Below are 110,411 nucleotides of genomic sequence, written 5' to 3' on the forward strand. Positions count from 1 at the left end.
GGGCTGGGTGGGAGTTCGTTTGTAGGCCAGGAATGTTGTTTGCATGAAGGTGTTTGGTTAATCTCAATGATTATAAAAAGTTTGAGATGACTCACATCAAAGAATCTGAAGAAACAAAAGAGAAGATGCACATTTTTCTACCTAAAAAGATTACATAGTGTTATATTCTGAGTTCTTTGTCGCAGTCCTTCAGGGGAGGGTTGATAACATGACATGAACTAAATAGATGTTTGAATACTTAATGATGTAAAGCCATAGTATTTTCATTACATTGTGTCACTTCAGAAATATACTTTTTTAAGTGTTTTATAGGAGTAAGTAGTTTTTCTCATTACGCTAGTAATTTAGTATATTAAGTCAAATATTCCATTATGAGGAAAGCAGTCTTCTGGAGCTTCTGGCCACACAGCCTGCATGACAGAAACACACAAACTGCCTCTAATCTACAGCTAGGTTTTCATTTGTGCCACTCGCATGTGGTCTATGGAAAGGGGTGCTCAAAGATTTGTAAGAAAGTTTATTCCCAAGACACATCTTTGATTCTTCCCCGCTTCTGTGACAGATTCACCTGTGCCTGTACTGGGGGTTAAATCCCTCTTACCACCTCCATCTTCAGAAAACCACTCACAACCCTATTTCTGTCTTTCTGTTCACTAAGTGCAGTCAGGACATCCTTTATTAATGGGGCTCTAGGCTTAGGCACTAAACTAGTAATCAATGCTGCTATTAAAACATCCACTCTTCCCAATAAGGAAAAAAAAATGATCTAAAATAAATCTTTGTTCTAAAAGTGACTGACAACATCCAGAGGCAGAAAAACAGTGGGGTACAGCTGCTTTTAGAGGCACACCATCTGCTAATGGAATAAACATTTTTACTTGTTCTCTGCAGTTTAAATCACAAATTTTAAATCTCACAAGAGCCACTGTAAGGCAAAGCATGTGCAGAGCAACTAGTTGCAACTCTCCTGCATTTAGAGGATTATTAGTACCCAAGTGGTGGAGAGAGAAAGGGCAAGAAGGAATGGCATGGATCAAACCTGAACCTTGACATTGTCATTTTACTTTCTGGAATATTTAGAACAGGAATATTTAAAAGAGTATAGTGGTGAAGGGGCTTAAGAAGGACTCTTTTCCATAAGGCCTAAATTGGCATTCAGCCTATCTTTTGAAAATGGCAAAACACAGCAGGAGCAGTGCCACTAAAACATAATTAGAACTGAGCTGGGCAGTTCAGAAACACATCTTAAAACAGGAAGATACAGCTGAAAAGAATGTGCTGACACTGTGGCCAATTTGTAGATAGTAAATTACATAGTGGATATGCTATTTATCATGTGCTGACATTTTCTGTTGCTCTGACAATTTTATGAGAACAAAAATAAAAAGAGCAGAATTACAACCACTGTCCAAAATATTTCTCAGGGTTTAGCATCAGACCACATGTATTTGCACCATGGCAACATGTGACTGTTCCTGGAACCTTCGGACCCTTATGCTGTTGTAGTTCACAACATTGATTTTATTTTAATAACCAATGAGGACTGATAGGCATTTTATTGAGCACTTTGTAAGACAATAACAGATTCACTGCAGCAAGTCATATTTTTAAATACAAAAGGGGTATTAGTAAAAAGTTAGGTACATATTCAACATGAAACATGAATATGTGGCTTTCAGGAGCTTTGAATTTTAAAGACTGAGAACTCTACCGATATCAAACAGTTCAAATACATCCACATCACAAAATCTTAGTATTGTACTATAGCTCCTTGTCCAAGACATACAATGCACAATGTGCACCTGCACTGCCTACATACAAAGGACCATCAGCAACACATCAGCATAGCCAGGCAGAATCTAGGAAAGGTCAAAGGAATCATAGGCTTAGTGGCAGAAGTATGGCAGTAAAATTCTGCAGTGTGGACCACCAGTGTCCAACATAAGCCCTGTTTTGTGCTGGTAATGCAAGAGGCATTGCAGGATTGCAGCTGTGCTGCTGTCCTGGGCAGAGGTAGCATAAAACTATGGCTTTAAAGACTTCTTTTAAAATAAGGCTTGTCTTAGTTGAAAGCCATAAGAGAACCAAAGAGTTCTTGTAAATACTAGCCCTAAGTGTAGCACAGCAGCACTTTCAGATCCACTTGTTCACAGCAGCTGCTGAATTCAAGTATGGACACAATCTCTGAAATCTGCTGCAGCACATAAAGAGCTCTGTGCAAAAATGGTAACACCAATTACTCGTGTTTGCTCCTCATCCACAACCATATGGAGAATGCTAGCAGACAAGAGCACAAAAGTGTGTAACACTAAGGAACTGGAAATTGGAAGTCCTACCTAGCTATAAAACAAGTCCTTCTTTGTTTAAAAAGCCAACTTGGAAGAGGTGAGAGGTAAGTCATTTCACTTTTATGGACAATACAGAAAAACAAGTCAGTATATCACATGTGTGAACGATATACACTGCCACTGTGGTGCTTCACTCTCCCCACCCACCTCACCTTGCATCTAATACTTCAAGACAAAGGTCATTTTAATACTCAGTGAAGGTTGAGGTCTTGGGCAGAAGGGACAACATTAAAGCTGAATTCTACTCTCCCCATATGGTCTGATAACAAACCTATGTACAAACACTCCCCCTTATTTTGTCTGTTCCAATACATTTAAGCATCTTTAATTAAAATACAGTCACAATGTGTGTGGGGGAGAATAACCTTTCATAGCATTTACATCTACTTCACCTTGGCTGTTGGGTGATTGGCTCTGCTGAGGTATTTGGGTACTACTTTAATACAAGTTAGTTTGTATTCTCAAGTGTGGCTTGGAAAACAGCACAACTAATATTGCATTTGATACTACAAACACGTTGAGAAAAATTTTACACATAAAAACATTACAAAACAATTTTGACAAACCATTACAAAAATCGAACTAATTTCATTGATATTCAGTCCAAAACTCCAAGGCGGATTTATTAGACATTTAAGACCAAAACAACTGAGGGATAGAAATTAAACCAACACTTAGCTTACACATCATTACATTTTGTAAAAACATTGTTAAGACATTATTAATTTATTAATACATAGAAAATTCAAAATCCCTAGTATTTACAGTACCTTCTTAACACAAACTGTTTGTAGTCTCTTTTCCACCAGTGTCAAGTACTTAATCCCAGACATCAGTGCTGGGATGACTAACCGAGACATCTCAGGCTGAACAGAGTAACCCTTATTTTTCCCATGAAGACACAGCCAGTATCAGCAGCAGCCACCATTCTGGACATATTAACCAGATGAATTATAAAACCCCACCCCCAGCCCCCCTTTTCCAGGTCAGAGAGCCCAAAGTTACCTTAAACCCCAAAACTGAGATGGCCACTGCTGCAGAGCAACACTTCAGAATGCAATGTGGCCGTATCTTTTTGCTACCTGCAGGGTTATTTTCCCATCCCTGTCCAGCATGGAGTGAGCTCTGTCCCACTGCAAGTTTCAACTGCATTCAATGCCTAGCACTTGTTACTCATGACAGAACTGTTTTGTTCGTGTTCCTCCTTGTGTGTGGTTGTATTTTTTTAAAAAATAACAGAAGCCCACAACATGCCTTTTCAGGCACATGACTCCTGATTATTATACACCAAATAGTCTGTAAACCAGTTTGGCCTCTGGGGAACTGTCAGGCGATTGAGAACGTTGCATTCAAAGAGCAGCACTTTGACGAGGAGCCTTCCCACAGAACGTGCTCCTGGCTCCTGCAGCTGGGAAGCTTCAGCACGAAGAATCTATTAGTCTTTGGCGAAGTCTCTTGTCTTCTCTCGTATTCACATTGCCACTTGCATCACGGTCTGTCAGAACTGAAGAGAAGGCAAAGTTTTAGAAAAGAAAGGGCCATCAAAGCACTCAACAGCTTCTGGTGCACAAAGGAACTGCCACCACGCCCATGCCGCACTGCTGGCTGTCCTGTGCTGCCTCCACTGCCCCCACCCCAGCACCAGGGTGTCCTGCACATCGCTCTGCCAGAGCCAGCATGTCCCACTGGTTTGTTAACACAGCCCCTAATAAAAACATGCTGATACCACAAGGGACAGAGGAAAAGATGATGAGCTGTGGGTGAAGCTTTGCTGATGGGTGTGGAGCCTGCAGCTGTCCCCAGGCAGAAGAAGAGGGGCTGCACCAGCCCAAGCTGGTCACAAACACAGCAGCTTCTTTCTGCAATCCATTTTAACAGAGCTTCAAGCATTAGCTTGTTCTTATCTAGACAAAAATAGATCTTGGAAGTGTTTTCATGAGTTGAAAACAATCTCAAAAATTCTGCTTTCAGATAAAAATGAGTCAGATTTTCTATTAACTTTTTCAGCTCCTTGAGCCCAGATCTCCACTTAGCCTCTTATATTTTACTTCCAAACCACCTGTCATTTCAAAAAAGATTTGAAAGGAAAACTATATGCTGTCAGAATTGCTCCAAGCTGCTGCACAAGAAATGGCTGCCAAATGGGTTTCTTCTGGTTCAAAAAGAATTCTGCTTGTTTGTTCTGAATTCTCCTGTTGTACAAATTGACTTCTCCAAATCTCAGCCTACCACAACTGCTTGACTCAAGTACAGAGGAACAGCTAACCCCTGGGTACTGATGCTTCTTTTTTATTAATTACAGGGCATAGCTTTCTGAAGAGAAAATAGATTTATTCTTTTCCTACCTTTGAAACAGCTCTTTAACTTTCCCTCAGCATTGTGCTCACATACTCAGGTAAGTTTCTAAATGTTTTAAAGTATCATCACTTTTGGTTTATACCTCTCCCTGGATATTTGGCTTCTCTAATTCTGCACTTGAGGAAGGAACTGGTTTCACAATTAAGGTATGCCACATTTTTTAGGACAGAATCCTAGACTGTATCATATATGAGTGAGTGCTCAAGCTGACCATGTCTGCAGACTGATGGGATATCCAGAGAACAGTTGCACCAATACAGATTGACTTGGACCATTTTGATAAAAATCTCTTTACAGTCAATCATCCTTGCTGTCTATGAAAGTGGGAACATGAGCGTGTTCACTGATCCCAGTCCCACTTCCCTTCTTTTGTCATTTCCCGTTCCTCTGCCAGCAGCATTTCTGAGCATCAGACTTATTTTTATATTCACCCATGACTTCTGCCAAAGCCTGAATAGAAGCAGAAGCAGCAGTTACTACACTTTGGAGCCAATTTCTGAAGAAAAGTCCTGAAACCACCAGCTTTCTCACTTTTCTCACTGGAGCTGCTTCAAGCACAACCCACCCTAGAGCTCTCCTACTGTACAGGGGGTCTTAGGCTGTTAAAGTTCAAACAGCTGAAGCCTGGTAGTGCCAGAGCAGAGACGTCAGCAAGGACCACCAACCCAACAAGCAATCTAGGGTTTAGCTGTGCCACAGACTTACACCACTACAATCTTCTGAGGTAACAGTATTTACACAGCAGGGAACATAGCAAGGACTGAGGAGGTCCATTATCTTACAGAAGATATTAATAAGCTTTTGGTAAGAATACGTATCTAGATCAGCTTACCTTGTAACTCTGTCGCATCTTTTCCCAGCTCTTCTGTAGTCGCTTCTTCAGGCTTCTCCAACTCAGCAGTCCCTGGCTTCCCATCTATAGTATCAGTCTTAATAGTACCAAGGTTTACCAAAAGCTGCATGACATCAAACTTCTCAGAAACTGCAATGTTCTCCAGCACTTTAAGGCATTTAAATGATTTAAGTTCACTCACGTTTTCCTCAAGAAAGAGGAGGTAAAGGCTTAAGTCATCAAAATGCTTTGACTTAAGTTTCAGAACATCAAAAGTTGGCAAGATTTCATACACTTTGAGAACACCTGAATTCCACCTCCATGGAACAAACATTGCATACACTACCAGGGGCATTACCATCAGATAAACGATCAAGTTAATATAGCTGAGTACCTTGAAGACACCAACAGCAATAAGTTTGCACTGAACCACTTCTGGAACAGTTGTGTCATTCTTAAGGATCCCAGTTTTGATAGTGCACAGAAACTCATCGCTTAGAGAGGAGAGACTAATGTAGTAGCCCAGATAGAGGCATGCAATGAAAATAATTACTAGTGTGAGCAAACGGCATGTAATGTATTTAATTATTAAGCACTTGGAATTCTTTTTTGTCTTCAGGTACTGCTCCACAATTGGGTATTTAAAGTAGCTTTCAGATATTTCCCACAAACTGAAAAGGAGAGAAAAAAAAACATCAAATCATACAGATCAGATGCTGCAACATTCACCTACCCCAAATATCAACAAAACCCAGTACTCTAAATGAGATAAAAGATTGGAAACCTTCTTAAAATCATAGAATCACAATATGGTTTGCATTAGAAGGGTTCTTTAAACATCATCTATTTCCAACCAATCCCTGTGCTCTGTCATGGACAGGGACACCTTCCACTAGACCATGTTGCTCAAAGCCCCATCTAACCTGGCCCTGAGCACTTCGAGAGATGCGACATTCACAGTTTTCCTGGGCAACTTGTGCCAGCCCCACCATCCTCACAGGGAAGAATGTTTTCCTAATGCCTAATCTCAACCTACTTTATTTCAGTTTAAAGCCATTCCTCCTTATCCTTTCACTACATGCCCCTCTAAAAGCCCCCTCTCCAGATTTTTTGTATATCCCTTTTAGGTACTGGAAGCTGCCTTAAGGTCTCCCTGAACCCTTCTCTTCTTCAGGCTGAACAACACCAGCTTTCCCGGCCTGTATCTGTAGGAGAGGTGTTCCATCCCTCTAACAATCTTGATAATACTCCTCTGGACCCACTCCAACATGTTCACATCCTCTTACTGAGGTAAATCAAGGGTAGTTTTATAGAAGTCAACAGAAAACCAATAGAATAGCAGATAAATGAAAAATATCAACACTCTTAATACAGAAAAGTTGCTTAAGAAACAAAAGAGTTCCAACACTGGAAAATGGGAAAAAAATCTAGCCCTCATGGCAACAAAATATTTTTGTTCTTTTCCAGTACAAAACAGGGTGCAATAAGCAAATCCATGCAGAAAAGCAGACTCTCCAAGCACTTGTTCAATAATAGAACACTAGAAAGCTTTTTACTTGCCAAGACCTAATTCCACATTTCAAAGAGACCTAAGACTGCTGCACTACTTGCAACCCCACATACAGAGAGAAACAGATATCCTTGACCTACAAGGAAGCGGGAACTGGATCTGGTTGGAACAGTGCACCAACTTGCACTCAGAAGGGGAGGGGGTCGTTTTTGTGGGTTTTGATATTTGGGTTTTTTAATCATTTTTTGGATCAGAAGCTTTGCAGACCTAGATCTTAAAGAACAGGAGATGACAAGTAACTTGACATTGTACGAGAACTGAGGACTGAAGTATCTCTTTTCTTACACTGTGGTGGGCAAAACTACTTAAGACCTACTGCAACTAAAGAAATCAGAACATCTCAGGTGTTAAGTAATCTGAAGAGCTTATTACATGTTTTCTTTGAAAAAAGAAAATTATAAGGTCTAGCTCCAAGGGCCAAAGTAATCATTTCAGATAACTTCTTTTTTTTAACCAAACTTAAAATTGTGTCAGGTCACCATTCAAACCTTTGCAATAAATTTCTAAGTGGGTACAGATGTCACATCTGTTACGAACTTGAAGAGCAGAGAAGGCCAAGCCCCAGCATCTTACCTCTGTGTCAAGTTCTCATTAGCAGCTGGAATCAAGTCAGTAGGGTCCCTGGGGTCTCCACTTCGAATGCTATTAGCAGCTTTGATTGCCCTGTTATAGGCTTTGTCAAGTTCTTCCATAATAAATTTCAGGTCTGAGGAAAGGTGAGGTGCTGCAGTGAAGCGCCAGAACAAACATGGTAGATACAGCAGGATAGCAACAAGCAGAAGGATGTATGGGAAGAACTGCAGGGGGAAAAAACTCCAATTAGGCTTCACCTGCATAAGTAATAAGTCAGCCTATCACCATTGTTCCCCATAAGCATTACATTTCCTAGAGGCCTATTAAATCCCTACAATTTTATTTAAATCCTTGTACTAAAACACAATTTTGTGATTATTTGGGATATGCAGGGAAGCAAAATCTCTTTTCAGACAGCTCCAGTAACTTTTCTGCTGCTTAGAGCTTCCCCCCACCAAAGGAAAAAAAAGCATGCAGAATAAAGGTGCCATCCTGATAACATTTTCAATCCTGATAACAATTTCTGCATGCTCAGAACCACCAGAGCTGACATGGAGAAATACAGCATTAACCTGGGGGAAAAACAAATAGCACAGCAAAGCAGCTATCAGAGGAGCTGACTGAAAGAAGAATACATTGTCACCTATCTCTCCCTCTCCGATGTGTCACCACTGTTCATAGCAACTAAAACTCCAAATACCAGCAAAATCTCTCCTGCCTTCCATTAGCTGTCAGGAGGTTAATGAATAGAGCTGCTACAGTTCGGCCTCTGCCTGCAAACACAGAGTGCATGACATCCAGTGACTGTAAAGGTAGTAAGTGTGGCAGCTGTAATACTTCAGGGTATTTAAATATTTTCAAATAACACCTAAATGGAAACTAACACACAGCATCAGAACGGTCTGGTAATGCAGCACGGAGAAGTCAGCCCTTACACAGTCACAACTGCTTAGGGAAAGGGCTGAAGCAGGTATAAAATACAAGTCTGAAGTTTTTCCATCTTTCTTCTATTCATCAACAAGTAGTTTTTGTCATGCAATTTTAACTCTAATTCCTCCCAGCTGCAGGAAAGATGGTACTTCTATGTACTCTGACATTATATTCGAAGGACAAAATCATACATAACATTACCCTTAAAGAGACATGATGTAAGACAAGCAGTTTGTTAATGAAATGTACTGCAAATTCAGCCAACCTCTAATTCATTACATTCAGCTTTTGATAGTAAGCAAACTCAAATCTAGCATCAGTTCATAAGGAACTTTAAGTTAGTTGAACAAATATGAAACAGATGTAAGACATCACAAGTGTTACAGCCATGTGCCCATGCACATTCATTGGCAAAGCCAGAGGAGATTTTTAGAGGAAGCTTGAACTGAAGTCATTAATCACTACAAGTGGAAAAGCTACACGTACATTTGCAGGTATTTAACAAGATGAAAATCTGGACCTAATATAACTATGTTAAGTTGTGTTTGCATTAATCAAGAAAGATTAAAGTTCTGCATGCACAAAGTAATTTGATGTTATGGAACATTTTATTCAGGAAAATTACTTCTAATATCACCTACCATTAAAGCAAAATCCTGTGTTATTATTGGCAGTAGGAATGCATATGATGTATTAGACCTTGAATGACTGACTTCCCCTACCCACAGCAGCCCATAAAAACTGTGCAGAGCTCTGCCCTCACTACTGCCTCTCCCTCCTGTTTGCACACAACAGATAACATGAGATCATCTTCCTTCTCCCAGGTGTAGACTTCCCAATTGAGATGCAAAGCTCTGACATGTCCAATGTATTTTGGACATCTCATCATCAACTCAACAATTTGGTCTTCTTATTTATCACTGTGGACAATGCCACCAGGTCTGAGTCCTGATGCCTTGGTTTACCCAAAACTTCATAGTTTCATGTCCAGGCTCTATCAGTCCTCTGAATTCTGTATTACGTAGAAATAGAAATTATCTGTCTTTGAACCCATCTTATACTTATCTAAGCTCCTCTAAGCTGCTGCAACACATTTTCCATAGGTCTTAACAAATGCTTAAGATTGCCTGTATAGCTGCAAAGCCTGTTGGACTTCACTTACACCTGTGTCCTACACCTCTGAGCCACCTTCCACTGGTGCCAGGTGGGGAAAGAAACAACAAAGTCACACCTGATTTAGTACCAAGCAACTAAAATGCCTTACATTGGTTTACACTGCTTGGATTTAGTACTCACTCACTTCAGATTTTACAGGCATAAAAAGATTTATTAATTCCCTTTCTGACCCTCAAAACTGGAAATGCCATCAGCAGTATCCCATATAATCCTAGAGATCTCTTTACCCCGAGTACTACAAAGACATGTGGTAAGAGGCAAGATAGTTTTCACACTGAAGTCACAGCCCCAAACCTCCATTGCTCCAGTCTCCACTTCTTCCTTTACAACTTAAAAGAATTCTGCACTTGTGTAGCACGTTGGCATCAGCCCTCTTGCTCTGTCCCAGATGTCCTCCAATGTCCCCTCTAGCCTACTCTCATTAGGTTGCTGCCTTAAAAAAATCAACCTCTGCCACCTTGCCTTGCATCTCCTCCTCTCCCCAACTCCTTCACCACTGCCTCCTCACCTAGAAGCAGAACACTGCCGGGGAAAAGGCACATTTGCTATGCATTTGCTGGGCTTTCTCTTGCCAGGTTCTCATCACTCCCAAAGCTGCTGCTTGTGGCAGCATAAGTGAACTCTATGCAACTCTTTTCTGAATAGTCTCAAAACCAGAGCAGTACATGATCATCAGTGCAGCTCTTTTTGTTTGTGAACAAAAGTCCGTATTTGTCATCTTTTCCACAGCACCTGATGCACAATTACATCCTTCTCAGAGCCTGGCTTTTTTAAAAATGAAAGATACACTTGTTCCATTTGTTAACAGTAGGCTTAGATAACCAGCAAATTGTTTTGAATCATTAAAATTTAAGGTCTTGAATGACAGGCAGAAGTGAAAATGCAAAGTCATCTGGCATGAGTCCTAGGTTCCAGAGCAACAGACTTGGGTTGTCCAGCTCATCTGACTACATTTGACAGTCAAACATATTGACTTCCCATTTTTAGAAGAGAACTCTGGGTATTTGTGCACAGACAACCACAAGTCATCAGCCTTTCTTTTATGGTTTATGGTTTTATGGTTTATTTGCTCCCAAGGCGCCGAATACACAAGGAATACACCCCTTCAGTCTTGGGTAGTTTGAGCATTGAAGTAGAAGGAAGTGTCACCGATCCCAAGAATTGTATGGTCAAAGGTATGCCAGAGAAGGATACTGGCTCAGAAGTGAAACTCTTTTTCCTTTGCCGGGTAGTTATCAAGTTCCTTCTCAATATATTCAGTATGAGACTGACAAAACGAGTGGTGTGTGCAGCAGGGACTCAAACTGCAGTGCCCTGCTGTTTGTTTTCTGCTGCATGCTGCTGATCTGAAAGCTAAGGATGATGGAAGCAGGTTCTCCTGCCTTGTTTGGCCCTTAGTCTGATGGCACACTGCGGGGGACGGCAGGCTCCCAGGGAGGCAGAGCACTTGCAAGCCAAGAGGCTGCCCCTGTACTGCTGCAGGTCATGTCACTTGACAAGCCTTTGAGTCCTGTGCACATTCCAGGCTGTTGGAGTAAATTTGTTAGTACTCAGCTACTATTCAGCAAGAACAGGTGCATGGGTGGAGAAGAAGAAGCATTTGAGCAGTCCATTTGCAGAAGCACATAAGGTGCTGGAATCACAAAACTGTGAAGATGCACAAGCACCACACTCTCCCAAAGGTTAAATATAAAATCAGACTAAAGCACAAAATAGTCTGTCATCACCAGCTTCAACTCTGCTAAGGTGAAGTAAATACACAGTAAATAACTTAAAAGGGCATTTAAAATAACTGCTTTATAACCTCAAATATGCTTTTATCACAAAAAAAAAGCTGGAATTGGAGTGACGCAAAGGGCATTTTCAAGGACCTAATCTACAGAAAGCTTGCCAGGGTCTGGATAAGAATGGCTGGAAGAAGATGAAAACAACTTTAATGGTATTTAGAAAACAACAGCTTTCTAATTTTACTGTATCTTCAGTCCCTATTTCCTCTGGGCAAACACTATACAAGTGACTGAAAGCATTCTGACTTCCACCTACCTGACCATTGTCAAAGAGTAAGTTAAGTAAAATAGCACAAAATTTTAGCTGCACAGGTCCAGGTAACAGCTTTGAGAAAAGTAATTGGCAGACAATTAAAAGAATGAAGCACTGAAGTGCCTTCATTAAAATACATGAACATGGTAAGATGTCTCCCTCTTTAGTTCCAATTTTGGAAAAAGCCCAAGCAAAGGCACTAGTCCCCAAACAGGCTAATGACAGTAATTACACGTTTCCAGAAGCAAAGGCATTAAACTCCCTCTGGATATGACCCTATTCCTGTTTGCAGCAATGGGAGGTGTCTCACTGGTGTTCAGCAGAAACAGCTATAAATGACTGATCATTCTAAATGAGATCCTATCCTGTCTCCAAACCTACAGGTGAATCTCAAACCCTATGTGACCTTTATCCCTCCTGTTACATCCTTTCTGTTTTGATATAGCTTCAAAACTGTACTTCTACAGTTTCAATTAGCTCAAGCCATGATCACCAGTGGAGGCTGTGATGACTGTATCCAGTTTATTCTGGACTTTGGGGGACAGATGGGAACATGGTAGTCAAGGGCAGCCTGGAACAGTGACCCAGACCTCTTGCTGGTGTACACAAGTTAATCATCACACTCCATAAGCAGTGGGCAGCCCAGGGCCTGTTAAACTCTCCTGCATGGCTACAGACTGCATGCAAGGTTCTCCCCTTGAGCAGGGATACCTCTCAAAGGTTACTCCTCAAGGCTGAGAAATTCCTTGCTGTAACACATGGTCTGTAGGTGACTAATAGCATGCTTGAAATCTTAGCTAAGTGATATAAAGGATTGACAGTGTACATAAAATCCTTTAGACATAAACTGTTGAGAGGTCTGTGACTAAGTTTGAACCTATCCATACCTGAACTCCCCTCTGAGAAGTTTAGAATAGAAAGGAGTCTTTTCTGAACCTCATGACTCAACAGGAGGGTCTCCCTAACAATTCTCATTCTACCCTCTATGCACTAAACAATGAAGTGTACCTTCCCACTGATCCTTGATAAACGACTGTCACATTCACATTTATTGAACTGTATTAGCTCTCTGCTTTATATCAACACATTGTTGCTTCTCTCTTATGAGTGAAGTGAATGACTCCATCTGCAACAGACTGAAGTAGCTCTAGCACTATACTTTCAAAAAATTATTTATAAATGCACCTGCATATGGGTATCCTTGCTCTGACAACCCTTAATCTCCCTGGGAAGGGTTTACAGGTGAAATGTGAGGAGCCCTCAGTCAACTAAGAAATTGTACAAATAATGAGTAACTAGAACCAGGTAAGAATCATGATTATAACTGTACCATCAATATAATAAATAACCCCAAGGTTTGTTTTGGCATATTCACAGACAAGTGACTCAAAGAACAACTCAAGGGTCCATGGTAAATCTTACTTCTTTTACGAAAAGTGAGGGTTTTCACATTATTTTACTTCATGCATACAAAGACTGCAGACCTGCTCTCTATATGCAATGCTTTCAGCAGGTCCCAAAGTACTTGTCCTGCACTTTGAAAGATCTTAGCCAGACAACTGACCTCTCCTGGCTGTGCCATATGTGAAGACCTCTTCTTTCAGTCAGATGAATTGTTTGCCTGCATTTCATGTGAGTACAAATCCCCTTTTTCTGAACAACCCTATACCTCTTCTTTGCTTACCTTTATCTTCTTTGCTTCTCCCCAGTTAATAGCAGACTAGAACATACATTAATTTAAAAAACCCCTACAAGGCTCTTGATCATAGGCAGCTCCATCCTAGCAATCCAAATTTCAGGGCTATAAAGTGGTCATCACTCAGTGTTCAACCACTCCTCAACTTGCTTGGTTGTATCAAGAGCCAGTAAGATGATGCTCACTGTTCTCCTGCTTGAATTTTTATAAAATTTCTCCGTGCACTGTGAATTAAAAAGGCTTCACAGTGCAGTCCTCTCCTCTCCTCCTCCACTAGACTGCAAGGACTGCCCACACACAATGGCCAAAAGCTCTTCTTCTCCTTCCAGTTAAGGATCAAGACAAGCTTTACCAAAATAACTTGTCCGGTGGAGCATTCATCTTTAGAGACAATAAGCAAACTATCTGCACAGGGCAGGTCAATACAAAACTCCTCCATCCCCATCACCACTGACTCTCTGTCTTTACCACTCATCTCTAGAAACCAATCTCTGTTCTTCTGAGACTTCAGACAGACACAAGAAACCTCTTAAAGGGAATTAAACCTGAATGGAAAATCCCATAAGAAAACAGAGGCAACAAAACAGTGAAGCCTGACCAAAATTTCATCAATGACAAACCTGAAGAGGAGTCAGAGGAGTCAGCCATATAATCATTTTGACAACTCTTTCATTGACAAAGACTAAAAATACAGGCAGGACCTGCCACAGTCTTTTCTTTATATTTATCTGCAGGTATTTTGTTCATTGAATTGTGCATTTCAGTACACAACTCATTTTGCTTCCTGCTAAGGGTTATCCAGTGTGAGGAGTTTCCAGGATCACCGGAAATTTCAGAACTCCTGCTCTCCATGGAGAAAGGTCCTGGGCACCCTCTAGGAGCACAATGACCACTAGAGAGTCAAGGAACCCAGCAGTGTGGTCCTTTCCAGCTTCCAAACTGATAAATTCAACCCCTGGGAGAGATCTCCTAGAGCAGAAAGGACAACCAGTAAAGATGTCAAGCTTTAGGGAGTGCCCAGAACTGAAACTTACATTTTACTGTTCAAAAAACCAAAAATTCCAGAGCAAACTTGAACTCTGAAATAGGCAGAAGATGGAAAGGTTTCAGTTTTTCTGCAATGCAGCCTGGGTTTGATAATCCTCCAGAGCAACCAGATGCTAAGAAAAAAAGCAGTGCAGGTTACTACATGCTGGCTTTGTCACCAAAGAGCTACCTGCTCCTATTTCCTCTCTGTACTATACTGAGCACTGCCCCAGGAGGCAGTACTTCTGACAGAGCACAGAGAGCATGCCAGGAAGAAATCCATCTTTTTTAATCAGTAATGGGGCCTACAACCTCATTCCCCCAAAACCTTAATATAATGCCTCCATAAGTGTTCCTTACGGTGCCTTCCAGCATGCCAATACAGTGAGATATTAAGTGAGTCAGAGTTTTGGAAAGAACCTGAGATGCCCTGCTTTTTTACTGCTTTCTGGGAAGCAGAGCTTTTAAATAAAAGCTCTGCTTCCCAGAAAGCAGGAAAAAACATTTTAAGTGTTGTTTTAAGAAGAACTAGGCCTAATGACCCGTGCTGTCCCTCTGTGCATCCCTGTAGATGCAGAGTCAGTCTCCACTGACCTGAGCACAGGAAGTCTACCTTTTCTCCTTAACATCACTGTGCTCCCAAAAGGTTCTGCTCTGGCTATTTTTAAAATTATCACCTAGCTAAAAACTGCAGAGCAATGAGCTTGTGCATACTTTGCAGTGCAAGGCTGAGGGGAGAACCCAAGCTTTCCTGCAGAAGTGATCCCAAGCCACTCAGCAGCTGTTGGCCCTGGATGCAAAGAACAGCCTTCAGATACCAGAATGGGAAGCAAAGTTCACTCTTAAACAGCTGTAGCGCCACTCCTTCCCAGTAAACTTGTAAAGCATGGAGGCGGATGAACAACCAGAAGTACATTAGTTAATACTGACCTCCAAAGAGCATCTGCAGCTCCCAATGTCTGGGTCAGAAGGGTGGGTAGCTAATCATGGATCTAGGAAGATGAGTCACCAGCCTGTGTTACAGCCCCTGGCTCAGCTGAGCAGATGCACTTCCTGCAGACAGTCTGCAGGATATTTACAAGGAAACATCATATACCATACATGTCATGGAGGAACTGCAGCAATTTCTGATACAGGACTAGTCAGCAAATTAACATGGGTTGCATCATAAAAGTATGAGTGCTTAAGCTATCTGTGGCTGACAAACAAGCAGACTTAATGCTATCAGCAGGTGACTATCACATGAAATTCAATACAAAAAATTTGGGTAACAAGAGCTCATTCCCTCAAGAGAAAGGGGCAGCAAAATATCCAGGCTTGCAGGTAGAGTTTCCAGCACTGTGAGATGTTCCAGCAGCTTCGACTGGCCTCTGTAGAAGGTCTGTCTGAAGTGGAGTCTTAACTGTGCAAGGAAGAGTTCAAGCTAGAAACCAACGAAGTCTGGCTTTAATGTTCATGAAACACATGCCTACTGGTTATCAGTGGAGCTAACTGGAGAAGCCAACAGTAAATCCTCAATTAATGACTTGAGTCAGCAAACAAATCAGAGACAGCCTTGAATAGTCTCTCAGAGAATATACCAACAGATGACTGGATAATAAAATCTGAGGCTCAGGATACAGAAGCAAAAGCCAGAAGTACAGGTGCTGCAAGTCTCATACCTGAGCTCCCTCTAGCACCAGGTTCTCCTCTGCTCCAGGTGCCAGGGGTTTATTTGCTGGGACAAGTAATAAAAGGGCTGAGGAAGGCAGAACACAAATTTGCAGAGCCCAACCAGCATTTCTTACTTTGGCAACAGCACTGCTCAAGCAGGCCAACGCTGCCTCTCGAGCTGAGTCAGCTCCAGGCATTGGCACGGCATTAACCCAGTGTGTAACTCCTGCCAAACCTCAGCTTACTGTTTTGAGCCAGCTCAAGTATCTTAAAACCTACCATGGTTTTAACCCATAAAATAAATCTCTTTCTGTGCTTATATGATACTGCTTTACCTGAAGCAACGAAAGCCAGCTCATGGTTTGCCTGCATGCTGAAGACAGGGGTTAAACCTGTTGGTACCAATGATTAATTTAATCTCCCACAAAATGTCTATCTGCCACAAGTCTCTCTCTCCATGAACAACTGTCCAAGAGTAACACAATAAAAATATAAAATGTTTTTATTACCCTGTTTTCCTAAAATAAGCTTTTGTAAGCATTAAAGCAGTTGTTGTGTCCTATATTCCAGTTTTAAAATAGTTCCTAGCTAAAGCCAGGTGAAGCATTCACTCCAGGGCAACACAGCAACATTAACATTACTCTTGTGTCAGATAACTGGTGACCCCTTATTTAAAAGCAGAAAATACCTTCTCTAGTACTACCCTCTTTGGGAGTAAGGAAGAGAAAACATTCTAAAAATAGATTCAAGTCAAAGGCAAGGACTACAGCAAAGCAGAGAAACAAGAAAAGTGAGGCAAAAGTAGGTTTCTATGTGGGAATAACTTTGCCAGGAGATGGAGACCTATACATACTTTATGCAGCCACAGGGGTATGTTTTCTAAGTTGTTGTGGGATGGTTGCTTCTGCTGCACAGCTGCCCAGCAGTAGGAGTCCACATAAGCAGCTTGTCGCCAGGAGAAAGAGCTGGGTGCAAAACAGCTTATCTGAGCACCTGGGAAAACAAAGCAAAAGTTATTGCATCCTCAAAAGACTTTAAAAAAAAAAGAAGAAAACAAGTGTAGGAAGAAAAGCACACATTTAAGATGCTGTGGTATCCAAATTTATCAGGTTAAGCGATCACACAAAGCCCAGCAGTTCTGCAGGGAGGAGGATCCTGAGTTCCCACTGCCCCCAAAGGCTGTAACTCCCACAGGGATCCATCTAAGGATGTTCCTAAGGGTTGAGACAGCATATTAGAACACCTACTTTTTAGGCCTATTTCAGTAAGTTTTGTGAGGAATGTGACCTTTAAGACCTTTCCCACTTGCACTTAACTCAGGTTGGCCAAAGGGGAACTAACAGATACAAAGTGTGACCAGATCAGGCCCCAGGCAACAAAATACCATCACACACCATCCTGTCACAGCTTCCCAAAAGCACAACCTACAGCTCCCATGTCTACTGTAACAAGACCTCAAACACCATTCTTGCAGCCTGGCAATCCTTGCAATAATGCAAGGACAGGTTTTCCCAGGGTGCTGCCACTTCTGCCTCTGAGACTCCAAATTATTTGAAGGGGCTCAAGTTACATCTGTGAAAACAAGGATTTCCTCCTGTAATTTTTGGCAGAGAAATTGTGGCACCAGATACCTCCAAAGGATGCCAGGCCCTTCCCCATCACTGCAGTGATGTGCTGTATCCAAGATTATGCATAACACTGTCATTCCCACTTACTCTCAGGACCTCCCCAGCTGGTCAGGAGCTTCAAATTAAGATCAAGGCCCTAACTGACAGCAAGAGCAGCTATGTACCAGCCTTAGGGTCAAATTCTGCCCTGGACAGTCACAGGCACCAGGCGACTCCTTCCACAGCATACTTCAACAAGGAAAAGTGGTTATGGGACACGGAGTACCAGTGGCTCCTCAGGTAACGCCAGTAAAACAGGATGAAGGGGTTCAACTTTCTTTCTGAAGCTTTGATAGTGAAAGCAATCACCCCAACACAAACAGATTTCCACCAGACTTTCATAAATGTTGCAACAGGACAGTCATTTCACCAAATAATTACACAGAGAACATGGCTCTTCCATGAACATTTCTTCCAAGAGCAACATGTCCAACACTTTTGCCAATATCAAAAGACCAACAGGGGAAAATGTTCTATATTTTTTCCCCTTAACACATTCATCTAAGCCATGCTAATGGATTTGCTCTGTGCTTTGGGGGAGTAATTATATAATATAAGCCTGTATCATTTGTCGTGCCATTTTGCTGGTTTAGTTTTCCGAGAATAACAACTTCCTTTGGAAAAGGAGCCAACTGTATTTGCCTTGTAACTTGTATGGCCTCTTACAATGTAGCATAGTCAAGGAGCTTTATGAATAAAAGCCTTTCCATATGAGTCACTATTATAATTGTTTCTAGGACTGTAGTATCATAAGGACATGGTTTGATCATCATGGTTTGACCTGTCACAAGTCTCCCTTATGGAAAACAAGTTACTGTTTATCAGAGCAGAGCTCACGTGATTTAGCAAAATTGGCAACAGACAAGCACTTGCACTCCCCCAAAGACTTGGGAGTTTTTGTTTTCCAGATTATTTCCATTAATTGTGGAAACCAAAGAAATAATATATTGCAGAAAAAAAAGAGGGGGGAAGAAAGTAAACAAAAAAGCAGGCATTTAATGTCTGCTCTCCACTGGATAGGGACCATTCATGCCCTGCTCTCATCATTTAACCAATCTCCTGCTGGTGGCTGCACCCAGTGTGGAGCAGCAAACAAGTGACCCTTTCAAGAGAAGAGCAATGAAATGTTCAGAAAGATGCTTTGTCTTATTCACATTTGTGCATCCACAAAAAGAAACACACTCCATGTGTTCATTCTCATTAATGGGTGGAACACCACTTAAAGTGATGGAGTGTTTAAAAGGCAGGAGTAAGGAAAAAGGCAGGGCAGGCCCGTTCTCCCAAACTAGTGATGAAAAAGGCAGCCAGCCTCCTTCTCCAAAATGTCATGTGCACAGCTTCCTACCAGAATAGCTACAGCGATGCCAGTGCTGCAGCAGAGCAGTGACCATCACTCACAATCCCCAGTGTTTCAGCAGGGACACTGGAAACCTGACTTGGGAGCCAAGCAGACAGAGCTCAGCCTCAAGCAGGGGGACACTCCAGTTGTTGGACTGTTTTTTAACTATCTGATTGCAGTCTTGCTTGTAAACACTCGTAAATTCAAATTACAACTTTGCAGTAACGGTAGTAATGTTAGGACTTATACAGGGAAGATGTTTTTGTGCATCATCTGTACAAAACACAGACCATTACATGCCTCAGAAAATGGCCACCGTTTTCCATCTTTTTTTTTTCTTTCCTTCCTTCTGTCCTCCAAAGGAGTAACAGCAGTATATATAGAGAGATAATTTATTTTATATTGGACTATTCTGGAGGAAGTTGAAAAGAAAATCTGTAGTTTCTATTAGAGAAATTTGCCACAGGGCTACATGCCTTCCACAGATGCGCTGTGCACAGAGCTATGCCCAGGACTAGTTTATGAGAGGCTAATAGCCCTCTGCTATCACAGGAACAGCCTCCTGGCTTGGTGACACGAAACCATTCCTGCCCCTTGCTCCCACAAGTAATAACCTGGAAAAGAGAAAAGCAGCTAACAAGCCCATAACAACAGGGAGAGAAAATATACAAGCAAGAAGGATGAGGAATAACAAAAGACTGCATTTGTTAAGCAGTTGTCACAACAGTCTTTGGCCAATTTATCATTACTCTTGGCAACGGACTTTTTTTTTAATCATTTCCTGATACTAAATTAGCTTTGGAGAGGGAGCAATAAGGATTTGACTTTTACTTTTGCAAACAAATGAGGATGAAAAAATGCCATTTATGATGGCTGTTCTAAAGACAGACCACCCAAAGGAGCTGAAGAAAACTAAGGCAGCACCAAGTGTGCAGCCACATATGAGGAAATGACACTTTTCCAAGAGTGCTAAGATTACTAGATGGAGCCGGTTGTTGGCAGCAGGAATTACTTGCAGGCATGCAAGTGAGTGCAGAGTACAAGCCTGAGACACAGCAAGGATGAGCTGTCACCCCACACAGCTGTGGCATGTCTTCATGGGTGCTTTGCCAATAAACTTCCAGCTAATGCCTCCACATCTGTAGCATGAATACCCTTTTCCCCCCTGCAACTGACTCTTCTGTAGCTCCTATGCAGGAAATCTGTGTATGAGAAGAAAGTCTTAGAACCCCAAGGAAATCTCAGACTGAAAGGAGAATCTGTGTTCAGTACTGGACTGCTTTGCTGGGTCCAAGGCAAGATGACCTGAGGGATCAAAACCCTCTGGCTGCATCCTTCACAAAAGAGAGGGTAAAGCCAGCGAGCCAGACTGGTTTCCTCTTCAGTAGCTCAAAACCCCTCTTCTGACTTACACATCTAATTAAAAACTGCAGCTAACAGACAGGACATTCAACAATCAATGCTAATCATAGGCTTAACTATTTTTCTTGAACCAGGATCAAATGATTGCAGTTGACAGGATTAAACCTTCAGCACGTAATTATTTGTGTTCTAATACACTGCAGTCACTGCAAAAAGATTTGCATGCACTTGGAGGAAAACCTGGCCATTAATTATTTCTAAAATTTTCCATAGGGCAAAATGAACTTGCCATGATACCCAAACATCTGATTTCATCCAGCAAGAATTATGCTCTTTAGTAGCCTCTAAACAAAAAACTAAACAAGAAAATCAAGGCACACATAGACAATGTACAGACTGCCAGGCATCATCCAATGCACATCCTCCACACCAACATTAAAAAATATTTTAAAGAATGAAAAAAGGAATCCCAATGCATACCAAAGAAGAAACAAATTACATGTGGAGAGCAGACCTGAAGGAATGAAGGAAAGTGGAAGGCTGGGTGAAAGAGAATCTGTTGAAGAAGGAAATATGGAGCAAATGGGTTCAGCGGAGAAAAGAACCTCTTCCCAGTGTTACTTTGGGATGGAGTATGAGCAGAATGTAAAGCTCAGGTGATACAATGTTTAAGTGAAGGGGGTCAGAGAAATTAACAGCTCTATTTCTCTCTCTCTACAGGGCTGCAACTTACCCCTCAGAGAAGTCTCAAAATCATGCAGTGGGAAAAGAGCTGGGTATTTATCAAGCATAGCCTTCAGAGTGATAAATTTTTTGATTCATGGGAAACAGGAATTGTGAATTAAATTTCCACCACTGAGATTTCCACCACATCTTTAAACAGAGAGTTTCCCTTCATCTAAAGGAGAAGCATTAGGAAACAGTGGCAATGACCATTTAGCTTCCCTCCCAACATGGGTGGTACCCCAAATCTCAGGCAACACCAGAGGCCCACGATTTTTACATTTACTCTGGCAGTTAATGCAGCTTACCATCATTTCCACAGGAAATGTAAAGCTGGCTCTATAGGAATTAAACAGAAAAAAATCTAACCAACAGCTGAAGATGCTCACACAATGACCGTTTAGAATTTAACATTAAAGCAAATGTTTTTACAAGTTTGCCCTGGCTGCCCAGCAGGCCTGTGCCTGATGCTGAAACTTCTGCTCTTTCCTGAGCACTCTTCCATGCCAAAGAGCAGCACAATGTATCCTGCTGGGATCTGCACCTCTGCTGACAGAAGTTCTCAGCCTGTCTGGCTGCTCTGGGCTGAGGCTACTCACACACTTGTTGTCTCGGTCATTCATTAACCCCATGGGTTTCACAACATCTCACTGAATTAAATGCAAAGTGTGCAAAAGTCAACTATTAGCATACAGCCTGCTTCAGCAGCACTGGGAGGAGTTTTTCCAGCTCTCAGCCAGCAGCTTCCATAGTAATAGTCTTCGGCTTAATTACACCCACCCCAACTTTAGCCCCCAGCTCTTAGGAAATCACAAGATAGGATTATTTCCTAAAAGCCTCCCCAGGAACTTGTGAACATGCAGGGAGAGGGACATCAGCAGGGAGTACCAAACAGGGGGTAGCAAGAGAGGAAAGGAGCCCAATTCAAGAGTTAAGACTTTTTTTTTGGTGTATTTGTTGTGATTTAGTCTCACAACTGGGTTTTTTTTTTCATTTTCTATACATTTTATTCTCATGACTGCTTCAGACACATGATTAACTTATATAGAGAGATACAGGCCCAGATGGGCATGCAGGAAGGGACACTGATGCCATTGTGGCTCCCACAGAAGCTTCTGGGATGCAGCACCCAGAGCTCCCCACTAACACCTTCACTCTGTGTTTTCTGTCAGCCAAAGCACCTCAAATCCCACAGGCAGCCAACTGCAAGGATGGAAACTAAAAAAAAACCAAAAAAAAACAAAAAAAAAAACCCAAAAAAAAACCAAAAAAAAAAACAACACTGGGTGAAAAAAGTGCCCATAAATTAGGTGGAAAATGAGCAGGACAAGTAAGGATTGTCACCACTGGGCAAGTCCAAAGTGGTTAATGGGGACATCAACCCTATGGTGTGCAGAGCATAAGGCATGGCTCCATCTTCCCACCACTGAGCACCCTCCAGCATGGTAAGATACACCAGAGAGTACCAGTGGGAAATGATGCTTTTAATGCAACAAATCTCCATTTCAGATTCACGCAGATGCTGTGGGTTGGCTCACATGGTGTGGTACTTCCTAGCCCAGCATCCTGCCACAACTGATAAGCCAGCTGCACTACCCAAGCCTTCATCATGACTATAACCAAGTTTCCCAGCTGTCTACACTCAACATGTGATGGTTTCTGTGTCCTGGAAAGACCTACAAGGTGTTTTCTTATATGATAAAACAGAGATGCTAAAACACATGGATTACTTCATCCCAGCTACCTATGAGCCATGCACAACCAACACCCAAACCAAACATGTAGTAAGGGCTGCTGTGGCCACCACAAAATTCTGTTCTTCTCCACTCTCTCCCTCCATTCTCGTCCCTTCCCAGCCATCACCTCCCACACAAGGCTGCAGTGAATGCAGCCAGTACAGGCTGCCCGTTGCACAGCTGTGCCTGGAAGCTGTTCTGTGCAGGAGGTCAAACATCATTTGCTGAGAAGCACAGATGAGCAGTACACAGATACCTTCCTACAGAAAAAGATGGAAATATTTGATGTTGAGTGGACAGCTGTCACATCTGCTTTTCTTTCAGCTGCAACCTGAGACAGCCATTGATACTTTTTCCAGAACTAAGCTGAATTTTGGCAGAGGCCAAAATGAAGCAGCTTGTTTCGATTTCCTTTCTGCTCATCTGACTGTACCTGCTTAGGGCTGCAGCATCCTGCTCCAAGCAGCACCCTGGGAATAAATATCTACGTTTTCAGCCAAGGTGTCTACAGTAAGAAAGTACATCTTGCAATACACACAATCTGAGTTCAGAAACTGGAATCTCAATCTGACTCAGAGCTGTTCTTACTAAAAACGACACAGATAAAACTCTATTCATTTCTGGCTCAAACACTGCTGAGGGTGCCCCATCTTTCAGGTTTGTTGTTTTTTTTTTTCCCTTATAATTGCTGATTTAGCTATATTTAGATGGTTTCTGTTACCACACTACCTGACCACCTCTAGTATAATTTACCCAAGAACTGCCAAATAATATAAGAAAATAATATCAAGCCACAATATATGGAATATACATGTATAACACAATCCTCACAATGCTATTGTTATTTCCATTTTCCCATTCCCAGTATATATAAAATTGCATAAAACTATGTAAAATTGTGTAAAACAAGGTCTAGCTGCAAAGAGGTAACAGGTGCAGGATTTCAAGTAGCAAAGATTCCCAGGGATAGCAGACAACAGCTTAGTCACGACTTAACTACTACCAGAACCAGCTTAAAATCCTCACAAAATTACAACTGACCATGGGTTTCTAAAATACAGCAAAAAGTAAACTCAGATTAGTTCTCCTCCCGCCCCTGCAGAATGCCAAAGCAGGGTGCAGGCACTAACCCCAGGATTTCAGCACTGCTTACTGGCTGGATGCTACCTCTGGATTTTCCATGCCTCCAGCAGAGAAATCCTCTGTGATTCAGCTGGAATCTCATTTATTTCCTGAAACTCCCATCAAAACTAAAAGTTACTCAGTGGCTTCAGAAAACTTCCATAGCCTTTGCAAACATTTTAACAATATTGCATAATTAGGAGCAACCGCATGTAGGAGGAAAATTTCAGGTGTCTGACACCACACTGCAACAGAACAGGAAAGCAGAGCAGGAAGGGAAGGTGACAGGATGAGGTGCCGAGAAAACCTGAGGTGGGAAGAATGCAATTATCCCAACAGAAATAGGAGCTGAGCATTCATTTTTGGAAAGGGTGTTCAGTTTTTGTACTCTGAGGCAGGTATTTCCACCAAACATTTTCACATCCACCTCCGAGTTGTTCTTTTTCAGACCTAAAAATGGACCCTGACATTTTCGCTCAGTTTAGTGCTCCTGAGCTTTTTCAGAGTGTGATTATATCACAAAGTGTTTGAAAACAAACCTTGCTGTCTATTTCATTGCCGGCTGAACACCACAGAACAGACAACCAGGCATTTCCAGCCCCTAAAGTCCTCCGTGTTCCCCCAAATGCCTTAATGGAAGCAGTTCTGGGCTATCCCATAAGCAGCCAGCCTGCTGAGCTGCAGGGACTGTTGGGAAAGAGGTGACAGATGTCACAGCAGCATGGCTGATTTACTATCACTTTCTGTATGGACACCACGTGGTGCAGTTTCACTCATGCCCGGAAATAACAATAAAAAGTACTTCTCATATTTATTTGTATATTTATTTTTCAACTAAAAAAAGCTCAGTTTTCAACACAATATTTTCTTCTAACAGGTTCTCAGGATTATAAACAAAAAGAAACACTAGCGATGCAGCCCACATTTCTATTCTTACTTTATGAATCTACTGCAATCACAGATTTAATTCGAAATAGTTTTAATATTGAAATAATTGAAAGATGAGAAATTAACTCATCTGAAAGAAAGGCACACTTTACTGAACTCTGCAGGAGTAAAATGAAAATAATAAAAGAAACATTAGTACCCAGGCTTCAACTGGGTACTGTCCAACTGTTTCAAACTGGATCCAGCACTTCTAGAGTAGAAGTAGAAAGAATTAAGGGGCCCATATACAAGCTACTGTATGGAAATACACCTCTTTCTCGTTGCATTAGGAGTAAGAAATGTGCATATACCAGTAGCAGATCTAAAACTAAAAGAAGCAGGTTAGAGGGCAGAAATATGGATGTTCATCCAATTTCTGGATGAGCAGAGCTGCCACGAGGCTCAGATCTGGTCTCAGCATTCCCAGTCTGGTTGTCCTTCACTTCCTCACACAGTTATTGTGGGCCACAGCAATCAGGTGCAATAGGGGTGTAGCTGCTTGTAAATACAGCAATCTCAGGCATCTTATCTCTCAAGCAATCTGGTATCTGACTAATGCTACTCATGATGGCTTTGCACAGATTCACCACTCATCCAAACTCTCATTCCAGTTTTCCACTTTCCTGACATTCACTTGACCCAAACCTGTAGATGATGGAGATCAGGTATATAACACTGAATGCCAATAAACAGGTACATGCAGCAAATTGATCTATTTGAAAGGCTGGAAAGCCTGTGATTCAGCCCTGTCTCCAAATGGACAGCATTTTACATATACACCTTTGAAATCTTCATTAATATAGCGCTATTCTTAGCAACTCATACAAAGGCTTGGGTTGGAGGAGACCTTAAAGATCATTTAGTTCCATTCCTCACACCAAGGGCTGCTGCATAATCACTTTTGTAACTTGGGGAGGTGGGTAAATAAAAAGATAGTAAAATCATTGGGGAACTTGGCCTTTTTCCCGTAAAGCATAGTTTCATCTACCGAGCCACAGCAAAAATTGAAAACTGAACTGGAAGAGCTGCAGGAGGGGACAGGAGCAGCGGAAAGCTTTAGAGAGCTCTCCCACTGCCCATCCTGCGGGTGACCAGCCCCGCCGAGCCGCCTACAGCGCAAAGGCAGAGCTCTGCCAGCCCTTCTCCGTGGCACCTGTCCCTGACAGCTGAGCGACACCGAGAGCCTAATGCCAAACATCCCGAGCGCCGGGAGCGGCAGCAGACGGACACTTCCCGGGGCACATCCCGGCTGGCTGCTCCAGTCCGAACTGCGCTGGGAAACAAAGGGCGGCACGGCTTCAGCGCTCCCCATCGCTCCCACGGGAGAAGATGCGCCCCTGGGCTGACAAGGCTCCTGCTCGGGAGGTGTTGAGAGAACGGCAGCGGCCAGGGAACGCCCCAGCGAGGAGGAGGACACGGGTAAGCGCGGGGAGGGCCGGCCGGGAAGCCCAGCACACCTGGATGAGCCTGCTGCCAGGGATGCTCTCCGGGACGGCTGTTTTCCGGGAAGGCAGCTTTCCTTCCCGCGGCCCAAAGGCGCCCTCTGCCCTGCCCCGAGCGGGAGCCCTCCCGGCAGCTGAGCCCCACCGAGCGCCGCGTTCCCGCCCGGAGCCCCGCTCCGCCGCCCCCGGCCCCGCCGGGCCCTTTGTCCGCCGCGGGAGGCGCCGGGAACCGGGAACGGGGGGCTGCCGGAGTTACCGATGGAGACCTCCTGGGCGAAGGCGAGGGAGATGAGGAGCAGCGGCAGCCCCACGGCGATGCAGGTGACGATCTTGTCGAGCGCCAGCTCCAGCCGCAGCCCCTTGTAGCGCGTCTCCGGCGGCTCCTTCAGCAGGAAGTCGGAGAAGACGTACTCGGTGGCGATGTGCGCGATGGCCATGGCGGGCACGGCGCGCTCAGGCACGGCTCCGCACGGCTGGGCTGGGCCGGGCCGGGCCGTGCGGGGTCAGGCTGGGCCGGGCCCTGCCCGGCTCCGCCCGGCGCGGCTCGGCTCGGGAACGCCCCCGCAGCCCGGCCCGGCCCCGCCCGGCGAGGGGCGGGGGGCGCGGAGCGGCGTCCTGCGGCTCGGGAGAGGGCCTGTGCGCAGTGCCGGGCGCCCTGGGCGTCACGGAATCGCAGAATGGCTTGGCTTGGAGGGGACTTTAAAGATCATCGAGTTCCAGCCCTCCTGCTGTGGGCAGGAACGCCTTCTGCTAGACCAGATTCAACCTGGCCTTGGAACACTGCCAGGCATGGGGCATCCACAGCTTCTCTGGGCAACCTGTGCCACTTGTGCCACCATCCTCACAATAAAATCTATTCTAAACTCACCCTCGTTCAGTTTGAAGCCATTCCACTTTCCCTATCATTGCGTATTCCTGTAAAGTGTCATTCTCCCTCTTTTTTGTAAGCCCCCTTAGGTACTGGAAGGCCACAGTGAGGTCTGTTTAGAGCCTTGTTTTCTCTGGGCTGAACAGTCACAGCTCTCTCAGTCTGTCTTCTAGGAGAGTTGCTCCAGCCCCTGCACGGAGCATCTTTGTGGCCTGCTCTGGCTGTGCTGTAGCATGTCCATGTCTTTCTTGTGTTGGAGGCCCCAGAGCTGGACACAGCGCTCCAGGTGCGGTGTCAACAGAGCAAAGTAGAGGGGTAGAATCACTTTGCTTGTCCTGTTGGCCACACTCTTTCTGATGACATTAGCTTTCTGCACTCTGAGCACAGTTTGTTCATGTCCAGCTTTTCATCCACAAGAGCCCCCAATGAGGGGGTCTCTCCATGGGCTCTCCCATTCTCTACTCATGTCTGTGGTTGCCTCAACACAGGTACAGTGTTTGAATGGAGACTTCTTGTGTCAATTTTGTGCCCATTAGCTCAGGTTATCTCAGCAGGCACTGTCAAGAACAACCTGACTCTGTCCATGCTACTCGTCCATCAGCTGTTTGCACGCACTGTGGAGAGCCCCTGAGGCACTTTCTCCAGGCTGATGAGCCCCAGCTGTCTGAGCACTCATGTCCCCACCACAGTCTGACAGATGCTCCAAGCCCCTGACCTACCTAGCACCATGTACTGTGGCATTTTCCCCACCCAAAATGTTTGATCGCTGCTTTTCAGGTCAGTTTTTTGAGAGAGTCACTGGGGTGCCTTCACCTTTAATAACCCTTAATTTTTTTGCCCCTCTGTATTTTTCCTGTTGGTTTCTGGACCTCTTTGAGCTTGGAGTATCCTTAGCCCAGGAGTCACAGAAGAAGTTCACCCCATGAAGAGCCACTTCCTGTGCTGTGCTGTCATGGATGTAACACTCCCCCAGCTCATTTCTTTCTACAAAAAGGACAAACGATTCCCTCCTCCACTCAAATTCTCCTTTATAAAACTGCTATCCTACCTGCTTTCAATTGTCCTTCTTATTTTTTCCAAGCCATAAGCCGAGGAAATCATTCCTCATATGAAACTGTTCTATAATACTGATTCCCTTTCTTGTTATTTTTGTGCTGCTTTGCTAGATGAGGCCAGGAGATTTGACTCATGCTGTATACAAGATGCAAGTGCCCCATGCATTTATGTAATGGGACTAAGTGGTGGTCCGTTTTGCTCTATTCTTAATTTGCACTGATTCCTAATATTTAATTGCCTTTCTGCCCACTGAACAACACTGGAGCTAATGTTGTCATTAAAGTATTACAAATAAGATCCCATTTCAAAGATGCTTAGACAGCATTATACACATAAGGTTAGGATTTCTTTTTTCCACATGTAGTACTGTAAATGTATCAGCACTAAATTTTGTCTTTTGTCACTGATTTTTCATGCTGCATGTGTTTAAGATTGTCACTCAACTTGTCCACTCTTTTTCACAACACTTAGATAAAATAGTGAAAAGTAAGGACAAGCATGTCCTGCACGTCATGTAGCACCCCATGAGTGACTTTCAACATGAAATCTGACCACTTTTCACTGTCTTTTAACCAGTTATTTACCCTCCATGAACTCCTCCTCCCACGGTGATTTCATTTCCTTAAGAAGCTTTAACTGAAGACCTTCTCAAAGATTTTATGGAAACATAAGCAGGTTATATTCATCCGTGTTTCTTACCTATGCACTCAGTCCTTCAAAAACCTTCCTAAGGTACAATTTTCTTGTGGGAAAAAGAAAAAAGAGGATAAATTCTTCCATGTTCTTTTCTGTTCCTTTGGACACTTTCCTGGTTTTGTTTTTAGAACAGTTTCAATGAGCTCCTGTTGTGTGGCCGACAGAACTGTTTAGTCCTCTGGAAAGTTTTTAAAGATTGACCTTGTATTTGTCACCTTTCAAGCTTTTGGATTTAGGACAGTTCCCAACTGCTACCTCAGTTTATAATCCAGATTTTTCATACTTGAGGGCCTGTAGCACTCAGTGGAGAACATCCCTGCCTCAGTGACTTGATCTTCTGTTCATTTTGTTGCTTAACTCTGTTCCTGCCAGTGCTTCAGCCCTACACAGATGCTGTCTGTCAATACAGGTGTCAGGGCACAGCTGGCACATGGCTGCCTGCACCAGGCAGGCAATGGTAAACTTGCTGCTTTACGCTTTTTGTGACTTTTCATGATCCCTGTGGCAGGCTGTGTCCCCTGGTCCGGCAGCAGTGATGTCCTGGGGCCCTTTGGAGCCTTTGTTCTGGCTTCACAGCACTGTACAGCTGAGGAGTGGAACAGGGGAAATGAACTGTGCCAAAAGATTCATACAAATAGCTAGGGTTTTTTATTATCAATGTAATCACTTTGGCAAACTAGTTTCTACAGTCAAAACATACTTATGACTCTGTTTCTAAAACATCAGGTGCATTACCTCCCCTAGAAGTGAAGTACCAAATAATTTCCTTTCTTAATAGTGCATTTTGAGTGAAAGACTTTAATTTTATATGTACACAGAGAGATAAAGTTCTGCACAGACAGTATTTTTGCACAGAACAGGAGACCCCAATTTTAAAGTTTAGAGGACAGAACATGAAAGGGTTTAGAGTATCTGTTTTTGCCAGCTCAAATTGGAGATTTTGAGAAGGAAATTTTGTTTGTTGATATGATATAAATTCTATAAGGGCTCAGTCCTGCATTTGTACTTTATGTGTGTGCTTTCAAATACTGAGGAAAACAAAGAAATTACTGAGAAACATCCAAGAACCTTCAACATATTGTTTGACTGGACATCACTGCAGGACACATTTAAGCTACAATAAGAGTGTTGCACAGTAAAATTTCCTACCTTTGAGCATACTTTAAAGTACAGAATTGGAAAAAATAAAATTAAAAAAAACCAAAACAGCAACTTGAATTTACATTCAAATGCAAATTTGCGTAAACAGTTTTACAAAGGTGTTTGTTCTGGAATTCCTCTGCTAGAGCTATAGCAGACATGAGCAGGCAAAAAGGAACACAACCTAACAAAAAATTTGCTATAAACATTCAAGTATCACTAAACATGTCCTGATTCTGTTTGTCTGCCTTGCAGAGCACAAAGATCATCCTCCTGATGGCTTCATTACAGGTAGGGAGAGAGGTGTTGCTCAGTGCAAAGAAGAGGTACAGAATCAGGACCATAACAAGCAGCATTTACAAAGTCATTTAATCTCTTGGAAGTTGTTCAGAGCTAGATTTTTAGAGATAAATAAAAGCTGTTAGAAACTAACAGCAGGTGCACTGCTGAACCCATTGGGTGCTAAAATTTATTTGTAGGTCTTCAGAAATCTGTCCCCGGTGCAAAATTTCCTCATTTAACAGAAAAAAAAAAAAAAAAAAAAAAAAAAAAGAGAGAGACAATCACTTGAATGGTGGTGAATTCATTGAGCCAGACTTTGGGAAACTGCAGGGACTTGGAGATTGGCACTTGCTCCTTCAGAAGCTGACAACTTAAGCCAGTCCCTGGTGGTGTTTATTTCCTAGTGTGAACCCCATGTTTCTGCACATGGATGCCATTCTGCCTGCTCCTTACTCCTATGAAAACCCAGTGGATGCCAAGAGCTGTGCTGCTCTGCTCAGCTGCCAGATTGGATCTTGGACAGAGCTCATCTGAACCCAGAGGAGTGGAAATGGTGATGGGTGGTACCTGGCTCTCGGAGCTGAGTCCCACAGCTCATGTTCACTCTTGTGAGCACTGGCCATGGGGTAGGACTGTCAGCATATGCCCTGCTCCAGTTTTATTAGCAGCATGTTGCCTGGCAGTGTTAGGTTAATGGTCGGACTCAATGATCTTAGAGGTGTTCTCCAAACGTAATGGTTTTATGGTTCTATGTTGTGAAATACAGTGAGTCCCTGTGAACGATATTGAAAGTGGGGATTTACAGGGAATCTGCCAGAAGTGTACTTTTATCATCCAGAGCTGTGTAATGGATTCTATTTCCTTGGTGGGTGATGAAGCAGAAGAAGATTAATGCTGTTGACAGTAGAACAAGTCCAATGCAAAAAAAAGCTGCAAGTATCAGGCTGGCTTCTCCAGGACTCAAAGTTGTACCAAAAAAATTGCCCACTTTGTTGTCATAATCTGTTAAAAGAGAGTCACTAATGAGAAATCTGCACATGAATCTGAAGAGTTTTAAATGGCATTTTAAAAAATCCTTACCCTTTGCTGTGGTTTCATTTGTTGCAGTAGTTTTATTGTATGTTCCAGTTGTGTGTCCTTCTTCTGAAGGAACTTCCCACTCTTGTCTCTCTTCTCAGGATGAAAAAAAAAAGCATAGTTATGTTGGAAGCCTTAATAAATATTTATTTTCTCTTTTGAAAAAGTAGAGTTCACTTTATTTCATTATTTTTACCATGTTGATCTGAACAGAAATTGCAATTAGATCATCACAACTGTACTTCTGGGCAGCTCCATGGGCAACATTCCCCTTCTCTGTAGGCATCTCTGTTACTCCACTACTTACTGTAGTGATGGGACAAGGAGTAACTTTTAAACTGAAAGAGGGTAGACTTTGGGTGGGATATAAGGAACACACTTTTTATGATGAGGGTGGTGAGACACTCTCACAGGTTGCCCAGAGAAGGTGTGAATGCCTCATCCCTGGAAGTATGCAAGGCCAGGCTGGATGGAGCCTTGAACAACCTGGTCTGGTGGAAGGTGTCCCTGTCCATGGCAGGGGTGTTGGAACGAGATGATCTTTAAGGTCCCTTCCAACCCAAACTATTCCATGATTCAGTTCTGCATTTGCTTGTCTATTTGAAATCTCACAGCCCACATGAATATATGGAATCAAACAAATTCGTGATACCCAAGGAAGGAGAATTTTGGCTACATTTGGCATCTACATTTGTCATCGTGTTGCTACAGGGTTATAGGTATGAGATGTGCCTACTGGCACAAGTTTCAACTCTTGTAGAGGAGTGTGGCCAGCACAGTGGGGACCTAGGCGGGAGATGCTAGATCCAGATGTTTAGTGAAGTAATGTGATGTGGAGAGGCTCACAAAACACTTTTGACTTCACTCACGTGTTGGAAGAGACAAGCACCACTTAAAAAGTTTGCCAACTTTTCTTAGTCAAGAGATCACCTATTTCTTGGACAAGATGAACAACCATTTTCTGGAGCTCCTTTTATCCCAGCTGGTGTCTGCCTGTGCAGGGAGGAGCCCAAACAGCTCTGCAAGTTACCAGGGGTCACAGGAAGGAACCAGCACCATGCCAGACTGTAGGCCCTCCCACATAGTGTGGCAAAGAGGCTGAAAAACAGCTTTGCAGATGTTTTCTGTGCTGCCTTTAAATGACAAATGGTCCCTAGGCTGCCACTGTCTCAGAAGGGCACTTGTGAAGCACCAACTGCTTTCAAGTTGCAGCAAAGTGCACCAAAGATTGCCATGTCATTAGGGGTGCTTGTCCTGTCTCTTATCACTGCTAACTGGACATGGCAGTGCAGATGCTTCCCACCAGAGCACAGGTGACCTCTCTTCCTTTCATCCCTGCCTTCCATCCAGTTGTGCTGCAGTACCACCTCTGAGTCCTAGGATGTTTCTGATACTGCACCTGATTTATTGATGGTGTAGGTCGTCTCCATGCCAGCATGGATGTGATCAGCCACGTGACAGTGCAGAAGCCACGTTCCAGGGTTTTCTGCTACGAGTTCAACTGTCTGGAAAGTCCCAGGGAAAAGGTCATATACATCTCCTCTGTGGTCCTTATCTGTCTGTGGCAAAGCAAAACCAGAATTGTGAGAGTCATGCCTCAAATACTCCCCCATGGGCACTGAAATATTCCAGTTAGACTTCCAGCTCCTTTAGGCAGATCAAATGCTTCTTGTACATTTCTAGTGAGCATCATCCAGAGAAACTGAGGTCTATGGACACCTCTCATTTAATCCATTATACAACAACAGCAGACCCCTCCTTATGACTCCAACTGTTGGTTGAGCAAAGGTATTTCTTTGAAATATTTTTCAGGTAGTCCTGCCAGTGGCAAACTGTCACAGCATAAAACCATACTCTAAACCAGCATAACTCTAATTTCCTCCCTGTGTTTTCCCTCACACCTATGGGCAATCACATATTTTAACCCACCTAAGCATGTCCTCTACTAGGGTAATAGAAGCTTTGTAAGTATCTCATTCATTTCTTATTTCCTCCAAATGCAAAACTCCCACCAACCTCAGGTGAGCCCAGGGCTCTGTGCCTAAGTGGCAAAACTAGGCTGGAAATAAAGATTTTTGTTTGTTTGTTTTTCTCATAAATTTCCCATCACACTAAAAATTTTTACTTTGTTTATTTTACCAACCTTGAAGATAAAGGTCTGTGCATGGAAGTGAACTGTGTGGATATCCACTTCATTGCCCATTCCTATCAAATACCAGTTTGTCCTATCACCTTCATTCATCGTTAGACCCAAGAGACTGTTGTAAATCTTCCCATTGATTGCTGGAAGAATGACAAAATAGGAATGATTAATAATTTGCCACGGTATGGATGATTATAACCTCTACTTCAGGCACCCTTTGCACTTTCAGGAGAGAAGGAGTGCTCAGGCAGAGAGGGGACAGGCATGTGTGGCCAGGACAAGTGCTGTCCCTAGTGACCACTGCCACTGCAGGGAGACAGTCATGACTTTGTTTCAGTTTCCAAATTGGGTAAGTATACATCAGCATACATTTTTCTGTTTTACAGAGCATCAAACTGTTTTTTTACTGGTTGAGATTGAACTCCTCAGCAAACTGGATTTATGCTGAGAAGCTACATGGAAAAAGAGGGAATGGAATTGTTGCCTAAAATAGGTACCAGCTGTATAAAGAAAAGATTGATTTGCCAGGGCTGTGTGTGTCCCCATCCAGTCTATCCAGCCTGGCTCCTGGACTGTTTAGCCGCAGTTTTAAAGTATCATCCCTATGCTCCTAAAAAACAAGCCTTGGAGGAACACAGCTCCCAAATGACAAGGGAATCCTGGCAGGGCAGCCTCTTTCCAAAAGTATAAGAGTAAACTATCTTGTTAGAAAAATATCTTGGCTGGGCCTTGTGAAATCTTTTTGTTTCCAGCATTGCAGTTTATGAAGTTGTCACATGGCTGGGTAACTGCAGGCTGAATCCAATGTCTTCCTAAAAGGGCTGTGAAAAATAAACCTCTTTCCTCTTGGCTTCTGCTGCCGAGTCCTACATACCATGCTTGCTGTTGCCGTCTTCGAAGTTCTCAGTGGAATTAAAATCATCAGGATTCTTATGAAGGTATGTTTCAATATTTTCTTTCAAATACCAGGATTCATTTTCATCAAACACCATAAACAGAAGAGTAAATTCACGATCAATATCTTTCCTTAGACCTCTTTCATCTAAAGTTCCTTTTCTACAAACTACAAGAGGCCCAATCAGACCACTGTATGTGTCCTGAAATAAAATAAATATATGTGTTACAGATTTTGTTCATCCAGTTATGAAATAGATACAGATTATCTGAAGATTAAATTGCTTTTTCCTATCAGATGAGGAAAAAATGAGTCTGATTAAAAACTTCTTTCTCTGTGTGTCTCTCTGGTAATTTACCGAAGCAATGACATCCAGTGGTCCCTTTCAACCTTACTCATTCTGTGTTTCTGTGGTTTTGTGTAATGTTTTGTCTTTACTCCAAATCCTTTCAACTATTCTTTAAGGAGGAAATCACACTACTGTGGCATATGCCTTGGAATTTCTGTAGATTAAATTACCCAGGCATGTGCAACTGTTAGTAAAGAGTTCAAAGCATCTAGCTCTGTAAATGGTTCCTCTAGCCTGTAGTCCTCTCCCAGCTGAGAAGCAGGATCCTTTCAGAAACATTACACAAGGCATGACGTGTTAGCCAAAGCAACACAAGCTTTAATGGCCATTTCTTGGTTACCTTAACAAAATTTGCCGTTGAATAATAAACCCAAGTGATACAATTTGGATCTGTTTTGCCAGGACCGGATCGTTCTGGGATGTTCCACCTGTAGGTGTTTATTTCCCCTGAAACAGAGAGAGAACAATTTTACCTTGAGCAGCTAAGTATTAGAGGCTTTGAATAGTATCTGAGACCTCCTGTCCTCCTCATCAAAAAATTGTCTGCATCAAAACTACCTGTGGAAGCATGCAGCAATGGGATAGGGATATGATTGTGCCTTCCTGGAGGTCAGTGACATTCCAGTGGTGTAAATGAAGGCAGATTGCTCCAGAAAAGAAGATCTGCAAATGATGGTGACAAAAGTGACATCCCACAGAAGGAAGTTTACAGACAGGATTCTTCATCTTTCCCCTTGGAAAAATTTGTAGGAATTCAATTATCTTGGCTGCCGATTCTTAAGGTCAGTTGAGTCATTGGGAGTCAAGCCCAGAAAATGTTTCTTGGACCTTCTCAATTGAAAAGGGCAAAAAGAAGTGGCAGTTGCCACTGGGATTTTGCAGTGGGTGCTGCAGAAGTGTGTCAGCTGGGAGCCCAGATAGGAGAGCTGGATATGTACCAACCTGCTGTCTGGGAGCAGCATGGGAGTTCTTTCCTCTTCCAGACAAGACCTTGCTCCACAGCAATTACCAGAGAACCTCTATCCCTTCCCAAATGTCATCATCTCTGCCACATCCTCCCTGAGCAGAAATTCCCTGACCTCTGATTTTAAAAAATCTGTAACAAATGGATGAGGAAATGATCTATTTGAGTAAAGATCATTTCTCCGCACTGGACACAAACATCTGTGTTCAGATGAACTGCCTATGCTGTGCTTCCCTGCTTTGCTTTTTGCTGGTGAAAGGAAAAGGTAGGAGACTTCAGGAAAGGGTAGGAGACCAAGATGTGGTCAAGACCTTGCCCTTTCAAGTGGTGGAGAAATGTTGAACCAAGCAATCTCTGTCCCAAAAGTCTTTCAGGGTGACAACAGCCAAGAGCATAATAGGACATTCTATGAGTCAGATGAAAACCAGGAAATCACAGGACCATGGTTTTAGTACAGCTACAACCCAACAGCTGCCCAATAGATGTGAACATCTAGCCAAGGAGAGTTTTCAAGCTTAAAGGGTTGGGAAGTGACTGAACCTAGTTTTGTGTCACTGAGCCACTACATTGTTCATGCATCATGCAACAGTGGGTTTTAATTGTACAGCGATAACTACAAAAATAAAAAAGTGGTGACTCTCAACTCCCATACAACATGAGATGGGTCTCATGCAAGTATTTCAGTATCATTTACTCTTACAGGATAAGCATCTTGTCATGGAAACATTAAGTCCATGTCATGGAGACATAGGGCAGGGAAGTGTTTCTCATCCACCTGTATCTAACCTACATGTCATCACCTCTTTTTAGAGGGTGTGATCTGAGAAGGGAGGCTGGTCATGGTCCTCTACCATGACCTTGCTTTTTCCTCCTCAGCTCAGGATGATTGGAGCCTGTAGATGGAAAAAATCTCCATCCTACTTAAAAGCTGACACACTTCAGAAGGCATTGAAGACTGATCTTTGAAGTGCAAATAAGGCATAACCCCTGAAAAAAGTGATAAACATGAGGAAAATTGATGTTTTTTTCCCCTTTTTTCCTTCTGGGTAATTGGAAGAATGGTCAGGGAGAGAACAAAGTTGTGGCAGATGAGAGCTGGTTTAGCATAAGTTGCTATGTATATTCTATCTGCATCTATTTCCCATGCCCCCCCCCCCCCCCCCCCAGTTTCTTTAGGACCTGGCAGTGCTCTCAGGAGTACAGTTTGTCATGATGCAAATCTGTCTGATGACTGAATTAGGATTTAGTAGAATTAGACAGTCTTTGGCAAGTTTGGGGTGAGCAGTCCAGCCTGGCCTAGGAAGAAAGACAGTGAGGATTTCTTGATGATGCTGGTGGGGATTGAGGTACCCAGAATTTTTTCTTATTCTCAGGGATTTCATTTCTATGTTAACTGCTCTTTCCAAACTCCTAAGGAAAAGTCAGTCCTTAGACCTTGCTGAAGAATGCTTTTGGCTTACTCTCAAACACAGACACCTTCTCTCATCACACTCATCCCAAGCCTGCTCCCGTGTGGACACAGGAGACATGACAGTAGTATTCCCGTTGTTACATCTCAAACGCCAGCCTAACAGCGTCAACAGCATCACGGAGCAAATAACAAAACAAGGGAATTGTATATAAATCAGCTCCTTTTTTTTCCCCTCCCCCATGTATTAACCTCAGGTATACATTCATCAAACTCCAGCAAGGCAGATGTTGGCTCATATTTGGACATGAGTTTCTGTGTATTTGTACTGTACCGACACAGCTGTTCACAGGAAAGAAATTTCAGCTTGCAAAGAGCTTTATTACATCAAATTTTCTTTAAATTTGGTTTCACGCTGAAGTTCACAAATACTGCAAAAAAAATTGCATGGGTGTTGGAAAGCAAAGGTGGGTACATTTTGGATTGACCACAATGCCTGCGTTTGACTTCCTACTTAGAACATAAACCCAACAAAAAAATTGAAGTTCAAAAAGTTAAATAGGAATTTTTCTATATGAAAAACTATTTTCCACTGTTTTCCTCACTAGAAACTGAGGCATATTTGGTACACTTTTCCAAAGATTATTAATTCGCATGACAGCTACATTTGGCATTTTATGCATGATTCTGAATGCAAATGCCAATTATCTGTAGCTTGAGACAGGCAGAACTAATATTAACATCTGCAATTCTTACCTCTGAATTTGAAAGTTTTAAAAACATTGTTAAAGTGTCAGTCTGGAGCCAAATTCAGCATTGGCTGCATTTCTCTTGCCATGATTATGGACCTGCTTCTCTCTCTTTTGGAGGTAGTCAAGTGATATTACATTCCTGTTTCTACCCCTGATAGGAATGAAGGCTCATTCTCTGCCCAAACATGCTCACTTGATCAAGAGCCTACATGTCTAGCAACTCAGAACTGTAGCTGAATAAGTGTCGAACATATTATGCTTGGGAGAACATATAGATACGGGCAAGTTTGAAAGAGAGATTATCATTAATGTGCTAAAATGGTTTTATATACAGCCTTTGTAGCTCAAAGAAAAGAAGGGGGGTAAAAAAAGAAGGGGAGCCTTACCAGGGAGGGTAATTGGTGTATCAAGCTGTTCTTCACAACCAACCTCTTCTATACCATGTGCACTTATTGAATAAGGCCTGCTGGCTTTGTTCTTAAATACGATCAGTACGGAGTCACCAACCTCAGCATGGAGTAAGGGCCCTAAATTTGAACAGAAGATGCCAGTGTTTAATGCTGCTTTTCTGAATTCAACAAACTTTCAATAGCTTGGCCTAGGAGTAGGGCCAAGGTCTCTATCAAAACCATTGGACTTTTCTGTTCTTCCACGAAAGCCATCAAAATTGTTTTCTCTCAGATGATAAAAAGATCCATATGTTTAAATAATCCCTTTATCCCTTTTCAGTCAATGAAGAGAATTGTTCTGTCTGAAGACAGGTCTTTGGACAGCTAGTTTTTAAGGAAAATTCCTGAGGATGGCTTTTGAATCTTTCAAAATTTTATTGTCCTTCAGAAAAGGAAATGGTAAACATATTCCTAGAGAAGGTTATCCTGAGGGAAGAGTATGAAACTATATCAGGAGAGGCTTAGTTTCAGTATTAGGAAAAGATTGTTCACTGAAAGGGTGGTTGGGCACTGAACAGACTCCCCAAGGAAGTGGTCACAGCACCAGCCTGACAGAGTTCAAGAAGTGCTTGGACAATGCTCTCAGGCACATGGTGTGACTCATGCAGGGCCAGGAGTTGGATATCGATGATCTTCCAGCTCACGATATTCTAAAATTCTATGACTATTTTATGACCAGATGCTGCCTGCTTTTCACCCCATAAAAAACCTGAACTGATGGTTATTTTAGGATGGGTAAAATTATGTCTTGCCCAATTGCAAACACAAATCCATCTCCTTAATGTTGTCTTAATCTGTTTAGAAGAGTCTCCCCCATGTTACAAGCTCTGAAGCTAAGATGAATCCTAGAATTGCCATTATAGCACTCCTTAGGATACTCCTTTTTAATGTTCAAGAATGAATTCTTTAATTTGGAAAGGATCTTTACACTCAGCAGTTTATATAAATAGCGTATAAAATCACTGATACCTGGAATAGGCACCACTGTGCCATATTTTCCATCTTAAAAAAGCTAGAAAACATCTTAGTTTTTGGAAAGCAATCCTCTCCCTGACCATCGGCTTGGTCTGTGAGACATGAGAGCTACTTGCCCAGGATTTCCAAGTGCTCCTCCTCTTCTGTCCTCACTTTGCGCTGTGTGAAGTTGCCACTTGTGTACTCCCTGTAAACCACCTTCTTGTATTTTGAACCGATCAGGTCCTCTGCTTGGCTCAGAAAAACATGTCCATAGCTGCAAAATAAAAAGGCAATAAAAGCACTAAAGTGTACATAGCTGAAAGCTGGTAACTGTTGTGTTGTTCACAGCAGATTCAATGAGAATATACAGCTTGATCCAATGTGCTGATGGATGTGAAGGCCCTGAGAGATGCAGGAGGTTTTGAATAGCAAATAGCAAGAGTGATAATCCTTACTGAATGCACACTCTCTTCAAACAGGTAAAGCTGGGGATAAGTTGCACTCTCCAAGAATTTTGGGAAGACAAATCCTTCACCAGAGCTGGAGCAGGGGTAAAGTGTGAGATAAGAGTGGTTTCAGCTGCTCTCTCCAATAAAAGACACTGCCTGTCCCTGGAAACCTGAATCCTCTTATCATGATGGCTGCTTTTGCTATCTTGGCTATTAGCCACGGGAAGATGATAAACAAAGCTTGACCTTCGAAAACAAATGTCATCATCTGAGAAAAGAGGGAGCTGCTTTACCCTTCCTTCTTGCTGCTGTGTACTGCACAGGTTGGATGCTTTCCCAGCGTGATGATAAAAGGAGAAATGTATTTTCCATTCTGCACCTGGAAGAGGATGCTTTCCAGGTTTACCCCAGTTTGTTGCTGCTCCCATGGGATCCCAGAGGGCTGACTTGCCGGCAGAGGACACTCACAACCCGCTGTGCAGCTGAGCATTCACCCTCTTCTGGGAGCAGCTGTCTCCTGGCAGCTCGTTTCCAAGGTGCCCCTGGCAGGGGAGTTGCAAGGCTGGCTCACAATACACTAAATAAAACAAAAAAACTGCCCCAGGGATACTGCTTACTGTGTAGTGAGCTGTGTGTGCAATAGCAGCCTTTGGCAGTAGTGGAGTTTATGTTTTCTTTAAACTCACATCATCACCTGTGACTCTTCAGGTCACTATTTTTACAGACTCCTCTTCCTCTGTACAAGGAGCATTTTCACAGATGCTTTTCTAAGGTTTATTTTTGACATATGTTCCTTTTTGCTTTCACCAAAGTGTCCTCAGAGACCAGTCTATGCAATATGATCTGGAATGTTGTTTTTTTTTTCACAAGTTTTTTATTCCTTAACACAGTACAGTGATTCAGTTGCAGGGTGACTTATGTTCTGATCTTTTCAGGGGATCTAGGGGCTACCATGCTGCAGGAAAGCAGGATCAGCACCCCCATCATGCATCTGCATTGCCTACAGGAGCTCACATCTGGAATAGGTGCCTGACTTTCTCCTCTATGAAAACCAGAAGTCTGGGATGGCAAGGCTCTGGAGAGTAAGGGAGAGGAGGGGGTTGGGGTGCATCATTGTAAGGTTGAGCCAGGGCTGGAACACAAATTTGGAAGCCTTCTTGAATTCAACAGCATTACAAGACACTCTGAAATGAAAGCATTTGAAACTGGTGCCTATGAACTAGTCTATACTGAGAGGCTGTGACTTTGTAAATACGTTTTCTCATATTATGTTTAGCAAAGAGTTCCCCCTAAAAAAATACAAGGTTGGCATCATGAAATGCTGCTTCAAAGTTTCCCATCCACTATAAGTGTGTCCTGTGCCCACAACTGTTTTTTGAGTTGGGTACCTTTCCTCATAGCTGCTGATGTTGTAAACCTTTGGTGCTGAGCTCTTATTTGAAGCATAGTCCCACTCGACCTCCTCTGCTGCAATGTAGTAGAGCCTCATGGCTCCACGCTGCTGCTGGGCTCGGGTGGTGTTGCGGCAGCTGCTGACCTCGTAGAGATGTTTCATCCCACCAACAAAGTGATCAAAAGTCCTGCAAACCACTTTGAATGTGCCTGCAAAGAAGAGCACATGACATTTAAGCAATTAAAAAACCTAACAAGCATCTTGGCAAATTAGGTCCTGTGTACATCTCTGATCGGTCCTCAGGTAATCCTAATGTATGATGCTGTATGGAAAGTCAAGCAAGGGGATGTTTAAATAGAATGACAGCATATTATAGGCTGGAAAAGACCTCCAAGATTATCAAGCCAGCCATTAACTTAGCAATGCTAAGTCTACCACTAAACCATATCCCTAAATGCCATCTCTACAATCTTTTAAATATGCCCAGAGATTGTGACTCCACCACTTCCTGGGCAACCTGCTCCAATGAACTAAAACTCTCTGATGCAACCTGAGGTTATTTCCTCTTTTCCTGTCACTTGTTACTACTTGGGAGAGGAGACTAACACCTGGGTAGTTATAGAGAGCAAAAACATCCCCTCTGAGCCTCCTTTTCTCCAGGCTGAACACCCCCAGCTCCCTCAGCCACTCCTCACCAGACTTCTGCTCCAGACCCTTCCCCATCTCCGCTGCCCTTCTCTGGACACGCTCCAGCCCCTCAATGTCCATTTTGTAGTGAGGGGCCCAGAACTGCACACAGGATTGGAGCTGTGGCCTCACCAGTGCTGAGTACAGGGGGATGGTCACTGCCCTGGTCCTGCTGGCCACACCATTGCTGATCCAGGCCAGGATGCCATCGGCCTTCTTGGCCACCTGGGAACATGCTGGATCATGTTCAGCTGCTGATGACCAGCACCTCTAGGTCCTCTTCTGCTGAGAAGCTTCCCAGACACTCTGCCAGCAGACTTTGGCATTGTATGGGGTTATTGTGAACCAAGTGCAGGACCCAGCAGGAATTGACCTTGTTTTACTCCCTAGGAAAAACCAGCCTGCTTCATCCTTGCTCAAAAATCACCATAAATTACTTCTAACTATTTGAGTTAGATCAGCTTGCCCAAGGAAACTCTGAAAAGCACTTAGATGTCTGGCAGCAGGAATAAGCTTGCCAGCAAGCCTTCACTGCCAGCGAGCCCATGCTGCAGACATGCCCACGAGGAACACAAGAAGAGGAGGAGGAAGAATTCATTGCAAAACTCAATAAAGTCATGGAGTAACAAGGGGTGTGTCAGAGATGCTGGTTCCTTGTCTCTGAGCACAGAGCCACTGTACCAGCCTTCAGTGCAAGAGACTCTCCATGGAGCCCCTGCAGTTTGTCTGGTGTAATCAGGCTAATGAAGGGCTCTGCAATACAGATACAGACCCATGACACAGGAATGCCTGCTTATAACCATTTATCTATATTCACAGTTGAGATAAACTGTAACTTTCTGACCCTTTGCATTCCCCTCATGAAAGACCAAGCCACCAAGGGCCCTTTTTTTTGGTAGCGCTGGTGGTCAAAGATGGTAGTGATTGTGGGAGCATATTTTGGCATGTTCATGGGCAGATTTTAATATTTATACTCTCTTTCTCTCCTGCCCATTTACTCAAGCAGAAGCTGACCATGATGTTGTTCTGTACAGCTCCACCTGCTAGCACTGTGTGAAGGAGGAAAGCACTTTCACAGCTACTTTGTATGTGAGGCAGTGATAGAACCAAAATTAGAAGCATTGCTCTCTCTAGACTAGATCTCAGTTCATTTCCTGTTTTCCACTGTTTCAGAGGCAAAAGTGATGAAAAAGAACATGCAATTAAAATAAAATCACATGCACCGATGATTATAAATATCTGGTAATTCATTATATTTCCCTTATTGCTGATAGGAAGTTAGCCAAAAATTAATAATCTCTTAGAATCATTGTTTTGTGTGAGTCCGACAGTGAAATTTCATGAGACATAGTGGAAATGTTTGGGATTTGTGTAAGAAAAATTTCAGTTTTCTTACAGCATCTGCAATGGAGGTCTAGCCTGGCACATACACAACTCCAATGTACATTTCTATCAGGTACTTTGGCTATGGATGGCCCATGGCATAGCATTGTACAACCCAGATGACTCTTAATTTAAACAGAGTTGCATCAATGCAATGCAAGGTAACATTGTACTTTATATTATGAAGATTATTTGGTGTCTCCAGCAAACGACTCACACTCTCCTAATTTGAAGTATGAATCACTGGATTACCCATGAAATTTAAAAGTACCTTTAATGTATAAGCTTCTGAAGAAACTCCTAAAGACTGACTATTACTGAAAAGCTTTTGTTGGAGTCTTAAAGTACCTTAAATGATGCTGACTATCCACATGGCAGTGAATTTGCTTTTCTAAAAAAGTCTGTTTGGAGAATTATAAAATTCTATATATAGCATCCTGTTAGCTATCTCTCTGCCTGCTGCTCTGCCCATCCCCAGGTCATTAAAGTCTCTGGTTTTTGGTGCACATGCTTATTTGATTAATGCACCTTCCCAGAAAAGTAATCCAGCCTGAATTCTCAGCTGTGCTGGGTCCCCAGGGCCTCTCTCCATGCTTTCAGCCTCCTTGTGCAGAGCAGAACATCTCACTGTCTGTTATTTTGGCTCACTGGTATCTGCAAGCGCCACACAACCAAAATCAGCTCATGAACATACCCACACGGTCTGGCTGCATTAGTGCTGTCCCTGATAAATGTGGAAACAAGGCCAGCCCATCCCTTGTCGTCCCTCTCAAGTCGATGGTGTTTCCTTGGAAATGAACCCCATGCATGTCGTAGTGACTGCCCAGCCCAATGAGGTGCCAGGAGACCTTGTCATTCTTGCACATGGTCAGGCCTGGCAGATTGCCATACAAGTAGCCATTGACAGCTGCAGGAGAAGGAAAAAATCCTGGTTAGTTGCAGGTCCACAGAAATGTGTCACAGAGCATCCTACCACCTACCTGGCCAAAGACTTACGACTCAGCAAGTCACTAAAGGGGCATTTTATGAAGCAAAGGTAGCACTGGAGAGCACCAAGTTAACATCTAAATGCTATTCCTATAAACTCACAACTTCTACCTCTTTGGTTTTAGCCTGTAAAATCTTGCAATAGTACTTTGCAGCGATGTAGCATTCGTCCTCCGAGCTTTTGAGTGTACCTCCCAGACACCAGCCAAGTGTACAAATTTGGTACCTCTGTTCAGCCTGGAGAATGTATAACCATGTCATTAAGGCCATGGAGAGGGCCATAAAGAGTCTGAGTTACAAGGGTGTTATAAGGCAAAACTCCCTAATCCTCAAATGTTCTCTTTGATCAATGTGTGAAAGATGCTATAAAAGAACAAAACTTCAGTATGAGATCCATCTCATAGAAGAAGAATAAAATTGATAGGTCCAGAAAGCCCCAGAGTTCTCTAACAATATATATCTAAAGCAATGGTAGGTTATGTGATTTGCTCAAGTCTGTCATCCCAGGGATACCTTGGAGGAGATCCATGCTGAAGTCAGATACTTGCATCCAGAAATGATGTTGTAAAATATTTCTGGCCGTTACCCTGGTCTTTGTGTCTCCTCTTCCAGAGGTGGCCACTGCCCAAATGGGAGATGACAGAGCAGGGCCGGTAGATTTTACTGCATGAGTCAGTGCCAAGGCCAGCACTGAAATTTAAAACACTAGTGAACATTGGCTTCTTCTGCACCTGTCTCTGGCATTGTGCCTTTTTACAGAACTAAGTATTGTATCTAAAACCAATGCTCTGTTCCCTTTTTCCAGATGTAGTTGGTAGATGGATGCACCCATTGCCATTGTGACTGGGGTTTCAGCGTGCACTCCAAGGGCATCAGGAGCTAGCCATAGGCTGACTGACAGCTTTCCAACTCACTCTCCAGTGCAGTACAGAAAGCTATGAATGATGATAAAACCTGCCAGCTCATCTTCCTAGTAAGATTGAACAAAAGGTATCATTAACAGACATTAGACATTTTGTACCATGCATTTTGTTGGATTCCATGAAATCAGCATCATTTTCATCCACTTTTGAAGGATCTCCAGTAAATGCTTCAATATTCTTGTTCAGATACCAGCTGTCATTCTCATCAAAGATTGAAAAGAGGAGGTAAAATTCTCTGTCTATTCCTTTCTGTAGACGAGAAGGAAGACAAGACATTAAAAAAAAGCCTATTTAATAAAAATGAATAGGTTTTTATAACAAAGCTTTCTTTTCCCTGAAGTCACCTTCTTACTAAGTCTGCATAGAAACAGGAATTGGCACCTTTTCATCAGCCAGAAGGTTAAATAAAGTGTCCAGAACGTCGTGTGAAAAGAGTTATTATTTGCATGCAAAAGACAGAAAAGCTAGGGAAGAGCCAGGATATTAGGGAATAGTGATTTTGTCTTCTTAACCATCCCTTTAGATCAGCTTTTACTCTGAGGAGTGACATTTGTTTAATCTCTGTAAACGGAGCTGGGAACTGGGCAAATTGCCTGTATGGGAACCGCCGGTGCAGCACCCTGCTCCTAGGGACAAGCAGATAGTCACGCTGGGCACCTGCGTCCCGTCGTGATTCAGGGTGTTCTTCCGACAGACCAGCAAAGGTCCCACCAGGCCAGAGTTGGTGTCCTTGACAGCATCGGTGGCTGAATAGTACAGGTAGGTCAGGCACGGGGGGTCACTCTCTGTTGGACCTCCATCTTCAGGTACTCTCCATTTGTATGTGAAGGTTTCACCTGGCTTGACGTGGGCTCCTGGCTTCAGGTAGCCTGTAGAGACAAAGTTGAGATGCACCAAGATTACAGGAAGGCTTTGTCTTCCTGACTGCAAGAGTTAGATGGAAGTCGGGCATAGCTACAGATTTCTGTGGAGAAGCTCCCCCTTGCCACAACAGCTCGAGCACCATCCCATAATTTGGGCAGTTATGCCATGGGAACATCTCACCCAAGTCCCATGCCATGGGGACAACCAAGCCAATTCCCCACAGAACAAGTTTAGCTGCTCCACTCAGACACTTTCTGACGCTATGTTGGATTATCTGGATTCAATCAGACAAGACATGCAGAGCTCATCCTGGTGCTTAACTGGCTTCCTCTAATGTTTTAACTTACCTTCCCTATCATGGAATTTATTTGTGGCACAAACTCAGACTCTGCTTTTCATTAAGTGCCAACAAATCAATTACATTAGTGAGTGGAGCTGGAGCTGTGGCTCTTTAGAAATTCAAAACAAATTTGATCCTGGTAATTATTTCTTTTTGATTTTGTAGCAGTGCACAGGAGCCTTTGTCAGCATCTCCAGAGAGTGGGTGATATTGTTCTTTGTTGAAGGCTACTTTTAAAGGATTTGGGCCATTGTCTGCTGCTATGCAAAGGGTGCATTTAGATTTTCTTTGACACTGAAGCATTCATTGTCTATGTTTTCTCAGCACACTTAGTCTCTAGTACTCCAAGAAAATCTTAGAAACTTAGAAACAAGTGAAAATAGCAGTGTTACATCTGAGCACAGCTATTTGCTGCAAACTGCAGTAGAAAGTAGAGTATAGCTTCTACAATATCCAATACTACTGGATTCATCCTGCAACAGTCCTCAATGAGGCAAACATTGATTTGGAGTCAAAAGCCCTCTGAGACTGACAAGTGTCAAATGCAACATGCAAGGCTATTTTCTGAGAGCACTGAAAAAAACCCATATATCCTCAGATATCTCTAGATGTAAGTATTTTTATATACAGTATTTCCACATGAGTAAGCTGCACGTAGACAATGCACAACCTCTGAAAAATTATTTACCCTCAGCATAAACCTACAGGCCCTGCATGTATACCTACAGGATTTCTGCATGCATACACCTGTAGATAGACTTAATGGAAATCCATGGTACAAGAGTTAAAAGGAGAGAAGAAGGGGAAGACAGATTATTGATGAATCTGGAGTCAGGTTTCTCTCCAAAGACCCAGAGGTGTGCTAGCTCACATGGTTGCTGAATTGCAGGTTTTGGGTTGATTTTGCTAGACACTGAAGTGTGCAGTGCTGAATGGCATTATTACCAGGGACTGTTAAATGAAAGCACAACAGCTTTGCAAGAAGGAAACTGCACTTCCATTGGAGAACTATCTCTGACATGGGTGGCATTAGGATCTGTGCAGATAACTTCAAGGCTGAACTTAACACAGTTGTTTTTTTATGTTTTGCCTCCTGGTGAATTTGTTGAGTTATAAATTCAGGAACAAGAGACAACAATTTAATAAAGCCTTTTGCATTGATTTTATTGTATGATGAGTTTTACATGTTGACCTAATTCTCTCTCTGCACAATTTTCAAAAGAGGGATTATGTCTCATGAGTTTCTTTTGATGTGTTGTAGTGGAAACAAAGCAATTTAGGCAACAAGAAAACTACATTCCTTTTCAGTGCTGAAAATGCACTTTTTCAGAGACCACAGTCGACCTCTGTAGATGCTATGAATGTGATTCATCTCACCTTAACTGGGTCATCTCAAACTTAGTCCCTAACTCAAACTCTAGATTTCTGTGGTTGGTGGAGACAGAATCACATCTCCAGAGGGTCTTCTTGTCACTGACTGTAAAAGGTACCTACCAATTACATGATATTTGACATTCAATAGTTAAACTTAGACTATAAAACCCCGTTCTTGCACAAAATGACAGGAAGAATTTCATAAATGCTCCATTTAAGCATTTATGTATTTATGAGAATTAATAAGGATTATCACTGCTTTGTGATATGCTCCAGGGAAATCAGATAAAAGCTGCCTTTGAAACTGATTATACTGACAGTAAAGCAAGGGCAATGGCCAGCCTGGATTAGAGAACTGGGAGTGATGCAGCTGAGACCATGTGGACAGCTATAGCCAAAGACTCAGCAGGGCCATCATGCCAGATCCTAAGAGTCATAATTCTGGAGCGCGTCCAAAGGCAATCCACTCCTTGAAATGGAGCAATACTAGTTTAGAACTAAGAGAAATTGGATTGTGACTTTTATTCAACATGGCCTCAGCTAGTTTTAGATATCTAGTCTGGCACATATCCAAGGAGAAGAACCATCACATTTGCAGACTGTGGAGTCCCATTGGTTGTGATACGAAGGTTAGATTCAAATTAATCAAATCATCCTTTCTGTGCCTTAGCATCCATGAAAGGGCAAACCTGCTGAGCTGAGCAGCAAATTTTTGGACTCAAGTATTATAGATGTTTCAATCCAGTAGTGCAGCCAAAACTTACCATCTAAGTAGGGAGCACCTTCTGACAGCTTGCTGAAGCTTACACCATGGGCCATAATGCTATAGCTTCTTCTGGCTTTGTTGGCAAAAGTAACCAGCACTGTATCTCCCACTTCAGCTTTTATAACAGGGCCTTAAAAAACAGAGTGAGGGAAGGTATTAGAAGGACTGCTCTCCAGCACATTTCCACCAAAAGAAGAGAGAGCTGCATGCACTAAATTCCCCTCTCAGTCCAGATGGTTCTACATTCAAACCTGATGTAATGACAGGAGGGGAAAATATTCACTGTACCAAGTATTCCCAGGTGCTTCGTGTCCTCTGACCAAGCCTTCTTACTGAACGTTGCGTCAGTATATCCCACGTAGTGAACTTTCCAGTATTGCCCTCCTATTCTGTCAGTCCCTTGTGTGAAATATGTTGCAGATTCACTGTGGAATTAGCAAATCAGACTGGTTCAATAATTGAAGGTTCAAGCAGAACTCTTCATTTCAGATAAAGTTATTACTCCAGACACAGGGAGAATGACACCCCCCCCCCACCCCCAGCTATTAATCTCCATACACTTTCCTAGCACATGAAGAAAGATATTACTGGTTTGAATTAGCCAACAAATGAACATTCATTGTACATTGGACTTTTATGTTTAACCCTGATTTACTTAGGGAGACATCTGTATCAACTTACCTTAGGGCTAGAACTGTGCACAATGTGTGTCTAATCATTGTTGGCTTTTCTGGGAGACACTATAATGCAATTTGTCTCCATCAGTAATATCAGGGGGGAAAATTCTGCCACTGTGGCACCTCTGAACTGCACTGATGGTAAGTGTGAAAGCTGCCTGAAGAGCCTCAATGAAGGGTCATTAACTGTGTTGAACTTGGCGTGCCTCACTTTCCCCATGGATTTAATGCAGTAAGATAAGTGCTTCCAGAAGGCACCTTGAAGCATCACAATTATGTGTCTAGCTTCCTGACAAGGCTGTTTAAATCCATTCCTCCCTGCCCCTTTCAATTAAAACTAATGACAGTGCAGGACCTAGCCCATGTGAATCACTGGGCAGTGTCACACAGACTCCTGAAATTAAAGCACAACAGGAGTTGACAAGAAGTCTTACCTGCCAGTGGCATTCAAACCCTGCCCAGTGAATTTATCATAACCATCAGGTCCATAATTCCAGAGCACTTCTTCAGCAGCAATATAGTATCTTCTCTTATGACTGATTGGTGAAGAGTGAGACACGTTTTTCTGGCAGATCTGAACATCATATAGTGCCTCCATACCACCTGGGAGAAGAAAGAGTCTGGAGACTGTCCCTGACCACCTGCAGAGTCAGCAATCTCATGGATACAAATGAACATTCAAAACTCTCTGGGAGCTACATGCATTGGAAACAATTACTACAGTAAATTTCTATTTCAAAATACATTCTCTGCCTACAATGGGCCAGATACCAACACCCTTCCTTTGCAAGGTGGTACACTTTATGCAATAGGTAAAACCCATGGACATCAATGACATTCTTCAGGGCACTTATTTACTTGATTTCTTTATCTGCATAAGAATGGTAGAATGATTTTGGAGGTCAGAGTGACTCCAGATATCTGCAAAATAGCATCATCTCCCCCTGACTTCCACTGAAATACAGACTGGTTATTTCTGCTGAAGCTATTTGTTGCTTGCCAGAATCGAGTCTGTTTTGCCTGATGCAAACCCCACTGGAATCAATGTGTAAAAATTCTCCCAACTCGTCTCTGCTATGATAACTATACACTGCCTGCTGCCATGACACCTAGTTTATGATACGCACTTTTGGGGTCTTGCACCGTACAAACATCACAACATCACCATCAAATTCCTTCACATAATGGTTTCTGAAAACACTGCCAAGTGTTGCCTGATTTCCATAAGTCAAAAAGCTATTAAGTGTTCAGCTGGCATGATTTTTTTTAATGCATAAGTACTTATCTACAACAAAAAAAAAAAAAAAAAAAAAAAAAAAAAAACTGTGTTGAAAAATTGGTGTTCAAAGCTCCTCTCATTGCTCATCAAAACCTCAGGTTTACCTAGGAAGCATAGTGACAGTGCTGGGTCTAGCAAGTCTTCCTCACATGAGTTACACGGCCAAGTCATTCATATTAGCTGAAGATTTGGCCCAACATGTATCATTTCTGGTGACAAACTCATAATCATGATGTTTATCTGGTGAAACAGTTGCAAATTGTTCCAAAGTCACACAAAAAAGTGCCAAATCCTGCTTCCCCTGGAAACATCTCCCAGTTTTCTCTTCCAAACATAACAGAGGCTGATGAGGGAGATCTATGGCAGCGTACCTCGTAAGTGTTCATTGACCTGGCACGTTATCAGCCACCTCCCGGGGCTGCCAGGAGTCATCTCCGCCGTGATGAATGTTGCTGGGAAGAGACCGACCACATCTGCTCTCTGGTCTCTGCTAGTAAATGTGTGGCCGTAGAAATAAGCAGCGTGGATGTCTATCTCGCTTCCCATGCCAAACAAGTGCCAGGACATGGAAGTGTCAGCACACATCTCCAAGCCGGGGAGATTGCCATATATATAACCATTAATAGCTAAAAACAAAAGTATGAGACTTTATGAGGGGTGAAAGAAAAGTGCCTCTAATCCCATTTCTAAGGGTGATCCTTTCCTGGCCCAGAAAAGAAATTACTTGAATGTTCACACTAAATAAGGCCCTCACAGGCTCCCTGATGAAGAGTAGCATTTTGAACATATGTCTTACTGCTCTGTATGATCAAATGCCCCAAATTCTCTGCCTCTGTCTGTGAAAAACATCCTGGGTAATATCAAGATGTTGCAAAGGCCAAGTCATCACCAAAAAGGCCTGATAATGAAGTTAACTTGTTCTGCAGCCATTTAGCATGACTGAAATCTATTTCCTCTTGTCCTATGTCATAAATATACCATTATATGCCAGGCTCAAGCAATTTAGATTTGAAAATTTTATCAGCCAAATCAGTGAAGTCAGCTCTGTCTTCCTTAACTTCCACATCTGATAATGTATCAGGATGCTAGGAGAATGAGACTCACATTTTGCAAAATATTTTATTTCCTAGGGTCCCTGGAATGAACAATATATACAGAAATATCTGGAATTAACTTCTTACACCAAATGTCCAAATAACACAAAGTACCATTGGCCAATATATCTCTGAAGGGCAGCAGTGGTTATACCAGCCAGCCCATTCTTTCAATACACACACCTCAAATTGCTTTGCAGCTTTCTTTGCTCTTTTCGCAGCTGGACACAAATCTGTTGCCTAAGATAAAATGCTAAACAAATGTCACAGCTGGGCATGAAAGCCAAAATCTCCTTTCTGCAAGTGTCATGCTGTTTTTAGGGAGAAGTTTTTATCAACACAGTACTTCAACATTCTGACCCATTCCTTGCTGACACAGATAAAGGAGAGACATCACAGGAGACAGAAAGTCCTAATGAATTGAAAAGAGCCTGGTCACTGCTGTAGGTCACCATTTACTCAAAAGTCCTTCTCACCATGCATTCGGTTGCTGGTCTGGAAACCTTCATCCTCTTTGTTAACTGTGTCTGGTTCTAAGCAGAAGGTGTTTATATTCTCATCGAGGTACCAGCTGAAGTTTTCATCTACAATGCTAAACATCAGGGCAAAAGCATTAGCAGCACCAGTCCCTTCTATTGTGGTCTCATCTGCAGTTCCTAAATTGCAAACGAAAAGGAAAGTGATAAAAAAAGCCTGGGACCAGATTGAATTTAAAAATGACAATAACCTTGGCACACTTGAGGAAATACAGTTCTTTGCCTACAGTCTGCAGGGCAGGATGAATTTCACCTAATTTTGCTCTTTTAAGGCATTTTGACCCCCCTCCAACAGACTTTGAACAGATGAGTGCCTCCAGAAGGCGAAGCTAAGCTAAGTCAAGCTGATACTTCAGTATCTCTTTGGTCTGACATGAGCACAAGCACCTGCCAATATCTGTTGTCCCATTTCCCCACTCTTTGGCCCATTGCATCCAACCCTATCCCTTAGTCAGTGTCAGTTAGCATCTGTGCTTCTGCACAGTAAGCCAGGTCATGAGCTGGATCTATCCAGAAACCAGTGACTCATGGGTTTTTTTGACAAGGAATTAAGGAGTAATGAGTGGTAGCCTGCTTTTCTGTTGCACTGAAGTGAGTGCTGAACCATACCCCCCAGAGTGGCCCTCTAAATGTGTCTCACTCTCCACAGACTGACAAGGAATCCATGAGAGTTATCTAGGACTAGATACTTAAATTTTAAAAGGCTGAAGACAGGATGAACAAAATTTATTTCAGCTAAGTTCAACATCTTTATCCCCGTATCTATTTAGGGAGCAACCTGAGACCATAGGATTGGTGATACTGAGTAGTCTGTTGTTATCCACTGGTGGGTGTAGACTTCATTCCAATCAGTCTATCTCTGATCCCATGAAAATTTTCCCTTCCTCTGCCTTCTCCAGGGGGAAGCTCAGAGTCTTCCTCTCAGTCCTGTGTCCACCACCACCAGCTGTAGGACTACATCATGTAGATATCCTCCTTCATGAATTCAAGGCCAAACATGGAGATAATCTGGCCTTTCAGGCTAGGATTGTTTGGAATATGATGTCTCCTAGCTTCATGTGTTATCTTGTAGTCATCAGCTCAATGTCACATTCAGTTCTGTGGATTTCAAAGGCTCTCGAGAAGAATGTAAGTCTGAGACATTTTAATTGTGTGAGTTAAGCTGGAAACCAGGCCTGTCTTTTCCACATTAAAGTCTTTCTCTTCTTCATATATAGAAACTACTTCACTTAGGAGTACTGCATATGAAATCAAGGCTGATTTTGTACCCTGGGAGTTACTGAAAAGAGGTGGCAGAGTTACATGTGCCCGGGGGGAGAGTTGGCAACGACTCAGCTGATAGAGAGGGCTGGTTATGATGTCTCCAGCACAACATCAGCAGGCTAATGTGTGTATTTTATAATACACAGGAGAGGCTGTTCTGTGCACATCCCCATAAGGTTGTGAGATATAACTTGTAAACAAAAATAAATACATACTCTCTTTGTGGAAAAAATTACAAAGATTGGGCTTTCAAATATATAAATGCTAATGCCAAATTCACCCACCCAACTCTAATTTGATTTCCTGAGCAATAAGTCCATTGTTCATCCTGAAACTTCCTCAGTTTGGGAATACTTATTTTTGGTCTTGGCCATGAAGGGATGGTCACAGAGCATGCTGCAGTCCCTCCACCAGCCGAGGCAAATCTATTGTGAAACCATAGGGGAGCAGGAAGGGGGTTGTCCCAGAGCTACAATACCTACCCTGGGATGCTCCTGGAATGGCCCATCTATTCCTTGCCCCTTTTTATGGGCTATGTAGGGATAGACTCTAGACCATCATGTTTAAACCTGTAAGCAAAAATGACTGTTAAGATGCCAAGCTTGGCAGAGGGGCTTGCTCTATCAGTGTTTCTAGCTCAGTACCTTTTTTACACACCAGCAGAGGCCCAATTAAACCAGATGCAATATCTCTTGGTGTGTCAATGTGAGAATGGTAAATCCAAGTCAAGCAGTTTGAGTCTGCCAAAGTTGGGGAATAATCTTTCCTTACTGGCCATGTGTATGTGTAATTTCCACCAGGAACAACAAAGTCGTCCTCTTTGCTTTTACCGCCAGTTCCATCAGGGTAAAGTGCTCCTAATACATAAAAAGGAAAAAGGAAGACTTTAGCCATACCCTAGTTGTTTTTGTTAAAAAAATGTGTACTTTATTCTATTTTAACTTGTATTTATAAAATAATAGCAGCATTCACTAATACAGAATCATTGAGAAATTTTGAAAAAACTCAGAATTTCTGTCAATCTGATCACAAATATATTGGGAGTTAAAATAAATTTTTATTGGTAGATAAACCTTTAAAAATTCATTAACAGGCTCTATTTCTTCCTAGTCTCTTCACTCTTATCAGTCATCTAGAATTTTGTCATCTAACAGTGTGTATTTTTTTACAGGAAACTGATGAAAATGCCAACTGTAGGCACATCCACACAATCCTCTAACAAAAATATACATGCATAGGTCTGGAATTCTGAAAATTAGATCATGTCTGTTATAGGCTAAAAGAGAGGAAAACAGTTGCAAGAACTCCATCTATTCAAACAGACTAGAGGCAGAAGGAAGGAGGGAAGATGTTTTGGTGAGTTATGATTCAGAAAAATAATTCAGGCAAAAAGACCCATCTAACCTGTTTCAGTACTGGGTTTATGAATGTTCATGGCAAAAAGTTTTGAGATGAGGCTGTTACTGGTTTTAGTCATCAGCTGCAATTACTAATGAGTTTATGAGAGGGTGATCTAAAGTCCTCTGATGTCAATGTCAATAACAATAAATACTGGGACAGACTTGTAGCCATGATATTAGTTACTCCAGGGAAAAAGAGAGGAAAAGGCAAGCCAGATTTTACCTTCAGAGTCCTTGTCATAGAAGACCCCATGTGGGTGCACAGAGTATGGGCGGGAAGCAAAGTTTTTCAGATGGATGATAAAGACATCCTCTTCTTCTGCCTTCAGGACTGGGCCAAGGAACCCCAGCCATGCTGCTTTGGGGATCTCCTGGGAGTAAGTGTCATCCGTGAATTGCCTAAAAATAGCCTTTTTGTACACACGTCCTATCCGGTTGGCTCCTCTTGTTGCATACACGCTTGCAAACCTGGCGTCAGGAAGGGAAAATTTGAGAGACAGTAAACCTATCTTAAGAACTGATCAAATAACTGGTGCTTGCAGTGCAAATAAATAGTTCTCTGGGACACATCTCACGGCTGGTGGAATTGAGTTCAAGCTCAGGAGTACATCAGGATGGGACTAGCAGGGCCCAAGCCCCTTTCTGTACAGTAACAACCATCCCGCTTGCAGGTTTGGTCTTTAGCACAGTTGCTCCAAGCCTTCATTGAGGACCAGCCACTCAAGCCTCAAGCTGCTCAATTTTAACAGCTTCTCCCTCTTTTGAAGGTTTGAAACCTCACCTCTGAAAGCATGACTGTTCAGAAGGAAAATAAAACAAAATTAAGATTTTCCAAAAGCCACTAAGAGAGATTCTAATCAACCAGCTCAACTCCCTGGAAAAGTAGCATTAAATGTATTTTGCATGAAATGTATAACTTCCACATTCCAGAGTCTATGTTTATAGCAACTTCAAGTGAAGGAGAACCCACCATATGGTCAGTGGTTAATACATTATGGCTTTTAAATACCTGCTCCCTTCGAAGCCTAAATTGCATTTGCAGTCTAATATCATCCAGCTCCACACTCCAACCACTGGCTCGAGTCAAGTTCTTTCTCAGATCAAAGGAGCCACATACCATCAGAAACTTCTTTTTTATGCAGACACTTGCATAAGATTTAATTAATTGACTAAATTGCCTCCTGCCCTTCTTCTGGACAAACCAAGCACACTGACACTCTTTATGCCACAAATGCTATGCAAAGCTCTCTTTTGAAAGCAAGTATTTATCTATCTCTGTTGAAGTCTGAACACAAGAACTCACACAATAGGCAAGTAATATTCCAGCTAGGGCCAGAGATGCTCCCAGTCAGTATTTCTTACATAACTGGGAATCAGTTTTGCCCTTTTAACTATATCATAGTGATGACCCATGTTCATCCTATCTGTGATGATATAAAATCAATTTTTTAATTCTCTCCATGTTATAGCTGGTAAATATGATATACAATCTTCATCACAAATTATAATACTCAATAAAGGCAAAAATTAGACCCTTTGCTACATAGCAAGCAAGGTACTGTATGGCCAATTTCACCATAACTGACCATGAGCTTTTCTATCCCCTGAAGATTCATTGAACTTTCATGCTTCCTAAAAAACTCATTAAAAAGCTAACTAAATTTTCCTGAAGTATCACTGGCAGAAATAAAGCAATTTCATATTTATTGTGAGGTTTTTGACTGGCGAATTCACTTGCTTCACCAATTTTGTTTAGATTCTTTTGTGAAGTGCAAGCAACCGAAGTGATGGATGTCACATAAGTTGAAAGGCATGATTTGCTTTAAGTTCTTCACCACAACATCCACTTCTCCCTCTACCCAAACCTTTCTGTGTTTCTGTGATTTCTATGACACCATGATACACAACATCCCTCACCTGTGGTCATTACACCTCCACGATCACTGTCTAAAACACACCCCTGAAATAATCCAGATATAAAAACCTCCAAAAAAGTACACTTTTCCATTTGAAATGTGCACTTTATAAGAAGCCACAAGTTTTGGCAGCAATTAAAACATTGTCAATGATATTGCTGGGGCAGAAACAGTGGGGTAGGATCGGGGGGAAGGGGCAGAAGCTTCTCATTCTGCTTTTTCATAGAATAGCATATGCTGGATAAATACACCCCAAAAGCAGGGTTAAGAAATGAGTTGCCAGGAAATCTGGATTTTCAGTGAATTAGAAGGTCTGTAGTCTGTGGACATAGCAAGACCTGGCAAGTCACACCACATTCACCAAGGAGAAGATACCTTTTATTGCCTGGGGGAAGAGCTGCTACCAGAGTGTTTACCACAGAGCAGAAGGTGGTGTCAGTAGGAGTGCAGTGTAAATGCACAAGCTTCCTTACCTCATGGCAATGTATTCACATGGTTATCCCTAATTCGAATTATGAATTGATTTTTTTAATAGTTTATAAGAAATTTTCTGTAGAAAAATATCAAATCAATTTTTTCAGAAAGTCCCTATTTTCAGGAGATATTTTTCATCAGGTTTTTTTTTCCAATTTCACCATCCACTAAATATTTTGGTGCAACGGCACCATGCTTTTGCCATGATGACAGTGTCTTTATGTCCAGACAACATTGCACACTCTTTCATAACACCTCTGGGATACACTGTCTTTTCGGAAGAAGGAGAATTGTACCGCAGAAAAACGCACTTCTTAGTCAGGCTTTGTTAAACGCTTCACATGAACCTAGCTCCTTTAAATGCATAGATTGTGATCCCAAAATCCAGTTAGTTGTCAAAGTTCAAGAAATTACCATGAGAAAACCCTCTAGGCTTAGGCACTGAGAAAGTCTCAGTGCCTAAAGCTATGCTATAATATCTGGATCTGTGCTTGCCTTCTACTTAAAGCCATCTAGAAGTCAGGAAAAGTCTTTTAGTGGCAGCTTTCTAAAAGGAGGACTATTCAAATGGGTGCAATGGGTATCAGCTGTAGCCAGTCACAGTGTAGGTGATGCTCTGTGTGTACAGAGATGTATTTTCAGCACATCCTTTCAGTTGCCCTCAGTACCTGAAAACAGAGCACTCAGGTTGTTGTGAGTCCCATTCTAGGTGCCCAGGCTCTCCCATTTCATCCAGGAGGATTTGAAAGGCCCACCTCAGCCTTCCCAAGTAGCTGGTAGCTCCGTGCCTCTTCACAAGTGTTGCTGTGCTTCACATTGCAGTGCTTGAAGTCCTTTTACAGAAGGAATATCCACACTGGACCTAATGCCAAAATGTTTCCTATCTGTTATTCCTCTCTTGTCACAAGAACACAAATCTTCTCCCTGCCTCTTCATATTCTCCTGCTCACTTCAAACTGCTTCATCCTCCTGGTGGCTTTGTGATAGCTTCTGTCTGAACCTCTTCAATCTTTCTGATCATGTGCATATGTAAGAGATGCTCCTCTAAATTTTAACTATTTCCCTCCAACTCAGTTGTCAGCCTGCACTTCATGTGCATAAAGTCATGATGCTTAGACAGCCTTTCTTCCTACAGTAAAGGAGAATACTACATCCTCTGGGGCAGTACCCATGCAAACTTCCTAAATTCCATTTCATCTCCTATGGTCAGGCCAGTCTTGAGGTTACATATAGAGATAAGCAGGTTTGCAAATTGGCATAAAAAGTCTTGTTCCGACAGAGAAAGACAAGCAAATCCTGCCTTCATTTCTGTGTCTGATTTCATTTTGGTGCTTGACCCCTCTCATCATTTCCAAAGCTCCAAGAAAAGTTGGAAATGCACCTGAGTGGAACAGGGAATTATTAACAGGGAATTAACTCTAGTTCTTTAAAGTAAGTGTAAGTGTAAGCATAATTACAGAAATCCAGTTCCCTGCAACGACAAGCAATACAAATCTTCCACAGAAAGAGTAAAACAAGAGTGTCATCTATATTCTACTTCAAATCAAGACTAGACATGCAAACAATCTGCCATTTCCACGTAGAACCTTGTGTGAAGTGTAATTTCTACACCCATTTCTTTTATCACACAGAAGATGTTTTGCCATAATTTTAACAGGGTTTGTGCTACCTTTGATCTGAAGGCTACAACCTAACAGAGGTTATGTTTTCCAAGAGGTGCTTACATTAGCCAAGCAAACAGCTCTTCAGTAGCCTGGAGACAGATCCTCACAGATACAATTTCAAAGCCTCCTGAGATTGTTTACTGCTGTAATCACCACCGAATGCCAAAATATATATCAGAATAACTACTAGATGTGGAGTCCCGAATTTTCTTCTGTGGTTAACTTTCTCACTAGCTACTGTACACTCCTGGATGCAAATGCATGCAAATGCAAAATTTCTTTTTATTGTCATTGTTCCATTAAAGTCTCATAGACTTTACACTCATAACTATTTAAACAACCATCTTTATGGGTTTATTCCCTAAAATCTGTAGATGGTGAAACCTTCCTTACTCTCCACACTCTTTACATACTCTGTCTTTGGGTTTATAACCATTTTATTTCCTCAAAGGTCCTGATTTTTCCTGTGGCTGAAGTAAGCCATGGCAGTGCCAGGATAGGGTTCCAGACTGCCACAATTGTTTTAACCCCTGGGTCACGTAACCTGTTCAAGGTAACTCCAAGAAACCATGACTCCCATGCCCAGGCCAGTGCAATGTCTGTGCTTGAGGGATGGCCAGGGAAGGGGGACGAGTGGTGCCAACTCATCTTTTTAAATGGTGCCCTGACCACAAAGCGTCGAACAACAAAGCTGAGTGTCCTCAAAAGACTGAGATGCAAAGCCCTCAAAGGATGTTTTTAGGCTTTTTCTGACCCACATGAGCCACAGAGGTCAATAAAATCCATGAAATCTTAGATGAGGCTCTGAGGTGTCACTGGTGTGGTATGGCAGCTTCCCTCCTACAATAAACTTGCCCCCAAAGTCGGTAACAAAGCTCCTCTCAGGCTTCAATAAAGCCAGGATTTCACCTCAAATACCCTTTTGATGTTGACCCTTCCCACAATTATCATCTCTGCTGTTGCAATTGGGTTATTTGGCCTCATAATGACTCAGCCATTAGTGTAGCATCTGTGACGACAGTTTCACGGTCATTTCTCTGGGTGGGATCTCCTCACAGGCAAATTGCACAAACTGTGTTTGATGCTGTGCTAACAAAAAACACCCGTTAGTGTTGGTGGGTGAAAGACTTGGCCCAGATAAATAAACGTAGGATTGGTGGCCTAAAGAGAAGCGATGAGCTGCTCCATCAGGCAAAACTCACTAACATCTACCACCAGTAGAGCAAGATTTAAGAGTCTGTCATATAAACTCATATCAAGGTAATTTCAAGGGATTATCAACTAAACTTTTACCCTGAGGGCTGAGCTACAGTGGGGAAAGAATGACTGGTGGATGTCAACCATAACACCTAGGTATATTCTCCTCTTGAAAGGCCATTTTCCATGTGACCATTAAAGAAAGCAGAAAACATCCAAGCTCACCCTCCTGCAGCATCAATACCCATGCCCTAACTCACAAAATCTCACAGGGATCTGCAGCACATCCAGCAGCACTGACAGCACTTGCACCCTGTGTGTCTAGTCCAGCATGGTCTGATGATGTCAGCACCAATTATGTCAGGTGGGAAGGGACACTGACCCCCTTCACAGCTCACCTATGCTCAGTGGCCGTAATCTGGACCTGTGATTTCCAAAGCCCTGTGTGCTCCAGAAAATGTAAGTTTAACTTCTGAAGGGAGAACAGAGTGAAATGTCTTGGTTTTACTGACAACACTCCAAATTATGAGAATTAGTAGAACAGCTTGAGGCCTCAAGCTTAGACAAGACAAAGGGAAGAGGTGAACAGCCTCATTAGTCTTTTTGCTTTAAAATTACTGATGTTCAGCAAGATACCTGTGCAAGCAGCAGGCTGGCTCTGGAGCACTGCAGTATGACAAGGCATAATAAAAATTATCATCCAAGCAGAATAATTCTGCTAAGACAGGGCTCATTTGGGCTAATCAGCTCTGATGAGAGGCAGTCTTTTCAGCTCACACCCAGGCAGGTTCTGATGCAGCACTAGGATTCCTGACTCCGGAGGCAGCTCGCTCAGCACCAGCACAGCAGGAACTGAGCATCATAGTTGTGTCTGGTGCCAGAATCTGCTCACCTGGTTTCTAGCCCTATGCTTCAGCTACCAAAGCCCCCTTTATCCTCTTTACTACTAAAAACGAAAGGCTGAGGAAGAGATTATTGACTTTGGCAAGCAACACTGAAAATCGTCTCTTAAACGTCACAATCTGATCCAAGTAATGTAACACTTTCCATTGCACACTTGCTAACGCAGGATTTTCATTAAGTACTGAGGAATAAGTGGTTTTGATTATATCTCTGTGGGCTAGCTGGAATCAAAGGGTACATTCCTTTTTGTGTATGCACCAATTCTTTTAAAGATAATCGGCATGTCTGCAACCTCTTTATCTTCACTTTGCTCTCAATAAAACTGGGACAGTGCCCCATCAGATGGGTGCTGTGAGGATGCTTCACAAGGTGAGAAGTGCTTGGCTCAGCCAGCCTGAGTGTTGCTGCTTGCAGAACAGAGATGGCTCGAAAGGCATTCCAATCCCTACCTGGAAACTGATCCATAAACTTTGCTTATGGAACTACTTTTTTTATAATATCCATAGGAACCAATTAATTAACTGAAAAGTAGCCCATTATTATACTGTTTTAAATTTACATTAGAGATTATCCTAAAGAGCTGAATAGTCAAAATAGCTATTTCTGGTTCACTATTTAACCCACATGCTTATGCGGACACTATTATTCCAGAATACAGCACTTTATCCTGGCTCAACTCAATACAGTTTAAAAGTGGAGTAAAATAACAAAAATCACTTAATTATTTTGCATGTAGGGAGTTCGTGGCAAACATCTCCCCAGCTTTGAATGTGTACTCTAGATTAAAATCCTCTGTGGGTAAACCTTTCGAAATTAGCATTCTGTAATTATTACATTGCCATGATGATTGAAGACATAAAGTATCTTCCATCCCTGTGTTGCCAATTAGTAAAAAAAAAAAATGCATTTATGTCACAAACTTAAAAGTAAATGTGACACTTGATGTTCAGGAAGCACAAAGTGCACACAGCCTCAAAAGTACAATTTATAGAACAGATTCCAATCTCTCTGTCATATCTCTCTATTGAATACCTCTCCATTGAAGTGGATTTTTAAGTAGCTGCTCTTCAGTTAATGCTGAACTACTCTGTAGTGAGAGATCTTCTAGTTTATTGAGTGGAGAAAGTTAGCCTCTGCTATAAAGACTAGTAAAGTGAGAAATTCAGGTATTTAATATAAATGAAGAATAATTTTGCCAGTAAAGCTTGTTTTCATGGGCTGAGAAAAAACTATTACCCTTAATTCTACCTATAAATGTAATACCTATTGACTTGGATGCCACCTGGGACCTCTAGCTATGAAAAGCTTAAGCATAAATTTGTGTTGAAAAATAAATCTCTTTCTCATCTCCTTCTTGTGACAAAATAGTTTCTTTTATGAAATTCATCTGAGAGTGATTCTGAAATTACTTACCACTAGAGACATGTCCAGACTTGCTTGGGATTTCCTGAAAAGTCAGAACATACATTTCCATTTCTAGCTTCTGGGATGCAGTAAGCCTCCAAACCTGGTACAGAGACCAGGACCTCCTCACTTCCTCACAACTCCCACTCCAATCCCAAGGCTAGACACTGAGGAGGGATCCCCAAAATACCTCTAGTGTGTCAAAAATATCAATGAAATGTTACAGAAATTCCCACATATTTGAATCCCATCATGTAAGAAGCAATGGTTTTAAACAAAAAGAGAGCCAATTCAGATGTAAGAAAAACGTTTTTAACAATGAAGGTGGTAAAACACCAGCACACATTGCCCAGAGAAGTGGTGGATGCCCCATCCTTGGAAGCATTCAAATTCAGCTTGGATGTGCCTCTGAGCAACCTGACCTAATTGAAGATGACCCTGACCATGGCAGGGGAGGTGAACGAGAGGACCTTTAAAGGTCCCTTCCAACCCAAATCATTCTTTAGACAGGCATCAGGCATCGGAGCCATCTCCATCCAACATCCTGGCCAGCTCTCCTGCTCTAGGAGGAACACACAGCCAGCCGCAGCCGTGTGGGCATGAGAGCAGACACCTGTTTCACTGGCCAAGGCACGATTCATCACAGCGCTCACCTGCACTCCCCAGTTTCAGAGATCACCAGGAATTCTGTCTGACCATTCACTGTTGTGTATCTATGCACTTATCTATACACATTTCCAAAATGGAAGTCCTCACAGTTGTATGGGACACATACAACACAATGGAACTTGTCCTATTCGTAGGTACTATACACACCTGAATTTCATAATATCTTACCAACTTTCCCAAATTTTATCAGGGAAAATACTTAATATTACATAATATGCCAGTAAACAGAGGTTTGTGTTTTACTGCAAAGAGTGTGCTTGGTTATAGCAAAGTTGCAGTTTGCTTTTTGATACCAAGTCCCAGGGATACCTGCATCTCTATGAAATACAGGTAGGGGATTTTGAGCCCATACCTGATGCTTTTTTGACAAATATCAGTTCATTAACATCCTCTTCAAATACATGCTATCACCTTTCTTAATCAACCCCAATGGAAGAGAAATCAATCAAAGTCTACTCCTGCCTTGAAACTGAATTCTCACCTATGACAACATCATCAGAATAACAACAAGGAAAAGCCAAGGGCGTCTTAAGACATTTGCAGCAAAATTACCACATTAACCAATTTTGTTTCGGAGTTGTTGGTACATCTCCAGCTTATCAAAGCCCCCAGTCACTTACTTGTCCTCTAAGAGGCTTTGCCCTGTGATCAGATTTTTCCCAGATGGTGCATAGTCCCAGTTCTCTTCCACAATCCCAAGGTAGTAAGTTCTGGTCTTTGCTTCCACCAGCGCCCACAGCCAGAGGAAGCCCAGGGCGCGGAGGCAGCCACCGCACTGCGCGGGAGGCATTTGTGGTGGTGACTGCGAGGCTGGCACGGGCAGGCAGCAGCAGGATGCACCACAGGGAGCTCACCCCTCCCTCCCTCACAACTCTCAACAAGTTATAAATAAGGAAGGGACAGAGCAAAGCTCCTCCTTTCCAGCAGGTTAGGACTGGGATAGGTAGAGAGCCAGGCTATGCAGAGCAGGGAGAAGGTTGCTGTCATGGCAGGACCTTTGCCAATCCTTTGGTTAGTGAGTAAATCACTCACTTACCTGTCCAGGCTAGAGCCAGTTGGTGGTTTTTAGAAGTCTAGGTGTTTTGTAGTCCTTCTTTTTCCAGACTAGGTGATATGGCATATTGGGGCAGAGGAGGGGTTAGTGGTTTTGACATCCTTGTAAAAACCCTCTTTAAACAAAATTTATTTTAACTTCTTCATCATGTCTGAGATTTCTAAAAATAGGATCTTGTTGTCTTATTTGTTTTTTTTTTTTTTTTTAATGACATAACACTAAGGTATAATCCAGTATTATCAGAGAGAGCAAAAGAATTGGCCAGTACCTCTCTTAATTTTCTGATCTATTAAGACTGCAATTGATTTGAATATATTTAGTTTTAGAGTGCCCAAAATGAGGTACCTTTTTATAAGCATCCCTGGAAATTAGACTCCTTATAAAAATCTTTCCATTTGGACACCTAAGAATTGATGCACACAAAGATCACCTTTTATTAACCCTGGTAATTAATATGCCCACGTAGCTCTCTAGAAAATCACTCCCTTGCTTTATAGTTTAACCTCTTCTAAGAGGATATCTGTGTTACCATCTTGGCAAAGCCCAGTGTAAAGGTATACTTGATAGGATAGGATAGAATATTTTAAACCACTTAGGAAATTTCCCAAAAAATATCATCTAGGTAACAAGACATTTTGCAAAATCATACTGCTCTGTTCCTAATTTTTAAGTGACTACAGGTATAAAATAAGTTGCAGTTCTGGAATAGAGTTCTTGAGACTCGATGCAAGCTTTAACAGTTGTGAAATTCCCCTTTCAGGTCCAGAACTATCTGACCTCTTCCTGTGGAATCTAATGGTTATCCATGATTAGGGATGCAGGAGGCTTCAGAAACAGATTTGGTAGTCACAGGTTTAATGCTGTCCACCAGGATACAGCTCAGTGATGTGAATGATGTTTTATGTGGCAGTCGGGTGAGGTTCACCCTCTGGCATGTGGCAGTGATGGCTACATCTATGGTCAGCTGTGCTGAGCTCCCCTCTCCTCAATTATGTGCAGGTGTCTCTGAAGTCACAAAAAACAACTCAAAAAAAAAAAACAGGGGCTGTTCACAGCAGCCCAGCTCCAGCCACCTGGACCTTGATAGGTCTCATAAATCAAGAGACAAGGCACACAGACACATGCAGTATCGTGCTAAAGAAGCTTTTGGTGGTTTTAGGCTATGCTTTCCATTTCTTTAGCTATGAGGATTGAAAGCCCAGTATATGTGCCAGTCAGACCAAATGTAAAGGGTCAGCTTGACACAGTTATAAAAGCAGGAGTCCCTTGGCCCCCAAAATTCTCTCTGATACATGCTGATGTTCATTTGCTCATGTCAGTTAATCAGTGAACAACGAGGAAGAGGAGAGGTGATAGGACAAAGCAGGTGTTGTGCAACAGGACAATACAGGTGTAGAGAGATCCTGATCCTCAGAGGCAGCACCTACAGTCTTCCTGATATCCTTGGACACCTTGCTGATCTCTTCACTCTTCTGCTGCCAACCACACGGTGCCCAGCCTCTTGTCTTCTCAGTCAGTCTGTATACTCTCTTCCAAAACACTGATACTCACAAGTCATCTTCCTTTTCCACTGCTTTATTGTGTCACTTTGTTGCATTACTCAAATGATGATGACTAAAAGCACTGTGATTCTAACAGGCGTAATTTGAAAGCAAAAGAAAACACAATGACAGTGGGAGCTGAGCTGAGCTCTGCCAGCCCATGGCACAGCCATCGAACGTGCCCCTGGGCTGGGACAGACAGGCCAGCTGCTGGGCTACAAACCTGTGAAAAGGCCAAGGTGACACTTGGAGGTTATCCCACTGTCATCTTTTCACTGGGCCTAGGAATACTTCCACTGCCCAGAGGAGCTCTCCTGAGCCTAGAGGAGTTACAAACTTCATCACCTGTCACTCAAGCACTGGCATTTACAAGAACTCGTGCCTGTTATGCAAATATTCATTGTCATAATGTAGCAAGCATTTGTATTCGAGAAGGAAATATGTTTATTTATAGGGTACTGTGCACTTTGAATGGGATTGTGTGGAGTTCAATTGCTTAAATCAGACATTTGCATGCCATTTAGAGATATTTAAGGACTGGGTACAGGGCCAATGTAATCTACACAATGTTATGACTTCCTGTCTGTGTGCTTTTTTGTAACTCAAGAATTCTGTTTTATTTTTAAATCTCTGTATATGTGGACTAATATAACACAAATGCACCAAGCTAATAGGGAATACGAAGGGGGAGTGTCCAATTCTGAGCTGGCATCTGACTGCATTATAGTCATTTAAATAATAATAGTGCTATGTCCTAGTTTTTCTATTGCTTCTCATGCACCTAGGATTAGGTCCTGGCTGCTTTCTTGTTAGAACAACTCTTTAAAATTCAAATATGAAGTTAATTTATTTGTCTATTACTGTAAAATTTACTTGTGTAACAGGAATGATGTGTAGACATTAGCACCCTATATCAGCAATGTGTTGTAAGTCTGGTAAACGCCTTAGCTTGGCTTCAACACTTAGTAGATCTGGCAACTTGTATACCCTTTGCATCCACACATTAACACTTAATTACCTTGTCGCATCATTAAACCCAGGCACATTTGCATTCCGGGGAGGTGCTGTGGGCGTGACTCAGAAAAAAGATGAAAGAACAGCTGTTTTGCCCTTGCATCAGGAAAATTTCTGGGAAGTTCCCTTCCAAGCAGTGAGGTCATGGGATTAAATTTGTCACTTTGTCCAGTATCCTTTCAGCAAAAGGGTTGGTTGTTGGTTATTCTGAGACTTTCTGTCCCTCTGAAGGCTGAAATTAGAGCATGGCTGGGTTTCAAAGTTTTGCAACGAGAAGCAATGTTCATAGGACCGAAGGGTGATCATCTTGAATACCAGCTTGTAAATGAGCCCTGAAACATGACCAATAGAGCTTTCTTTTCAAGTAAGTCAGGAATTATTGCAAGAATTAGCTTAAGTTACTGCATTAAAGCCCAGACTTGCACTAATGTTAATGATTAAACTAAAATATTTAAGCTGTGATGGCTGTAAGATCAATGAAGAAGATGACAGATGTGCTGACCTTTGTGAGTTCCTTGAAATTAGATCATAGACGAGCGCTTTATTCAGGCTGCCTATAACTGAAGCCCAGCTTTGACTCTCCATTGAGCAGATGATGAGCTGATGTTCATGCAGATTGTCTACTCTGTGATTGTCTACTCTGCTTCCTCTGCTTCTTCTTTATAGTAGTAGTTCCCATTCATAGCTGGTCCTTCCTGGTGCCTCTGCTGTGTTGGTTTGTGTCTCCATTGCAATTCAGGTTGGGGAATTAGTCTTGGTTTCCAGCATTATATTACCCTCAGTTAGTATTGCCACCACCCCTGGAGCTGTGCCTGTAGTGACTATCCCAAGGTGACAAAGAGTGTCTCTGATACATCTGGGAACCAAACCCTCCTAAGTTTTGCATCGGCCTTTCAACCAAGACATCCTCTCCCTTCATCAGTTGTCCCATTCTTTCCAGACACAAACACGCATTAAATGTAAAAGTCTCTTTGTATATCACTTAAAACCAGTTTCTATTGCACTTTAAAAAATTTTTCTGAGTTGCAGCAGTAGTGAACAGAATATAAACCTCACATTATCTTGGGGAGTCACACAAGGTGCATGTGAATTACTTGAATCTTTTGAGTTCACACTGAAAAGTCAGAAATCTCAAAAGGCATTCAGAATTTCTGTTTAGAGTTCTGGATAGGACTTTGGTGAGAAAGGCTTCCTTGGAAGCCTTGCACAGTATTTCCCTGGAGCATTCCAAGTCTGAGAACTGAAACTGTTGGAGATAGAAGGACAAAAAAGCTGCTTGAACTCCAAGAATAACAAGGATCTACTATCAATGAAGATATTAGAAGTGCAGCTATATCCCATATTACACATGACACAGTGAATCTGACTCACATCTGCCCAGAAGTCTTTGTGGCAGGATGGAAACTGAACCCATCCCTCCAGATTCCCATGTCAGAGCCCGCACGGCTCCCTGGAGTTGCCTTCCAGCCATTTGGGCCCAGTCCATGCACCCAGCTCAGGGTCATAGTTGGGCATTTACCACAGTGGTTGTCTGGAGATCATTAGCGCAAAATAATTTTCTCTGTTCATCTCTGTGTGGACAGTCTTCTTGCAGAACAGCTACTTTGTTACATTACCAGTTGTTGACAAATCTTGAGGCAAGGTGTGAAATGGAAAAAAGGGCCTCTGTTTTATCAGAAGCAGCATACAGATCCTTTATTTTCTGTCAAGGTTTTGAGCCAAACCCAGTATCTCTCACACCACCAACAAAATATGATAACATAGATTAATTTAGATTTCAGAGAAACAAATTATACATTTGTAAAAATCCCCTAAAGATATTTCAATTTGAAGAGTGTAAAGGAATGCAATGATGAGAAGAAAGGCATTTAGATGTGCACTGAAAGGAACTGCAAGCTTGGAGAGATTACAATAAATTGCCAAATAGGCTGGGCAAGTACAAATTGTTCATCCTTAAGAATCATTAAAACAAAGCTAAAAAAAGTAAGTTTTGATCCTATTTAAGAGAAGCTTCTTGTGTGTGGTAACTCATGTAAATCTGCATTGTTAAAACAAGGTTAATACCTCGACAGAACTTCAAGGTACATTATTTATGAGTTTCCATGGAGTGGTATTGTAGCACTCAACAAACATGAAAGAGCTTTAACGTTACATCAGCACTGTGGGGCAGAACATGTTTATTAACCCTATTATACAAATGAGGAAGGAGGAAGAGTACACAATGTCCAGATCCTCATGAAGCAAGGCCACTTGGTCTCTTGACTCCCTGTCCAGAGCTGGGAGCAAGGCAACAGCCCTCCTGGCCCCCAGGCTTTCCCCTGAGCACAAGGCTGGTGGAGATCAGGGTCTTGCTGGACTTCCAGTGTCTGTGGAAGTGATGCTGTGATTGGCTGCATGATGAAACTCTTTCACACACACCTTTGCTGCTTGCCAGCAGGGAGGGCCAGTGCTGAGGTCCACCTGAGCTCTCCTCCAGGCAGCTCTGCTGCCTGTCCAGCCTCCTCTAGTCACCCCGTGGGCATCATGGGATCCTCTTCCATCACGTCTCCTGGCACTGACCTACTTACTTACTTACTCTAGAGGATATGTGACCCTTTTGTTTTCCTCCTATGAGATCATTGCCTCATTTTCTCTCTGGGTAAATAGGGGAGGTAATAAACCACAGCACTGGAAACCTAACCAGGACTATTTAAAGCAGGTAGCAGAGAAGAAGGTATCAAGCATTGTGAGCAGAAAATAAAGAACTGATGTGACTGCATCTGCTCAAGTGGCTTCAAACTGTTGCAAACTCAATTCTGACAGGCAAACCCATCCCCAAGAGTGATATTAAATTGCCTATTCCAAGCAGGATTGTGACATTTTGCTTAGGGTCTGTTGATTAAATGGGAGGGTGTCATATGAAACGGAGGAGCTGACAGGAGTTACCTGACGTCCAGACAATTTCTTCTGGCCAGTTTCTCGGCTGGAAAGGAGAAAATGTGGAAAATGTCACAACCTTGTGGAAACATGGATGATTGCCCACAGTGAAATCATGTGATTTATGGGATATGCTGCCAATTATTAGTGTCTTTCATCTGACTCTACAAAGTTTTGCAATAAGGAGCAGCCCTTGCTCTTCAGTGACTCTGATACTTCCTATTTGATCGAGTCTGTGTTAAAGCCTGACAGCCATTCCTGGAATGGAAGCCTTTCAAGTCTGATATTAAAAAGGAAAATAATTTCAGCAGCATTAGAAATTCCATAGTCTATGGAAAAAAACCTCTCTCATCCACTAGCCCAGTTACCACTTTGAAGAGTTTGCTGTAGTCTTTCAAAACATCACCTGCCTTTGTTTCATAATTTCATGTCAGTACCAGATCTTACATAGTTGATCCTGAGAATTTCTTCCTTTCCCCTGCTGATTACAGTCCTGGGAGTTGCAGAGCACCCTTGTTTTAACAGAGATCTATTTAAGACTCCAGATTTGGGTCAGGACTGTCAGCATCTTTCTTTGCAAGAAAGGGCTGCGAAGACTATGGCAGGGCCTGGTAAGCCCACACATTGTATATAAGGCTGGTCAAATTTGCCACCAAAAGGGTTATCAAGTGAAAGGCAGCACAGTGCAAACCTGGCTGCACCACCCCTGGTTCCAAGCTGAAGTGTTTCTGTGCTGGGGGCCACTTACATTTCTGAAAATCAGGACTAATTCAGAGTCACTCTGGCTTTCCCAACATGGTGTCAACAAAACTTCCTTTTTTCCCAGTCCGCGTTAGTTGTTCAAATGGTAAACGTCATGAATGACAGTGCCTGACGGGCATCCTCCAGCTCCTGCAGGGCGGATCACACAGCTCCACAGCCTGTATGTTTTGGAAGTAAAAAGTGGACATCAAACCCCACCTTTGGACACCTCAAAAAGCAGCCTGAGCCTCCAAAATGCTGAGCAAGCTTCCCAAATGGAGGAAACGTGGTTTCAGCTGACTAACTGTAAGCACTCAGTTAGCTTAGCTTCTCCTCCTGTGTGCTCATCTCAAAGTGGGGATGATTACATCTGACTCCCTCTCCAGGTATTTGGAAGCTAATTTAGTTAATGCTTGTCAAGCACTTTCAGGCCTTCAGATGAAAGGGGCCGCAGATAGGCAAAGCACTGCTATTACTATTAATTATTTCTATTGTGCAAGGAGACTTGAAAGCAGCAAGAGTGATGATTACTCGCTTCCTTTACAAGTGTCAAGACACAGCGCAAATACACAGACGGGGATCCTCCCCGCCCTGAGGTGCTCCTAATCTCACCAGCCAGATCAACCAGACAAAGAGCGGGGAAGGGAGCACAAACCCAGACAAGAACAATGCCTGTAGTGACTTACCGCACATGGGTCGGGTTTTGCAACAGCTGCTTTTTACAAGTGGCCTGTTAGCCAAAGAAAGCACAATATTACTGTTCTGAGGTATTTAAAAATCTCAAGTCAGCATCTCAAAAATGGAAAAGTTTTTCATAAAAGGTAGTAAATGAAAACTCTCCTTGTTTGCCCTCTAATTTTTGGGCAAATCAAGCTTTGAAGTTTTTCTTTGCAGTCATGAGCACTGAAAATATTTCATTAATAAAGAAGTCAAAGCTATCCACAAACAATTTGAAATATTTGGATAGGTAGAACAAATTCCTGGTGGTAATAGATTGCTGTCAATCAACTGCTCAGCAGGAAGGAAGTGAGCTTGGTGACAGCTCATCCCTCTTCCCTCCCATGTACCCAGTGAGTCTCTAACAATTAGTTTTCATTCTCCCCAAAGTGCCAGGAGGCTGGGTGTTAGAAGGAGCTTGCATGCAGTGATGAGATGCTCCACAGTAATTTGTTCCTTTATCTAATGCCTGACAAGACAGGCAGAAGTAAAAAAACCCATGTGGGTCCCAGACAGATGCTGAACACTCTCACACGTGACTGTGACAGGGCTGGCGCTGGCTCGGTGGAGGGAGTGGGAAACATGACCAAGGCCAGATGCTCTGGGATGAGAGGTGCCAATCTGAGCCATCACACCTTTCCTTCAGAATGTGAAGGGTTGCAGAGGCAGATCCTGGGTCAGGGAGTACCAGGCTAGCCCACGGGTCAGGCATTGCATCCCTCACCTCCTTCAGGGTCTGTTTCAACTCGTCGGTGGAATGAGTTTGTAGCTGGATCTGCAATGTCCTGGATGAATCCAGCAATTGCTGAACCTTCCTCTGACTGCTGTATGAATCCAACTGGCGTTCTTGTTTGCTTTTTCCCACTTAAAAGCATCCAGTCCGTTTAATAACAGCTACTGAACATGCTTGGGACAACATCAGATGGATTTTTCTTTTTTTAATTTATCATGGGATGAGGATGCCTGATGGAAGACTCCACCAGACATGTGCTTTAATTAAACTATTGAACTATTCTTAAAAGAATCCCAGCCTCTCTCAAAAAGCAATTCTTCCAATGAAGAAGCAGCTGTATTTATTGGAGATCATAGGGAAATGCCTTCTTATCTCATTAAGCATGTCAAGAATATTAAAAATAGGTTTAAAATGCTGAACCAGCTGTCTTCCATAAACTGCTTCTGTTTTCCAGGGCTTCATTTCATCCTTGGGCTCCTCCAAGCTCCCTCTAATGGCCATCGACATCGTGGGTCATTGTCCCCCTGTGCCATTGCAGGGGAGCCACACAGGCGGGAAGTCCCGGCGCTGCACAGGGCGAGATGTGCCCCCTGGATGAGGCCCTCCAGGCTTTTGCTTTGGCAATGTGTGTGGCTTCATCTCTCACCCAGCTTCTTTATAACCCTGTCTCCACCCAGTATCTTCCCTCTTATCACTTCCAGGTATTCTTGCCTTTCTCCCAGCCTCTGGAGTCTTGCCATCATCACAGAGTTAATGCAGGTCTTGCCCTTAGCTCAGCTCAGGCCCACACCTAATATAAAAAATGGATTACACCACCAAGGAATGACATGAGCATAGTCCACACAGTTTGTTCATTTTTAAGTCTTGCTTTTGGATCTCTTCCTCATGCTGGCTCAGGAAGGGCTACCTGGACCTACCATGCCCGGACAGCTTTTGAATATTTCCAGGACTGGAGATTATATATCTCCAAGGATGGGGACAGACAGTTCACCCCTTTTCAGAAAGGACCTTTAATTATGTCTGCCTAGTTTTACACAAGAAAAAAATGCCTGCAGTCCACTTTCCTCAACATCCCCTTACCCTCAAAAAAGCCTTGAATCTGCCGTTCAGTGGACATAGAAACAGTAAAGAATAAATAATTTGAGGATGAAGATTGCTTAATTTCTGGGAATATCTGGGATGTGTTTGTCTGTGAAAGCAGAGAATCCCTTTCAGGAACCAATCCAGTGCTAAGAAATACCTGAAAGCGCTTTCCACTTAGGGAAATATTGACTTAATTGCCTCAGGCCCTTCTGCTACATATGTGGATATTTTAAATAATATCCTATCCCACAATGGATGCAAACAACTAACAGCTTTGGAGTCAGCAAAGGGATGGATTGTCCTTTCTTCAACCAGCCAGCACCAGCTGGAAAGAAACAAACCTCAGGATCTGAAAACCAGCTGCATTTCCAAAGGCTTATCCAATTTTCCCACATATTTTCATTTCTCTGAAACAGGCAAAGTAAGTAGTAAGTACTTCTACTAGCAAGCAGTAATTCTGGCTACAAACCTGGCCTCATGCATGTTCAAAACATCACAAATACGCACACAGAGCTAGTATTGATTTTCCTTTTTTTCCTTTTGGCACAAAACCAGATGGAGATGGGGAACGATTGGATAGTGCCCCTTGCAATAACAAAACACTTAATGGTCACTTCTGACCTCCTGGGTGTTGCCCTCCTCTTTCATTCTGGTGGGAGTCAGATGCCCCAGGTGCCTTAGCCTTGCATGGAAATTTGTAATCTCTTTCAAGTTACCTGGATAAGCTACATCTCTCAGTCTGACCAAAACCAGCACTCTGGACTAGAGAAACCTTCCCTCCTGACACTGTCAAGCATCTATAAAAAATAAAATGAGCATTTTTTGACAAACCACATACTTCTTCAGCATATACCCAATATTTGTTCTTCATTACTGAAGACTTCCTAAGAAACCTGGAGCAGTTCAGGGCAAGAGAGGAAGGGAGAAGGATCACCAATAAGATTTCTCCTGTTTGCTCAGGTAAATAGGGGCATTTTCCAGTCAGTACAACTTTTAGCTCCTAATTCACCCTCTCCCTAAGCACATTCTTGGGCAAACCCCAGTGTCAAAATATATGGATGAAAAATGCCTTTCAGCCAAAACCAGAAAGAAGTGTTGCATGAAACCAGCAAAATGAAAGCACAAACCTCTAATTATTTTAATATTGGATAGTGACTGTGTTGTTCTGTGTTGGGAGTACAAACAACCCTTGGCCACAGGTCATAGTCCATTGCTATTATAGAAATCATTGGGGTTGGTACAGTGCTGTCCCTGGGCAAACCACTCAGATAATTAAATAAAACAAGCTTTGTTATAAATCATATGAACATATGTACACACAAGCGAGCAATGGATAATGCTTTGTTGGATGGGCAGAGCTCACTGGGTGTTGTCTCAGGACCATTCTCCTCACCCCAGAAGGCGCTTCTGCAGAGGATTGACTGTGCCACCCTGGGGTCACATAGTAACTGATAATGACGGGGCTTATTCTCAAAGCACTGTCTCTTGGTAGTGGTGCAAGTGTCCCCAGAGGCAATGATGTGTGTGCTGCCCTTGCAGGGGGAAAAGTGTGCTTAGCAGGATGTCATCTCAGGGAGCTGAGAGAGTCTATCTAAGTGTGTAGGAAAGGGGATTACACATAAAAGGAGAGACAAGAGAAAATAAACAAGCAGGGGGGAAATGAAAAATAGGTAAAACAGAAAAGCAGGAACAATCCATCCATGTGACTGTTGTTGCTACAAAGTGCATGTTCAGCATATGCTGTGTGTTGGGACCACCAGTGCATGATGGTGAAATGCAGCGAATACACTCCCCAAGAGTACAGAGAGCCTATTTCAAAATTTGTCCAGAATAACTTCCATTCCCCCTCTTCAAACCCGTAGGTATCCTTAATATAAAAACCTTAACTTGCACCACTCAGCCATTAAAAGTGGTTGTTTTCTGGCTGTCTCTGATCTGATTCAAGTAATGAGCCTTTTTTTACTGAACTGTTTCTCAGCTTCCTCAATTGTCTTGCTGTGCAATCAGCTCTTTGTGGCCTGGGTCATGAAGGTCTTGGATACTTCAGATAAAGGAAAACCTGAATAATGCTGGTAGTGTCATTTCCATCTTCCTGTTTCTACCTTAACAGAGCATCTGCATGCTCCTGGATACAGGCAGGCAGGTTCAGCTGGGCACCTGCTGCAAGAGAAACAGGGGCAGCTGGCGCTCCAGGCCAGGTTACCTGCAGTGCCAGGACTTTCTGAGAGCCAGCTCATCTCAGAAAAGGCTTCTTAACAGCAGTTAAAATTCCTAACAGCAGTCTGATCTCAGGAAAATCAACCTGCCTTTCACTCAGTTGAAGGGAACATTAACAGCAAAGTGTCACAGGAAACAGCACCAAGAAATAATTTGTGTCAAAATGGAATAAATTAAATTGAGTGGAGTGCCACTGTGTACTCAGATAAAAGCTGTGACTTCAGAGCAATCACTTAAGTTTTGTACAAGAATAGATGGGAACAGAGCTCCTTGCTCCTTTTTCCACATCATATCAACAGCAAATAGGCCATTTTCCTTAGTGCGCAGCAGCCGTGCTCCAAATGAGGCAGATCAATTAATAGAGTAAGTAGGCAGTCAGATATGCCCTTCAAAAACCTGCACATGGCAGTAATTCATCAGTTTCTCACATTGCAACACTCAGGGAAATTGTGGGGCTGGAATTGTTTTCATTCCTCTCATGATGAACAAGATTTTTCACATATTTACAGTTCCTTTCTCAATTCCCATGCTACTACATGTAACTGGAAAATTAATAAAGAATTTATGGCTAAAAGGGTAGAAATAAAAGGAGTATCAGAGCTGGTGTACAGTAAATCAATATAATCAGGAGGCATTGATCAGTGGAACACAAAATGTTTTCATTGCCTTAAAAGTCAATATTGCAGGGGGAAAAATAGATGTACACAATCATATACACTCAGCCACTAAACACTTCACAGACAAAGCTTAGTGTTTCTAAGTGTTTTAGAGCTTGCTTGCTTTCAATTCTTTCAGGTGAGTCTGTTGCTTTAGAAAAACAGGTAGGAGTCAGGATGGCTGGTGTTAATACAGATTTTTATTATATTCTTCTTTTTGGCATTCTTCCTGTGCTTCACAATGAGCAGTACTTAGCAGAGAACTCATCAAAGACTGAATGTAGATCCTACTTTATAATGAGCACATCTAAAGATATTCTTGAACCAGTAAGAGAATAGAGTTCAATATAGCTTACTATTATTTTATTTTTTTCTATAGTGACTAAAAGCACTAGTCTTTAGTTAAGCCCCTGAGCACATAAGTGTTATATAAATGTAGATGGAAACACTGAACTTGCCCCAAACAGTTTAAAATCTACATTGTCAATAGACAAACTTTGGAAAGTGCAGAGAAGACAATGAGAAAGGTCAATAAAAGAATGTGTAATGCTGGGGACACATATAGGTGAGAAACTACAGAGGTGAGGTTTGCACATAATCCTGGAGGAGTATGAGCCAGGCAAAACCAGAGAAAAGCAGAATCAAAATGAAGGATGCTGAGCCCAGCTTAGGGTGTTGGGTATGGGAAGATGAGAAAGGTGGTGCCTGAAAAATATTATGGCATTAAAGTCTATAAAAACTCCAAGCAACCAGGATATGAGATTTAGGGGCAGGCTTCATCTTAAGTATCATTATGAAGTTCCCTCATTTGCTTCTTAGCTCTCTACATAAGCTGGCAGGTCCCTCCAGTTGTTCCAGCTGTCAGTGCAAATTGCCATGGTCTTCAAGTTTTTCTAAAGTTAATTCTTTAACTGGTTTAAATGTCAGTAGACCTTGTGCCTTTGTCCTGTCTGGAGATTGTATGACACTTTGTTCCTTTCCCTTGGGGTTGAAGCACTGCCACAAAAGACATGGTTAAAGGCTGTTGCTGCTGATGTCAGTTGACGTTTTAGGCATTGGATTCAGTGAGTTAATTCGGTTTTTCTCCTTGTTACCATTTGCATTTTAATGAAGGTTCTTTGCCTGAGATCCCTGTGAGATCACTAAAGATTTTCACTGGCTGTGAGTTAGTGATTAGTTGGTATGATTATTTATATTAAATATGCAACCAGGGCCTGAATTCCTGGTGCTTTTGCAGTCACTCTGCCATGGTGGTAGTCCTCATGGATGCGATTCATCTGACAACAGATTCTGACAGCTAGATCTGAACAAGTGGTGAGATTCTCTTACCATTAATGATTTACTGTAACCCTACAGTAATTCCTAAAATAGATCTTGCGATTCTTTTCCTTAGAAGCGTCCGTTTCTCTCAGGAGAAACAAGCACAGCCTAGGTTGACATCTACGCCCAAAGTCACATGAGATGAATTCCAGCCTTCACAACCAATCTTTTCCAGCGAGTTTAGAGGATGAAGGTGAGAGGTGAGGATGCAGGTGTTTGTCAGAAAGGGAATGTTTTCAGTTGAAGGGAGGAAACTGGGTATATTCCCAGCACAACTGAGGCCAAATCTGACCTACCAAGTAACATATATATTACTGTGTTTGAAAGTTCAAACATATTTTAATAGTTATTATTATCATCACGTTTTCTACAAAAGAAACTCCCTTTCTCCTCAGTATGATTCTTCTCCCAGTTCAATTTTAATGCCTTAATAATCTTCACTGTGTTTTACATTTCTTGGCCCATTCCTAGTGTCTCTTCTACCTTTATTTTCTCCACTACCAAAGCAAATTTTCAGTTTCCATTCCATATTCCTACTCTCTCCTCTGTGGAATAGTGTGGTTTTTTGTTTCCTTGCTCCCTCCCTTGGTCACATCTCTCTTTTTTCCCCAGCCTGTCTGTCCTTCTTTCTCCTTTTTCTCCTGTCTTACTATGAGTCTTTTACCCTTCCCATCCCCATTCTCCTCACCTAACTCTCCCAATAACATGTTTTGCAGCACAGTCAGTACTGGATTTTAACAGCCACAGCCTGGTGGGCAGAAGATGATTCCACACCAATGGCCAGACTTTGCTGTGCCACCACCTCGTGCTCCAACCACATTTTCTTCCAGGTACTCATAGTTCCTCTGCCATCTCCTGCCTTTCCTCTTCTGCCAAACTCCACACAGTTGAAATGGTTACAGCTGTAAAAAGGTCTCCACTACTCTGATCCATGTGTCCCGCGGGCTGAGGCATTGACCGTTGGAACACTGCCTTAAAATAATCAATAACCACGGGTGACACGCCAACCTCTCACTGGCCAACCAGGGATAACTTGGGGTATTTCCTCATTCTCAGAGAGAAACAGCTATTTGTTTAATAGAGGCCGTCACCCAAAAACATCTCTGTGCCTTGCTCAGACGGCCACGCTCCAGAAGAGAGGAGCTGGAAAGCCTGAAGCCAGCTGTGGGGAACTCTGGAGGCCATCTTAGCCCTGCTTAGAAGGTAAGCAAAAGTATTTACATGCTTACTGTAGCATTAAAAAGCAAAACTTCCTAAAAACCTCACTAAAAAATAGAAGCTTGCTCTAGCCACCTTGCTTAACGAAGCTGTAGAATGTGCTTTTGTTTGGTGAATTAATAAAGTGTTTTAAGTGCTTTTGGCAAACCAGAGTGTTTTCCTAAGCTATAATAACACATGCAGATGCTCTAATGTGCACAGGTGGCAAAGCGGCATTGATTTTAGTGGTAGAGGCTCTCACTAGGTCTGGTGATTGTTGTTTAGGTAAGTTCTCCCTGCAGTTTGAAGTGGTATTGAGATAGGTCAGACAGAAAGGACTGGAACCCCCAGCTCTTCCAGCCAAAGCAGCGTCATGTTGCTTTGTTCCATATAAGAACTGGGCCCTCTGGTGATGTACAAAAGATGCAAAAGAGAATTTATAACTCAGCTACAAGGCTTAGCTTTTGTACAAGGAGGTTAGGCTGTGCCTGTGTTGTTTCCTTCTCTCTGGGGATGAGAAGTAGGTGAGGTTGGGCAAACAAATGGAAAAGCTAAAGCTGGAATGAGACAGGAAAACAGGCAGGCAAGAGTTAGTGTAAAAAAATAACCTAGACACTGGTTATTTGAAAGACAGGTGAAATATCCAGTATTCTTTCCATTTTCCTCCATTCCCATTCCCCACTTCATCTTTCACATGCACATTGTTGGTCTGTTTAGATTTTTATCTCTTTGAGCGAGGGCTTTCTCCAGAGGCTTGCAAAATGCTTTGCCAAATTTTGAGCACTGTGTAAACAACAGGTAATGACCATAAACACACAAATATCTCTGTTAAAAATGATCCCATCTGGAACAGTTTAATGCCAGTTAGCTTATTTTAAAGACGAAATATAAAGCTCAACATGACTGCAAAGTGCTCATAAGAAAATGCATATTAGCACAGTGCTCTTGTTGAACTCATAGCAGCAGAGAACTATGCAATTTTTTTGCTACAGAAATGCAAACTCAGAAGTCGTCTCTGGGAGCCACATCTGCTTCACAGCAATATATGGCAGCCCATAAAGTCTTTCTGTTTTCCCTCTCAGTTGAATAGGTCAGAGGACATCTCACCTGATATCTTACCTAATCATTACCATCTTCATTCCATCACCAAATAATGTTTTAGTCTGTCTCTGCCTTTCTCAAATGGCTTCAAGCTACCTTTCACCTGGGCTTTTTTTCTTGCTTGGGAACCCAACCTTGATTGATTTCTGTGTTCCTAGCCTGCTTAATGCCTTCTCCACACCAATCTTTGTCATAAAACTTTCCAGATTAGCCAAGACACATGAGCAAATTGTGTGACATATCACTGCTGATGGCCTCAGTTATTACAAAAACTATTTGCACATAACAAGCAAAGGCATCTGCATGTGCATGAAATGGTGTGTGTCCACATCCTTTTCCTTCTCTTGCATTTGGTAACTGACTCACAGGAGAGCAAAGCCCTTTTTGTCATAAACTGGCACTTCTCTTTGAGGACAGAAATCCACAGCTTGATATTTTGTATTTTCATGCACATTTTATATTTTTATGCATTTGAAAACCTTGAAGCTATGATAAAACATAATGAAGAAGCTGTGAGCAGTTTGTGCCATGAAGTTGAAAGTAGTATGCAAGTTCAATAACCTCTGACCCAGTAGTTTGAAATTTCCAAACTGACATGGAGATAGATCAGTGGATCCACTTTTTTATGATCAGGCTTTTCTCTCTGGCTGTAGGCCACATCATGGGTGCAGTGTGAACTGAGGTTGTAGACTTTGGTGAAGAGGGGTCTAGTAACAGCCTACGAAAAACTGGGGATTGACAGAGGTGATGGAGTGGTGTGAGAGGATATAATGAGGAGCAACAGCCCTGTTTACAGCTTTGGAGATTCAGACTGGACACAAGAAAAGACTTTTTCATCAAGTGATTGGATCAATCCTGCAACAGGTCACCCAGAGAGGCAGTGGTGGCTCCATCCTTGGGGGCTTTTTAAAGCTCAGCTACACAAAGCCGTGGCTGACACAGTGACCTAGTGTTGGTGGTAGTCCTGCTTTCAGCAGGAGGTCAGACTGGACACCTGCAGAGATCTCTTTCAATCAGTGCTTCATTTATGTTCATTCTTTGTTAAAAAAAAAAAAAAAAAAAAAAGAACCTGAATGCTATGAACTACTAAGCTACTGTATGTTATGACAGATCTCTGAAAATGAGATGGGATGGTTTTTTGACCTGCCCTCAGCAAACAGACACAGAATTAGACAAGATTGCAGCTTTTCAGATATTTTAGGGTAGGTGCCAAACAAGCCCATAATCCACAGTCTTATCTACCCTTATGTGCAGAATAAGCACATCACAGTAAACAGTAATAAATATTTCTCCAATTCTTGCTGAGGGTGTAATTTTGACTGAAATAGAGGAAATGCAGATGTTAGGCACCCTGGGGTGGCTTCCCTGCTTGTCCCAGTGCCAAGGCAGGGCTGAACATTCACCTGGTATCCTTGGTAGCCATTTCCTGCTCTTCTAGACCTTCAGTGCAAGAGATTTCAAATCAGCTTCCCAAGACAGTGGTTCCAGAAAACCCAGGGCATCTGTAGTGGGTTTAGTACTGGCTAAATGTTAGTGCACCCACTAGAAATTATTTACTTATTTACTTGCTGTGAGATATGGATTAGGAGGAGGAGGGCAAAACAGGCTCAAAACTTTAAAGGGTATTAAAAAAAAAACTTTATTAACAGAATTAAAAGAAAAATTATAAGAAAATCAGAATAAATCTTCAGAACACTTCTCTTCCTCCCATAACCTTTTTTCCTTCCCCCTGACAACATGAAGAGACAAAACTTGGAACTTTTAGTCAGTTTACCACTTCTAAAATAATCTTTCTTTCGTTTACATAGGGAGAGGAGTCTCTCTTGCCACGCAGTGGAGACTTTTTTACAAGAAACAGTTTCTGTGCGTCTTTAATGCCATAGCGAATCAGCCACCCAGAAAAGGAAAATTTGTTTGCAGTGTGAAGGTCTTTCTTATGCTTTGCCGCTTTCTCAAAGCTGCTTTTATGGGCTATGTCAATTTATGGGGTACTATTTTAAGGATGAGTTGTTTTACCATAAAAACAAAAGTTCTTTTTTTTTTATCTCTGGGAATAGAGGTTTTTCTTCTTCTGTCCCTGGGGCAAAGTTTCTGATCTCTCTTATCTTTTTCTGTTTAAACTTTTTATTGTATGCATTATATAAATGCTTTTTAGCATTTATATGATATAGCATGAGTGGGTTTTTTCATGGGCTGCGGGTGAATGATGCATTTCTTTATGCACTTTATGAATTATAGGGAAAAAATGAAGTTGGATGTATCAAAAAGTATATCTCCACTATAGCCTCACAAAAGAATTTCAGCCTCAGACTAAGGCATCTCCTTAATTCTCTTCCATCTAAAATTTGACTTCTTTACTGACTTCAGTAAGTTTTCTCTATGAGTTTTCTCTTTGTGTCTTCACTCTTTTTTTTTCCTGATTTGGGAGAGAATTATTGTTTGTAGGTTCATTTGTTCTTAAGTTTTATCAATTGAAACAGTTTCTACAGTCTTGCAGCATTGAAAGGTTGATCTCATCTAGGCTCTGCAATTGAGGAATCACTGTGTTTTTTGCTGCTGGTTACGTGGTCCCCGCCGGCACCATGTGAGTCACACTGGCTGACAGAATGTGCAGCTTTTTCTTCATGAATGGCACCAGGAAAAAGAAACAAAACTGCTGCTGCTGCTTTTGTCTTTCTGCTTGCAGCATGGCTGGCTAAAAGTGGCTAAGCAAATCAAGTCTATTGCGAGTCATGCCGAGATAGCTGCAGAGACGCAGTCTCAGCCACGTGGCTGCTCCTGGACTGGGCCAGCAGTGGCTATTTTTGGCCCTGGCCATTTCTGACCTTGGGGCCATCTCCAGTGCCGGCCATGGGGCCACTCCCGGCGCTGGTCTTGGAGTAAAGCAAAGTTTATGTGCGAGCCATGCTGAGATAGCCCTGGCCGCACGGCGCTGACTTGGCCACACCAACTCCGGACAAGCAGTCCTGGCTGCACGGTCGCCCGTGGCACTGGGACAGTCTCAGTGGCATGGCCTGGAGGCAGCAGAAATCTCAGCCGAGCAGCCAGCAACATGAGCCGTGTGAGCCTGGCCTGGCTAGGCCCGGCCCAGCTGCACAGGGCCAGCCCAGGCCCGGCTGGTTACTTCTGCAGAGGGCGGAAGCCAAGAGACCTTCCCTGCCCTAGCCCATCTTTAAAAGTGTTTTCATAGAGGCGTATCCAGCTCTTCTAAGTGGCTTAAGTGGGTGTCAATCTTCAAAACTAGCCTGCTGATTGGTTAAGGTTGTGTCAATCTTCCGAACTAGCCAGTTGATTGGCTCCAGGAGGTCTCCACAGGGAACCACCCCCAACTGAAAACCAGACTTGGTTGAACCAGGAGAGCATCCACCTCCCCTTCCACTCAAGGCCTTGGCCCTGACTGCCAGCCAGGGTATCTGTTTGTGGGGTCGTGGTTTTGTTACTGATATTCCCAATGGACAGACAATTGTCCATTAACAACTAAAATGAAACTCTCTGGTAATTTCCTGCCAACACAGGTTTAGTCCTACAATTTTAAATAAATTCAATTTAACATCCCAGCGGTGAATAATTCAATTTAAAATAAATTCTCTGAAGGGAACAGGGTCTGTAGAACAGGATTATCTGTGTAAGTCTTACCTGAAAGATTTCTTTCTACAAAATTGATTCTTCGTTCACTGAAGTATAAAACTGCTGAAATCTGGTGCTCCTTGCACTGCAGTAACCCAAACCTCCCTCTATCTTTCCTGAGCAGAGAGCTGCCATGTGCACGGGGAAGTGTTCAAAGTGCATTGGGATCACCCTCGTCCCACTGGCAATATGTGCCATTGTCTCCAACATTCTCCTGTACTTCCCCAATGGACAAGTACTGCAGTTCAGCGAGATAACTGATTTGGTCTGGTTTTTCCACGGCATTCTGGGAGCTGGGATACTGGTAAGAGATTAATATTTCTTGTGAGTTTTGTTCAGTTTTGTTTTAAATTTGGAGCCAAGAAAATCTCCATTAAAAAAAAAGGCATAAAAATGTGTTTTGCATAAACACATGAACAGCTTGAATGAAAAGTTGGGTATGTAACTGAGAAAATACATTTAAGGCAAAAAAGTGCCCAGTCAAAGAAATAAAAAACATTCCTGAAATAAATATCAGGACTCCAAGTTAGGATGAAGCACTAGGCCTGACTGCTCACTGTGGAGAAGAGTTACATGAGTGACCATCCTCCAAGAGTGAAAGCAAAGCTGAGGTCAGCTGCAGGTGGTGAGTTTCTACTATTGCCTGCACCCCCACGTTACTCCTCCAACCCCATGTACACACAAATCACAAAAACATTAAGGAAAAAAACTGAAACATATTTCAGCAGGCATTAGTTTGAGACCCAGCTAACACTTGATAAATATGGAGCTGCTAATGGCTTAATAAGCTGAATGCCTCCTGCTCCCACATGCCCACCCACCTTCTTTTGGATTGGATCTGGTTTGAATGTGCTCTTCTATAACTAGTTATCCATTCCAGGCCTCAGGAAAGATCACTTTTATGTGAATAACCATGTCTAGAAGGGAACATGTTGGGCAATATTTATCTTTCCAGTTCATCAGAAAGCCTGCTCCCCTTGTGCTCTTTCAATTATCTACCCAAGTGCAGTTAAAAAGCTGAGCAATAACATGCATATGACCAGTATTGGGCAGGTGGCAAACTGGCACAGAGTTGACCAAAAAATAAAAGTATCTTTAGTTCTTAAAGAATCTTAAATAATCTTTAAGATTTAAGAATAATTAACTTAGAAAAAAGTAAATCTCATTCACAGTCAGCCAATGATGCAGCTGCTGCTTAAGTCTATGGAAAGCCTGCAGTGGATCTGGTTCATACTCATCTTTCCCAAAGCAGAAACATGGTATAGAGTCATTCAATAAACTGTTCTCCACCAGCAGCTTGTCTGCTTCTTCTTGTGGCTACCACTTGGGCCTATTACTCATGCTGAGCTTGAACATAAGCATGAGTTTGTAGAAGGAAGAAGTGCAACTACATGAGAGACCTTGTGGAAAATTCGTATTACTGCAAGCCCAGGAGTCATTGGCGTTCAATGAAAGGAAAGGAAAGATGTTAGACGTGAGAGCGTCGTTGGCTCATTGAAAACGTGCCTTCTTTTAAGGCTTCCACACAGCCTTGCCTATGGCCAGCACCACATACATCAAAAATGAGAACAGTTAGTCAGAGGAGAGGAACAATTTGCATTGACCTTCAAAACACAGCATTAGGAGTAATTATTGATCCACAAACAATGCTGTTGAGTGTACATGTTTTCCAGAAAACAGCATGAGAAATGCCCACAGGTAAGAGGAAAGAAGGCATTATCATCAGCTCCATCTTCCAGGTGCTGGAAGCATGGGAAAATGAAGATTGACTTTTCAGTGTCCTAAGGAGTTAAAACAAGGGACAGGATGTTCCACGACTGGAGTCTGGTCCATATCCTGACACTACAGTGAGGAAAGATGAAGCTGCAATATGTTCCCCCATGCACCTGGATTCCTCCCAAAGGAAACTGAGGCAAGTCATGCCAACAGGTTACCCAATCTTGGAGAATCTCCCCACAACTAGTATGCAGCCTTCAGAGTGAAGACTGTGGGAGAAACTTCAGAACAGCCTGGCTTAGCTCTGTGAGGCAGTAAACGTCCCTCCACCTGGGAACTTCATCTGTAGACTGATACACAGATTGTCAGCACACCCTTTGGCTGAGTAGCCAGCTCCACCCTTTTCTCCTCTGCTAAATTTCTAATGGAAATTATATTACATGAAAACCTCTCAATTTCCTTATTTTAAATATTTAGGATGTAAAGAGAGTAAGACTGGCTCTATGTGTCACAGTAATGCCTTTCGTCATAGAAAGCCTGTGTGCAACAGAAGGAAAGGCATGACTGAGCCATGGCTCACACACAGCTCTTGTTTTACTGACAACAGCCAAACCCAGCAAATTCTCATGCCCATGTCAAAAGGCAGGTGTTTATAATCAGGCACTGCATAAAAAGAAAGCTGCCAAGCAAATCCTTCATCCTGAGCCAGGCTAATAGATAACACAAAAGTGTTTGCCAATTAGATGGGAAACTTCGAAAAAGAAATGACAGCCCTGGAGGAAAAGGAGTGTTCGTCTGATGGGCAGAGGTATTAACTCTTCCTCTGAGTGCCAGACAGTAAAAGACTGGGCTGAGGCTGCCTTGGGGACCATTTGTGATTATTTAAGAGCGGACTTCTTTGCAGGAAGAGAAACACCTTTTTAACCTCAATGCTCTGCTTCTGCAGGCTTCCAGATGTGGTCCAGCACCACTGTAGGTGCTGTAGGTTGCCTCTAGGGTGTGCATAAAAGGCAACAGAGAATAAATACTTTGAAAAATATTTAGGAGACTACAAATCCAAGCTAGTTTCATAATACTATCCCACACTGTTCAACAGAGACATTCACACTACTCACATAAATTCTATGGGCTTTCTTCATCATGGACATTCTGCTCTTCCTGACCTACATGAGAAAAAATTTTGCCAGCATCTAGTCAGGCCATTTTTACAGTTTTTACCTTTTATGTTTGTTTGATTGATGGATTGACTGATTGATTTGGGTTCTCCTTATTTCATTAACTTGATGGTAACCATTTCCTACTTTTTTAAATACTGTATTACTTGTGCTGCTCTTTGAGATGCTTTAACCAGCACTGGTGTGTAGAGACAAGGCAGTGGGAGTGTGCTGGCTGCACAGCCAGACCCACAAAAGCTTTCTTGCCCTCTGGCTACCAAACTAAAGGCAACTTTTCCTAACTCCAGAGTGTCTGTAAGACAGCATTATATCTCAAGTCATAGATGGTTACTGACTGCATTGTATTGGTCCAGCTCTGCCTGATAATTACCATGGAGAAATCTGACGTGAACTAGAAGTTCCCCATTGACTGAAGTCCATCTTGTAGGTTTTCCAGAAGTTTAGCACAAAAAAAAAAAAAAACCAAAAAAAAAACCCAAAAAAAAAAAAAAAAAACAAAAAAAAAACAAACCAAAGTCAGGTTTGTTTCGGGAAGCTCTCAAGGCTGATTTCCTAATTATAAACCAGAGCAGAATGCTCAGGAGGTTTACACTGACCATAATTCTTAGTCCAGCTATGTATCTTTTCTGGGCAGAAATTCAGTTTTTTCAAAACTGACACATTTTTTTCCAAATTAAAAAACCCAACAATACCATGCTAAACCTTTTTATACCCTGAAAAAAGCACTATTGCTTCAACAATCAGAACTGATGTACCAGCAATTTGCCAGACAGCTCTAGCTATAATCCCACACTTATTTCTGAGTAACTCTTCAGCAGCACCAACATCCAAGCAGATGTAACTCCCAGAGAAGAGTCAGAAGGTGACTTACATTTGAGGAACATGATGCCCAAGCTCTTAGAATTTAAAAGCCACCCCAGCAGAAGTGCTGCACACCAATTCAGCCTGTGCTTTTCTTACAGGTTATTTTGCCGGCATTCATGATGCTGGAAGCAGGTGGAGCAGGATGTTGCGCTAACAGATGTGGGGTAAGTGGATACTTATGTGTTGAAATGGCCCTACAGAGTTTGTGCAATAGCTCTTTAAATGGCTGCTCAGCAGGTGGAAATGTGCAGTGACAAACCGTCACACTACTGTCAGCAGCCATGTCAGGGAAATGGAGAAGAGGAGCTTGATCTGCAGCGTCCCTGGGCTGGGGCTGAGAGCTCAGTTAGCCAAAAAGAACGTTATGATATTGCAGCTGCTGATACAAGGGAAATCAGCCAGGGCCGGTGTGGAGCCGTTAGGCACAACGCTGCGGGTAAAGGGGACTACATCCCATAAAGTAAAACGTGGCTCCAGCTTCCCCTGCTCAAGGCTGTCATAAAGACTGAGACAGTTGCTTGTTCCTCCTGTTTCCTCTATACCCTTCCCTGGCAATCTGCTTTTCCACAGGTTCATTCCTGCTTTTCTCTGTAGGGATACATACGTCCCTTATTTGCAGGTCCATGCCAAAAGTGTGAGATGCTGCATCAGGCACTGAGGAGCCAGCACTGCTTCTTGCAGTTCTGACCATTAGCTCACATGTGCCCAAATATTATACATGTGAAATGGGAAAATGCAGTTTAGGCTCTCTGACATCTAAAGAAAGGCCAGAGAGATGTTTTACTTGATAATTAAGAATATTATAAAGCAACATGTTATAAAGGCATCTCCACTCATCCTCAAGCCCTGGGCACAGGCTTCTTTGTGGCTATCATTATTGGCAAGAATAACCTGACTTAGAATTTTTTTGAGTCTGCATCCTTCCCAGAAGCAGCCTGGAATGAGAGATTCCATGCAATAAAACAGGTCTCTTCTGTACTCTTCAATTAATATTTAGTCTGATCCATGAGAAAACCTTTGCCTCTTTAAAACATTTATGATTCATAATACCAAAATAGCATTCTTTATTAGGATGTCACACATTAGCAAGCACATCCCAAGGGACATGCCATTACATTGATTTTACCAAATGTCACATGCACAGACAGGATGCTAACAATGGCCAAGCAGGCCAGCTGCAGAGCCAGGGTGAGATCCCAGGCACCCTGCAAACAGTGCCTGAGCCAGCTGCTTTGCTTGATTTTGAGTGATGTAGAAAGCAGTGTAGTGTGTAGAAAGCCACTGTTGTGGTTCCTATGCTCACTGGATCTGTTAAGTCACGAGGGGAAATCCAGCTGAACTGGGCTGAGTTCACACAACATCTCATTTGCCTCTTCTCCATCCTTCATCCCAGTCCTAAATATTACAGAGCCAAGAGTCAAACTTCCCCAGGCTGGCTGGGTTCACTCTCCAGCCCAACAAAACAGCGGGTAGGACAATGCCATCCAGCAGCCTACATCCACAGACCCACCACGATCCTCCATTCTCCCCCTCCTCTTTCACTGTCTGAGCCATTCCTAGCAGCAGTACATCAATGCCAGATACCCTGTCTGCACCTTCCCATCACTGACTGGTTACCTACAAGCTGTTCCTCCTCTTCTTTATTTGCTGTTACGGAGGAGTAAATTATATATTAAGAAAGTAATTTGATTATGCACTGTGATATTTTGTAGAATCAGAAAAATCACAGAATCGCTAAGGTTGGGAAAAAACTCCAACTTCATCAAGTCCAACCTTCAAATTAATACCACCATGCCCACTAAACCATATCACAAAGTGGCTGATGGTCAAGTGATGAGGCTACCCAAACCAAACTGGAAAATAGGCTAAGTGAGGACAGCCTATCTATGAAAATGCTGTCTTTTTGAACACACACGCCTCTGGAGTCACACACCTCTGTGAGATGGAAAGGTTGAAGCTCTACCCCCTATGTTTTAAACAGACTGTGGCTCAAAGTAGGGATGAGATGGGGACACATGAGTGAGGAGTGAGTGGCTGTGAACAACACTAAAAACAAATTTACCCTGCAGAGCTCCTGGGGAAGAGTGATTTCCAAACATACAAAAATAGATCAGTGTTGCAGGGCGATCTGAAGGCTGATGGTCTGCTTCTTCAAGGGAAGAAACTTCTGGCAAAATTTGCTTTGTGGAGCGTGGAAGAAAATGCACAGACACCCACATCAGGGGTGCTCAGATGTCTTGACTATAATGGCTGTATATGCAAGGCAGGGTAGGTATGGTGTGAGGCCCTGGAGAGCAGAGAGCTCCTGGGACTGGTTCAAACACCCACAATGTCAGCAACCTCCCAAAGTGCCAGAGCTCCTTGGGAGACAAGTCTGGATGGACTTTCTAAGGGGTCTCCATCTACTGGCAGAGAAATAGCCCTCATGGAACTACTCAGGAGCCTCTGTAAATCAAAGGCAAGTTTGACCACCTTTCTGCTTTGGAGATTTTAGGTATAAAGTGATAACTTAGACTAAATACTCCAAATTGCAGATTTGCTTGTCATAGTAAAAAAAGAAAAAAAAAAGGTTAAAGAATTATTACTGATCAGAATTATTGTTCAATCAAAACATAACGTTTTTCTCAGGGCAGGGACTCTGTTCTATTTTATTTTGCCCAATTCCTGGTTTAATAGTTTCAGACTTCATCAAAGCCTTTACACACTGCCAAAGTATCTTCAACAGTAATAAAAAATACTATATTTCTCATACTTTTTATTCACTTCAGTGAGTTTTCCAGTTCACAGTGATTACATGCTACATTAAGTTTTTTCATTAATCTACTTTAAATTATTACTTACAAACATACATCAATGGCTTCTTGTCCTTGCATTACAAAGTAATGAATTTGGAAAGTAATAGATTTAGAAAGCTTCTGTGTCTTGCAGCTTAGCACGTACACATCTGAAATCATCCACTGTACTGACATGATGGGGGAAAAAACCCACCCAAAATACAGCTTCTCTCATTGCATCAGCAAACATATACTCCAGTATTTCTAAGTCTTCCTTAAGAGTTACTAGTAGAACAAGAATAGCCATAGCAGCTTTCCGGACAAACTTAAGCAAAGGTATCCAGATAACCAGACAGAATAACAATTTCATCCAAAACAAACAAACAAACCAAAACAAAACAAAACAAAAACCCACAAAAAAACCCAAAAACCACTTCCAGACAAAGAAACAGAGAAGAAAGAAATGTGTATGGAACAAGAACCAGGGTATTAAAGAGCAGCACAAGCTGGGACAGGAGGAAATTGGTAAATTCACCAAAGTAGCTGATGCAAACATTCAAAGAATGAATTCTAAGAGTCTTCATCAGCTTACCAGGGACAATTCAATTAAAGGATAAAGCAAGGAAAATCAGCAAGAAATGGTCAGCAAAACCTTTTCAGGAGTACAGAACAGGTCAACATCATGGGAAACAAATTTCAACACACTCAAGCATCCCAGCTTAGGCCTCCTGTTGCAATTAAGGACACAAATGAGGAAATGAAATATTTCAATGAGAAGTACAACTAGGGAAAATGCTGAAAGTTTGAGATGATGAAATAGTTAATAAAATTCTTGGATTTTCACAGATTATGAGGCAAGCCTCCAGAAAAGTCTCCAGATCAGTAGATAAAGTGGGGAAATGCCCCTGCATGTCTAGAAAATGCTGAGGAAAGCCAATCTAACAGCTGTAGCAACTTCAGACTCCTCTTTCAGTGACAAGTCTCTGTCTAGATGATCTTGTACACAGTAAGGGAAAGAGTTGGGATGAGGCTAGTCATACAGTCAACAGATTCCAAATGAGACAATCATGTGACAGAACATAGTCATCACAGATAGCACTGACAAATACCACTAGTACTAACTGCTATCATAAAACATAGCAATACCAAAAGACCATTTGACTTTTTCCTCATAATTATCTTTGGGATACCCTGTACTGCTATGCTGTACTAAAACGAATTGCTAACATAAGTAAGATACTTCAACCAAGAAGCAGAATCAGAGTTGAAATAAATGAGAAAACAAGGAGGGAAAAGTGATTCAGAATAGGTAGGAGTTTCAAAGAGAGTATCAATCACTCACCTTCACCACAAGGCATGGTTGGTAATCTTATTGTGAGAGACAGTGCATCAGCTACAACCCAGACGCTGTTTTGGTCCAGGACAACAGACTAAATTACCTACATTTTGCTGACAATGGAGCTCTGCTAAGAGGCAATTCAGCCAACATGCAGATAAAGACTAAGAAAAGAGTATCCAGCTTTGCAAGAAAAGACTGAGTTGTTAATCGGTTATGATTAAATAAATCCCTTGAGAAATCCCAGTAACTTTAAACTCAAGGATTGCTTTAGAGGCAAAACAATACACAAAATTAGCCAATTCACACACCAGCATCGTGCAAGGTTCTACAGAAAGCAGTTGGCTGCCAAGCTGGAAACTGCATTCACCAGCCTGAATGTGTTCAACAGTGAAGCCTTTTCAAGGCTTTGTCAAAAAACTCCAATATGGATAGTGGATATTTCCAATTGACTCTGTAGTGCAGTGGTCTGTGGAACAACTGGGACTAGGAAAAAGTTTCTACCTGCCTTGTGAAGTGGTGGATTTGGCCTGGTATTTGCTGGCAATGGGGAATTATGAGACTTGAGATATTTGGCTTCAAACCTGAGTCATAGATGAGAGTATTTTGTATGTGCTTCCTTGGTCATGCCATTGCCCTGACTTTAAGGCAGACCTGCTGCCTTCTCGCTGCTCCAGGTCTTCCCCTGGCTCTATGGCAGCATTGTGAACAACCACCAACAGTGATTCTTAACAAGACTATTGAGACGCTTGTCCTAGATGCACCACCAGTAGCACCCTCCTGGGATTTTTATTTCTATAGACAAACAGCAACTGGATGCATCCCATTCATTACTAGAAAACTACCCCATAATGGAGTAAAGGTAACATTTCTGTGGGAGTGGCTGATGTAAAACCTGAGTGCATTATATACAATTTGAAGTCACTGCTGGTTTGTTGCCACATGCAGCACAATTAGATTTCTCAACATGAGAAGTGGTAATTACGTGTCACGGTGTTGCAAAATAAAGGAAAGCAGCAATAAGAAAGGCCATCAATTAGCAAAAACAATTAATGTATCTCCTGTTGCTTTCATACCTGGTTCAGTAGTTGCTTTGCCTTTTTCTGTTGGTCCAAGGGCCAAGGAGGTGAAGAGTTGGAAACACTAAGGCACATGATACAGAACAGATCAATCCAGGACTGGCCTTATACTGGCTTTTGAAAGAAAACTCACCAGATTTTTTTATAACTGATAGCTTAAGCATAAAACTCAATAAGTTCTTTAACATCTAGGACAGCTACAACAGTCAGAAAAAGTCAGCTATTTTTTACTCCCACAAATTTAGTAGCAGTAGTAGTTTCAGCATAAAGTAAGAGACAAGAAAGAGAATTCTTTCTCATTCATTTTGAGTTCTCCATGCTACTCAAACCTCTGTGCACACAATGTTGAAGGTCATTTCCCTTTCAGATGCTGCTGTCAGTGATCCTGTCTGTGCTGGGATTCGCAGGAGGAGCATATTGTGTGGTCATCTCTTTGTTGGGTCTGATTGGGGGTCCTCTGTGTGACACAGGTGATGGAGAATACCTCTACCCTTTCAGGAATGACACTCTGGAGTGAGTATGGCTTACAGGCTCCTCCAATTTTGCTTTCCCTGATCCCTCCCCTATCTTTTTAAAGTGAACTTGAATTTTTCCAAAATGAACTGATAATTCATTTTCAAAATGAACAGATGGTTCATACAGGTATGCACCCTGTGTACACCTAAACTCACACTTCTCTGAGTAGCATGTTCCAGCTGGTCATCTCTTTGACCAAGGAATCATCCTTGGGCAAATTGCCTGAGTTTCATTTGCTGCGCTTGCCTCAAGCCCCTTGTGCAATTTGCACCATGCTTTCAAAATCCAGTAAGCTGTGACTTTGTTAACTGTGCCACATTAATCTGTTAAATTATCAAGAATTCAGCCAGCTCTACCTACTTCTTAAAAGCAAAGCAAAAATCTCTGAATCATTAAAGTCAACCTTGACAACTATGCTCTTCAAATCAGAGCTACAGCTAATGAATGGACTGGGCTGAGACACCACAGCAGGAATGGAGAATGTGGAGACACATTTTAAAACCATTATGGACCTTTCTCTTCAGTTATTAACATAATTTTGCCCTACAACAAAGAGGAGATTCTTGTGCATGCAACCAAGTACAAATGTGGCTCTCTTCCCTAATTATCAATTGTATCTCTGCAAAGGGAATTCTGGGGTGAATCACCAGCTTTGACCAATTATAGCACCACCCGAAATCCACTTTGTGCAGTCAAGTTCAGAAAATGAAATGCCAGAAAACAGAAAGCATTCTCAAGTTTTTACTTTCTAATATCTTGCCAATTATTTTCCTCTATCACAGAGACAATTATTTGTTTAACCAGACAACATGGAGTATTTGCAAGCAACCTGAAAACATTATCCTTTGGAATGTCGTCCTTTTCTCTATTCTCCTGATCATCGGTGTGATTGAAGCTATTCTTTGCTTCATTCAAGTCATCAATGGACTCACTGGCTTCATATGTGGCACATGTATGAGGAGAAGAAAGGTTGGTATGCAGTAAAACGGTGCTTTATGTTCTTTCCAGTTTCATTTTTCAGGCTCTGGTAATGGTACATGAGCTGAGAGATCTGCACAGTCCCTGGATGAGCTCCTCTGGGCAGTACAGATGCATTTGCACACTTTCTGTCTGTCACATTATAGTCAGGGATAACCTGGTCCTCAGATTTTTCTAAACAGCAGTATGACATATTGACATATTCACTGCATGGTTCTGTTGCTATTTAAGAAAGCTTCTTGATAAAGTGCAATGACCCTCCCTAGCATATGTAAGTGAGAGACAAAAAGTTGAGATGTTTTAAATTGGTCAAACATAGTAATGTTGTTATTTTACAGAATGGAAGAAAACATCTTCCAAATTTCATTTATCACTATTGAGTCCTTTTCATTGTTTCTTTTCATTGTACAATATATTTGCAGTAAATCAGATATCCCCTGTAATGTTAATTAATTATCTTTCATTCATTGCCTTTCAGACAAATATTTCTGGAATGTGAATAGCCTACAAGGAATGCCAAGACAAGCCCCAAAATGCCGATTCACATACAATAACGATAGTGCACTGTGCTGTTTTATTTATGGGGGGACAACAACAACAACAAAAAAACCAAACAAACAAACAAAAAAAAAAACCACCAAAACAATGTTCAGGTGTTTCACAGGGCAAAATAGTTTGTTTATAAAGAAGTCAGTGCAGAAAAGGGCTAGATCATTTCAATCTGAGACTCCACATTTTCATCTCTATAAAGATACCTGCTAAACCTCAGGTACTGGCAAAAACATTAATCTGTCTAGCCCTTACTGCTGTACCTGTGTATAAAGCACAACAGACATCAGATAAAAGATCACCACTTGCCCTCTCATGTATGTGGGAAGTGGAGGTGGTGTTAATTTATCAGCTGCATGAAGCAGGCACTCTCTGGCTGATGTAAATAATATCCTGTCCTCCCCAAATCTCACCATGAGCTCACCCGTCTGTTGCTATTAATTTTCGAATGGGGCACTCACAGATTTGAATGAGGATGAGCAGAGAATACATCAAGCAGTGTTTGAGACACTGCAGAGGTAACTGAAGAACATGGTTTTCAGCTCTTTCTGCCACCCTGGAGCCAGATCCCCTTGCCAAAGCCCAGGGCACTTCTAAATTAGTTCTTCAGGAGCATCTGAGAGTTGTGGCAGCCTTAGAGGAGCATTTGGGTCAACACAGACAGTAGGGTTTGTAGCAAGAGTTTAGAAATGTCTGGTTTAACACAAGGGTGAAGAACCTTACCACCAATTTTGCCTTCATGAAACTGCCTAAGAATTTCCCTAACTTCCACACAGATCTATAGGGCTGTTCTAGAATAGAGCACATGGATCAAGGAATTAACTCACCAAAGATAAATGCAGTAATTATGTGCAGCTTAGTAATAAATAGAAGATATAATCGGAAGGCAGCAAATTGCATCAGCATTAGATTTTTAGCAACAGTAATACCAACCAGGAACTGCATAATTCCCCATCATCACTCAAGAGGAAGCTCTTAATCTTGAGCTAATGTCCATGACTGGGAAATTTCAGAAAACTCATCATTTCAGTGACTTCCTCGAAGGTTAATTCTTGGACATGAACTGTCTTTGTCAGCCAAACCGTGAAAGAATCTTTACCCATCCTGAATGCATGTAGGCAGCTATGAAAACCTGAATATATTTAAAGAACTTGGAGCCTATTTTTCCTCATTTATGTTTTCTCAGAGTTGTTCATATTTCCGCACTGTAGCATGGGAGCAAGCTCTTTAAATACACTTATTGCAGACATATGTGGCTGCTTGTGCTGTCCTTTAATGCAACATGCAAAATGCTTCCAATTCTCCTTTATATAAAATGGAGACAAAAAGGCCAGTTGCCTAGATGAGGAACATATGCACCTTGGAGCATAGTTTCACCCCTAGAAGGAGGAAATTTAACCTATAAAATTTAAATGCAACTTCTGTAAAGAAGAAAGTGTAAGACTTGTTGAAGTGTGTAATCCATCACTAGATGCATCCAAACCTGCCAGGTGGCTTAAAAAGCTCATGTTCTTTGCCAGCAGTGAAGCATGGACAGTTCAACCACATACAGCAGACAGCAAACCAGGAAAAGAGTTAAAGAGGCAGTGGGAAAGAAGGATATTTGCATGTAGTCAAGTGGAGAGAGACTCCTTCATCAGCACAGGGGCTCTACGAACTCGTCACACTCCCTAAATACCCACCACTCCTCATCCCTTAATTTTGACTCCCTGACTCTCACCTCTGGGATAGAGCTAACTTTGGCTGTGCTAGCACCAGGAGAGGAAGAGATACCCACTGGCACACCTCCCACACAGAAAAATAAGTGCACTGTGCTGCTGCCATCTGCTTGTTCCAGGCTGTTCTGCCCTGGGGATGTCTGTGTGCTCCTGGGAACACCCTCTGTCCTGCCAACCGTGTGACCACTGGCCTCACTGATAGATGTAAATATTAAATATTGCTATTCTGAACTTATTTTCTGACTTGATTTGTGTGGTCTGAAGGACTTGGGAGTTCAAATTACCTCCAATAGGAAGATAAATGGAATAACAGAGAAAGCAGAGTTAAATCATTTGACTTGAGTCACCATGAAGAAGTCTCTTCTAGAGTAGGCATCAAGATACACAGGCCATGGGGAGAGGCAACCTTCCCCCATCCCACACTGAAAGAGATGCATAAGGCAAGTGGGAGGCATTGCCTTTCTGAGCAAGGTTCAGTTGTCCACCATGGTCAGGAATATCTGGTGCCATTTGAAGTGCAGCAAAGAACCCAGTCACAGATGTCCAGAGATACAAGAGTCTTATCTGGAGCTAACAACATGGAGATGTGGCTGACCAAAGCAAACAGCTGTCCCTTGCAAACACAAGGATGCTAAAAATTCATTTAGTGAAAATACATAAAGGTGACTAAAATTAGATTAAATTATTTCAGCTCATGCTTTTTTGGATCCTCCAAATCACCTTTTACATGAGTCAAAGCCTGTGCTCTCAGAAGTGACACCAGAGCCTTCTCCAGGAGCCAGCCAGCACATTGCAACAGGGGCAACTCCTCATGCCAAGCACTGCAGGGAGACCTGCGAACCCAAGCTCTTCCAGTGGACAAGGCTTCAAAAGAAAATGTCTGCATAATACCAAATATAATAAAAACTTTGATTTGAACAGAGAGTTGGCCTGACTGAAGATAAGATATTATTGTTCAGAATTAGGATTACTACAGATTTTAAATTATTGGTTTGGGGTTTTTCCTAAAATGGAAAGAATTCTTTCAGGGAAATCTCCTAGCAAAAGAAAAGAGTAATTTTGTCCTTGAAATTTTTTTTGTATTGTATTATTTAAGAACTTAGTAAAACTAAGGAACTTATTCTTCTATATCTAACTTTTCTCTATATTCATTATCTATCTATCTATCTATCTATCTATCTTTTTCTGTATCTATCAACTTTAAATAATTAATAGTCAAAAATTACCCAGACATAAAGACAAAAGTATTTGTGTAATTTTGATATTAATTCACTGTGCAATCACACTACACAGGCTCTGATTGAAGAACTTAAATATGTTGTGTTTGAATCAAATTATCCCTGTCTGTCCTGCCTTTGAAACTCATGCAGGAGATCAGCCACTTGCAATTAGGACTAATTTGGGACAGGAATAAAACTTTAGACCAAGGACATCATCTGAAAAATGTAAATGTTTGGAGACCAACAGCCCCATGCTTCAGCTGTCAGGATCAAGGACACAATCCAAATACCTGGGCTGGACACCACAGACTAGTTCATACCCTCTCATTTCAAGAGGAACTGTCAGTTCATTTTGATGCAAATGGCTTAGATGCCTCAGGCCCCGGCACTCACTGTTCTCGATTTTTTTGGCTTGCAGAGCAAAGTAAACCAGTGAGAGGTTGATCCTTGCATACCTCAGAGTGCCATGGCCTCTGCTCTACTGGCCCAGTCCCAGTTCTGTGCCTCTGCTCCCAGGTGAACTCCTCTGTGCAAACAAACTTAAAAAATCCCAAAGGGAATTAAAAAAACCTCCAAACCTTTCCAGACTCTCAGAGTGCTTTATTTAATCTCCTACAGAGCAACAGCTCTTTGGGCTTGTCCCTTTCCAGAGGAGTGACAGCCACCCTTCAGAAATGCCCTTCCCTGTAGGACCTCTCTCACCTGGAATCACCCATTTTGTCCTGAACCCATGGGCCACAGAGAGCCATCTAAAGCCCATCAGCAATAATGTAGCACATTTTACCCAGAAAGGAAGAGCAAAGGCATGGTCTTAGGGACAGAGGCCACTGCTTTGTCCATCTTTATTTCTCCAGCTTCAATGCTGAGTAGCTCACTACAGTGCATACACTTACAAAGCTGTAAGTGCTCACTACAGTGCAGATAATTTCTACAGTACATAGAAAACTTCACAGGTACACAGCACTTCTCTACTTTCTCTGTTCTTATCAACAACCCATCTCAGAGTCTGTTCCATCAAAGTCAACTTATAGGGTGCAAGAGTTAAGAGGTCAGCTGAGTATTGCAGAGTCACAGAATGGTTTGAGTTAGAAGGGACTTTACAATCATCTAGTTCCAACCCCCTGGCACAGGCAGGGACACCTTCCACCAGATCAGGTTGCTCAGAGCCCTGTCCAACACAGCCTTGAGCACTTCCAGGGATGGATGCTCACAAGTCCTCTGGGCAACCTGTGCCAGTGCCTCACCACCCTCACAGTAAAGAACTTCTTTGTGATATCTAATCTAAATCTACCTTCTTTCAGTTTAAAGTCATTACTCCTTGTCCTGTCACTACATGCTCTTGTAAAAAGTCACTCCTCAGCTTTCTTGTATTCCCCTCAGCTACTGGAAAGGACTTGTATTCCCCAAGCTCAGAACCATTGAAGATACACCAGAATATCTTGGCTGCTATTGCAGGAGGGCAAGGTGTCTCCAACAGGGACTGTAACCTCTGCTTGGCTTGAGTGGACATGTCAGAGGTTTTATAGCATCTCAGGTGACACCAGCCACCTCTATGTGAGCATTCAAATCAAGTTCTGAAACATCTATTGGGTACAGTGACACTGCACTTAGAAGCAACCCGGAGTTCATCAGTCTGAGACCTGGCCTCACTCTGTCCTACCTCACAAGATTAGAAACAGGTCAGCCAATTCCCACTAAGATTTGTCCCTATGGGTTTTACTCTGGGAGCTTGAAGTGAGCAGCACAGCAGCTGGCACCCAAAGCTGCAGCTCTCCATCATTAGCAGAGAGTGAAACTCACCTCAAAAATCTCTTCAGTGGTGAGATTTCTTTTGTTTTTTTTGTTTTTTTTTTTTTCTCCCTTAAAATAGATGCATTAGCTGAGAGTCATTTAATGGCAAAAGAGTACAATAACAGATTCAGTGAGGAACTGGTCTTCTTGGTATGAGCTTATATTTTTACAGTCCTTCTTCCTTGCACTGTATATCAGCAAAAACACTCCAGATTCAGATGAACTACCTTACACATCCTCTTTCTCTAAATCGCCTTCATCCCATCCTGACATGTTTTCACTTACATTGTGTCCTACCACATCTGCCTTCCACCCCTCTGGGTCTTTAAATGAAGTTTCTCTGGAGAATTTTATGCCTGACAATTTTGTGGGTTTTTTCCCAAGAGATAAAAAAAGCAGGGTCAGTCCAAACATTCTCTGCAGATGACCATCACATGAAGGGTGCAAGGTCAGGTATGTCCTTCCAGGAGTGTCTGATTACAGAGCAGGCTGAGATCTGGCTGCATTCACCCTCAGCCACATGCACCTTCAACCTCTTCCTGTTCCTGCCTACAAGATATGCTGCAAAACATTTGCTCATAGAAAAAAAAACCTTAGTATGTGTACGCTGTTTCAAAAGTTTGTGGAACACCCATTTTGAGCAAGGAAGGCAAACCAGAGAAACCAATGGCTCCACTGCCACTGGCAATGCAGCTGCAGTTTCTAGGACCTTGTAGCAGGTTCATTTAAGGAGGGTGTGTTTCTAATTACTACCCCAAAAAATGTGCCTTTAAAATGCACAGTGTCCCTTTTTAAATAATTTTAAAATAATTGGGTCAAATTTAAAAGCCATTACTCAGTGAAAATAGCATTTGAATATAAATATAAAGGAATATTTCTAAGGTAGGTTAAGTAAGCATCTGGCTGTCAGGCTTTTTCATCTCTTTTAATTTTCACTTCTTTTTAAACACTAATTATAGTGTCTTCCCACCAGATCACTGCATATCTTACCAAAACCTTTATTTCCCCTTGTACAGAGAGGTGTCACAGACAACATGGAGTTCCTGCACTTCTCCCCTTTTCTTCTCAGAGCTATCACCTATGTGCCTGTGTGTTCCTACCATGTCCTGCCAACAGGATATGCTTAGCCTGTGCCACTGTCACTTCCATGCATAGCCACTCCTGTCTGTCTGCAAGAGCTGTCACACTGCAGAAAATCTTCCTAAATATTTGGCCTTTTACTCAAGAGTGCATCTGAGAAGAAGACATCTGAGATTTCACCATGGAAATGACCTACCTCCTCCAGGGGTGAACAAAAGTATCCAGGAAAGCCATATATGTACCCTAAAACAGGCAGATTTTACATAGAAATGGTTATAAAGAGCCATAAATGGAGAGATGGTAAAGATTGACAGAGATAAAAAGATAAAAAGATATCGGTGTGGCAACTCTACAATAGATGTACAATAAATGTAAGCAACTTAATTCCATATGCATATATGAGGTTTTTCTCCGGAATGATTTCTGTTTACAGAGAGGTTCACAAAGTTTAAAAGTCTGGATTATTCCTATAGTTTCATTGAAGAGTCCAACACCACCTCGCTCTGTTACCACTTTCCAATGATTGCTTTGAGTATCAAAATGTATCTCCTTTCACTGGTCAATAGTAAATCTTTTTTTACTGTTCCCTAGGTTTATTTTGATCATTGCTGAGAGTTTAGTCTAGTCAGCTTTAAACAGACAAATTCTTAGCCCTATCTTCTGCTTTAGCCTTGTGCCTAGAACCCAGAGAAATATGGATTATCTTCATCCCATTTCATATCAGACAAAATATAACATCTCCCCTACTTTAAGCCAATCTGGTAATATCCCTCACATCAGTGTTCCATTAAGCATATCAACACTAATTCCTATGCTCTTAATCTTTGCTCCTCACAAAAATAAGATTGGATATCTACTGGAGAAGGGGGAAGGCTGCAGAATTGCCAGTGTTTTTCCAAAGACTGAGACTCTGCATCTGGTTCTCCAGACTTTTGGGTTTATCGCTCTTTTCATACTGCTTCTTTTGCTGCAAAGTCCAGCAAACATTCAGCAGTTTCTTTACAAGGCACCACTATTTCCACTGATTTTTTCTGATTGTGTACTCAATCAAAGAACATTATCATCGTGCCATTATTCCTCTTTATAACCTATATTAAGCAACAGAAAATGGCTCTAAATATACCAGGCTTAGTATCTCTGAGTGTATTTCTTACATTAACTTTAGCTACTGGAATTTGGGCTTCTTGGAAAAGCAGAAAGGATCAGCAGAACAGGAACCCAACAGAGATGGCCATGGTTGGAGGCAGGAATATACATGTTTTCATTGGATTGTTTACTGCAACAGGTAAGCTTTCTTAAAAGACTTTAAAAATTCTTCTTAAAACACATGTATTGCATAGATCTGAGTGATTTTTCTTTCAAAGGAAGTGAACTCCTTTAATGTCAGGGTAGATTTTTGCCTAAGTGTGACTTTAAAGGGGTATGGTTTCATGAATCATTTTGGGATGGATTCTTACAAACCTCTTCACACTGAGCAGAACCTAATGTTTATGTATATTCTCTTAAATTAAAGAGATTCATTTAAGAGTTGAGTTAAGAGTTTAATTTAGAGTGACAAAAGAATACAACACTTTTCATTAAGGAGGACTGTGGTCTTAATCGTGAAACAGTTTCTGTTATCCAACATAACAGACGAATTTTACTCACAGAAAACTCCAGTTCTGTGTGAAATAAATTGTCAGTCATGGTGAGCACTGGTCTCTCTCTTAAAGAGAAAGTTTCCCTCAACTTCCCTTTTCTCTCCTTGCTGCCTAGCATAACCTGAAATTTGCTTCCCTGACCTGTTTTTTGTAAAGGCATCCCCCAGTGGCTTTTGCATGGCTGAGATACTTAAATAATTGTTGTAGGTTTGTTATCTGATTGCATTGCCTGTTTGCATTTGTTTTCCTTAATGTCAATTTTCTTAGACCCTGTAAGTAATGCTCTTGAAGGAGGGTAATTCTACAAAGCCAATTCCGTTTCCTCTAGCAAAAGTCTTCCTCTGAGAAAAAAATGTAATTAAAATTTACTATCTTCAAATTGCCTCTGTATATTTAAACATTGAGCTTTTCCATGCGCACACAAATATTCATTCTTGAAGCTGGAAAATTATTTAGAGTGAGATTATAATACAATTACCTATAGTCAGCACATTTCTGTATGGCAGAAAACTTTGCAAAGAAAATAGAGGTGTGATAAAATATTTGTAGAAGAAAAATGTTTACAAGTTCTCAGAGTGTTCTGCAGGGCTAGCTGAGACTATGTCTCTCAATTCTGACCTTTTCATCTTCTATGATTACAGCCACCTGGGTTGGAGGAGCATATATCAACAGCACCGCTGAAATCGTCTATCTGCCTTCAAAAGGATTACTGTGGGTCCAGGCACCTGTGGGATTTGCTTTGTCCCTTGTTATTGGTAAATAATTCATATTATTAGGGCACCCAAGCTTTAAAAATATATCATAGGAGTATATTAAGATATGTAACAGAATATAGGGTACATTTTAAATGTGATTTTGTTTTTTCAGTTTCCCATATATCGAGAATAAGCATTTATAATGCTGTCCTCTCAACTGAAACAAGTTAGGGTAGCTTGGACCTAGTGTAGAGTTTTGCCTGCTTGTAGTAATTTATGGGACAAAAATCTTATCTGAGGATTTAGAAGAATGTGTCTATTGCTTTTTTGTGCATATTGCTTTTTTCACATGGTCTCTAATTCACAGACTATTGAGAGTATTGGTATCTATTTTTTTCCTTGGAATTTCTGAGTGATGAAATAATAGTATCTTGATTTTTCCACTAAAATGCATTCTTCTGAGTAGTCTCATCTCAGGAATGTGTCATGCATCCAGCTTATGCTTCTTTCTAGCTGATCTTTTTTTTTTTTTTTTTTTTTTAACTAAGCTAAGTGTGTAGTGTTCTACACCTGAGTTGCCATTTCTAACTCTGAGAATTACTGGACTCATGCTGAGGTTCAGCTCCCTTGCCAAGACCAAAGTTGCTTTCAGGCCACATTGTGTTATACTATAACTCTCCTAGGGACATAGGATGATGAAAGCAAGGAGACCTGTGCAGACCTTACACAGGAATTTCTAAAATAACCATAACCTTTATTCTCAAGTCAAAGAAAAGAGTCCAACTGACGTGAATATGAATCAAGCTTGGAAATATATTGCAAAGACTGCTTATGTGAGTAATTCCTACTAATGAAACTGAGGAGTGCAGGTCTGATCCTGCAATCTTTGCTCAGGTCAGTAGTGCCCAGACAAGCAGTCCTGCTGGCTTCAGGGTTAGACACAATATGTATTCTTTGGTTTTAATGAGATGGCTGCACATCTGAGGTCCAGTATTTAGATGAAGGTGGGTGCGACTCCACTCAATGTGCAGATTAAAACAATATAGTTCTGGGAAGAGACAATGAAGCCACCAAAATGAAAAATGTAATCAGAAAAGGACCATATATCAACAGGTTGCATCACATGACCAAGGACAAAACTTTGCCTCCTTTTTAGCTAAATATGAGTCTTCAATGACTCGCTCTGTCTACTGACATCTTCCATTGGATGTTTTTCAGGAAACTTTATGTCTCAGATTGGTAGGTCTTTGAAGATGCAGAGGAGATTATATATGGGTATCCTCTGAGCTAAATTCCTGTTACAGTCACACAGGTATTTTGTGCCATTTGGACTGCCACAGGGCACCCCACTCCCTGGCCTCCAGTAGCCACTCCAGAAAGATCTAGATGTGCCAAAAGTGGATGGTCATAGATATAAGCTTTAAGCCAATATCCTTTATAAGATGAGAACTCTCAAATGGATGGAACCCTACATTTAGCAAGTGAATTTAAACCCTGGTGTCTGGTTGGCTGCATCATTCTCTAGGGTCCATTATGTACGAATTTACTACGTGGGTCTGATACACATATACCATTATTGCTCTTACCTCTTTTTTTCCTGGAATATAAAACATGCAAAATTCTACCAAAATGTCATTTCTTTCTGATAGGTGGTTTCTTCTTTGTAAATCCAATGAGATCAAAGAATTATGTGACCGTGATGGACCCCCTTCAAGAAATTTATGGGAACGTGATGGGAACCTTACTCTTCATTCCACCACTGCTAGGAGAGGTGTTCTGGTTTGCAGCTATCCTGGCATCCCTGGGTAAATACTTGCTTTCCTGTTATATTTGTTAAAAGTCACATGGACTGACAGAGTGTAGTACACCTTTGGGAATTGTGGAAAGCTGTGCTTCATGTCTCCTTTTGTGAGAGGAACATGCATTTCTCATTTCTAGAAAATATGTTTTCAGGCTTAAAACAAATAGTGCTATATATTCATTATATTATAATAGAGAACTCTTCCAATGTGAGTTTGTACCTTCCTCTTGCCTGTAGGAGAGCAGGTGTAAAAAGGCAATGGCCCTGCAGCAAGGTGAAGCAGTAAGAGCAGGAAGGAATCGTGGGCTCTCTCAAGTTCCCATGGTGCACACTTTCTGTAGACTGCATTTTTCATACAGTATGTTGTACTGGCAGCAGGGGAATAACATATCCTCATTTATCCTGTATTCTGCACATATGAAATCTGTCTTAAAATACTTGACTGCTGTCCTTGTCTGCAGGAGCAACAATGAGGGTCATCTTGGATATTGGAGGCTCTTTGGCTATCACCATCTCGGCCTGTACTGTCATACTTTACACTCTGCTGGGAGGCCTCTACTCTGTTGCCTACACCGATGTCATCCAGATGGTTTTCATTACCCTCAGCCTGGCAAGTCCTATGCATTTCTTTGGTAGTTTTCTAACTAAAGGGAAAAGTCCTGCTCTTCTTTTCAGCATGTCTCAGATGAAAAATAACTACCTTGACCTGCTGTTCCCCTTTAGGAAAACATGTTTCCTGAAAAATATTGCAGTCTTTGTAAGTCTTTGTACGTTATGCATTTCAGACAGTGTTCACACAAGCCACTGGCCTTGCTGGGTGAACACAAAAAGGTCTGCACAAAAGTGAAGTTTGCAGAACCTGTCTAGAACCATTTTGAATTGAGAGAGATCTGTCTACAGAAAGTACCAATTAACCTGAAATACAGACTAATGTTCTTGATGATGCCATGAACCAGAAACACATAGATTTAGAGGAAGGAAGAGGGAGAAAGAAAGACTCTTAAGTCTAGGCTTAATCTTATGTAACTCAACATTCTACATCTACCTTAAGTATCTGTTCTCCAAGAACAAGGGCACTGGGAAAATGTTTAACAACTTCCATTTCTATCCTAGTGGATCTGTATCCCCTTTGCCCTGGTGAATTCTGCGACGGAAAGTATTTATTACACTGCAACCCATCAATCTTACCAAGACCCTTGGATTGGGAATATAGAGAAACAGTATCTTGGAAGGTGGCTGGATGACTTCTTCTACTTGGTACGGAGTATTTATTGGACAAGTGGTTGGGAGGAGGAATTGTGTGGGGATTTTCTGTCTGGAAAGCTTGTGAGTTCTACCAGCCAGGAGCCATTGCATGGCCAGTTGATACAGGCTGGAGGTGTAAAACTATCTCTAAGCACCCCCTGAAGCAACCTAAATGGACTGGGGAGACTCAGGGCTCAGCTGTGGGATGAAAAGAAGCACTAGGGACACTCCATCCTTTACCCACATGGAGGAACACACCTCTTGAGTATGACCATCCAGGCAGCCAGTTCCTCTCCTGGCACCTAAATGAGTAATTTCCTACCTTTTGAGACACTGGTCTTGCAGCCTCAATAGTGTGCTTTTAACATAAATATGTAAAATTCCCTCTATTTGAAAAAAAAAAAAAAATAAAATAACATGACTGCAGGTCATCAGCAAGCGCAGTGAGATTGGCTCCACTGCACAACACAACTTTTGAGTTACCAGTATAGCCAAGACTCCAGAAGGTTGTTCTGCTCTTACTGAACTGATAGTAGGGACATAATAGAAGTTTGTTTGGTGAGGACAGAATCTTCAGATTTTATCTGATTAATTTTCTGTACTAAGAAAGTGAAAATTATGGTTTTATTTTTCATTTTAGAATCTGAATAGCTAAGTTCGTGTATATTTATTTTCAAAATCTGCATTCCTGAAAAACTTCCCTTTCACTTCCTCTGTGCCTGATTCACAATTTCAAACAACCATTTTTCAGCTTTCTCCATCTGCCAAACCATTAACCTGTTTTCATTAAAATTTCACATCCAATGTGAAATGGATGAAAACGCAGGAAACTGGGAATTCTCAACTATCAGAAATATTATCCTCAAGAATTGGAGCTGGGCAACATTTATGCACTTGAAATGAGAATTTGATTATTTGAAATTAGAATTTATTATGGATGACACCCTACAGCAGCCTGGTGGGTACCACTGGTAACCGATGAATGTTTCAGGTGCTTGGGAGCATCCCGTGGCAGACTTACTTCCAAAGGGTGCTCTCTGCTGCCTCGACAGGACAGGCAAGGCTCATCTCCTGCCTCTCAGGACTCGGGTGCTTTGCAATGGCCATCCCCTCGGTGCTCATTGGGGCAGTTGCAGCATCAACAGGTAAATTGAATTGTTTTCTCTGAGTAATCAATGTGGTTTGGGCAAAGGTGATTAAAACGGGATCCAATGAAGTCCTGATAGAGACTTCAAATTACCCCATCCCATGGTCCTTGACACCAAGATAGGTAATGCGTCCAGAAAAAGTGAAGCCCTCTGAGCTACATTGCACAACTACTTACAGACATTTAAACAGCCCCAAGACCTGTTTAAAGCTATTTCCTTATAAAAAAATAACTTTTCCCAGACTTTGTGTTGAGGAAAGATGAAGGCAGACTCTCTAAAACCTTGTATAATCCTATTTTAGAAGCAATTTTATGCTTCCTTATGTTCATGCCTTAGACATGTAAGACACAACAATATTACTACAGATTGTTAATAAGGTTCTTGCTTGAAGGAATCAAGAAGCTCCGTCCTGTAAACTCGCAGTCTCCATGCACGGAGTCAGTCCTGTGTTGGCTGTGAGCAAGGGTAAAAGGGCAGCCAGATCACTGAACATTTAAGCAAATCAGCTGAAGTCATGACTTCATCCAGTTCCCTTCTCCTCATAAGCAGTGTCTAGAGGCTGACCTTCAATTAAACCAATTCTGTAATCACATAAATCACACACCTATTTCTATAGATGCTGCTGAGGAAAAGGGAAATTTTTGATCTTGTGGGAGCTGCAGCATGCTAAGGGGAATCACTAAAGTTCACAAAAGAATCAAAAAAAATCAATCTACGTCCTAAAATACTGAGTGGATCTCAGTTCTTAGTCCTTCTGTGGCCCCTGTGAAAAGGCAATTTCAAAGCCAGCAGAAATGTTCACGAAGGATTGGTTGTGACATTCCCTTGTTTTGTTTTAAAGACTGGAATCAGACAAGCTACGGTCTTCCAAGTCCATTCGAGAGAGGGGAGTCACCAATGATCCTACCACTCGTTTTACAACATCTCTGCCCAGCATATATCTCCATTACTGGTTTGGGAGCCATCGCTGCTGCTGCAATGTCTTCTGCAGATTCAGCTCTTCTCTCCACTGGCTCCATGTTCGCTCACAATATCTACAGGAAAATCCTGAGGAAAAAGGTACGTGGTTGCAGCATTCAGTAGTTTCGGTGTCATTAAAGACAGTCTTGTTTCAAGGTTATTTCTAAATCAGTTTGTGACTGGAGGTCTCTGTCCTTCAGCTGCTGAACTGGTTTCTGGAGATAGAGCTCCAGACATAAGCCAGGGGTGTTCATATCCTTGGTAGGGGTACCAATACCCATACCGGTGACCTTTGCTCATTCTAACAAGACTAGTATAAAATTTGGACTAAGGTATTAATGGAAACAGCATAAAACCATGACCCTTAAAATCAGAGGGCCCCTCCAGGGTTACCTGCCCTGCCTGGCTGCTAGTGGCAAGTGGTGCCTGAAAGCATCAAGGGCCTGGGGAGAACCAGCCCAGGCCAGAGCAGTGCTGGCCATCCCTCCAGAAAACACAGTGTCTCTAATGCTGCAATCTCTGCTTTACAGGCTTCAGAGACAGAGGTGCTGTGGGCCATGAGGACCTCCATGTTAGTGTTTGGGGCCGGGGCTGCTGTTCTGGCTTTTTATTCCAGCTCTGTCTACAACCTCTGGTTCCTCAGTGGGGAGCTGGTGTACGCCATCCTCTTCCCCCAACTCTGCTGTGCCCTTTTTGCACCCAGCACGAACACCTACGGATCAGCTGCTGGCTTCTTGGTTGGGCTCCTGTTGAGGCTACTGGCAGGGGAGCCTGCCCTGAGCATCCCCCCTGTCATCCGCTACCCAGCCTGCTCCCTGGTGAATGGGACTTACAGCCAGCTCTTCCCCTTTAAAACCTTCACTGTGCTTCTTACCTTGGGCACAATCCTTGCTGTTTCACACCTGGCCAAGGCTTTGTTTCAGAACAACCTCCTCCCTCGAAGCTGGGATGTTTGCAATATCACAGAGGGAACAGCCATCCTTATCCCCTTGCAGCAGGTGGAGAAACAGGAGCATTTTCCAACCACTGCACTAGAAGAGAACCATGATTAAATGTGGGGTTTCATTTGAAAAGCCACAGTGTGTTCAGCAGTTAGAGCATGGCACAGACAGCATCGCTCTTTGCTTTCTCCACTAACGATTTATTTAAATTCCTCACAAAGAAATAAAGAGGCATTCTGTTCATCCAAGGAGAATATGTGAGTTTGAAGTCAGCAGTGATTAAAGTCACATGGTGATGGAGTACAATCTTGTGGTGGTGACCAGGTGACACCTTGGGCCCCAGCAGTGGTTGCTTTCAGGTTCCCCTGTTATTTCACCTGAAAGCAAAGCTATAATCCTACTCCAACACTTAGGGTGTTCCCAAGTCACCTACTTTTCTGACCACAAGGAAGACAAATTAATGTCTGATAGACTGGGTATTCCTGATTAAAAAAAAAAGGTGAGCAGACCTGTTTCCATTACATAGCAAGGAGTTTAGCATAATCATCCCTGGGGAGCGCATCCAACCCCTAAAACACAAATTACTGAAAGCAGTGCAACTGCCACAGCAGTGCAGCAGTAATATCAGTTCCGCACCATTCCTTGTATGCTTTACAAAGCTTTCCTTCATGCTGCAAAAGTTTTTGCATGTCTCTCCCCACTGCAGTATCTGTCAGTGGATCCCTCAGCCTGGGAATGTGTGAGACATCCCCTCTATAAAACCTGGTAGGGCAGTAACAGGTAAGCAAGGTAAAGCAACAGTCCTTAACTATTCACTAAGAAAGATTTACATAGCCACTATATAAAAGAAAAAAAAAAACAAACAAAAAACAGATAGGAAAATAGAGGTGCCAGACAGACTATTGGAATTTTGTCTAAAACCTGTTAAATCACTTATGTCAAGGTTTTACCCTAGCTCAGTGACAGGATGGCGTGTGACATACACAAACTGGTGTGTGAGAAGTCAGAGGACTGTGATAACAGAAACGTGCTGGAAACTGATCCTAAACTTTCCTGCAGGGACATAAAATCCTAAAATGCTGAAGGCAAGATCCCAAACGATTCAAGCCACAGATAAGTACAGAAAAGCCCCCAGTACCTTGTTTGCATAAATTCTTAATGGCTTAGAAGACAAGAAACCCAGATAAATAGTGAGTTTGGACTCTAGCCTGAAGTCTGATGGACTGAGAACACATCCCAGTGAGACGGATCATTGGGATGTGAGCTGAATTAAAGATTCAGGAGAATTCCATAGTAATGGCTCACAGATGGCTGTCATTTTATACTTCCCTCAGCAGCTGTGCAGCATCTTACCAGGGTCAGTTGCAATCCAGTCACAAGAGCCAGCAGGAACCACAATCACAGTACCTTTCCAAAGTGGTTGTGGGAGCTGCTGTGAGTGGAAACACCTGGCATTACTGAAAGGAAGATATTTACTGGCATAACCAAAATATCCTGCAGCAGAGTAACCCTCAAAGCCAAGTGAGCTGCTGAGGTGAAAACAAGGTGCTGCTCTGTGATTTACTTCCAGCATGTGCATGTACAAGGTGAGAAGCTCCACTGATGCCACTGTGCATTACTGCAGCAAGCTCAGCAAGAAGCCACAAGACTCTGAATTGTACTAAGGCAACTGCCTTGGCTTGGGAGGAAGACTGCCAGCCCTGCACTCTAAATATGGCTTTGATATTCTGCTCCCTGTGGGAGATCATTCATCTCTTTTAAAATATCCATCCTCAGCAAGGTGGAGATTCTGCTCCTCATCAGAAAAATATCACATAACCTTATGTTTTGTGCTAGTGTTAGTGAACACCTGGGCACACTAACCTTCCAATGCACAGCTGTCCTGTTGATATACTTTGTTAAACCAAGGCCAGAAATTCTCTCCTGTGTCTCTAGAGACTGCCATGAAATATTAATTATAACCTGTTTAGAAAAGGGGGAAAAAAAAAGGTTTAAAATTCAAAATCTTTGCCATTGACTGTGGCCCTAGGCTGTCACCCACAGGAGTCTTTCACACAGCAGTGATTTGAG

The 110,411-nt window shown here is 42.2% G+C and overlaps 4 protein-coding genes and 2 long non-coding RNA genes across 9 annotated transcripts in view; 2 read left to right on the top strand and 4 right to left on the bottom strand.

Moving 5' to 3' along the window:
* Positions 1-1,537: 1,537 nt before the first annotated feature.
* On the bottom strand, positions 1,538-26,970 carry PANX1 (pannexin 1). The gene is made up of 5 exons (XM_068181493.1): positions 26,777-26,970; positions 17,056-17,195; positions 7,682-7,905; positions 5,539-6,209; positions 1,538-3,852 (listed from the first exon to the last, which is right to left on the bottom strand). Exons 1-5 carry the CDS (start codon positions 26,955-26,957, stop codon positions 3,767-3,769), a joined length of 1,302 nt encoding a protein of 433 aa, XP_068037594.1. The 5' UTR covers positions 26,958-26,970; the 3' UTR covers positions 1,538-3,766.
* A 4,327-nt stretch (positions 26,971-31,297) lies between these two features.
* HEPHL1 (hephaestin like 1) lies at positions 31,298-64,016 on the bottom strand. The gene is made up of 20 exons (XM_068181494.1): positions 63,819-64,016; positions 55,195-55,439; positions 54,216-54,428; positions 52,249-52,428; positions 51,050-51,304; positions 49,834-50,002; positions 49,011-49,147; positions 48,721-48,852; positions 46,036-46,247; positions 45,477-45,627; positions 44,163-44,375; positions 41,394-41,607; positions 39,691-39,830; positions 38,537-38,677; positions 35,367-35,473; positions 34,657-34,879; positions 33,783-33,922; positions 33,039-33,198; positions 31,643-31,735; positions 31,298-31,564 (listed from the first exon to the last, which is right to left on the bottom strand). The coding sequence occupies exons 1-20, from the start codon at positions 63,986-63,988 to the stop codon at positions 31,362-31,364; spliced, it is 3,498 nt and encodes a 1,165-aa protein (XP_068037595.1). The 5' UTR covers positions 63,989-64,016; the 3' UTR covers positions 31,298-31,361.
* Positions 64,017-70,100: 6,084 nt separating this feature from the next.
* On the bottom strand, positions 70,101-74,951 carry LOC137469099 (uncharacterized). The gene is made up of 3 exons (XR_010996340.1): positions 72,561-74,951; positions 71,151-71,194; positions 70,101-70,614 (listed from the first exon to the last, which is right to left on the bottom strand). It is a non-coding gene; the product is annotated as an uncharacterized lncRNA (long non-coding RNA).
* A 3,311-nt stretch (positions 74,952-78,262) lies between these two features.
* On the top strand, positions 78,263-94,162 carry LOC137469100 (transmembrane 4 L6 family member 1-like). 3 transcript variants are annotated; one of them, XM_068181495.1, is made up of 6 exons: positions 78,263-78,393; positions 83,240-83,419; positions 86,969-87,034; positions 92,427-92,572; positions 93,358-93,544; positions 94,032-94,162. In XM_068181495.1, exons 2-6 carry the CDS (start codon positions 83,249-83,251, stop codon positions 94,050-94,052), a joined length of 591 nt encoding a protein of 196 aa, XP_068037596.1. In that variant the 5' UTR covers positions 78,263-78,393; positions 83,240-83,248; the 3' UTR covers positions 94,053-94,162. The 3 variants fall into 3 exon arrangements, with proteins under 3 accessions (XP_068037596.1, XP_068037598.1, XP_068037597.1); XM_068181497.1 differs by lacking the exon at positions 78,263-78,393 and adding an exon at positions 82,795-82,897; XM_068181496.1 differs by lacking the exon at positions 78,263-78,393 and adding an exon at positions 82,850-82,983.
* A 5,923-nt stretch (positions 94,163-100,085) lies between these two features.
* LOC137469101 (high affinity choline transporter 1-like) lies at positions 100,086-108,595 on the top strand. The gene is made up of 8 exons (XM_068181498.1): positions 100,086-101,196; positions 102,193-102,306; positions 103,896-104,051; positions 104,509-104,657; positions 105,161-105,304; positions 106,284-106,437; positions 107,282-107,499; positions 107,931-108,595. The coding sequence occupies exons 1-8, from the start codon at positions 101,019-101,021 to the stop codon at positions 108,450-108,452; spliced, it is 1,635 nt and encodes a 544-aa protein (XP_068037599.1). The 5' UTR covers positions 100,086-101,018; the 3' UTR covers positions 108,453-108,595.
* LOC137469102 (uncharacterized) overlaps positions 106,206-110,411 on the bottom strand; it is a 4,735-nt gene continuing 529 nt past the window's right edge. The window contains exons 1-3 of one of the 2 annotated variants that reach the window (XR_010996342.1): positions 110,205-110,411; positions 108,275-108,431; positions 106,206-107,487 (exon numbers count right to left, since the gene is read on the bottom strand). The exon at positions 110,205-110,411 is cut by the window's right edge and continues 529 nt beyond it. This is a non-coding gene — a long non-coding RNA (uncharacterized lncRNA). Of the gene's footprint in view, positions 107,488-108,274; positions 108,432-109,694; positions 110,027-110,204 lie in introns of those variants that run through there. The other variant, XR_010996341.1, reaches the window with a different exon arrangement.

This window comes from Anomalospiza imberbis, chromosome 2 (assembly GCF_031753505.1).
Source record: "Anomalospiza imberbis isolate Cuckoo-Finch-1a 21T00152 chromosome 2, ASM3175350v1, whole genome shotgun sequence".
Lineage (NCBI taxonomy): Eukaryota > Metazoa > Chordata > Aves > Passeriformes > Viduidae > Anomalospiza > Anomalospiza imberbis.

Coding starts and splice junctions, on each gene's coding strand:
- LOC137469101 (XM_068181498.1), top strand. CDS start 101,019: ATGGCTCTAAATATACCAGGCTTAGTATCTCTGAGTGTATTTCTTACA. Junction 102,307..103,895: donor TGCTTTGTCCCTTGTTATTG/GTAAATAATTCA, acceptor TCTTTCTGATAG/GTGGTTTCTTCTTTGTAAAT. Junction 104,052..104,508: donor AGCTATCCTGGCATCCCTGG/GTAAATACTTGC, acceptor CCTTGTCTGCAG/GAGCAACAATGAGGGTCATC.
- HEPHL1 (XM_068181494.1), bottom strand. CDS start 63,988: ATGCCTCCCGCGCAGTGCGGTGGCTGCCTCCGCGCCCTGGGCTTCCTC. Junction 49,148..49,833: donor GGTTTGAATGCCACTGGCAG/GTAAGACTTCTT, acceptor CTAATTCCACAG/TGAATCTGCAACATATTTCA. Junction 41,608..44,162: donor AATGCAGCCAGACCGTGTGG/GTATGTTCATGA, acceptor TCTTCTTTGCAG/GCACATTCAAAGTGGTTTGC.
- LOC137469100 (XM_068181495.1), top strand. CDS start 83,249: ATGTGCACGGGGAAGTGTTCAAAGTGCATTGGGATCACCCTCGTCCCA. Junction 83,420..86,968: donor TTCTGGGAGCTGGGATACTG/GTAAGAGATTAA, acceptor CTTTTCTTACAG/GTTATTTTGCCGGCATTCAT. Junction 93,545..94,031: donor CATGTATGAGGAGAAGAAAG/GTTGGTATGCAG, acceptor ATTGCCTTTCAG/ACAAATATTTCTGGAATGTG.
- PANX1 (XM_068181493.1), bottom strand. CDS start 26,957: ATGGCCATCGCGCACATCGCCACCGAGTACGTCTTCTCCGACTTCCTG. Junction 17,196..26,776: donor CGCCCAGGAGGTCTCCATCG/GTAACTCCGGCA, acceptor TTGTTTTCCCAG/GTGCTCAGATAAGCTGTTTT. Junction 3,853..5,538: donor AGATGCGACAGAGTTACAAG/GTAAGCTGATCT, acceptor CCTTCTCTTCAG/TTCTGACAGACCGTGATGCA.